The 143,259-nt window shown below is 33.2% G+C and overlaps 13 protein-coding genes, 1 non-coding gene and 1 pseudogene across 17 annotated transcripts; 11 read left to right on the top strand and 4 right to left on the bottom strand.

The window, feature by feature from the left end:
- Nucleotides 1-2,922: 2,922 nt before the first annotated feature.
- Nucleotides 2,923-3,879, top strand: LOC118033040 (glutaredoxin-C9). Its single transcript, XM_035037880.2, has one exon. The coding sequence runs from the start codon at nt 3,107-3,109 to the stop codon at nt 3,575-3,577; it is 471 nt and encodes a 156-aa protein (XP_034893771.1). The 5' UTR covers nt 2,923-3,106; the 3' UTR covers nt 3,578-3,879.
- Nucleotides 3,880-8,052: 4,173 nt separating this feature from the next.
- Nucleotides 8,053-9,607, top strand: LOC118033039 (uncharacterized). The gene is made up of 2 exons (XM_035037879.2): nt 8,053-8,429; nt 8,749-9,607. Exons 1-2 carry the CDS (start codon nt 8,178-8,180, stop codon nt 9,316-9,318), a joined length of 822 nt encoding a protein of 273 aa, XP_034893770.1. The 5' UTR covers nt 8,053-8,177; the 3' UTR covers nt 9,319-9,607.
- Nucleotides 9,608-19,668: 10,061 nt separating this feature from the next.
- On the top strand, nt 19,669-28,758 carry LOC118033038 (uncharacterized). Its single transcript, XM_035037877.2, has 14 exons — nt 19,669-20,106; nt 20,719-20,880; nt 21,154-21,219; nt 21,414-21,557; nt 21,671-21,784; nt 22,002-22,103; nt 22,215-22,400; nt 23,871-23,960; nt 24,026-24,160; nt 25,441-25,563; nt 26,307-26,392; nt 26,485-27,097; nt 27,209-27,286; nt 27,441-28,758. Exons 1-14 carry the CDS (start codon nt 19,834-19,836, stop codon nt 28,479-28,481), a joined length of 3,213 nt encoding a protein of 1,070 aa, XP_034893768.1. The 5' UTR covers nt 19,669-19,833; the 3' UTR covers nt 28,482-28,758.
- A 2,013-nt stretch (nt 28,759-30,771) lies between these two features.
- On the bottom strand, nt 30,772-33,072 carry LOC118033037 (NAC domain-containing protein 73). The gene is made up of 4 exons (XM_035037876.2): nt 32,948-33,072; nt 32,450-32,684; nt 32,145-32,337; nt 30,772-31,822 (listed from the first exon to the last, which is right to left on the bottom strand). Exons 2-4 carry the CDS (start codon nt 32,603-32,605, stop codon nt 31,233-31,235), a joined length of 939 nt encoding a protein of 312 aa, XP_034893767.1. The 5' UTR covers nt 32,606-32,684; nt 32,948-33,072; the 3' UTR covers nt 30,772-31,232.
- Nucleotides 33,073-39,421: 6,349 nt separating this feature from the next.
- LOC118033036 (protein STRUBBELIG-RECEPTOR FAMILY 8-like) lies at nt 39,422-40,649 on the bottom strand (annotated as a pseudogene).
- Nucleotides 40,650-44,719: 4,070 nt separating this feature from the next.
- On the bottom strand, nt 44,720-48,600 carry LOC118033034 (uncharacterized). Its single transcript, XM_035037875.2, has 2 exons — nt 45,755-48,600; nt 44,720-45,386 (listed from the first exon to the last, which is right to left on the bottom strand). Exons 1-2 carry the CDS (start codon nt 48,339-48,341, stop codon nt 44,995-44,997), a joined length of 2,979 nt encoding a protein of 992 aa, XP_034893766.1. The 5' UTR covers nt 48,342-48,600; the 3' UTR covers nt 44,720-44,994.
- A 22,234-nt stretch (nt 48,601-70,834) lies between these two features.
- On the top strand, nt 70,835-71,717 carry LOC118033033 (protein DMP4-like). The gene has a single exon (XM_035037874.2). It carries the CDS (start codon nt 70,928-70,930, stop codon nt 71,630-71,632), a length of 705 nt encoding a protein of 234 aa, XP_034893765.1. The 5' UTR covers nt 70,835-70,927; the 3' UTR covers nt 71,633-71,717.
- A 5,568-nt stretch (nt 71,718-77,285) lies between these two features.
- On the top strand, nt 77,286-81,148 carry LOC118033032 (triose phosphate/phosphate translocator TPT, chloroplastic). Of its 2 annotated transcripts, none has more exons than XM_035037872.2 (12): nt 77,286-77,644; nt 77,740-77,814; nt 77,963-78,028; nt 78,145-78,223; nt 78,666-78,786; nt 78,922-79,017; nt 79,229-79,341; nt 79,441-79,518; nt 79,634-79,750; nt 80,271-80,370; nt 80,486-80,586; nt 80,923-81,148. In XM_035037872.2, exons 1-12 carry the CDS (start codon nt 77,382-77,384, stop codon nt 80,938-80,940), a joined length of 1,227 nt encoding a protein of 408 aa, XP_034893763.1. In that variant the 5' UTR covers nt 77,286-77,381; the 3' UTR covers nt 80,941-81,148. The 2 variants fall into 2 exon arrangements, with proteins under 2 accessions (XP_034893763.1, XP_034893764.1); XM_035037873.2 differs by having other exon boundaries at nt 77,509-77,649.
- A 4,322-nt stretch (nt 81,149-85,470) lies between these two features.
- On the top strand, nt 85,471-97,161 carry LOC118033031 (homeobox-DDT domain protein RLT1). Of its 2 annotated transcripts, none has more exons than XM_035037871.2 (18): nt 85,471-85,998; nt 86,450-86,881; nt 87,556-87,638; nt 88,333-88,665; nt 88,752-88,841; nt 88,919-89,083; nt 89,192-89,414; nt 89,544-89,644; nt 89,952-90,038; nt 90,125-90,277; nt 90,376-90,531; nt 91,398-91,607; nt 91,709-92,380; nt 92,475-93,029; nt 93,698-94,324; nt 94,484-94,588; nt 95,342-95,605; nt 96,082-97,161. In XM_035037871.2, exons 1-18 carry the CDS (start codon nt 85,863-85,865, stop codon nt 96,856-96,858), a joined length of 5,169 nt encoding a protein of 1,722 aa, XP_034893762.1. In that variant the 5' UTR covers nt 85,471-85,862; the 3' UTR covers nt 96,859-97,161. The 2 variants fall into 2 exon arrangements, with proteins under 2 accessions (XP_034893762.1, XP_034893761.1); XM_035037870.2 differs by having other exon boundaries at nt 91,392-91,607.
- Nucleotides 97,162-97,644: 483 nt separating this feature from the next.
- On the top strand, nt 97,645-111,839 carry LOC118033030 (uncharacterized). 2 transcript variants are annotated; one of them, XM_035037869.2, is made up of 22 exons: nt 97,658-98,623; nt 98,931-99,045; nt 99,407-99,507; nt 99,804-99,895; nt 100,219-100,354; nt 100,493-100,561; nt 100,757-100,858; nt 101,220-101,318; nt 101,693-101,803; nt 102,326-102,532; nt 102,838-102,945; nt 103,427-103,522; nt 103,599-103,655; nt 103,776-103,922; nt 103,998-104,057; nt 107,313-107,417; nt 107,893-108,054; nt 109,671-109,744; nt 110,453-110,576; nt 110,784-110,875; nt 111,079-111,199; nt 111,301-111,839. In XM_035037869.2, exons 1-22 carry the CDS (start codon nt 97,910-97,912, stop codon nt 111,451-111,453), a joined length of 3,045 nt encoding a protein of 1,014 aa, XP_034893760.1. In that variant the 5' UTR covers nt 97,658-97,909; the 3' UTR covers nt 111,454-111,839. The 2 variants fall into 2 exon arrangements, 1 of the variants encoding a protein (XP_034893760.1); XR_012169590.1 differs by lacking the exons at nt 109,671-109,744; nt 111,079-111,199; nt 111,301-111,839 and having other exon boundaries at nt 97,645-98,623.
- Nucleotides 111,840-115,903: 4,064 nt separating this feature from the next.
- Nucleotides 115,904-119,128, top strand: LOC118033081 (uncharacterized). The gene is made up of 9 exons (XM_035037924.2): nt 115,904-116,148; nt 116,225-116,352; nt 116,448-116,483; nt 116,552-116,665; nt 117,361-117,429; nt 117,553-117,606; nt 117,802-117,954; nt 118,426-118,506; nt 118,636-119,128. The coding sequence occupies exons 1-9, from the start codon at nt 116,013-116,015 to the stop codon at nt 118,699-118,701; spliced, it is 837 nt and encodes a 278-aa protein (XP_034893815.1). The 5' UTR covers nt 115,904-116,012; the 3' UTR covers nt 118,702-119,128.
- A 351-nt stretch (nt 119,129-119,479) lies between these two features.
- On the top strand, nt 119,480-120,202 carry LOC118033079 (uncharacterized). Its single transcript, XM_035037923.2, has one exon. The coding sequence runs from the start codon at nt 119,661-119,663 to the stop codon at nt 120,123-120,125; it is 465 nt and encodes a 154-aa protein (XP_034893814.1). The 5' UTR covers nt 119,480-119,660; the 3' UTR covers nt 120,126-120,202.
- A 2,471-nt stretch (nt 120,203-122,673) lies between these two features.
- Nucleotides 122,674-123,881, top strand: LOC118033082 (protein E6). Its single transcript, XM_035037925.2, has one exon. It carries the CDS (start codon nt 122,774-122,776, stop codon nt 123,593-123,595), a length of 822 nt encoding a protein of 273 aa, XP_034893816.1. The 5' UTR covers nt 122,674-122,773; the 3' UTR covers nt 123,596-123,881.
- A 6,851-nt stretch (nt 123,882-130,732) lies between these two features.
- Nucleotides 130,733-130,804, bottom strand: TRNAD-GUC (transfer RNA aspartic acid (anticodon GUC)). Its single transcript has one exon. It is a non-coding gene; the product is annotated as a tRNA-Asp (tRNA).
- A 1,895-nt stretch (nt 130,805-132,699) lies between these two features.
- Nucleotides 132,700-136,421, top strand: LOC118033089 (uncharacterized). The gene is given in 7 exon segments (XM_073408698.1): nt 132,700-133,013; nt 133,256-133,344; nt 134,217-134,605; nt 134,607-134,630; nt 134,632-135,281; nt 135,376-135,772; nt 136,149-136,421. Coding segments are annotated over 7 exon segments (2,136 nt in total).
- Nucleotides 136,422-143,259: the final 6,838 nt, after the last annotated feature.

Below are 143,259 nucleotides of genomic sequence, written 5' to 3'. Positions count from 1 at the left end.
TATCCAATTGTCGAGATGATGAAGTGAGGTACGGTTCGTGACGGTAAATGCTATGTCACCGGCGACATTGTTCGTTACGATAAATTATATCAATATTATTTATTTTATAATTTAATAATAATAATTAAATTTATAATATTTAAATTAAAAATCATCAATATTTATATATCTATATATTTAATTATTTTATAACCTCAATTTAAAAAATATTTTTTTAACCAAATATATTAAACTACTTTTTATTCAACCTCAGTTTCAATTATATTTTTAACCAAACATATATTTTTCCAAACTAACTTCAAAGTAAAAATACTTTTTTATAAAATACTTTTTTTTAAAACCACAACTGTAATAATCACCATAATACCAAATACACTTTATTCACTTTGAGTTGATAATTTTGAAGCATCTCTCTTTATTGGGTGTTTATTTCTTGATTTCGACTTATTGGTCGGTTCAATTAGAATGAGAAAAGATGATTTATTTAGATTTCTCATCATTAAAATCTTTTATGATATAGAAGAATTCAACATCACATCAAAAATATATGTATTTTAAAATTAATCGGAACTTTGATACATAGTTAAATAAGATTATTAAAAAAGAAAATAATAATTTATTTTAAAAAACCAATTACTCAACAAATACACTTGATCAAATATATAAATATATGTGTGTGAGTTCACACCCCTCGTGGTATAGAGGATTGACGACTCCATCTCCATATTTCTCGTTGAGGAAGAAAATGCCTTTTATACCCATCCCATAATATTAGTTCATGCCGTATGCTAATTAAAAGTAATTTTTTTTTTTTTTATCATACATGTTAGTGAGTGAGATGAGATTCCTCTACATACATGTCAAATTCGGAATGTGTCAATCTTATACTTGGGTTATTGTTCGCACTATACTGAAGCTCTTGGATCAAAATTTTTTTGCAATGTAAATAAATAATATTTAGATTATTAAATATTTTTCAATATTATTATTAAACTCGATATAATAATTTAAATCTGAAAAATCCTGACTTGATTCTTTGTTTAGACTGCTTAGACTATGTTTTTAAATTAAAGCATGTTAAAATTATATCATCGTGACATTATCAACTGAGTAAGTTTAAAAAAAAATCAAAAAATAAAAAAGAAATATGTCAGATCATGAAATTCATTGAGTTAAATTATTATTTTGTTATTTTATTGTATGAAAAAATATAAATATTAATTCATAATTAACCCAATACTAAATTATAAAATTCAATAAATACTCAATATAAAAGACAAAATAAAATAAATAAGCAAATAACCAATTGAAAAAACAAGTTACATTTCATGCGTGTAGGCTGAGACAGATTGTCCGTCTCTTTTATCTCATAACTAAAAATATTAGAGCCCCAACACTCAAACCTGTAACCTTGACTAATCAACGCCACACGTTAACCAAATAAACTACAATATAAAATTAATATAAAACAGTTAAAATAATATATTAATTTAATTAACTGTTCACATGAGTAGTTAAACTCACCTCAACTCTTTGAACTGTATTGATAATACATATAATTATTTAATAATAAAAATAGCTAGCTCAGTAGTGTAGTATCAAATAATTAACGAATAGGCTCTTGTGGTCTCAAGTATCAAACAATTAATTATAATTAACACTTGCTAGGTCAGTTCTTCAATTAATTTAAATGAAGAGTTGTTCTTTAAACTCTACAAACAAATTAAAAGACATGTTACTATAAACTCTATAAATATATTGATTTGAAAGGAAGTTATTTTCTTTATAAATATTATTTTAATATTAACATAAATAAATTAAAAAATAATATTTTTCTCTTCCTAACTTTTTTATATGAATTCTCTGTTTATGTTTCTCATAAACAAAATAGAATTTTTAATAAACTTATAAAAGATATTGTCTATAAGTTATAATATTTTAATGTATTCTAAAAATATATTACTTTAACGTTAGAGTAAATATAATAGGGATAATTAACATCTTAAAAAATAGTGATTTTTCACGCTTCAAAAGTCTGTTTGTTTATACTCACCGATTCTATAGTAGATTACTATAAAAAAAAAAGAATGTGAAATAGTTTTTCAATTTTCTAGAAAATTAGATAACTTGTGTTTTCTAGAAAACATATTTTATTTTTAATTATTGAACACATTTTTCTTCTTTTTTGTAGAAAATCTTTGAACGAAAACAGAAAATTATCCAAAATGCTCGTCAAAGTAACACTTTTCCTTCAAGTTTCACACTATAAAAATATAAAAAGACATCATAAAGTAAGAAAACTTGTGAAGAAAATATGATGAATTTGAACTTATTTCTCAAAACCAATTGTGATGGTGGTTATAGTTTTTTTTTTTCCCTATAAAAACAACATAAAATAAAAAAAAATTCTTTTTTTAAAAAAAAAAAACTAAAAGCGAAAAACGACAACAACAAGAAATACTAAACAAGGCATTAAATTCATATAGTTTCATTTAGGGGCAGAGCCAGGTTAGGTTGGTAGGGCCTGGCCCCTGAAAAAAAGAAATTCTGGCTTTCCTCAGACAATTTAAAATTTTAGGGCCAAAACTAGTAAAAATTAAAAGTTTTGGTCCTCCTAGAAAAACATTTTTTAATCTTTTCCCTCTAAAAGTATTTTCTAGCTCCACCCCTGATTTATTACAATTTTGTTACAGAATTATCAACGTCCATTTATAAGAGGATATATTCGGCAATTGCATGATCTTCTGCGTCCAAGATTCCAAGTTGTCGAAGAAAGAATTTGGTTTTATTTTAATTAATTAATGTAAAAAATAGAAAACTATGATACAAGAACTCCTTGGCTAATCAGGTTTCAAGAAACAAGAAAGGGTCATGGTCAGGGAGATGTAGCAACTAGCTATGAATCAGTCTACCAAGCTGTGATGTAAAACACGTCACCCACAATCCCTGCCGTTGACGTGAGAGTCTTCTCATTTCCCCTGTCAAATTTCCCAATATAATGCCTCTCCATTCCCTCCCTCTCTTTCTCCACATGACAAAACAAATCTTCTAATTCCAATCTTTCAAATTTTTCACACTCGATCACACCGTCCATCAATCAATCCTCATGCAGGAAGCAATTCCATTTAGAGCCTACTCTCCGGCCACCACTGCCGGCAACCGGAAACTCCCGGGACGTGACTCACGTGATCATGGTGGTGCTAATAGTACTAGTGCTGGACATGTGCTAGTAGTGACCAATGGTCAAGAATGTCATGTCCAAAAATTAGTGTCAGAGAATTCGATCGCTATATTTGGCAAGCGCGGGTGTTGCATGTGTCATGTTGTGAAGAAGTTGTTGCTAGGGCTAGGTGTCAACCCACCGGTCTTCGAGGTGGAAGAGAAGGAGGAGGATTATGTGATCAAGGCGTTATCAATGATTAATGGTGATAAAGGAGGGAAGGATGCTGATCAAGTGCAGTTTCCTGTGGTTTTTGTTGGAGGAAAATTGTTTGGAGGGCTGGAAAGAATCATGGCTTCTCATATTACTGGTGAGCTGGTGCCTATCTTGAAAGATGCCGGAGCTTTGTGGTTATGACTATAATCTCTTCTCTTTCCTTTACTGTCTCTGATCATTTGAGGTAGGAATACAGGGCACCTTGTTGTCCCTGTCTGATCTCTGGGTCTCTTGTTCAATTTGTGTGTTGATGGAGATTATGTCGAAGCTATAGCAGAAGGAAGACCTTGTCAGATGTAATTAAATCATAATTTTACTTCTGATGTTGATGTAGATTAACCATGTAACATTTCTTTGGAATATCATGATTATATGAAAGACTTGTATCTCTGATCATGGTATAAAATCTGTCTCCCTCAATTCCATGTTTCATTTTCAACTTAGGACACATCTTTTCAGCTTCCATAGTTTGGTTTGATCAGCTCGTTGAGAGGTTTCACCTGCTCTTACTGTATCCCTTCTCTTCTTCAGCTCCACAGAATAAAATTATAGCCAGAGATACCTGGGTTCCACAATCTTAGCCTGGAGAACTGTAAAGTCATGTCTTAATCTGTTTGTTAGATCAATTCAGTTCATCTGCTTTGTCTCCCCTAAACATCAAATAATCAGACACGACATTATTAATTTATTCAATGGAAGATTGGTGTCGTCATTTTCTATCTTTAGGGACTCATAATTCTGGGAAGAAGGATATTTCAATGATCCCGTGTTTTTTCCTGCAAAATCCATGTAGATTTTTTTCTCCTTGCAAGTAAACATTGGATATCCCAAGTCCCAAGCCATACATATTTGAATATAATTTGATGAAAAAGCTAACCTACCCTTCCATTTATGTATTAATCTAACTTGTAGAAAATGGCATGTTGTTTTGGAAATTATAGAGCCGTATTGGAAAATATTTTATAGCAGTGGAAAGCTGAAATTCAGCAAACACGACATGCCTACGGGATATTCTAAATTAAGGCAACGTAGAACTAGCTGTGCCAAACAAACTACGTGATCATGACTGATTAATGTGCCATGGAAAAAAACAAAAGAAAGAAAGGGAAAGGAAGTAGAAGAAGAAGAGGCAGGTGTAAATTACAAAAAAATCCCAAGGTTCCGAAAGTATTAACCATAAAATTCAGAAGTCCATATTAAGGATCCAGTGCAATTTGATAAAATCCCAACTTGACGTCCCATGTCACCACATGCAGCCTGTGGTTCGTTTTTTTTTTTTGTTCTTTTGTTTTTTGGATTTAGCTAGAGAGAAAGTGAGAAACTTCACCTAAAAGCGGGGGGGAGGGGTAATGCGGTCCTTTAAGTACGTGTATCTCAGGATTTGTTTGGTATTTCCATGTCTTTTGGCAGGCAAAAATAAAAGAGATAGGGATGGATTATCACTTGGTGGGGGCTCGATTTAATTATAAGATAACAAAATTGTACCCACTATACATGCGAAGGTCAACTGATGACTCCGTTCCACTTTCATTTTATTTTCAATTAAAAAAAAATATTTGAAAATATAATAGAAGCTATTTTTTAAATTGAAAATATATTAAAATAATATATTTTTTTTATTTTTTAAAATTATTTTTAACATCAAAACAATCTACAAAAATACAAAATTTAGAAAACATCATTTCAAATGCATTACCGGCGTTAGAGATCCGGGAAAATGCTGCGTTTTTTCTCACACAAGAGTGCTGAAGTTTAGAACAATTAGGATGAATTGCACGTTACCATGTCACTTTTCCACGTAAATGTTAAGAACATTGATTAGGACAATCGATGAGTGTTAGAATTTGATAAAATCCCAAACTTGACGTCCCATATCAATTTGCTGCAACGACAGCGACGATGTCACCTTCACTTTGATGGGGGGATAAATGGGAAATGACAACCACGCATGGATTTTAACCTAATTAATGGAGGACTATCATGTTTTTATATACACATGTAATTCCCACAAGTATCTTGTTCTAATCCACACTAATTTCTTTAAATAGAAGACACATAGTATTGGGAGCCTCGCCCATGGGATATCCGCAAAGCATCCATACGACACAGAGTGGTGCGTGTTGCTTTTTGTTTGTTTTTTTTTTTTCTTTTTCCTTCTCTCTTACTTGATTTTCATATTGGCTTTTAAAAGAAATCAAATCAATCCCTAGGGTTTGTTATACTTAAGGTTTCATCCTTATTATCTTCATCACAATTTTTAAAATTTAAAATAATTTATGGAATTAAGGAGTTCTTTCAATTTCACTGGGTTTACATGTTTTGATATTTTTTCTCCAATAAAAAATATGGTTGGCCCTAATTTAGTTTTTTATTAAATTAAATTTATTAATTGCATCCTTGATATTTAATTTGAGGCAATAGTTGAAGGAATTTTGTTTTTGAAAATTTGTATTTTTTTGTTCATCATGTTTAACTTGATTATTTTTTCATTGCTTTTTAATATTTTTAGATCACGAATTAATGATCATAATCTTGAATTTTATATTTTTTTTAAAAAATAAGCATCATCTTAGTATCTTTTGTGTGATGAAAAAAATAAATACGCAGAAGTATATTTCTAAAGGTTGGCAGGATTAATTCCATAAAACTAAGTGGTCCCAGATATGTCTACGTGCCTCCACGTCAAAATCAAATCTCTCATCGGAGACAGCCTGCCCCTCTTTCCAGCAAAACTACACATATGTGGTTAACTATTACACGTAATCACTTGGCTCTTCGATTGGTCTCAATTTCTACAGTGACATTCCTTTTCAGGTTTCAAGACATCAAGTAATGTTTTGATTTGGAGTTGCTTTCAGAGATTTAAACAGTTCTAATTAACCAGATTCTTTTTTTTTTCTCTCTCTTACTTTTTTAACACGTTGTGGCTAGGCGCAGCCGCATTTATGGATTTATTTGTCTAGCTAGATTTAGGAGTCTTCAGAGGTATGCTGTGCAAGTTTAATTTCAAGGCAGGGTTTTTGCCCTATTTTGGAGGTAGTGGGCCTAGTGGCTATAGACGGAGAAGAAAAAAAAAAAATCAAAAAATTAATTAAATTAAAAAAATTAAATTATGAAAAAAATTAATTAAATCAATTAAATTTTTAAAAAAGACAATTGATTTAGTTTTAGTTTTATAAACTTGAAACTAAAAAAACCAAACCAAACCCAAACTAAAAAAAATGAAAAAAACAAGCTAAACATGGAAAAAACCAAGTCAAATTAAAAAAAATCAAGCCAAATCAAAAAAACTGTGTCAAACCAATTTGAACGGGTTTTTATCTTAAAAAAAAACCAAAACTAGTAAATTTGAATTGATTTTAGTTTTTTTAAAAAAACTTAATTTAATTATTTTTTTATATATATATAAAAATCAAACTAAACTAAAAAATAATCACCTCGGCAGTAGCTTATTCAAGCAACCCAGATTTCTAATGGTCCCTGGCAAAGAAAAATAATAATAATTATGAATCATAAATATATCTTCGGATGAAGACAAATGAATGAAAGAATCATGCAAATCAATGCTTGTATTGGATGGAGGTAATCAATGAAATCAATTATTGCAGTATCACAATTCAATTTATTTTTATTTTATTTTGTAAAATTAAACATCCATAGGTTTATTTCTTTGACACTACAAGCATCAATACCAAAACAGCCAAAACAAATGATAGAGCCCAAGTCCAAAATAATCTAACGTAGAGGAATCAAATGTTTTAAATCCAAAGTGTTCTCTTTTATTTTTTTCTATAATAGAAATCCTGATAAAAATTTATTCTTTCAAAGGCTCCGAGCAAACAGAATAAAGCACCTTAAGAAAACTACACTGGAGAGCATGCTTACGAATCATATTCCATCAACCTCCGAGAAGGAGGTCTGATTCCATTTTCTTGGTCTCAGATTCTACAATATATGCTCGGGCAAACATAGCATACATAGTATAACTTATACTATATATGCTATGAAGGTATGATCGATTTGTAAAAAAACACTTTTTTTGCATTTTCTAGCATGAAACAAACACTATGATATTTGCCAACAAAATATATTTTTTTCTCAATTTATGAATAATTCTAATTTTAAGGGGAAAAAAATAACTTTATAAAAGAGGGGACACTATTTTTCATAAAAACTAATGAATTATAATATGTCATTAACACCATCATTTAACTATCTCTACCATTATTAAAATAGAATTGTATCCTCTGCGCATCTAGTGATTGATATTATAATATTATCTGTTATGATATGTTTTGATTTAAAGTGTGTTTGTTTTGTATTTAAAAAATATTTTTAATATTTATTTTTTGTTTAAATTTAATTTTTTATTTTAGATTATTTTGATATGATGATGTGAAAATTAAATATTTAATAATTAAAAAAATATATTATTTTAATATATTTTTTAAAAACAAATAGCACTAATTTTAAACACCACCTTAATTATTCATTGGGCTCTAGGCAAGCCTTTCAGGTTGGGCCTTTTGTTTTTACATCGACCGGGCCTTATCTCACATGCAGCTTAGGCCCACGGCTGCAAAGTGGTGTTTTTTTAGGGGTGTAAGAAAATTAGAGCTCGTTTCACAACTTGCAAGCAACATCAAGGAGAGATTCAGCGACGCCACATTAACCCCAGAACACTCTCTATAAAAAGCAGACTATCATTTTCCACCTACCCAGATCCAGCAACAACCTGGAAATGGCTTTCAACTCATTACTTCGCAGAGCCTCCAAATCCTTTTTGCCTCTCGCTGTCCGCTCCGTTGGATCTCCCAGAACCTTCCCCAGAGCTATCCCCACCGTTATCTCCGTTGAAAACCGCGCCACTCTACGAAACTTCCTTCCATTTTCACACTTCTCAACAGAAGTCACCGCACAGAAGCCGACCGCCGATGACAATCTGATTCGAGTCCTTGAAACTGAAATCGATTGCACCGAGCAACCCCAAGATGTCAGTTTTTTTCTCCCTTTTTTTTAACATAAATTATGAGTTTTGTTCTTCTTTTATGCTATGATTTTTGGTCAATCACGCTTAATTAACATAAATCATCTAGTCTTTTAATTTTGTGGTTTAGAATTTTTTCAGCATAATACTCTGCTTTCTTTTCTCCGTTTAACTTGAGAGGAGTTATACTTGATGCCTCCTTTTTATGTTCTTCTGTCTTTGAATTTTCAAGTTATGTGCTGGTAGAGAATAAATTCTAATGTCTTGATGAGAAAAGAAACATTTTTTAATTAAAAAATATGTTTCGTTACTGACATCTAAACAGGGAGAGAATATCCCAAATGAATTTCCTTTCAAACTTGAAGATAATCCTGGAGGGAGGACCATTTCGCTAAATAGAAAGCTCCAAGATGAAACTATCAAAATGGAAGCTGGCATGCCTAATGTTTCAATTGATGTTGATGATGCCAATGGCAATGTGAGTACTACCAAGGGAAGTGGTCAGTTTATGGAGTCTGGTATCACTGCTTTCCGTGATGAGATCAGAATTGATAGCTTGTCAATTAAAAACGTTATTCCTGTTTGTTTCTATCTATTTGCGGGGGGGTATATGAAGGAACGAAAGAGTGGATTGAGGAATGAAAGCTCGAAGACTAAGAGAATCGTGCTTTTGCAAAGAATTACCGCAGCTTTGCTGATCCCTTTGATTATCATATACAAAAAAGTCTCTTCCATTTTCCTACCCAATCTCTTTTTATTCCGACATATAAATGAAGGGATCACAGAGATTATGGCAGATTACGTTCACCAAGAAATGACCCGAAATTGGATCTTGGTCTATTTGAGATTGTTCCTTTTAATTGTAATCAAAGATGTTTTCTTGTCTTTCGTTTAGCCCCACAACAACCTTCCTCTTCCTTACCTGTTTTAGTAGTGGCATCTACTTTCATTTTAATGCTCCTAATAAAATTATGATGAACTTGCATTTCGAGGACCTGATTTTAAGTAAGTTTTCCCCGAGGACCGTTCAATCTCTTAATCATTGCTGGCTGGTTTTTTGCTCACTTCTGACATGGTTTTTCATCGGCGGTGATTTGGATGAGAATTTCCATAATGGTCTCATTTAGTTTTTAAGCTTTGTAAATGGATGTTTTTAAGAAATAAAAAATGTGTGTTAGTTAATATTTGCTTGAGTTTCAATTATATTATTTTGGTATTTTTTTTAGGCTTGGAGGGTTATTTCAAGAATATAATAATGATTTAGACCGTAGACTTTTTTGGCAAAATTTGAATTGAAAAATTTTGACTCGGTTTATTTTTATACCCTATGAAGTTCTATACTTTCTTTGTAACTCAACATTTTTAAAGTGCGAAGTGATTTGTAATTTTAGAGTGGTGAGTTATCTGTATATGTGTTTCTTTGGTTTGTATCGTAGAGTGATGAGTGAAAACTATTATTTGTGAGTGATTTGTTACTTTGTGATTGGTCGGTCATCAAAACTTTTAAAATATAATTCTGACTTTACCATAAAAAACAAAATAAATTTGTAGTTTGATTGTGAAAACCAGATCGAATCCTAATGATAAATGCATTGATATTGAAAAGCATGTCATAAATCAATTCCCAAAATACCACCATTGATCTCAGAAGAACCACCACTTATTATAAATAACTTGTTCATTTCTCTTGTTTGAACTCAACAACTCCTCCTTCCCCCTCTTCTCTTATTTCTTCTTTTCTTTCTTCTCATTCTCCATAAATCTAGATAAAAAAAACTTATTTCTTCCATTGTCTTCAACAACCACCTCTTCCTTTATATTGTTAGTACTATGCATTTCCTTTGTTATATTAAGGATTTTGTTTTATGTCTTTCTTCATGCATGACATTCCTATGATATTGTCAAAGTCTACTCAATAGTATATGACATGCATTTATAGTTATCATGTCAAACTAAACATTATCAAAATATCTATTGTATATGGAAAATGAAATGATATAGAGTTTGTCCACAATTACCTTGTCATCTTTATTTGGTCAATTTAGTTTGTAGAGGATATAGTGTTTTTATGTTTTAAGATGCAAATTCTATACCACTTTAGCTAACATTGCATTCCTGCAATTACCAATATCAATGATTAAACCGAATACCTTATCGTTAATAGTACAAGTTGTTTGGAAGATGTTAGAACACAACAAATTCTATCATAAATTACCATTGGATGACATCAAAAGATCTTTTGAATAACTATCGTAGTATCGCCATTTTCATTAAAAATATCTTCATTATTATCAGAATCATCATAAACAGGATCAACCACACCATTCACGGGCTTTTTTTAATCGATTATTTCTTGGATGACTCTCTCGTTTGCTACACTCACAATGACCTAATTCTCCACAACTACAACAACAAATATTGAAAGCTAAACCAAAACCCTCATTAATTATCTGTTGATTTTGCTGAGCATGTAGATTTTGAGGGAGAGGTTGGTCTCAAATTATGATTGGAACCTTCTCTATTGTATTGATCTGTCAAAAAATTTGTTTATAGCCCTGACAACTTGTTGTTTCACCACTATTAAGGTCCTTTAATATGCCTTTGAAACTATCTGCAAAGATTGGAGGCATAACACATCTTAGATGGACTATCGTAACCTGCACAAATATTTTACCATGAGCTACTCTTTCGTTTTTGTCAGGTTATTCTCAACTACTAATTGATAAAATTCATTAATATAACTGTTGAATCATTTACCTCTATATTTCAACATATGAAGCTTTTGGTACAAGGGCTAAGTATAGCTAAATGGAAGGAAGTGCTTCCTCAAATTCTTCATCATCTTTTTCCAATATCAATTATCAACTTCCCTTTCCTCTCTCATGTCCTCTTCAATTGTCCCTAATAGGTAGAAGCTCTACCCTTTAATCTGATTGCAATAAACTTTACTCGTATATGTAAGAGAATCTTTTTATATCAAAATATTCATTCCACCTCATTCATCCAATCTATGAACTCTTCTACTAATAAAGCTCATGTAAATTCATGTATTCTAATGCAAAATCTAAAATCTTTAGATTTGATGTTTTTCTTATCAAGAGATTGCATCCTCTAATCATGCCTATAGTTTTCAATATTGGTTAGAGATGCATGATCACTCTCCTAGTTTTGTTCCCTTTTCTCTTTCTTTTTTAACATACGAGTCAATTATCTGATTTGCCTTTACATATACTCCATGACAAGCTCCTCGACATTTCTCTCATGAAAAGGAGCCTCTTCATCCCCTTTTGGCCATGCCCTATTTTGCAACCTCTTTCTACCATAATTGTTAGTAACACATGTGAAGCAAACAATTATCCATGAAAGTGCAACAAGATAACAACAAACATGAAAAGACCAAAAGTATATAAAATAAGGGTGAAAACAAAGAACCCTAAAACTTTATTTTATTAATGAAATATCAATCTAACCAAGTCTACCTCTTAAAGAGGTTAGCAATGCCTTTTATAGGTTAGAAAAGTTGATATAGACTAGGAAACAAAATTAGAATCGCAACACATAAACGGAATTAACACCAAATTTGAAAATAAACAAAAATTTCAAAAATATTTCTAGGAAAAATAACAAAATTAGGCCAAATAGTAGCATCTGAGCCTGATTCTTAATTCCATGAGATCTAATGGTTTGATAAGGGACATAGTTGCTTTCTATGGGAAAACTACCTATAGAATCACTTAGATAAATTTAAATTTGATCCAACAGTCAAATCTCTTCTTGTCATCATTTAAAGTGGTTATTTCAATCTAGCATGACAAGGTCTTATCTTGGACCTAAACCTGTCCCATTAGTCTATGAAAGTATCTGTTAGGTCATCTATATAGTCTATTTGCGACAAATTTTCATATAACTATTTAGAACCTCAAATCTCTACAAACCCGACTACAACAAGTTTCTAGTTATTATAAAACTAGATTGTAATTTTTTTTTTTTACTTTTTTTAACGTGTGGTTGGCCTTGATGTCCTATGCAATTAAATCAATACAATTAAAAAATTATTAAAAAATCTTAAAAATTAGAAACATGCAAACTTTTTCAATGAAACATTCTTGGTTTATCTCTTTCAAATACTTTTCATAACATCATTTAGAAATTTGTTTCCATCAACCTTGTTAATATAAACTATCATTGCGATTAACTATATTTATATGACTCCAAAATTTGCTGTAAATTGAATTGCAGGTAACATCGACCTGCTAATAAGTTAAGTAATTGATGTTCTCAATGCTCTGCTGTATAACAAGGTAACATGTTTGACAACAGAGTAACAAGCTGGATAACAAAGCGACATGCAGGAAACAATGCATATAGTGGGGAAGGGGCGTAGAGATCAGTAAGAATGAAGGCTTAGCCCACATAAAAAGTTTTGTTTTTTTCCTTCTAGCCTTTCTATCACCGCCGGTGAGAATCTTGACAGTTCCAATCCATATACTGCCGGTGACTGTATCTTCTCAATTCTCAATCACTACTGTAAGTAGAAAGTTACTTTTCCCCTTGGAACATAATGTGAATAGCTATATTCCGTGCCGCCTATGTTTCCATTTTTCCAAAGACCTTGGCAATATTATAGCATAATTCCCTTATTTGTCTCATATTTATGTGATGTGTTTCATTTTCTGTCTCTTCTGCTACTGTTTTTCTCACTAATTCCTATTCCAACATTATACACTCGCCGGTATGAGGAAGAGGTACTATAAGACTACTACACCCAAAAATTTTCAGATTTAACAAAATTCGTCATCAGAAATATTCAATTCATCAACTAAAACTTGCTAGAAACCCTTGAAAGTATTAATTAATTTGAGAATTTTCGACAAGCTTTTTCGAAAAATTTAATGTAGTAGTAATGATTAGCCGAGCTTCATAGAAGGTCAAGGTAATTTACCATTTAGAGCTTACAGGATAACAAGGGAAAGGAGAAAACGAAAAGAGAAATTGAGGCATGCCAGAGCAAAAAGAAATTGAAGCATATCAGTTCCTGCTGAATTCATTTTCAGCATAATTCCAGTTGCTGGTAGTTTGTGGTTCAAAATCATGATTTTTTTGTTCTCATCTCGAAGTTCTATATAATATTTTATCATTGACACATGTCACTCGATACTTCCACTCTCAATTTTCCATTCCTTGCCATTACCATGGTTGCTTGTATTTGCAATCACCCCTGAGGCTTCATGGGTGCCATGAAAAGCATTGCTTTTGGAGTCCTAAGAGTTTTTTTTATATATATATATATCTTACTTAAAAACGGTAAATTCGATTAACGAAAACCAAAACGTATGCATAAAGTGCTTAAAGGAAATGTTGATGCTTAATTAGCTTATAATAGACTCTGATGTGATCATCATTTTGGGTCACTGCAACACTCAGGAGAGTAGGATTTATGAGAAAAAATAATAAATGAAAACATTGGAAGCAACAAAACCACTATATAATCTTCTGAATTTCTATATCGCAAAATGTAGGTACCTGATCTCCATGCAGCCAATGAGCACGACTATACTTGCACAGTATTGAGATGATCAATTTCTCAAAAGGAATAGACAAAGAATGTTGACATGATGTACCTGTAGGAGAGGGGAGGAAGGAAATCTTGAATAGAAAAGGAAAATATTATTGAATTCTGTGATGCATCATAGAATTAATTACTAGTCGCAAAAATAGTTACAAAGTAAATTACCAAACAGAAAATAACATATCCGACGACTTCAGAAACCAACAATCATGTAGCAACAATTGTTGTTGAGATGATGTCTCCAGGATAATCCATTGCCATTATAAAAAGAAAAAAGAAAAAGAAAAAGAGGAGAGCTTCGAAGTATCCTCTGCTATCTGGCAATGGAGAGAATGAACATGTCCAGTCCTGAACTCCCTCCAGGATTCAGGTTTCATCCAACAGACCAGGAGCTTATCATCCATTATCTGAAGAAGAAGGTCTCATCTTCTTCATATCCGGAAGTTTATATAATAGCAGACGTGGATATCTACAAGTTCAATCCATGGGACCTTCCAGGTGCTTTATTCATTCTTCTCAACTAATTTCTTACACAACAAAATATGCTTTTCTGTCACTCTAGCAGTACCTATACGCTCTTAACTCGTAATAAAAGATAGGGATTTTGCTTTTTCATTTTTCAAAACAAAAAAAGGAAACGTTTCTTGCTTTTGTTTGGGATATCTTGAAGCATTATTCTCTTCACTCATTGTTGTTCTGTTTACCTGTGCAGGAAAAGCCTTGTTTGGGGAGAATGAATGATTTTTCTTCAGTCCTAGAGATAGGAAGTATCCCAATGGTGTCCGTCCAAACAGAGCAGCAGGATCAGGTTACTGGAAAGCAACAGGAACCGATAAACCAATCCTCACCTCCAACGGATCACAGTGCCTTGGCGTGAAGAAAGCTCTAGTATTTTACAAGGGCCGGCCTCCAAAAGGCACGAAAACAAGTTGGTTGATGCTTGAGTACCGGCTTCTTGATGATACTCATCATCTGCATAGGCTCAGGGGGTCGATGCGAGTAAGTCTTGTAAGCTGTTCTTTAAGATAATACCTGTGAAAACAAAAAACAAGGAGTATTGTTGGTTGTGAGAGTATGGAGTAGAAACAGTATCATACATAGGTACATGGAACTGTATAATATAACCGCTTCTACGTATGATGAAACTTCTAAATTAAAGACAATAATAAATAGATATCAAAGAAGTGGAAATTGTTTTTCCTACGCTAACATTATGGCAACAAGATGACTTCTTATAATCAATACGTAGAAGCCTATGTACTAATCATTTTTACCTTCTGTAGTTCAGTTCATTGAAAAATGAATACAATGACAACAGCTTCTATTTTCATCTTTTATTTTAAAATTATTCGTTTTTACCGCAAAACTTTCAGAGACTGACTCTTAGTGTCTTCTTCTCTAGTTGGATGATTGGGTTTTATACCGAGTTCGCCAGAAAAGTAACACGCAACAAAACGGAGAGAGTCTTTGCAGCAGTTTTGGCAGCTTCTCTCCATTATTAGCTTCGGGTGCTTACAAGGTCAAGAAATGTTCAAGAAGAGCATATATATATATATATATATATATAATCATATTATTAAACTAACTAAATTTATTGAACCCATTTGAATTAATGATCTATTCCTGAATTTTTCTTTCTCCTTTAAAAAAGCTATTATTGTCAGGGCATTTTTTTTTACGTTAAAACAAGTTGATCGGACTTATAATATAACGCAAGCCATCTATCTAGTTAAAAAAAACTAAAAAAAAATCAGAGTTTTGCTATAGATATAGACACAAAACACTGTGGATTGAAATAATATTGTAACTTTTTTCCATTCTTAACAAAAATCAATGGCATGGCTATTAGGGGCAATACATTATTTTCCTCATGACTCATTGGTCATCGTTAGATTGATCGGGAATAGATCAGTCTTTTTATATTTTAAAGTATAGTAAAATGATTTAATCACCCTTAAAAGCAAAAAAAAAAAAAATCATCATGTAGGGACTTTTTTGAATTTCTACTTTTTAAAGCATAGTGAAATAACCAAATTACCCTTGAAAACACATTTTCTTTTACTAGCATCCATAGGGTTTTTTTTATGTTTTTATCCTGATTTTTTTGCTATAATCAAGTTCAATGAGGGACAATTTGGTATTTAATTAAATATAAAAATTTATTTAAAAACAAAAAATAGTTAACGTGTGTGAAGTCTCTCGATGGCCCAACACCGCCTCCCACGATAGTGTTGGAAGCTTCTCGATGTTCTCTTCTCAATGGTCGACGTGTGCAATGACGTAGCGGTTGGGCTCTAGTTGACTTTTTTCTCTCTCCTTGCCTCTGGTTTCACACCTACCATTCCAAACAATTAAATGTGTCCTCTTAGTTTGTGTTTGTATTAGTTTTGGTTTTTATTTTTTTAATTGCTATTTGTTTTGCTTTCCATACTTTCTGAAATTGCTTTTGTTTTTCAATATCATCCTTCAACATTTGATTTCATATCATTTTTTTTTTTATCAATTTTGGTATTCATTATTTTGATTTCTATTATTTTTTTTTTATTGTTTTCTTGATTTAGTTTATTTTTTTAATTTTGTCCTTCATTATTTTAGTTTATTTATTTAGTATTTCATATTTAGTTTTCATTCTTTATATAGCTATTTGTTTTGTTTTTAAATCTTATATTAGATGTTTTGATCAATAAAATGGTCTTGTAAACCATTACTTCTCACTCCTTGTTCCATTAGTTTACAGGATAAAACCTTATTGTCCATCATTTCCATGCACTCATGGCATGTTTTTTTTGTATTTTAAAAATGTTTTTTTTAATTATTTAAAAAAAAAAATTTTTATTTCAGATTAATATTTTTTTGGCTTTTTATATAATTTTGATATGTTGAGTCAAAAATAATTTTTCATGCATTTCCGAGCAAAATTTTTTTAAAAAAACAGTCATTTTTACACTTTTAAACACTACTTAACTTATAAATACAAACTGTATAAGGTTAAACCTTAAGGTTATACTACCACTCAAAGCTTAGACTAAATTATTGTTATTATAAAAATCTAAACCCTAATTTAATATATTTTAAACCGAAATGATACACTCATAAACCTACTATGTTTTTTGAGAGATATTCATTGATAGTTAGAGCATTATTATAGCCATATGAGTCTGCCTAGTTTCTTGAACATCTATAAAAGTTATGCTAATTTTTCTTAGGAACAACACCAATGGCGGGGGAGACAAGATTTTTTAAATAAAAGGGAAATTATTAGCAAATATTTAATATTATGTAGACATGTGTTGTATTGAGAAATCAGTTTAAAATATATATACTAACTTATATCAAGCAAAATTAATTTAAGAATATTTTTAAAATGAGAAAATTTACATTATAATTATTCTTTTCAAGTTTTTATATTTTGAAATCGCTTCATAATAACATCATTATCAATCTTATTAAAGATATCTTTCTCAATATATACAACAAAATTGTTATTTATCCACTTATCTCCTATTTTGTTTTTCAATCTACACTTGATAATATGCATACCATAAAAAACTCTCTCCATTGTAGCAATTACAACTGATAGAAGTAATGACAATTTGATAAGCATATATACCAATTTGAAAATCTTTCTCCAAACTATCATTCTTTGTTTTTATCATTTTCTTTGCAAAATTAACAATACCTTTGATACAAAATAACTCATCATCATTGCGTAGATCAATAATATACATATCAAGTTGGTAAGTCACTATCATAAGATCCATTATAAATTCATTGGGATAAAAATGAGTAAGGCGAATAAACTTTTCTTTGTTGAAAGTAGAAAATAGTTACTTGGAGTTTAAACATGCCATATAAAAAAGTAACTTTATACTTGACTCGGTGAAATGATTATCCTAATTGTTTAAGCTACGTGTCAATAATATTATTAAACAATTAACACAACTACACAATAATTTATTGTTAAACAAAAATCAATTGAGTTACATAAAAATCATTAGAACATTACATGAATTTGATTTGATTATCAAACAATCTCAATTATATTTAATTTTAAAGTAACAAACACTTATATATATATATATTCAACTATGTCAATTTTATATATTTATCTAAGTATAACTTGTTTTGTTTAATGATAATAATGTAAATCTTAAATCAAAATTATATGTTAACCATGCACTAGGCATGAAGTTGTTTTCATATAATGTGGTGAAATATATTGCATGAAGGGTTTATTCATGTAGTTGATTTATTGTTCCTGCACTATCTATTAAGACACAATTTAACACTGCTTCTATTTTTTTTTCCTTTTAAAGTATTTTCATTTAGATCACTAAATATTTTTTAAGAAAAATTCAATCCTTTTGTGTCATGTTCATTATAAATTGAGCTCAGTAATTTTTTTTTATGGGCTTATAAAGACAAGAAAAAAAAACCAACAACTATTTTGATATTAAGCTTGTAATTCTATTTTGCAAATTAGAATTCAATTCAATTGGGTAAAAAAAATTAAGACTTGAAGCATTAAATTTGACAGTGAGCAACAAAGCATTGCCGTTTTTTTTTTTGCTTGCACAATTTATTCCGCGCTTTTCATTGGTTTTAGCCCATAAAATTTTATCATTTTCATTTCAGGTCCCTATTATTTCTAGTTTTTATATTTTGATAAAAAAAAACTTTATTTTTATTTTGTTTCAGTTACTTGGTTTTATAGAAGAGTGTGTAACTTGTCAAGAAACTGTCATTATTGGTGTTAACATGTTTATTTAAGGAGAAGAGTTTTATTGAAGTGTTGTTTAGCCTTGTTTATTTGTTTTTGCATTTTAAAAATGTTTTTGAAAAAGTTTGAAATTTTTTTTATTTTTTTCTTTGCTTCAAATTAATATTTTTTTGATGTTTTTAAATTATTTTGATGCGTTGATATCAAAAATAATTTTTTTAAAATAAAAAAAATATTATTTTAATACTTTTATATTACCAAAAAAGTAGATCAAAATTAAAAAAATGATTTTTTTTATTTGATTTTATATTTTTCAGACTAATTTAGGCTTGTTTTGAGTTGAGAGATTGATTTGTTAAGACTATAAGAGTATTTATTAAGTAATTTGTTATTAAAATAGATTGAAAATTATATTTTTAGATAAAAAAAACTTTGGTCTGATTTTTTAATAGAAAATTAATAAAGCTTTTAAATTATTTTGTTTTGTTTATAACATTTCAAAAGGATTATTATAATTTATTTCTTTATATTTAATATATATATATATATATATATATATATATATATATTAGTGCTTTCTAATTATTTTAAGGTGCTAATGCTAAAAATAAAATATTTAAAATAATTATTTTAATATATTTTTAATATAAAAAATATTCTTAATCTTTGATACAAGATAATGAATAAATTACCAAGAATGTAAATGACAAATGATACAAATTCAATTCTCAAATTAAAAAGAAAACTTAAATCCAAATCCAAACAACAACTATAATAATAAAAAAAATCCTAACAATGTAACAAATTCTATTAATAAACATTTCCATATTAATAAAGATTCAATCTTACAAACAATGAGAATAAAAATAAAAATAAAAATAAAAAAGGATTAAACAATAGCCAGGCCAAGCTGTTAGCTTTATTTCCACGCTGTCGTGCTGACCCTCAAAAGAACCGTGAGGGTGGTATCTCTCCACTCACCCACCTCCTTTAAAAATCTCAAAGCCGCTTCTTTATGTCCCTTTCCCTCCCCCAATTTTGAACCACAAAGCAAGCAAGAAAGCAAGAAAATCAAAAGCTAAAAACCCATCGCTAACTGACTCACAGCAAAAGCGCACGAGATGTTCAAAATCTTTAGAGGAAGAGATACCACCGCCGACTCCTCACCGCAGTCATCCTACTCGCCTTCGTCTTCGTCCTCCTTATCGCCGTCTCCGTCGTCTCCTCCTGTCACCGGACCGGCGAGGCCGATCCGACTTGTTTACTATGATGACAAAGGGAAGTTCCGGATGGATTCAGAAGCGGTGGCTGCTCTCCAGCTTGTTAAGGAACCAATCGGTGTTGTTTCGGTTTGCGGTCGCTCTCGACAGGGAAAAAGCTTTATTTTGAATCAGGTTAGTGAACTAATTATGGTTTTTTGGTTGGTTAAAGTTTGGGGTTTTTAGGGTTTGTGATATTTTAGGTATTTAATTGGAATGTCGTTAGGGTTTTGGTAGTGGAAAAGTTGAGAATTACGAAATGCAGTGTCTCTTCCGAGTTGAAGTGATTAGGTGCATGAATTGTTTCATTGAAAGGGTAGCTTGAAGATAAATAATGGAATGGAAGTGAAGAGGTAGTGATTTTTCACCTCCTTGAGTAATTAAGTGCATGGAATGGAAATTTATATAGTATGGGTTCCAATCTTTTATTATTCCTTTTGTGTTCCTTATAATTTGGGCTTTTTTTGAAAGCAAGATTTGTTGAAAGTGCTAAGTTACGCCTGCCTTGTTTTCTTTGTTCAGTTTTAGAGGCTTCAATTACATTTATGAGTTACACATTTTGTATCAGATGCCATGTATCATTCTTTTAACTAAAATGTAAATTGGCAGATTTATCATTCAATGTCTGCTTGAATTTTGTGTTGTAGCTTATTTTAGAGTTACAAGTTATGACATTCCATTTCTGCATCAGATCTCATGTATTGGTTATTTTAACTAAGAGGTGTACTTGGACTGTGTGTATTGTAGCTTCTTGGCAGGAGTAGTGGATTTCAAGTAGCTTCCACTCATCGGCCATGTACTAAAGGACTTTGGTTATGGAGTGCGCCTTTAAAGAGAACTGCTCTAGATGGAACTGAGTACAATCTTTTACTGTTAGATAGTGAAGGCATAGATGCTTTTGATCAAACGGTAAGCCCATTTACTTTATAAGGATCAATTGATAAAATTATCTTGTTGGTTGTGTTTGAGCAGTTCCAGAACTGATGGACTGGATTTTAATGAATTTCATTACTCATAGAATGTTGTTGTCTGTGATTCCTTCTTATTTATAATTAACACCATATCCTTTTTATTCTTCATTTCCACTCATCTGCTCTTTTGAATTACACAGTAATCGTTCAATTATTCCTGTTCTTGTATTTTGTCACTATGCTAACTCAATCTATCATTCCTCTTTGACAGGGGACATACAGCACTCAGATATTCTCCTTAGCTGTCCTACTATCCAGTATGTTCATTTACAATCAGGTAAGGGAAAGACCTTAGCCTTCCTGACTAACATTCCTTGTTTGTGTTTAGCTGATTTTTGTTAAAAGTACCTTTTTTATCATGTGATAATGCATTTGGGGGATTCACAATTAATCTTCGCTGTTAATATTGTCTCATCTCTCTCTTTCCACTGGATTTTTTATTTGTTGGCCTATTTATGTTCTTCTATTTAGATGGGTGGTATAGATGAAGCAGCACTTGATCGACTCTCTCTTGTCACTCAAATGACCAAACATATTCGTGTCAGAGCTTCTGGAGGAAGGAGTTCAGCTTCTGAACTTGGACAGTTCTCCCCAATCTTTGTTTGGCTTCTAAGGGTATTATTTTCTCATTTAATTTCATATGGCATATTGATTCGTGTTTTGTTTTGAAACATTAACTTTTAATTTTACATAAAACCCTTAAAATGATTTGCCTGATTCCTGTGCAGGATTTTTATCTGGATTTAGTAGAGGATAACAAGAGAATAACACCCCGTGACTATCTAGAGCTTGCTCTAAGACCAGTTCAGGGAAGTGGAAAAGATATAGCTGCTAAGAATGAGGTAAGTTATAGTTCTTTCTAACTGCATTTTTTTCTAAGTAGCATGGACTCCTTTGCAAAGGATCCTCTACTTTGTCAGATATTTGGACAGGATTTTTTAGATATCCTTTTTCTAGGCTTATCTTACCTGAGTTGTGCTGGTCTATGGAGCACTGGAGTTTCTTTTGTTATTTTTTCATGTTTGAGGTTAACTAATTATGCATTGATAATGGTCATAGATTCGGGACTCTATTAGAGCTCTATTTCCAGACAGAGAATGCTTCCCCCTTGTGCGGCCTTTGAACAATGAAAATGATCTCCAGCGTCTGGATCAAATATCGGTTAGTACCTTATGTTATGTGTGCTTCTCCTTCTCTCTTTCATACACATGCTCATTCTTATCTTCTCTTACTGGTGCACTACGTGTATTGAATCCATTTTTTCATATGCAGTTAGGTAAACTAAGACCTGAATTTAGAGCTGGGCTGGATGCATTGACCAAATTTGTTTTTGAGAGAACAAGGCCCAAGCAAGTTGGCGCTACTGTAATGACAGGCCCAATCCTTGTTGGTATTACAGAATCTTACCTGGAGGCTCTCAATAATGGTGCTGTCCCAACAATATCTTCTTCATGGCAGGTATGCATCCTGATTTGAATTATTTTTTTTTCAAATCATGAAAAGTTAAAATAGCAGATGCTGTAGTCCACATGTAACCCTCAAATATTCATTAAATTTCTATAACCCATACACTACATTGTTGGGTATCTGTATCAAGGTGGATGAATTGTTTTCCCCTGGAAAATGAAATTAGATTGTATTTCCTGTTCTACATGCGTGAAACTCAAATCTGATGAATCTGTCTATTCATGAATGGACCTATATTATTTGAAAACAAAAGTGTATAACTTATTTTGTTAGCTCAATCAATACATATGATCTTGGATTATTAGTTATTATCTGAAAGCCTAAATTATTATTATGCTTCCTTGTGTTTTTCTGACTAAATCTAAGGCTGTCAAGTTTCCTGTACTGAACATTGTCTCAAGGTTATAAATGAGTTTAAGCAAATGTTTATAGGTAAATTAAATCCTGTATCCTAAAAATGAATATTTAAATGATGAAAACAGCTATCCAAACCAGCTTATAGTCTCTCTTGAAGCTTGGCTAGTTGACATGGAGTGGACACAACATGACAGAACATCAGCACAAACCAAATGGTTTATATGATAGCATATGTGAAGATGTTTTAAATTATTCCATCATTAAGCTGGTGTGAAGAAATTGTTAATCTGCAGTTGAATTTGGAGCAATATATAAGCATTTTACCTAAAGCCAACTGATTTTGCAAAGAATCCAAAATCCCATCTCTCTTTCTGTGCTCCTTGCAGTTTATAATCAGCTATTATTTTCTTTTAATATCTCATGTCATGGAAAGCAGATGCAAAAGTGACAGCTAAGTGTTGGCAATGTGTGTAAGCATCAACATGTAATTTTCTTAAGAGTAGGAGTCACATGGTTATTATTATTTACCGATACAGCAACAATATCTTTATGGGTAAATCGGTCGAAGATCTAAAAAATTCAATAATGCAAGCCTGTATATGCTTAAGTCTCCTGCTTCTTCTTTGTTGTCATCTTCAGGCAGGAGTTGTAATTTGGAAAAGGAAAATGTCATAGGTTTTTCATCAAACATGATCAGAATATGATAAGTCATAGATTCAATATATGTTTTGAATTTGTGAAAGTACAATGTTTATCAATCAATTGGAAAGAAAGTGATATTAATTTATATTTTACTGATAACCAAATTGTATGAGCATATAGATGCTGGATCCACACTCAGAATCCTTGTCACACTTTGAATGTGGAGATTGACCCCCCTTAGTTGATTCTGTGATCTTGTTTTTTCTACTTACTTCTTTGTTTTAATCACGTGGTACATAAATATGCGTGATTCAAAGTTTTTTTACAAACTAATATAGAATTTACAAACGGGATAAAAACTTCTAATCTCAAAAAGTTCTTGAAAGAAGTTTCAATAAAGCAGCAGATCCTGTTATAATTTTCTTTTTCATTTTTTGTCATCTCTAATATGTTGTTTTCCAGAGTGTTGAAGAAGCTGAGTGTAGGCGAGCATATGACACTGCTACAGAAATTTATATGTCGAGTTTTGACCGTTCGAAGCCACCTGAGGAAGTAAGTGATGCTCACCTCGTACTTATTTGAAGGTTTCCATAATTTTCTAAGTTTTGCAACTGTAGGTTTTTTTGAGAGAATCACATGATGAAGCGGTTCAAAAATCACTGGCTGCATTTAATGCTGCTGCTGTGGGGATTGGTTCAGCAAGGAAGAAGTACGAAGGGCTTCTCCAGAAATTCTTCAGAAGAGCATTAGAGGTAACAAATATTTAGGTTACTATGCATTGCATGATGGGTTATTGTATTTGGCCTTTAGGTTTTAAAGTTGCTCTAGTGCTTGTAAGCTATAAAGTGTAGAGAAGACAAAAAAAAAAAAAAAACTTAAAAAGTTTTGCAAAACATTATGGAAAGGACATAGAAACCAATTGATTTGCATGGCTTCAACTTGGGCTACATGTTGGATTACTCAAAAGGCATGAGCTGTAGGCATGGAGATGTGAGCATTGAATCAGTCCAATATTTTTTTCTAGTTTCTTAGAGTTAACTGGTCAAACTTAATCTAGTTGGAACATTTACATCATATGAGGCAACATGTGCTACTAGAAATATTTACTGATTGCATGATAACTTTTAATTAGATTTTGTTGTTTTTGTCTGTTCTAATCATCTATAATGCATGTCATTGCAAAAAGAATTTTTTTCATAATCTATTAGTATGTCCTGATTGATTATTCATTTATGTTATATGGATGCTTATGTTTTACCATCCATCAAACATCCATGTTATAGTTTACACGTCACTATCACTGCTCTTATATCCTGCCACCAGGTAGGTATAACCTTCACTGTAGTGTTGATATTTATGTGTCTGGGTGGTTGGTGGTTTCTTTTTGCCACCCCACAAAGATTGAGATGGCTTATGGTCTTTGGAGGTAATACACGCACATATGTTCAGTCAAAAACATGAAGCAAACCAACAAATATTAGGTGTCTGTACAGATGCCTACCTGGCCACATGCAAAAACAGGGCCATGCTGTAAGGGGAACCAGCTTTAGCATTCCTATGAGACACTAAGCTTCTCTTTGTGTGCTGATTTTGCTAGCAAGTGCACTTCCTGTACAATGCTTTATCTAGATTAGTGACATAAAAGTGTGATAGCTTTGCATAGAGAGTTTTGAATCATAATGATGAGTGAGAGACCCAACAAGCTCCAGGGTCCAACATTGCTCCAGGGTCCCACACAACAAAGAGACCTAACAAGCCAAAACATTCATCATGGCAATCAAAACTTTTTTTCCTTTGCATATTAGCTAGGGTTAGAACAGTTCCGGGGTTTTATCTAATTGATGGCTGGGAAAATTGTTAAAAATTATGCAGACCATGGAGTGTGGTTGCCAAGTTACTAGATGTTGTGATATAACTTTTGTTTTTGTTAAAGCAGAAGGTGGTTTCTTTTCCATAAAAATGGAGGTAGATTTTGTATAGGATTACTAGTTTGGTACATATATATATTGATCGAAAATGGCTTCTGATGCAGGATTACAAGAGGAATGCTTTTATGGAGGCAGACTTGAGATGTTCAAATGCTATACAAAACATGGAAAAGAGACTGAGAGCAGCCTGTCACGCTTCTGATGCCAACGTAGATAACATTGTGAAAGTAAGCATTTACTTAGCTGTCTTATTGATTCTGCATGAAGTGAGGGGCCTCAAAGTTTGGTTACTTGGAATTCTATGCCTCTCTTTCTCTCATTATAGGCTACTGGTAATATGCTTGAGTTTGTTAGATGCCTCAAGTTTTTTTTTTTTTTTTTTGAGATAATTTGTAAAATTAGACAGTAAAACTGCTTTCAATAGGTTTGGATGGGTCAATGCAAGGTCTGGGTTAGCACATGAAGCCTCTTCATTTGTTCTTTCCTCTTTTGACTTCCCCAGACGTGCTATCCAGATGTCATTAAGATCTTAGGCCTGCAGACGTGATTATTTGTCTGTGTCATGAACTGGTTTCATTGAATTATACTTTCTGATTTATTAAGATGTTGCTGAAAGAGCTGTTGATTTGGAGTAGCTGGAGGAAAATTTAAGGAATTCTGGCATATGCTCTTACATATTACTGTGATAGTCAATGATAAATCTGCTGATGAAGCCAAGCTAGATGAGCTGTGATCAACTCATGCTTGAGCTGTCAAATGCACATGTAAATGTCTCTGTCATTGATGAAAAGCTATTTAGTTATATTAGTGTCCCAATTATGTATGGATAACATGGATATTGCATAAGAGATGAGGCAAGCTGTATCTCCCTTGCCTGGGGGGCTTAGTTAGTAATGCACTTAAAATGACATTCCAGACTTGTTATGTGGTTTATGGCAGTGTATTGAACTGGTTTGTGAGTGTCATGCAGGTCCTTGATGGTCTTCTATCTGAATATGAGACATCTTGTCATGGCCCAGGGAAATGGCAGAAATTAGCAATGTTCCTACAACAAAGGTCTGGATCTTGCTCTCCCTTTTGTTTGTTTTAAGGTTTTCATTTTCTATTTTTTCCATTGTTTTATAAACAAAAACTATTTCAATCCCCAGTTTGGAAGGTTCAATACTTGACCTTGCAAAGCGGCTTGATGATAAAATTGGATCCGAGAAGAGTTCTCTTATGCTGAGATGTCACTCAATGGAGGATAAAATGGCATTACTTCACAAGCAGCTAGAAGCTAGTGAGAAAGATAAGTCTGAATATATGAAGCGCTACGATGAAGCTATTAATGAAAAGAAGAAGCTTGCTGATGACTATATGAGGCGCATAAATGATTTACAAAGTAATCGCGGCTCATTGGATGAGAGGTGTTCTAGCTTAGTGAAAGCATTGGAATCTGCAAAGCAAGAAACATCCAATTGGAAAAGAAAACATGATCAAGTGTTATCAAAGCAGAAAGCTGATGAAGAGCAGGCAGCTTCAGAGATTGCAATGCTCAAGTCACGGAGCAGTGCTTCTGAAGCAAGGTTGGCTGCAGCTCATGAACAAACAAGGTCAGCTGAAGAAGATGCAGCAGAGTGGAAACGGAAGTATGACATTGCTGTAAGAGAGACAAAAGCTGCTCTAGAGAAGGTGGCAAATGTGCAAGAAAGAACTAATAAAGAAACACAACTGAGGGAAGATGCACTGCGGGAAGAATTTTCTAGCCGTTTGGTTGTTAAGGTAAATTGTTTCTGACACAGGCACTTGTGCTTGTGTATGGAGCTGAAATTTATATTTGTTGTTTCTTTATACGACCAGAAATTTATGATTTCTATATCAATGGATATACAGGAAGATGAAATAAAGGAAAAGAACAGGAGAATTGAGTATGTGGAGCAGTGTTTGACTACTTTAAATTTGGAGCTAAAGGTATGCTTCTTGGAGCCCGTGACTGGGCACAAACGATTATTTATCCCCCCCCCCCAACACCACCAAATATGCATGCACCTTGGGTGAAAAACCTTATGGTGGTGACAATTTGTCCATGTGCACTTGCGGCAATTTAACTGTAAGTCCTTTGCAGGCTGCTGAGTCAAAAATGAAGAGTTATGACACTGAAATATCATCCCTGAAGCTTGAAATTAAAGAGTTGGTTGAGAAGCTAGAGACTGCAAATACTAAGGCCCAATCTTGTGACAAAGAAGCTAGGATTCTGGAACAGGAGAAGATCCATCTGGAGCAAAGGTATCAATCTGAGTTTGAGAGGTTTGCAGAAGTCCAGGAAAGGTGTAATCATGCTGAAAAAGAATGTAAGAGGGCTACGGAATTAGCTGATAAAGCAAGAGCTGATGCAGTATCTGCTCAAAAGGAAAAAAGTGAGTTTCAGAAATTGGCAATGGAAAGATTAGCCCAAATTGAGAGGGCTCAGAGGCATATTGAAAGTTTGGACAGACAGAAAAATAATTTGGCTGGTGAACTTGAAAGAGTTCGTGCGTCGGAGTTGGATGCTGTATCAAAAGTTTCATTACTAGAAGCTAGAGTAGAAGAAAGGGAGAAAGAAATAGAGTCACTTTTGAAATCAAACAATGAGGAGAGGGCTAGCACAGTTAAAGCACTTCAAGATCTTCTGGAAGATGAACGTAAAGCCCACAGTGTTGCAAATAAGAGAGCCGAAGACTTCTCTCTTCAGTTGGAAGTGGCACGGGCTAAACTCGATGCCCTTCAACAGGAGTTTACTTCAGTTCGTCTGAATGAATCAGCATTGGATAATAAGCTTAAGGCTGCTTCCCATGGCAAACGATTCAGAACTGATAATGTTGAAATGGGTGTAGGATCTGTTCAAGACGTGGTCCCAAATGAAAGGAGAGTAAATAAGAGGTCTAGGAGTACAACCAGCCCTGTAATGTTTACACAGCCAGAAGATGGTGGTTCAGTGTTTAAGGGGGATGATGATGATAATCAGAGTCATCAAACTGACCAGGAAGATTATAAAAAGTTTACTGCTCAGAAGCTAAGGCAGGAACTCACAAAACACAATTTCGGTGCCGAGCTCCTTCAGTTGCGAAACAACAACAAGAAAGAAGTCCTTGCATTATATGAGAAATGTGTTCTTCGGAAGTCATGAGAGTTTCATTATCGACATGTACAGATCTGGTTTGCGTAGTTTAATAGGAGTGTTAGCGAATAGAATAGAGGTGTTTTATGCTCTAAATCGGTTGATTATCTGTAGATTCTCCTAGTTTTGGTACACCAAATACCAAGTTAGAAAAAATATTTTGCTGGAACGAACAGGGCTTGTTCATGCCGCATTGAGGGTGAGGTTTATGGTTTTTTTTTTCTTGATCTTTTGAATCTAAACCCCTGTAAGATATATTTATTTGAGTTTGCTTACAGTGGGCCAACCTGATTGTGTGATCCGTAGCTGGGGTTCCCGGAGTCTGGACAGCTTGCATGTAACCACTGTCGCTCTGTTTGCTCTAGGATAGAAGATTATCGAGTGAACTTTATTATGGTTTCAGTCTTATTTTGATGGTCGCAAGTTTACATGTGTGCATAAATCTCTGTTCCAAAGCGAGGTATGTGTCATAGTCTTGTCGGAAATGTGTTTCCATTCTCTCTTTCCTTTTCTTTTTCGAGAAAATGAATATTGGACTAGGTTTTAAGGAGAGATGCTTGTCTCTTGAAAAAAAAATAATCCTCAAGGCTAATCTGATCACTGCTGTTGGTTGGCACAAGCCTCTAAAATAAAGCTGACTCGTAAAAATCTCCTTGTACTTGACTTGTGTTCGGTCTTAAGGTATGGCTGATCGTGTGTCCGTCTTTGAAGCGTGTTCCTGTCCACACTGAACTGACGAGGACTTTCCATAGAATAGAAACTCTGTTGCTCTTCGAGGTGAAGGAAAGAGGGTGTTGTGTTTTATTTTTTTTAAGATTAGAATCCACTGGAGTTCGCCCCCAATGGATGCCTGGTTAAAATTAGCAGCGATTTATTAGCATTCTTAGCTAACAGTTTAGAATTCATGGTGTTCATTGTTATAGTGCCAACTCGATAGACTCGTCTTGAATATTTGATGGTCGGGAAAACAGACCATGAGTGAAAGCGAAGCCGTTGCTGGTTGCAGCTTCAAAGAAACTCTTGTATAGTTTCCCATAAGACTTGTGTGTGTCTATTCCATGGAATGTCTCCTTTTTCCTCTCTCTTTTAATTATTATATTGTCTTCCCTTTACAAATTACCTTTTGGCTTCTTGAAATTTCAAACTCCAAAGCTGCGAACGATTTAAATGATGGTGCACTGCGGTTCTTCGAAGAAGAGAAAAAAGAGGGAAAATTTGACATGCCAACTTTCACAATTGACTTTCCTATGAACCCTCCCTCCGATTGGCTGCATGAATCTCATCATTGAATTTTTTTTATCAACCTGCTCTGCTTGGTGGTTAGGATAGTTCTCCAGAACATTCTAATATGGACAGAGCCTCCTGCCTCGTCAAATCTTCCTCCCTGGCATTTGAACAGTACCGCGATCACCTTGGACTTTGTATTGATAAATTCTTATTTTGCAAAGAGAGAAGTGCCCTCCCTCAATCACGACAGTTTCTGCTAGCCAGGTTGTTGTTGTTTTCAAATCACCATTGATTATTCCTTAACATCTTTTGTCGCTCTTCTTTTTTGTGTTAAAATCTATCCTTTTGTTGGTACATGCATTAGATTAATAAGAGTGTAATATTACGTGAGCGCAAGTCTTTCAGCTTGGGGATTTTCCACCTAGGCAAAGCCAGATTCTACTTTTCTTCGGCCAAATATTGTTTGTGGCTACATTTGATCATACCCAATAGAACGTTGTCCTTATTGGATCAGCTACGTTGTCCAATAATGGATCACCTGTCATCGAATTAATTTTTATATGCCGACACTATATCTATACAATAATATATACAACTAATTAAGCTACCCATGAAATAAGTTCTACACAAACTTAATTAATCAAATTCTAGATTTATTCAGAGATTATCAATTCAAGTTCCATAAATTTCAAAACCACTAGATATTTACATAATTGTTAATTTTAGAATCTATAAAATTAGTTAAGATACACGGAAGTTTGCGAACACCTACGATTAATCAAAAAAATAAAATCTACAGACTCCATGAAATTGAACCACTATCAAGCTCATTGAAGAATCTTTACAACTTACATGACTGGTGGGCAATAGTTACTAACAGTAAATGAACCAAAAATGGCATACAAGAAGGGGAGAAAACATAGGCGACAGCACTACTAAGATACCGAGTCAGATGTTAACACAAATGACCACCAGAAGAAAGGTGGCCGGTATAAATCCTTCACAAACCTCTCCACTTTTCCTCCCTTTTTTCATCTTTGGTGAAAAAAATGAAATTCTGAGATTTTGACAGTATACAAAAAGATTTTAGTAAATTTATATTTAATAAACATTAAGCATAAGCTTCTGAAAGAAGAAAAGTATATTTGTAAACAATAATCGATGAAGCTCAAGCTAAACCCTAAAATATCAAACTACCTAAGCTAATAGATTTCTCTTTCTTTGCACTTTCTACAAACAATAACCTCAGTACCCTTACATGGGTATACAAATATCACCTTCAGTGCCTTCCTACTCCAAACCTACGTAAAAGAGCATCACGGCAAAGCTTCCAAAGAACTTGGCTTCATTATCTTTTTTACTAAAGAAGCCATTCACCTTTCTTCTTTTTCTCACTAAAATCTCCGTCTAATAATAATAATAATAATAATAATAATAATTTATATGAGGGTTACACCACAAAAGAAGCAACAACCATGCACTCGGGATGAGTCTTTGTCATTTCTGCTCTACCAAATGCTCTTTCTGATCACATCACTGCTTTCTCTGAAGCTTTCCTTTGCTTGTCTCTGCAGCTAACCTAATATAGGAAGACCCGTCACCCTGAACAACCATATTGGGGAGAAATTGGGGTGGGATTTCGCTGCTATGATTCCCATGATCATAAGAAATATAAGTTTGATTGTAGAACTCAAGGAGGCCTGTACTGTTCTTGGCTAGGGGGTGAATATTATCAATATCACCACTTTGATTTGTCGATTTATTGTCAATTGAATCCTTAATGCTTGAACTACATTGTCTAGGCTGAGTTTGATAGAAAACTTTTGAAACCACTAACTCTCCATCTTTCTCTTCTTCGTTGTTTCCAAGATGGTATTGGTGCATTACCCAGTTTGTCTTTTCAGGTTTCCTTTGCCTACCATAATTGGTGTAAAGCACCAGAATTTTTTTGAATCCCTTCACTGTCCCGCCAGCAAAAACTGGCCTGGTCTTGCCTGTTTTGTGCCATCTGGTTTCACTTCCATCTTCATCAGTGTGCACCTTTCTGCGTTTTCTAGTTCCGGTTGTGTATGCCTTTGATGGTCGATGAAAGAAGTGACGGATTTGGCCATCGTTGCTTACTCCTGCATGATAAGAACGACCAGAAGACAGGAAATCATAAAAAAAAGTGTCGACCTTTTGAGTAAGAAAGAGCTACTAGCAAGAGAAAAAACACCTTAATTTTGGAGTTGCTTCCATACCCACCAATTTTCTTATTAAATGAAATTAACTGAGAAAGCAAGCTAAGCAACCATCATGTAAACAAGCCCTAGGCATCGTAATCTTTATTCAATTTGTTTCTGCTAAACCCTTCTAATAGCGGCTTAGCAAGTGTCCCATGTTAAGAAAACCCCAAATCAAAAGCTAGCAAAAGAGTGGAAAGGGAGAAAAACAAGTACCGTTTACCTGGTAGCTTCTCAGGATGAGAGTAGCAAATTCCATTCTCCCCCTCTATTGTTGGGATAAATTCATCAATTAGAGGATGAAGTTTACGCCTATCTGATAACACCTTCGCTTCTAAATGTTCAAGTATTTCTTGGTCCGTCGGATCAAACTTCACTCCCGCTGGTAGTCCCGGCAAATCATGAATTATACCACCCTATACACACTACACACACATATATAAATTAAAAACGAAAACAAAAGATAAAATAAAATTAGAACAAGAAGGCAACAGTACCAAGTTCCACACAGCACAGCGTATAGTATACCTGGTCTTGAATTTCAAAATTATGGCCACATGAAGGGCAAGTTATCCTTCGAATTTCTTCTGTTTTTGCAGCGACGTCAAAAGTATCTTCTTTCGGGTTACTTGTGACTAATTGAATGACTCTTTCATCTTCTGAGTTACTATTGCACCATGTCATCTCTATATTTTTTCTCTTATTCCCATACCACAAAGGAATTTTCCCTCTCGTCTCCTCCACTTCCAAGCTTGTTTATCCCCTCAAAAACAAGAAAAGGAAAAGGAAAAAGAAATAAGAAAAAAGCTAACAAGAAAAGAAGAGGAAGTATATATCTACATAGAGTATACAGTTAGCGAAAGCTAAGAGAATTTGTCTCTACTAAAGCACGTTTTTTGAGCATGTTATTCGAATATTGCCCACTTATTGAATCTTGATCTATATACGTTAGGCAAAGGAATTTAATTCTTCTGCACCTTTTCTTGCTTCTTTGATTTATTTTGTGTGCACTGAATAAACATATACCTGTAACTAGCTTGCGATTCTTGCACGGAGAGAGATAGAGAATTTGATAAAGGCCAACTATAAAAGAAAGCCAAAAGAGAGAGAGAGACCGCAGAGAGAGACCGGAATTTCTTGAAATACTAAAGGTTACTTGGACGCCAAGTTTGCTGAGATATTGTATATACGTCTGTATCAAAGAATAAATGCAGTCTTCTTTGCTTTTAGGGTATGTCTACGAACTAGTGTTAATTAATTTAATATTAATGTATTAACAATTAATATTTTTAGGAAATTTAATTAGTAAAAAACCTAATCTAAATTAGAGGGGTCTTAATTTTGAGTGGGAATAGGCCAGGCAACCCGAATATTCCATTCTATTCTAGGACATTTCACCTCTTAATTTGAGAGGTATAATAAAAATAATAATTAATAAATGATATTTTAGCTCCAATGTCAACCTAGAGTCTGCTTAAAGCTATGTAAAAATTAATTTGTGAAACTGTATTTTTCCCAACAAATATGAAAATAACATCGAGCTAGCTGTTTGTGTGGGTGTGTGTGTTACACCTACTTTGTGTATATGTGTATGTATACTAATTCTTTTCTTTACGTACACTTCACATATGTGGATTGATCATGTTTTAACTCATATCTTTTAGGTAATTAATTAATTGTATTTTGATATGTTGTATTTCAAGTTTCAGATATTATTTTATTTTTTTAATTTCTTATCCCTGCATATAGCAGCCTACGGATGACTAGTTGATCCATTCTTAAGTGTTAATCTGTATTTAACAACAAAAAAAAAAAAGTTACACCCCTCGAAATGCTGAAAATAAGATATATTTTAATGCATCTAACTAATGTTTTCATTTTAATTAAAAAGTGAATTTATGTGTTGCATCTAAATTTACTTTAAATATTAATCTGATTTGATTTTAAAAAAATAATAATTTAACTTGAGTTAATTAATTTTTTTAAAAAAAATTATTTATATTAAAACTTGTAAATTGATTGGTCATTTTATCAAGTCATCATTAACATTCTTTTGATTTAAATTGAAATTTAATTCTCATCTAAATTGTAAATTTTTTGTATAAATTAAATTAAATTTAATAATTATAGGATTATAATAAGAGTGATAGTAAAATTTAGTAACCCATCAAGTAAGAATGTGTTTGGGAATTTAGTAGCGATTGTTTTTTAAAGTATTTTTTATTTTAAAATATTAAAATAATATTTTTTTATTTTAAAAAATTATTTTTAATATGAATATATTAAAATAATCTGAAAATATCAAAAAATAAATAATTTTAAAAAAAAATAACTTTTTAAAAACGTCAAATAAACCCTAAGTTAATTTATTTTCGTTTTGCTATCACCAAGTATTTAAATGGTCAACCGTACCTGTGGAAGCTAAACATAATGAGGATATGATTGGTGACAGGCTGGCGAGCGTAATGAAGTTAAAAGCATAGGATTATTATTTTGCAGGATGTGATAGCCGACATCTCATGTCATGGATATTACTAAAATGTTATTAGAAGAGCTTCTCAAAGAAGCTACGCAACAGAAGCTTATGCGTTAAGGTTTCGGGTTATACAATTATTATTTTTATGAGAATTTGAACACGTGTTAAATATTATTTTTTATATTAATATATTAATTTAAAAACATTAAAAAATAATAATTTAAAATTAAACCAATTCCAGAAACACACGGCTGGTTTCTTTTATTAATATATACGATGACTAAAAATGTAATTATAGTTATTTTTTAAAATAATTTTTATTTAAAAATATATAAGAATAAAATTATTATTTTTAAAAAATTATTTTTAACATTACACGTTAAATTAATATAAAAATATTTAAAAACATATTAATTTAAAATTAAAAAAATAAATTTAAATTTAATTTTTTTAAAAAAATATAAAAATAAATATTGTCGACATAGAGAGGGGTTCTCCCCTGACTGTCCTCTCCTTATGCTTTGGCTTCTTCATCACTCTTCTCGTGGGTGCCCATAAATACTTACACACGCGTAAGTGTGCCTACGTATACATCTTTGAAAAACACAGCCTAATTAATATTTAAAAAATATATTTTAATTTAAAAAATTTAATTATTGGATAAAATTTTAAGAAAGAATTTTATATTACCTGTAATATTAATAATGTTAAATAAATTTGCTTCTCAAGTTCAAATCTTAGAGGAGATTTAAAACAACAAACATAGAAAGAAGGAGGTGAATCCTTAAATTAAACCTCATTAAAAACAATATTTTAGACTCCATAAAGTTATCCAACCCGAAAATATATACCACAATAATTATATTAAAAAAATAGAAAATAAACTAATAAACATAAATTCGCATGCGCGTACAATGGCATGTACCGACATATTTATTACAAAGTTATGTTTAAATTATTCTTCGATGATTTAATTGTTTGGATTGAAATAATCATTTAATAAAATATTAGTTTTATTAATTAAATGATAATTTTCTTTAATTTAAATTAAAAATTTTGAAAGTATTTAAATGTCAAAAAATAACCCAAAAATTTAAGTTTTTAGACTAAGATAATTCTTTAACATAGTATTGGAGCGTTGATAACCAATGGTCTTAAATTTAAATCTCATTATCCCTGTTTATTTGAAAAAAAAAATTAAGCACAAATTAATATAGATAAGTATGCAAGTTTCAAGTTCAAAGTGTTTTTATTTAAAAAAAATATGCTAGAAAATATTATAAATTTTATTCAGAAATCTCATCTAACAATTTAAATTTTTAAATTAAGATAATTATTTTACATTAGAGCTTAGCTTTCATTCTTTGATCATAATATTCAACTGCCATTTATATTTTGTTTCCAAGGAACTGGAAGCAAGTTCGAGAGACTCTGACGATCTAAGATTGCGAAGGAAGCTTTTTTTATTTTAAATTTTTTTAATAACGGTCAGGTGGAATCCTATGATGAAGGATTGAAGGCTTTGGATCCATGTAAGAATTGAGATATAGGTTTCCTGGTCTTAATTAAAGATTAGAGATAACAAATAATATTATAAATTAATTCGTTGATGATTAGAGATCTCATTATCGAGTCGAGTCAATTAATAATCGATAGCTTCTCTGCGAAGTCGTGGAATATGGGAAAATTATATGTGAACGGCAAATTAAATTAATTAATTAATTCAGCGTTTACACATGTTGGTTCCGAGATGCATATATTAGATAAGCTTTCTTTAAATAGGAATATTTTTAAAAATATATTTTTTATTTTTAAAAAATTATTTTTAACATCATTATATCAAAATGATATAAAAATATTAATTTTAAATAAAAATAATAAAATAATTTCTAACTTTTTTTAAAAGTATTTTTGAAATAAAAAACAAAAAACAAGATCTATACATGAAATGAAAAGAGTTTGAATAATAATCGTTTGGGATTATTATTACTTTTATTTTTAGAGTTTTTTTAAAAGTATATTTATCTTGAAAAAAATAAATTAATTTTTTAGTTTTTTTAATTATTTTAATGTATTAATATCAAAAAATATATATATATATATATATATATATATATATATATATATATATATATTACACCATAATGACTTGCATTATTTCCGCCGATCATTCGAATGCCAAATATGATTCACTGTGATTAATGAAACACGTAATTGAAAATATAGAGAATCATCATATAAATAAATGTGGCGGTTACATTTTTTTGTTTTTTTATGGAAGGCCAATCATTTAAATTCATGAAATCCATATTTTATCCTTTATATATATTTATCGACATATCAATTCGTATGGGAATTTAATTTAAAAAGAATTAAATTATAATTTCATTAGTTTTCCTCTCTGTTCCTCTCAAGAAAGGAGAGATTGGTAAGCGTACCTCTATGAAAAGGCTCTCTCAATTTTTCTCTCTTTCCCATTTCCCATCTGCTTTTACAAACAAATTTCTTTTATTGCGGCTTGTGTTTTTCTCTATAACACTTTCCAGTACTCTTTCACATCTTACTGTTTTAGTTCATCAAAGATTGGAAAATGTTCTTATATATACAACCTTTCCTCCTCAAAATCCTAAAAGATTCCTAAAGTCCCCATCACATCCAACATACAAATTATGTGATGATGAAATATTTTACTAATTGAGAATTACTTTCTAGTCTTTGAATTTTCGACTTAAGCTCGTTTGTTTATTTTTGTGGTGGCAAAGTATTTTTGCAAAAAATTAAAAATTCTTTTTTTCTTCAAATTGATATATATATATATATATATTTAGATCATTTTAATATACTGACATCAAAATTAAATTTTAAAAAAAAAAAAAAATTAATTATTTTGATATATATTCAAGCGAAAAGCATTTTGAAATGCAACTGTTACCTTTCTACCACAATTCCAAACAAGATCTTAATCTCTTTTAAATTATGATTGATTTGAAATCAAATCTATCAATTTGTAATGAATTTCATCTATAAATTAAAGGATTTTGCATTAGAAAAAAATTAATTTTTATTTGGTGTAGGCGGCACCTCCATGTTAGAAAAAAAAAGAAAAAATGTATTGCCCTTATGAGGATGCTAAAAGAGATACTTGAAAACCAAGAAAGAAATAGGAACACTTATATATATTCAATGGCTGCAAAACATAGAGAATCATATGTTCCTTACAAGATCATGGTAGATATAATGGTTGAGTCAACTTTTAGTTCTAACAACGTATATGGAGCTATAGATGGAAATAGTAATCCTTATAGCAATATGGCTATGAATGATCAAGATGATGCAATCAATCATAGAAAAATTAAAACAGATCAACCAGCACTCAATCTTTAGAGTTCTAGGTGATTATATAACAACAAGTTGAAACTTAGACGGTTTGGTTTATTGCTGAGACAAAACGATTTAGTGTTAGACGAATGAATTTAGATGATTGTACATGAAGCAAAAATAAACATAGGTGGTATATGTGGTCCACCTCATCACCCCATTGTCCAGTAAAGACCGGCCTCCTCCTCTTCCTCATTCGCCCCTCTCCTTTAGATTAATTGTATTCAAAATAATAATTTTTTAAATCTATAATAAATATTTGATTTTTTATTTTAATTAAATTTCTTTTAATTGTGGAATATGAATCAGTTTTTTTTTTTTAAAAAAAAAAAAATAGGTTGGCTTTAGAGAGAGAGTTAGTGTATAATATTCTATAGGATAAAAAAAAAGAGAGTTTCCTGTTTTTATTTATAATTGTACAAAAACAACATGTTGGCTTTAGAGATGGGTTGATTGAGGCTAACTTGATTTTTTCTATTTTTTTTTTTTTTTTGTACATGTTTAGGCCACAAGATTATGTCAAGCGAATTTCCAAACAATTCAATATAAAACCTGAGTAAGGTAAAAAGTCAGATTAAAAGTTTTTAAGTTTGAATTATTATAATAATTTTAAAAATAATGCTGAAGAATTTCTTATGATCTAAATATTATTTGTTTATGTTTCAGAAATTTTTAGTAAAAACCTGCAGTGGAAAATAAACTAGTATTTTTATTGAACAAATGAAGGAAATGATGAGATAGAAAAAGAAGAAGAAATAAAAGGAAAAAACAAATCCCCTTCAAAAAGATCTCCATTCAGCACGGAAATTAACAGATCAATGAAACTCACCGCCCTGTACTCAACGTCACCGGCCCACCTTACCGCCCTATACTCAACGTCACCGGCCCACCTGACCGCCTCAACGGTCTCCCACTCGACCTGTCTGAGTCCCACTTGAAGAATTTGAGTTCTTCCAATCCAAGTTAAACATCCCTACAGTTCCAAGTTTCTAATTCAGTTGGTCCTTATCACAATCTCCTAGAGAAAGCAAACTTTTCTAGACCGTATTAGTTGGCGCATTAGGGGAGGCAGGTTGCTTTTGTTCCAATTTACCAATCAATTTTATACATAAAAGAAAAAAACTCTCTCTAATTGTTCAAACTTGGTTAATATTTATAGATATTAAAAAAACTTACCGATAATTTGAGAATTTATTTTTTTATTTGTAAATTAATTGTTTCAATGCTACTTTAATTAATAGAACTAAAAGGATATTCTATAATATAAATATCTTTTTAAATCTTTTCAAGTTTAATTTAGAAAACAGATTTCAAAGAAAAAAAACCGTTGTTATTTTTTTAACATGGATTATATACTCCTATATATAAATTTAGAAGGAACAGATACTTTCTTCAGTAACTATGTGAAGCTTCATAACTTCTCTAAATTATTGGACCAAATTCAATACTAATGAATAGATCAGATCTAACCTAAAAAACCAATAATATTGAAAGAGAAATATAATAACATACATTTCATCCAAACTTGGTTAATATTGAAAGAGAAATATAGAAATATATAATCGTCCAATTTGAATTATGTGTTCAGCACTTCAGTTTTTATATAATAAATATAGAATTATACTGGATACTTGATTTGATGTGTATAAAAAAAGAAGGTCAAGAGTCATAATTGGTGCCACATCAGAATTTGACATTTTCTTCTTCTTTTCCAAGTAAGAATTTTGGTCACTTTGTAGAAGCTAGAAGTCAAGCACATAACTCAATCTCCAAGTTATTTAAAATTGTAGCTACTTCAAGTCTAATTTGATCCAATAGCTCGCTAAGCCTCATTTCTTTAATGAAAGGCAATGCCCATCTAACAAGTAACCCTTCCTCGGTTCTTCTTCCAGTCAAAAGCTCCAACAAAACCACACCAAACCCATAAACATCACTTTCCTTGCAAGCTTCTCCCCCTCCATTACTCCAAAACTCATCATCCACATACCCCACAAGCCCCCTCTTTTCATTAGCTACCAAAGAAGATAGCCCATAATCACTAACTCTAGCACCCAACTTGTCATCTAAAGCATCCATGAACAATACTTGGTGCCATCCCTCCATGCAAGTATTCAAGTCCTCTAGCCGCTCCGGCCGCGATCCTTAAACGCCGGCTCCAATCCAACACTGATGACGCCCCGTCAGAGTTTTCAGGCAAATAATAATCCAAACTCACCGCACTTACAAATCCCATCACGATGATTCTCTCGCCAGGAGCCTGTGAAAATCCTAATATAGGGACTACGTTAGGATGCTGAGCCAAAGAGAGTGTTTTGAGCATTGAAGAGATTAACCCAAGACAAGCATTGCTCAGAACAAGGGAAGGGTGTGTTCTCTTAACAGCAACTGGCTTCTGATCACTTGGTAATACAGCTGCATACACAGTACCTAAACGACCGGTACCGATAATTCTCCGATGATTAAACCCATCTGTGGCAGCGTCGATATCTGTTGATGGATACCCCTGTGCAGAAATCCTGGCAGCTGGAAGGCTTTCTTCAGATTCTACAGGTTTCTTTCTACAAAAAAGTATGAGGACTAAACAAAGAATAACAACAAATGCTGCAAGAAGAGACAGTATAAAATAATAAGCAATTTCCTGGCTGGATTTCATATTTTGTGATCTAGACTATGGTTTTGATTGATAATTTGGTTTTACTATGATCTCTATAGAGGCAAAGAAGGTTTGTACAAATTAACTGCTGCGTGAAGAAATCATCATTTTGTATATGGGTATTGAATTAATGCATGTTTGTGAGGGAATATTTAGAGAGTGAAACAGAGAGGAAGGGAAGTATCTATCTAATATGCGTGTGCTTTGAAAATTGAGTTGTTTTGGTAAGATAGTTGGAAATCTATCCCATTAGTTTAGTTGCGTTGGTTCACGGTTGACTGCCTTCTTCTCATGCACTTCACATATTAAAAAAAAAAAAAAAAAAAGTAATACAGAGTAGAGTAGGTTTGTTTAATTGTTTAAATAGTGTTTTTGAAAAAAAAAATTATTTTATTATTTTAAATTAATTTATTTTTTATGATTTTAGATTATTTTGATGTATTTTCAAGTGAAAAGCACTTAAAAAAATAATTATTATTACAATTTCAAATACTATCATAAGATTATCTCTCATATTGATAAAATGATGAATTAAATTTATTTTACTTTTAAAGATATATGAATTATATTATTTTTTTTTTTTAAATAAACTTTTCTTCATTAATTACCTCTATATATGAACTAGTTAATTTTCATTTTAACTCATTAAATGGGTAAAATGCAAGGAAAAGAATTAATAGAGAATAAGTTTTTGGATAGAAATTGATAGACCTTACATATTTCAGGAGATTAAAAAAATTAAATTAACCCAAACATGATTTGTCAAGTTTTTAATCTCACTGTTTATTATTCCTTTTATATTAAATTGATTGTAAAGCTTTCAACTTTTATTTGTTCCATAATGACTGTGTGCTCAAATCGCAATTTTCTTCAAAACAGTGTTCACTAAGCATTATGATCTACTCACATTTAATACCTTCAATTTTTGTTGGATTTAAATATTATTTAACATAAATAACCTTGACATTCCTTTAAACAAATCAAAACAAAAACCCCTATTTCCATACCTTAAAATAATCATATTTTTCCTTACTTGGTAGACAAAACATTATTATTATCATGATCATCATCATTAATAATACCTTGAAAAATTATGATCCCATGAAGGATGGTTTTAAAAAATACATACATGACTATAATATTTTTATTGAGTGTGAGCACTATTTAGTTAAAAACATTATTTTAATTTTTTTTTAATTATTTGAATGTGCTAATATTAAAAATAAATTTTAATATATATATATATATATATTATTTTGATATAATTCCAATAAAAAAAGTATTTTTATCATAATATCAAAGACTTAAATTAAAAATTAAATATCTTAATTAGAAAAGTATAATAAAAAAATTTTGGTTATGAAATATCGATTAATAACATTCTTAATAAGAAAAATTAAACATGACAATCCTTATTAGAGTATAATTTAATGATTTAAATTAGACGGGAAAAAACTTTAAACGGAAGATTAATGGGTCAATGAGATACATTTTCATTATTATAAGCTCAAAATTTATTATTATTTCAATATATTTTTTTATATATATATATATATATATAATTTTTATAAGTCAAACTATATTTTTATTAATTATCCAGATTATTTTTAGATCTATCAAATTTATCAAATCAATATTTACATCATTTAAAAAAAAAAATTTTTTTTATTAAAAAATATTAAAAATACCTAAATTTGTTTTTTGCATGTTCAAAAAAATTCTATCCAAACCCGGAACGTATCATGTATCGTAAGGGAAGTATCTAATTATTTCTAAATTTTCTAGTTGAATGTGATTCAGAGCTTCTTGTTTGGTTTTTGGGTCAAAAGGGAAGATGGGCTCGAGTTTTCAGGCATAAGTAGTCCATAATGATTTTAAATGTTTATTAATTTTAAAATTTATAAAATTAATTAAGATATATATAAATTAATCTAGATATTCATATTAATAAAAAAATATCTAAATTTTTTTTACATGTTCAAAAAAAAATAATTGAAACCCGCAACGTATGGTGTATCGTGAAGGAAGTACCTAATTATTTATAGTTGAATGTGATGTAGAGCTTCTTCTTGTTTTTTGGGTCAAAAGGGAAGATGGGCTCGAGTTTTCAGGCGTAAGTAGTCGACAATGACTTTGACAAAAGTTCAAAACTTGGGATGTTATATGATTTATGTTCATCATTTTTGTCTGTGGCAAAAAACCAGGAATGGAGAACAAAATCTACTTTCCTAGGGTTCATGGTCAGAGTATCGTCTTTTATTCTCTTGACACAAAAAAAAATATATTTGATAATAACAGTTATGAGATAGACTTCTGCAGCACAAGAGATCGACTACATTGTGGGCGGATCAGACCTCGCCGGCGATGACCCGAGATTTCTGAAGACATTGCAAATCGATGGTAGACAGGAGAGGCAGCAAGTGTGCGACACCGGTTCATCCATTGCCATTTCAGGCTCTGTTTGGCTCTCTCTGTGTTTGCTCTGCTGCATCTTGCTTTGATTGTTGTTTTATGTTGTGTTTGGAATGAAGCATTTGACAATGAACTAATTAATGTATTGTACATGCTATTTGATTTTGTTAAAGTAATTAAGATCAATTACAAAAAAAAAAAAAATTTTGAATTAATCAATATATTATAAGTGCATATACAGTCTTAATCTAAATACAAATAAAATATATTATAAGTTAAACTGAAAGTATTATTTTTATCTTAATAAATAAAACAATATAAATATTATTTAACAGATTTATCACGACTATAAAGTTATTGTAAGATTTTTATTCATAAAGAAGAAGAAAGTTTTTGCAAGATTTTTAGTATCTTAGTTAATATATAAAAATTAAAACATTAAAATTATATATTTTAAGAATTATTTATTAATTCGATATGATTTTGCACTTTTACTTATTTTAATTTATAAGCCTATAAGTAAATTACGTACATATTTCATAATGGAGATTTAATTTTGGTACTTGTAGATGCATGGAGGTTAATGGGAGAAGGGAGTTTTTTTGACAAAAAAAGAAATTAATGTGCTTGTAAGAATATTATAAAACTCATTTTGTTTTTAATGTTGTAATGGAGACTTAATGCTCATTTATGCACCAATTTAATGTTTGAGTTTTATTTTATTATCATAAAATTCATCTAACAATACTATATAAAATATGTAGTTAAGGAAATTTTCATGACTATTCCCACAGCTACTAGGCAATTAAAGAAATATTTCATGGGCCTGTACAGGACCATATTCAATTCTAACATGGATATTCAAAATTTCAAAAGTTAGGTTTTTATGAAAATATGGGAAATATTATTTTTTAAAAGTGCTTTTTATTTATAAATATATTAAAATATTTTTTTATTTTTGATACCAACACATCAAAATAATTTTAAAAAAAAACTAAAAAAATCAAAAAAATAGTTAACCTGGAATGCAAAACACCACATTGTCTTTGCCATACATTTGATAACCTAAACATAAATTGAAGGTCATCAACAAAGCCAGTGTTGATTAATCTCTGGGCCGCACTTTTTGCTTGAATTTGATATGAGGCCTATCAATGAATGACATCATCATCTAAGCTCACACAAGCTAGCAGATCAGTTGTTGGCAACTCCCTTTCGGAGAGTGGGGGTTGCCGTCAAAGGACTCAGCGTGGGTTACTGTGTAAGCGCGAGCTGAGTCGAATATATATCTCGGTGAGGATCAATGATGATTAAATGTCATTTTTTCTTGAGAAAACAAAGGTTGCTTCTGAAGGTCAGATAAAAAATCTCCCATCAAATTCATCACAAGCCACAACAGTCGTTTTCACTTGATGAACCAACGCCTCCTTTCAAATGCAGATGCAGGTATATTTTCAAGGAATACTGTTAGATTCCAGTGTCGGTGGATTGCGAATGATCTTTGGAGAGTGTCTCTGTATGCTTCTAAAGATTGATTGATTGCTTCCTTTCAGAGTCCTGGATATGTTTCAACTCCTTGGAAAGTTGTAACCACAACACCCTCCAGCAGTTTCAGGCCCCTCCACGATTATCTGCGGTGTCGGGCGTCATTTTCCGAGAGGATGATAGGAAGAGCTCAACAGGGTCCAGCGAACACAAGGGCCCGTGAAGGACCCCCCCCCCCCTAACCTGTCAGGGCAGAGATGAAGATTTCGCAGTTTTTCCATGGTATCATAAGAGAAGTAGAATTTACGAAATGAGAGAGAAATCACCAAATGATAAACAGTGTTAGTAGGCATCACAATCAACAAATGAACATTAATGAAGGCAGCCGATCGAATTTGGTAGAAGGGGGTTTTCATTGCATTTAATGACTCTTTACAGTGTACAATACCATTTACCAACATCCTTGGTTACCTTAACAACACTTTTCTTTTACCTTTCTCCTTCTCTCCATAAATTAACCTTCCAACTATCTTTCCTCCTCCTTTGGCAAGGAGAACACCAAAGTGGAGGTAAAAACTGGGAATTTAGCCCAACAAACAAGAAAACTGGAGCTTATAACTATGTGCTCCTTCCATATCCATGTTGGCAGCAAAACTTTTGACTGTTCACTCAAGCTACACTCCCATGATCTGAGGTGTCCTCATAGTAATAAGGCGTCAACTTGCCATCCTTTTTAGCAATCTTGGACAGATTCTCTGCCCCAATTTCTTGCAGCATTTTCACCACCCTCCTCATCGATGGGCGGTTGATGGGAAGGGGACTGGTGCAGAGGATGCCGATGTTGAGGACTTTGCATATCTCTTCCTTGAAACAAGAATCAAGTTTTGGGTCAATAACATGGTCCACTCCCTTCTGGTCTAAAGTGGTGCATACCCACTTGACCAAGTCCTTTTCTCCGTAGTCTGGATCAACGGGGCGTTTGCCAGTTACCAACTCGAGAATTACGACACCAAAGCTGTAGATGTCACTCTTCTCGTTCACTCGAAGGGTGTATGCATACTCTGCATCAAGTGTATCAAAAGAATTTAGTTCCAATTCAATAAAAGTTATTGGAATTGGATGGCAGGCCATTAATATATTTGTCAGGAGCTCCAAAAGTAATTGATATGAGAAAATATCCCAAAATGCTAATCTAACTTTCCAACTAAAGTTTATCCGAGAGCTTATAAATTAAGAGAATACCAGTCTTTATGAATTGGCAATCAAATCCTAAAAAATATCCATATAATTATTGCTGTACTATGAACACAAGAAAACCAGCGCAGGCTATAAGGACTTGATTAAAAAAATGGAGTTTCAGTACAGATCATTTTCAAACACATCAAATCTGAAGTTCCAGAACCAGTTAGGAAGAAGGTTAATCACTAACCTGGAGCAATGTAACCACAGGACCCTGCAATGACTGACATGGATTTAGGCTTTCCGGTTGAATCAACCACCTTGGCGACACCAAAATCAGCTACCCGAGCTCCAAAATCACCATCCAGTAATATATTGTTGGACTTCACATCTCTATGCACAATGGGAGGAACACAATCATGATGCAAATAAGAAAGTCCCTCGGCTGCATCAACAACAATCTTGTACCTTGTTGGCCAATCCAACAAACCTCCCTTGCTACTATGCAACAGGTCACCCAAGCTACCATTAGGCATGTATTCATACACCAAAAGCTTGTAGTCTTTATTGGTACAGCAACACCATAGCTTAACAATGTTCTTGTGCCTAATCTTACCCAAAGTAGCAACCTCTGCATCAAAACCATCATCTTGAATCGCCTGACCTTTCTCGACATCAACATCATCGCTCTGCTTCTTCACTCCTCCCCAGATCTTCTTCACTGCGACAGCCTCGCCATTGCTAAGCACAACCTTGTAAACTTTCCCCGACAATCCACTCCCTATAACATTATCCTCATCGAGACAATCCAAGATCTCATACTCACTAAAACCCAGTTTATGAAACGAGATCAACGTCCATTTTGACTTCTCAACAGCTCTTGCTTTCTTGAAATTTCTGTACTTGAAATAAAACCAAACCACACCAACAATCAGAACTAACACAGCAAGTACGAAAATAGACCTCATCAACCAAGCATAACCTCTACCTCTCCCACCACCCTTCCCATCACACAATCCCTCAATATCACCACACAAACCAGGATTCCCAATAAAGCTACTCTTGTACATTCCCTTTGCAAACAAGGGTGGAATCTCTCCTGACAGCCGATTATTTGATAAATTAAGCTGATTTAACTTCAGATTCTGCAAACCGATTGGAATTTTCCCCGAAAACCTATTATTCGACAAATCAAGATAATTAAGCACGGACATTCCTCCAATTCCATCCGGAATCTTCCCAGAAAGAGCATTATTTCCCAAGTTTAGCTCATTCATTTTCTTCCATGAATTAACCCCATCTGGTAGATCACCCGATAGGGCATTCCCATGAAGATCCAAACTTCCTAGCTCTTTCAAATTCACTATGCTCCCAGGCAACGATCCGCTAAACCTATTTTCACTACCCGAAAACTCAGAGAGATTAGCCAAAAACCCGATTTCCTCCGGTAAGTTCCCATCAAAGTTATTCCTGTCAATAATCAACATAGACAAATTTGCAGCACCTGCAATTGTTTTCGAAATCGGACCCGATAGTGAATTATTAACAAGATCAAACAACGAAACATGAGGCAGCCCCCAAAACCCAGCTGGCACTTCGCCGGATAACCGGTTATAGCCCAGCCGGACCCGGGTCAGACTCCGGCATTGACTCAAACTTTCCGGTATTTGACCTGAAAACGAGTTATATATCATCAAAATCTCCTCTAACTCGCCATTTTCACATAAACTTGCCGGGATTTGGCCGGAAAAGTTGTTGTTGGACACGTCTAGCCATCTTAATGCCGATTTTTTGCCAAGATTTTGAGGCAACTCTCCAGTGAGTTCGTTCCGAAACAGCCTGAGTTCGTATAAGTTCGGTGAGTCGGCTATGCTTGGAGGCAAACTCCCTCTAAATCTATTCTCGTAGAGATTGAGACTCTCTAACGGTAAACGACACAGCTCGTCTGGAATCGACCCGGTCAACTGGTTCATTGACGCGTCGAGTCGCTTTAAATCAGTAAGCTTCCCCATCCCCGGAGGCAACTCACCGGTCAACGAGTTGTTGTAGAGTTCGATTTGGACTATGCTGGTCAACTCAGTGAGTGAGCTTGGGATGGAACCGACAAGGTTGTTGAATGCAAGGTCTAAATCGGTGAGTTTCTTGAGTCGAGACAGTGAGTCAGGGATTTCGCCAATTAAATTACACGCAGTGAGCCACAAAATCTCCAGATTTGTCAAGTTACCCAATTCGGGAGGGATCCGACCCGTTGCGAACGGGTTGTACGACAGATTGAGCACTTTGAGGGTGCTAATGTTGCCTAAAAAAGGTGGTATTATACCGTCGAAGAGATTATAAACGAGAGAAATGACCTCGAGTTTTTGAAAACGAGCGAAAGTATCGGGAATGTCTCCTGAGAAGTTGTTTCCGGTAAGGTCAAGGTATCTGAGGTTAGGGAGGTCAGCCAAGGTGTGAGGGAGGGTACCCGTGAGTAGATTTTGAGAAAGATCAAGGTGTTGGAGATTCCGACACGTGGAGATATCTGAAGGGAGAGTGGCGTTGATGTAGTTGTTGAAGACGGAAAGGAAAGTAAGGTTTTGGAGACGGCAAAGGAGGGAAGGGAAAGGACCAGCTATGTTGGTGTTGGACAAGTCTACGGAAGTCACAGAGTTTGTAGTCGGGTCACATTGGATGCCGAACCACGAGCAAGGGGTGGTGTCTCGGCCGGACCATGAAGAGAGAGCTGAGTCTGGGTCTGAAAGAGAGAGCTTGATTTGTTGGAGGTAAAGGCCTTCTTGGTTCAGAGAAAGGGAAGGGGAGGGAAAGAAGACGAGGGAAAGGAGAAGGAAAAGAAGCATGGTGCTTGCTCCTTGTTGTGGACTGAGGAGGCGGCGGTGGTGGTGGAGTTGAGGAGCTGGGAGTGCGTTCTGGTGTGAGATATAAGAAGGGGGATCAGCCTTGAAAGGGAGAGGACGATAGAGAGAGGAATTGAGAGTGTTTTTTTCTGTGAAAGGGAGCAATGGCAAGAGAGTGGGCTATATTGCTGTGAGCTGCTCTAGTCCAGTGTGCTGTTGTGTGTTGTTAAGACATTGCATGACTGTAAATGATGGCCTTTACAGGACAAATTTTGCATGAGTTTTTGAATGTGAATCATTCCTTTCTAATGATTTTGTTCCAAAACACTAAGTTCATCCAATGTCAAATCTATGCTTCGAGTTTAAGCCTTTTTTTTTTACTTTTTTGGAGAAAAAAACAAATGCTTTAATCTCTTCCATTCAAATAGCTGCAATTGTCCCAGCAAACAATTACTTGGTTAGGTTAAATTTCTGAGGTGAGGTCGTTGGGGTTTGGTGAAAGAAGAAGACCACATTTTATGGTTTAAAATTTACAGTCTTTGATATGTAACGGGTATTGTTTTTTTAAAATTATTTTTACTTAATTTAAAATTAATTAAAAAAACGCCCACAAACAAAAAGTGTTGGTCTTAGAGTTAAATGAAGTTTGCTTTCTTTGTTAGGTTAAGATCTTAGAATAAATATTCATAAAAATAATTAATTTTAAATTTTAAATAATAAACAAACTAATTTTGAAATAAACAAAAAGAAAAAAAAGGTAAGGAAGTGTTTGTACTTAAAATGGTGGTGTACGAGATTAAGGACAGCGCTGTGCCTGAGGATTTAGAGAGAGAGAGAGAGAGAGAGGCGAGGTAAATTTATTATCAAAGATAAAAAATTACTAAAATCAAAGAGACAAGGGAGGTGGCAAAGATGGCTGATTTGATTATTGGTCTCCCATTCTTCATCATGTGGCTGTGAAATTTGGCAAAGGATGTCGAGGATATTTCAAGGGTAAATAACACTTGGAAGTAATTAATTTATTAGCATTTATAATAATAATAATAATAATAATTAGTAGCGAGCAGAGTAAAGAAGCACACAGAATGACATTATGGCTTTGTTGAATAGTCATCTGAGTCACGTGAGTGGCCGAGCGCAGGGAAGAAGAGACAGTTACTGAAGGTGAAATACTGAAATCTTTGAATGAGTGACTGTGACAGGACCTTGCGACATAAAGGGTAAAGGAACGAGAACGACGCCGTTTTGTGTGATTTAGATTTGGGTAGACGAGACACTAAATTATTGCCTGTCTTTGTGTTATTTACTCTTTTAGGCAGGTGGCGACATGCTTGGAAATATTTACAGACCAAACCATATTATAGTGAGAAATATTCATGGCATTGTAATGATAGATTAATGGAAAGGTGGTCTACAAAACGAGAAGACAACACTGAACATCGAAACATGCGTGTTTGGGGGTTAGATTATCAAGATTCAAGAAGTGGAGTTGTCAAAACTAAAGATGCTTGTTTTGAACGAGGATTTTAGCCTTTGAATTTGGGGTTTTGAAACTTTGGATGAGGATAATCTAACTCGGACTTGGAACTAATTTTTATTTTTTATTATTTTCTACTTAAAATCTACTGTAAATAATACTCAACTAGATATAAAATATTTAATATAAAAAACTATTTTTAAAAAAAAAATTATCATATTGATTGTGAAATGACTATTTTTCTGTCTTAAATAAACCTATAAACTAGTTATCAAAAATATTGCGGTCTTTTCATAATAATTTATTGATTATTATCATATTGGATACAGTACCTATCAGTTTTTTATTATTTTTTAAAGCAGATTGAAATGACTAGATTATTCTTAATAATAATTTTAAAAATAATTATTCTTAAAAATAACATTCTAAAAAAATATTTTTTATGATTTAATAAATATAAATATTATTTTTAATTTATTTTTAAAAAAAAACTAAAAAGTTAAATTATCAAAAATAATAGGATGGAAAATGTTAAAGAATCATCTCTCCCACCAGTAGCTTAAAATTGTTAGTTGATCATTAAAAATTGAGTTACATTTTGATCAAAATACCATAAGTTATGACCAGATAACTTTTGAAAAAAAAGAAAGTAAATGTTTGGAATCGTTAAAAATAATTATCTATTTGATATTACCAAAAAAAAAATCAGAAAGAAAAATAATTCATTTCACTCAACTCAACTTCATCTTCAATATCAACAGGAAAAAAAACAAAACGGTGTTGCTTTCATTCAGCAATTAGCATATCTTTTATTATTATTTTTATTTATGGGAATTAACTTCACGTATCCTTCTTGTATGTTTGACTATATCCAATATATTATTATTGTGTCTCGAATCTATCATTTCATTAGATTTTTATCGTCAAAATTAACCAATGTAAAGCACATGACTAACACGTACCAAATTTAGATTTTATATATTCAACATACCCCTCATTAAAGAATTTCAAAAAAAGAAATGCTAGAAATTCTTTTTTTTTTTTTCAAAATATGCCACATCTGGAATAACTTACAAGTAAAATTCATCAAAACTAATTATTAAATCTATTTTTATTGAGCCTAGATAGATTCTCATATCTTTTTTTTTTTAAGTAAAATATATATTTTTAATAAGATATGTCCATATCTGCAATATGATAAGCCTGTCATAAAATATTATTTCATCTGATTTTTATAAATTTTATCTCTTAAAAAATGTTTCTCCATGAAAAAAATATCTTTAATGTCATGTAAACAACTAAGATCCTTGTTTCATAACAGACATAGAATAATAACCTCATTTATTTTTAACTAGATAACATGCAAATCGCAAGGTTTATTACGGTTATTTTTACAACAAAAATATGTTGGATTGGATCTTATTAAATATATAAAGATCGATTGGACACAACCACCAAATTATATGGATACATTGGAATCTTAAGATGAGAGCAATCCATGAAATGAGAGTGCCATACTTTCTAGTTTTTTAAAAAATAAGGATGTTCTGGATTTATCAAGAATTTTACATGAGAAATTACTCTTCAATATATATATTACCTTTTATTTTCTTTTGAGTAATAAATATTTTGAATGGTGCACAATATATTGAGTATAGATAAATGTTTTTTGGAAATAGGTGTGAATATAAAAACCTTAATTCATTACACGTATGCTCATTGCCATCTAACTTATCCCTGGCAAACGAGGGGGCAAACGTCAAATTCACCACCCGATTATTGGAGTAATCTCAACTGTACATGCAAGTTATTTTCTATACCAATTGTATCATAAAATAAATTTATTTCTCAATTAAAACTATAATCAATAAAATTGTTAGCGTAATGCTATTGTCCTAAAGATTTAGGATTTTATTTTGATGTCACGTGAAACACGTGACTTGCCTCATTAAATAATTAAAGAGAAATTTCCCTCTTATTTCTTCTTTTATTGGGATAAAGGGAGGAGCACACTAGCACTTCCAAGCTTATTGAAATATATAACCAAACATTAAAAAATATTTTTTAATTTATTTTTTATAACATTATCAAATATAAAAAAAATAAGTCATTTTTTCAAAAAAAACTATTTTCTAAAAAAAACTAGTTTATAGTAAACAAACATAACCTAATTATCTATTATAATTGAAGAAAGAAGTACATATATATTTATAAGCAGTTTAAAACTAATTATCTACTATAATTAAATTTAATCATGACTTAAAGTAATAAATAAATTAAATTTATATATTTAAAAGATATATAATTTTAATTCCTTTTGTTTCCCATGTTACCTTCATTGTTTTAATCTAATTCTTTTGAATGTAATTTTTTAAAAAATATAGGTAGATGAGTATCTAGGAGAAGCTAGTTTTAACATCTTTTTTCTCATTTTTCATGTTGTGAATAAAAAAAGATTTATTTTTTGATTTGAGTTCCATAAATCTTACATCCACCAATAATTTATATGATCATTAATTTTAGAATATATAAAATTAATTGAGATATTTACAAGCTGATTTCAGGATATAATGAAAAAAAAAAAGAGGTGGGACCCGACATGCAGGTTCTCTTGACGGTATACGTGGCAGATTTGGCACTATGGTCAAGTCTTTGGTACATTCGGCTGCTGCAACGTGAAGAGTGTATTTGGACTTCAAAATAGTTTTTTATTTAAAATTATATTTGAATAATTTTTTTATTTTTAATATAAATATATTAAAATTATAAAAATACTAAAAAAAATATCAATGTAATATATTTTTAAAATTAAAACACTTTAATGCTGTCCCAAAACAACCCCCTCCACTTGGAAATCTAACGAGTGTTTGCTTTCAATCTCCTCGTTCTTGGGAACCTGCACAATTTATCAACGATTTTGAATTTGGATTTCACAGCAACATTACCTGGAATGGAGGGAATGTTTTTTCAAAATTTTATACTTCATAGTGATAGAATTTACAAAGTGATCCCTAATTTTGGGAATGGTTTTACTTTTACCACAAGTTTTCTTCTATCATCCCTGTTTGGTGCAGTGATTGAACAACTGTTTCGCCGATTTTTATTTTTTTTAATTTAAATTTATTTTTTATTGTTTTAATATATTAATATCAAAAATAAATTTTAAAAAGTAAAATTATTTTAATGTATTTTCAAAAATACTTTGAAAAACAACTTTTACCATTATTGACAACATGCCCTTTTGAAATTAGTAGCGAGTACATTATATAAAATTATAAATTATAAATATGCTTGGTTTCATTTGGATTCTGATACTTAAATATATATTTTTTTCATACTCGGAGAGCTAAAATAATCAAATGAAAAACTTTTAACACAATTGTAGAAGCCTCGAAATAGTAATCTATAACAATGTTTATTTCATAGGAGCAAATTCTCAAGTGCAAATTCACCTAAAGATGCTCGTGTGAGAGAATACATGGATAAGTTTGAATCACGGAAGAAAATAAGAGTAATTTTCTATTTAAGACTTACCGTCACTCTCCCATGAACAAGAGTAATATTATACTAAGGACTAAAAAAAAGAAAATTCACTTTCCCGTGAACACCGCTTCACCATAAAATATTTTTTTTTTATCAAAACTTTTCTAACATTATTGTGAAAAGTTGTATAATTATATCGAAAATGTTGCACATGCCATCAAAGTAATGACATTGAAAGCAAACTAGGCTAAATATTTTTTAAAAAAACATTTCCATACTTATATCTAATCAACTAATTTAATTTAATTTAAAAACAATTTTTTAAAAAAAAAACTAAATTCAACAAGGAAAGGACAAATAAAAAAAACATGAGATAACACATGTTATTTTTAAAATCATATAGAAAGCAAATAAAAAAAAAATAGCGGAGCCCAATCTTCAATTAAATAAATATTGAATGATGAAACTAAAAAAACATGAGTTTTAAAAATATATATATAAAAAAAAAAAACAAAGCAAACTTGGTAAATTTTTATAAACGTGAGTTAATCTTTCAAATTCATAACCCGTTAAATTCTAAAGTTGAGCTCAATTAATAAACTCAATTTCCAACTAATTTAATGTTGAAGGATGAAATCGGTAAAAAAAATATCAATTTACAAAAATAAAAAAAAATAACAATAAAAAAAATGAGGATCAAAATTGATATGAAAAAAAAATAAATGAATATGAAATTGTAAAATAAGTGCAATTTTAAAAATTATCTCAAATAAAACAAATAACAATTGAAAGAATGAAGACCAAATTTGACACATAAAAAAAAATTAAAATTATAAAATTGAAATAAATTTAATTTTATGAATTACTTTCATAGAAAACAAACAGTAATAAAAATAACATGGGCAAAATATGAAAAAAAAAAAATTAAAAAGATATTTTGAAAATTTTTTATGTGCTAGGTGTAGAAATCAAGGAAAAGAAAAAAAACAAGAGGGAAAAAAAGAACATCAATGACAAACTAGAGATTCATTGAACACAAGCATTCTCCTAACATGTTAAACTTTAACAAGTTGAATTATTTTTTGAATAATATTTATATTTTTTAAATTACCAAATTATCCTAAATGAAACTGATTATATATATATAAAACTTTAACTTTAATGACTTGTTACATGGTTTTTTTTTTTCAGATAACAAAATTATTATTTTATTGTTCCACTAAAAAATGAATCAGTGAGGTCTTTTATTTTATTTTATTATCATAAGAAATTGGTCGGCGTCTCCACCTCATGGTCGGAGGACGCACTCGCATGCTTGATTGCCTCAGCCACAGTGAAAAGCAGAGAGTGGAGGAGAAGAAGACGAACGAGGACGAGACGGGGGATCTAATATTATCTATTATAAACAGCCATAGTTCTGCATGGTGAGCAGAGAGGTCAAAGAATAGCAGTAAAGCTTGTCGCTTGCTTTTCAAAAAAATCATAAATTAATCTGTCACGTTCATCCAAAATTTTCCTTTTTCTAATTTCCCAAACAGTTGTTCAGTTGAAATACAACGTCACGAGGTTCAATATTCTCTGAGTCACCCACAAGTTGAGAGTTTTTTGACCAGAAAACACCATCCATCCTGACATAAGTCATGGCCTTTCTTACCGGGCTTTTGTTTTCCTTGGTGTAGTGGATTTTCTGTGCGTTTTGTAAACTTGAGCACGTCGTCGCCCTTGCTTGCACCAAAAAAAAAACAAAAACATAGCGACCCTTCGTGGCTGCCGCGGCGCCACCTCTATTGCACGGCAGCACCACTACTCAGCACATTAATATTTTTTATTAACAATAAGAGCATCTTGGGTTAGCTTTCTTACACGACAATTAAATTCTTTTTTAGAATGTTTTGTGTAAAATATTTTATAAAAAAATATTTTTTTGATTTTTAAATAGGTTTTTATATGTTTGTTTTTATGTAAAATATTACTGAAAAATTTGTCATGGAAAAGTAATCAACCTTTAAATTTAGTTTATTTGCTTAAAATTATTTTTTAAGATTTAAATTTTGAATATTGTCCAACAGTTTGGTTTAACCTTTGGGTCCAAATCTTGGATCAGAACTAATATTGGATTCAAACCGATCAATTTTCGATTCGGTTTTTAGAATAAAAACCGGTTTAAACCAGTTTGGCTCCGTTTAGCTTGGTTTTGACTCGGTTTTTTTTTTTTTTCTAATTTAGCTTGATCTTTTTTTTTTTTTTTTTTTTGGGTTCGGTTCAGTTCGATTTTTTCGGTTCCAGGCTTATAAACTGAAATTGAATCGATCAGTTTTTTTAAAAATTTTAATCGGTTTTTTTTTTACAGTTCGATTTTTTTATTTTCTCAATTTAATCTAATTTTTGAATTTTTTTTATTCACCTCTGGATTTAATAAGGATCGTCAGTATATATTTATTGCAGTAAAAAGAAGAACCATGTTTTTAAATTGGGATGGGCCAGTTGTGCATCCGGACGAATGAATTTTAACAAATATAGGACAGTGTATTTATGCCATCAATTATGGATATATCAACTTGGAGTTGTGCATTCACTTTCATTTCAAGATCTATATGGTTGCCTCATGTCCACGGTTCAAGGTGGCCATGCGAACTTAAATGAGTCCATTGTTGGCAAGGTTTTTAAGATCTGCACAAGATTTATAGCTGAGATTCCTTATGAGTCCCACCAACTCAAATTCTTAGATCCAACATTATTGGTTGCGTCTTTATAATCATACATCAAAATCCAAGTACAATGTTTGGTGGACTAAGTTAAAGGTGTTCAAAGAAAACATTACGATCCCTTCTTGCGTATAAAGTTTTCTAATTTAGCAAGATTTACAACTTGTTTAGTTTTGCGGTAATTTTTATTTTTAGATAATTTTTAAAATGTATTTATTTTTAAAAAATATTTTTTTAAGGCTGTGAGGCGAGCTATACTTGCTGTTAAGACAGCATTTGAAGCTTCCAAAATTAAACATCAACATCATCAAAGGAAAGCGAAGTTGAAAAGGGGAGGTCCAAAAGATCCAAACTAGGAGTCAGCAACATCCCAGCTCAGCTTACCCGGCTACTTCACAGGCCTAGCAATTAGAAGCTTCTCCCTCTCACTCACTTCCTAGGTCATTACAAATATGAAATCCCTTCGAAGACAAGTGAAACCCCACCCAAGGTTAGCTTTGAGCTTAATCTATGACTTATGGCAGACTTGTCCGAGATATTTACCGAACCACATGGCTGACCAGGGCTCCTTCTTTTCCAACTTGGCGGCGGCTGTCTTGACCATACAGCGTGTAGTTGAGTCAGCTTAATATGGACTTTTTTATATATAAACAAAATAACTTGATGATAATAATTTACAAACTAGCATAATTTAAAAAATATCATGGTTTAATTGATTGTGGTATTGAAGATAGCAATTGAAAAGGTATCTTGATTTCAAATATCTCCTTTGTAATAAAAAAGATTCAACTACTCTGGTCCGGTTCCACAATTAAGATGAGCAGTCATTGTTCGTGGATAAGAAACACTCCCACCCAGTTCCTGTAAGTGGCAATAAACTCATCAACCGTCCACAGTGTTCGTCAGGCAAACTTAATTACTTGAACCAACGGCCAACAATTCATCGTCGTTCTACAATTAAGATGAGCAGTCAGTGTTCCAATTGGTGATTAACACTCCCACCCAATTTCTTTAAGTGGCAATAAACTCCTCAACCATCCACAGTGTTAGTCAACTTGAACCGACGACCAATAATTCATCCTCTTCAATAAATTAAATCCAACATAAATATTCAAAAGTCCAAGCTGAATCAACACTGACCAGTAACTAGAGTTCTTTTTTTCAGTACAAAAAAAAAATTAATTACAAAACTAGGGCTATGTGGAGAATGTTATACTTAATTTATGTTAGGGTGAACTTTCAAGAGGTGAGGAAGTTAATTGTCTTAAAATAATATTAACAAAAAATAAAATTGCTTATAATAAAGGTGTTGGGGATGTTGGTTTGTCCATGAACATTTTAGGTTTGTCTACAAGCATTCCTGATTTGTCCACGAGTGATCAAAGTTCATGTACGAGCTAAGATTATATTGGTCATCCTCACAACTACATGGATATTATAGACTCATCATTGAGTTGGATGAATTAGGATGATATTTCAAACCTGCATACAAGTGCTCCATACCAGTCCAAGGATGCTCTAGGCTCTTTTACAAATTGAGATGATTATTAGATATAATTACATGTTATTATATGTTATAAGAATTATAAATAAATATATAATTAATTTATTTTTTAATAAAATATTATGTTGTGTTAATCATCAATCTAAATTTATTATTTATGATTAAATATGTTATGTATGTTTTATGTAAATTATATAAATTATATTTTGTTGCTGAAAAACTAGTTATTTAAATTATATTAATTGCTTTTTTTAGGAGAGAATTGATGACGAGATAAATTATCTCATAATAAATTTATTAGAACATATACCATTTATAATATATAAGTTATAATTAATATCTGCAACTCGTTTGTTACAAATATCAATTGTCATACTTTAATTATTCTATATCTCTAAATGTTTTTTTTATTTTGTGTTACTTTACAAAATATTTTTCTTAACTGTGCCAACTTACCAAAAGAATCCTATCAACTATCGCACTTTCGGGCCCCCCTAAAAAACACGAGAAATAAAAATTAATCAAAAGCTATTTCATGTTAAGCTAGACCCTAGAGATATAGCTAGCTAGCTGCTAGCCTGTAACACACAACACAGAACTGAACAAATATAGCTGAAATGCCATGGCACAGCAAGTCAGTTTGTAACTGGTGGCTTTTGTGGTACTTGGAAAACGTAAGTTGAAAAAAAAATATATATTTTTTTTAAATTAAATTTTAGAAAATAATTTTTATTAGGATTTATATATAAATATAGTGTGTTAATTAAATAAATATTTTTTAAAATTATACCTACAGTGAATATAGTTTTAACCACACTTCACTGTATTATAAATTTTATTTAGGTAGTATTTATGTGCGTTTCAACTTGTGTTTCGGTAAATTTTTTTTTTTTTTTTAAAAAGTGCGGTTTGTACATCGTTTTGATGTGCTAATGTAAAAAATATTTTTAAAAAATGAAAAAACATCATTGGCTGTATTTCGGCACGAAAAACTATTTGAAAAGCAACCGCTACCACACTGCCAAACACGCTCTTCGTATTGTGGTTCAACTATATTTTTAGGAATTTTTGAATTTTTTTATTTTAATTTTTTTTTTAATAATTTTGCATGATGTGTTAATATAAAAAATAAATTTTAATTAAAAAAATAAATATTATTTTAATATATTTTCAAATAAAAAAAATATTTTTTAAAAACAATCTTTATCATACTCTCTAACATGCCTTAAAATGTAAAAGTGTTTGAGAATATGATAATGATTGTATATGAAAATGAATCAAAACAATATATTTTTTAAGATTTATTTTTAATATAAAAAAAACTAGTAAAAGTTAATTTTTAAATTAAAAACCTCAATTTTTATTAAAAAAAAGATTGAATCACAGCCCCAAAACAACACCAACAGAGGCAAGTGGTGAGCAGCACAGGTTAGGTAGTGAGGGCTATAATAACTCGGGATGATGGCCATGTCAACCGCGTGGAAACTGTACTCCCTGTCAAATACGCACGTTAGCTTAGCATATGGAGCAAAGCAAGAGAGGTGAATGGAGCAAGCTTTGACAATTTACTACAAGGTGATGATGATGTTTAATTTGCATTATTTTCCTCCTCTTACCTCATCAACATGATCAATGAAATGTGTCTCCCGTTACAAAGCAAGGGCGTATCAGGGCGATGCTACCTGTCACGCTGCTGTTTTGGAGGTTAAATGCAAGATCTCTCGAAAAGGGGGATGGAGGCTGGCTAGCTATAATGTTTGCGGGGAAGACAAAAAAATATTATTGCATAGAAGTCATGATTGATTAAGATTTTAACATCAAATCCTTGAATTTGACCAAGTTTATGTAGTAATTAAGGGCTGGAGTCCAAACTACTCCTAATTAAATGTCTTAATGACTCCCATGGGAGGCATTTGACCTCTTTAAGCTGGAGGTAAAAGCAAAGGGAAATGATACCCAGGTGCTACATGTCAACTTTGCTACCCCATCACTTTTCTATCATTACGTATAATCATTTGATTCATTTCTCTTTATCTAATAGCCTTCTAAAAGGTCGATTGCTTTGTTTAATTTGGAAAAAAGAATCCAAACCCTCACGAAGTGGGAAACAATTTCAGGAATACCAAGAACAATTCTAGTTTTGTACGTAATTCTCCATAATTCTTTAGTTGATGCTCCTGCTAACAAATGCAATGGCTAGGGATCGATAAATAATTTACTGAGCGAGAAGTTAAGTAATTGCTGTCCATAAATAATTAATTGAATTTTGACTGAGTTTCAATTAAGGTTTTTTAATGAAATGCCTCAAAAATTATCCTCTGTATGGAATAATGCTGGCAAAGAATCATAACTAGCTAGAGAAATTACGACACATCGATTAATAAATAATGACTTGTTCATAGAGTTTATTGACAGATTCCAACATTGATGAATTATAAATCACGATCTCTTGCAACATATATATACTTATAACAAACAAAACAAGGAAATAAATCTATGTATTGAAGGGGTGTCACTGTGCAATTAGCCTTGCAATTCACTTGGTGTTTCATCTCACTACATAATTATTACTGCTAGTTTAATAATTCAATGAAATGAACCAGAAATTTCCCTTATATATATTTTAATTCTCTGCTTTAGCTATAATATTTCATGGAAGCTATTCAGGACTCAACTGGGACATCACAACTTAATTTTATCCAAGTAATTTAGCTCATATACATGAACAACCAGTGGTCCAGCAAAAAAAGACCATAACCAGCCACTTCTTAAGTCGAAAATGATGAAGGATGGAGATGGAGAGCGAGTGGTCCACCTAGAAAGACCACACTTAGCACCTTCCTAATAGGCTAATACCATGATGATCAAGCTCTCTTACACGATAAAAATAATAAAAAGAAGAGAAGAATAAACTTTTGTGCAAGCATTATCTTAACACCTAGGCAGCACACCACGGTCCATCCTTGAAAGATAGTTGTACCAAATTTTGTGGAACCCCATCCAAGATCCGTGGGACCAAAATGAAACCCTATATCACAAACTTTGAGGCAAGTAGATGCTTTCATCCACTATTACAAGGTTAATAAAAGATTCAAAAGAATAGGAAAAGGCAATGGAGGTTCCAACCCATTTGAGTCTGTTCCAAACCACAATCATAATTGTCCTCTTGTGCTTCAAACCCATGCCACCATCTCCCCCCTTTCACACCACCTTTTCGAGTGAAAAAAATGGGCTTTGCAATGGTTGTGGAGAACTTTTCTACATCCTCATTGTAGCTTTCTCTTCTTTTCTCACACACACTCTCCTATTCCTTGTGAATGACTTGTTGTGTTAGCTAGCTAGCTAGACTTGGGATTTGGGTATTGGATCATGAAAGATCTTTGCTCTTTTAGTTCTCTTTTTTAGAGTAAGGATATGTTTGAGGCTGGTGCCCATTGCTTTTAGCCACTCTAATTAAGAAAAAAAGTAACATGCTCATCTTCTATATGCGAAAAGTATGAATTTAATGCTGTGTATAAAGCATGGAGTATGCTTTAGTGTGGATCTATAAATATAAAATTCAGCAACAAGGACATTCCACATAATTCCTCTTGAAATCCTAGTGAGAAAGGTCACAATATATTTATATAAGCCAATAGCGCCATGACAATATGCTCTTTGAATTCATAAAGAAGCTTAAATAACGCAGTTTTAGCTAGCTAATGATGCATGCTTAAACTTTTCTTTTGTACTTTGACCAAGACAATTAGCAAATGACAAAGAAAGAAGAGAAAAAGACAGTGATGAAGAAAAACATTTACACCACAGCGAAGAGATAATTAAGAAGAGAAAAACAATTTATTGTTATTTTCAGCAATCATCAAGAGATCAAGATTAGATGAGTTGATCATGAAATCAACTGCCATGAACAATGCTGCAATCATAAAAACAGGAGGTCATCACCCTATATTTACTTTTAAAAAAAATCATTAGTGATTATGACTCGCTAATTGGAATAGAGATTTATAATTCAAATAATAATAATAATAATACTTAGAGATATAACCTCTAGTTTATCACGTGAGTCGTGCTAGAGGGAAAGATCCCGTGATAAGTTGATGAAAACATTTAATATCAAGAGTTAGAAAAGGAAAATAAATTCTATGTTTGCTTGCTTGCTCTTTCTCTCTCAAACTACTTCTCTTTGCCTTCTCTCGTCCTATTTTTTTTTCCCTTCAAGGATAACTATAACTATATATATAAAGGACGACGGAGTAGTGATGGATGGGAAAAAAGAAGAGAGATTTTGGGAGCTATAAGCCAAATAACAACAGCTTATAACAGAGCATATGGATCTTTAACGGCATCAATAATAAATGATAGCAAGAAGACCAAATTGAGGTTTCAATGTCAAGTTAGGGGACTGGATTGCACTTGTTCGAAGCTGAATAATTGGGAAATTGTGCACACAATTATTCATGAATAATTGATGACCGAGTAATTTAACCAAAATAAAATAAAGAGATGGAAAAGCCAAGACTGTAGATGTGGACAAGTGATTGATGGATGGCTACCCTTCGAAATGGAACTTGCTGCTTGCTGCTTGCTGCTGTTGAATCTCTTATCCCTCCCCGACTCATGTTTTTGACAGCTGTGACAATGAGAAACAACCCACATTTCGAAGGGTAGGGTTTATCATTTAAATTAATAGTTAAATATGATGAAAAATAACAAATAAAAAAAAAATCTCAATGTGTTTGTCTTTACATTACGTGTACATTGTTTTGTTCTTGCTTTCGTCCATGCCAACAATAGCTATCTGCAACGGAACTAGTACAAAATAAATTAGGGCTAGACCCTAACATATCTAGGAACTGCTATGAGCTAGCTAGATACCAGTTCTTGTCTGCGCTTTACTGGACTAGTAGAGCTAGGGAATTTGGAACCCAGAGACGAGAACCCGTGACCCCCTTATTATCTACAGGATTATATCCAACCCTAAGTTGAAGAGTTTCTTTTTTAAATAGTAAAATATCAGAGTTCAGAAAATATTTTGAGAAACACCATTTTTAATCGAGTTATAAACCTCACGAGTTACATGCAACGTTTACTACTCCAATTATAATTTTTATAATTTATGACTATGAGCTCTATTTGGTTCTTGCATGCCCAAATGAGCTCCACGATCCATCGTAACTTTAAACTCGTGTCTCGTAGAGGACAGATTATGAACATCGAATATGGATCATGTGGTCCGAGGTTAGATCGCCGGCCATAAGTCCTGACATTCAAGAAACAAGCATCTATTCTTCATAAGTTCCCATCAACAAATTCATGGTTGCGTTTGGCGTAACAAAATCAAAAACTCTATTTTCTAATCCATCTATACGATAAACTCTTTAACTTGGAGGTTTAAAAGTCACCTGGGTTTGAAATTTTCATAGATACAGACTTTTTATGCCTAAATATTTCAACTTTATTACAAGAATAGATAGTAGAATCTGAAGTCAATCGAAGAGTGTCCAGATACATACTTGTTGAATGCATGCTCTCTTTCCTTTTGTCATACAAGGGGCTATGTGTTTTTTCCGATGAAGTTGTACGGTGGCCGGTTAATGGCCTTCGGGGGGGATCGAGTGGTCATGCCCAGGTCATCACTGATACCTTCCATTGCAGACCTTAAATTGAGGGATGAACAGTTATATAATCAATTGCAAGGGGAACCGATCAAATACATGGTTCAGACAATCAATAATTAGGAGGGTGAAAAGCTAGTTTTCGCACATAATTGTGAGGAGACACCATATCAACATGCTTGTTTGTGCACAAGTAACTATGCATGAGTTGTAGGCTATATGCAAATTAAAGACTGCCTCGTTCTCATTGCAATTGGGACACTTAATCATCACAGCCCAGAATCCCCATCTCTTCTGTGTTATTTAAAAAATCAGTTAAAATTGTATTTTTTATATTTTAAAATTATTTTGATATACTAATATTAAAAATAATTTTTAAAAAATATTATTTTAATATCTTTCCAAAATAAAAAACACTTTAAACCTAAAAACTAACACCTGTTTCATCCCAATATTGGATTAATTGTAAGGGAACATCGTTCATACTTTTTGCAGGAGATGCGTATGATAGAGATTTTTAGGGGATTTATTTTTGTTTCTTGGCTTCTTTTTTTTCAGAGATTGCGAACAACGGTCAGAATCAAGTGATTGCGCTTTTTTGCTTTATAGACAATAGCGTTTTTCTCTTGTGATCCCAGCCCCAGGTACCAAGGAGACATAATTATATTAGAAGGGGGTCCAGTTTGATGGGTGAAATCTTGAAAACATTTGTAAGAGTGGTGACTAAGTTTGGTAGCCATTATGGACTCTTAATTTCTCGGGAAAAAACCAAATTTGAAGCTTGGTTATTTTGATTTTCTTACTTTGTCTAAGATTTTGAAACACTGAAAGGGTCATTTGATATTATTTCCATTTTCTATTTTTGAAAATCTAAACAGGAAAAAAAAAAAGAAGCTGTTTGTTTCCCGTTTTTTATTTAAAAAAAATATAAACAACCAACAACCGATCATCTGAATTTTATAAAATTAAATAAAGTGGTTTTCAATTCTTATTGGGTTTTTTTTTCAATTAAAAAAACCTATGTTTTCAATAATTTAAAAACGAAAAAAAAAGAAAGAGCAAATGATGCCACGCGATCCATTAATTATCCATAAATCAAGGTCAAAAAATTATTATTTAAGGGAGTGTAGTGTATTTTAGCCACATCCAGTTAACGTTGAAAAGTTTATTTTAGAAGCAATTTGAAATTAATGTCTTGAAAATTGATCAAGTGAGAACGAAAGAACAGCTGACTTGGAGATATATGGAATATTCACTTTCGTGAGCTTTTTATAATTAATTTCTTTTAACCACTTTGAGGAGCACAAGACAAAATGTATGAATTTGTGAAATCACATAGCAACTTCCACTCACCATTCGAATCCCATTGTCACATGAAAATGATATGTTTGGTGCAGGAAATCATCAAATTTAAATTGAAATTTACTTAAAAATGATTGCATAATGGCCCGGATCATCAAAAGGTCCTGCTTTTATAATTAATCATGTTTTAATTAAGTAAAATAATTCGAATAAATCACTTTATAGCCCTAATTGAAGACAGATACCTAACCATTTGGACCAGATTCTGCAATATTATAAGACCTTCCAAAATTATTTATACGAAATAAATAAAGATAAGAAGCGAAGGAATCTCGGCGAGGATAAGTTGACAAATGTTATTTCTATTACAATCTCTTTAGCAGGCATGCAATCATGTTAGAAAGATAGTAGTTGGATCATCCATCTAACCCGCGTCTAATTTTCTAGTTCATGAATTAGAGGATTGAAACTCATTAATATCCCTTTACTATTATTGAAATCTAATCCTATCACATCAAACCCTTGACAAATAATTCAACTTTTTTTTTTTTTTGAAGGGGGGAGGTAGCATAAAGAATTCTTTTGGAAAAATTACATAATTTAGAAAATATTTAAAGAAATAACATAACTTAACAAGTCACATTTCAATGTGGTGATGATAGTTTTTCCTCTCTCTTAACTTACACAAAAAACCAACCTAGCAATTCACATTTCAGAAACACAATTCACAATTTATTTTCCTAACTCAATTGAAAAATTAACGAACTTCATAATTCATCAAAATTACCAACTAATAATTCATAATTAAACATAATGGAAATTCATATAAGATTTGATTAAATTCAAACTAAATTCATAATTATTATAATATTCAACATACAATTTAATTACATTTAAAAATTACCCCAGCTCGAAGACGAGCCTGAAGAGCTCATGAACGACCTTGCATCACCTCAACTCATCCAAATTGATGACAAACTTAGTAGTGCTCGTTGAGTAGTTAACACCAAAATTAATTGCCCGAGCTCATAGATGGGCCTAGAACGCCCTTGGATGAGACTATATCACTCACGGATGAACTTGTCTTCGTTCACGATAAGCGATTTCATTTTCCGATAAGGCCACTTTGAGATGTTTAGCCTCTCTAACTCCTAAAGTTCACCATGACACAAATTGAGTGTAATAATATCCAGGGCACGTCCCGTCTCATCATATCCTTCTTAAATAGTGGTTATTGTTTCCCGAGCCTCTCATAATAAGTAATGCACCTAATAAATACTTTGAAGAATAACTAGCACTCATTATCTATAATAACATTAAAATATTTAATAAATGTTATATAAAAAAAGCATATTGCATACCAATCAATTTTAGTACACCACAAGACCTTATATTGCAATGAATTTTTAAGACGCCACCACTTAACTGCATCAATATATTCAACCTTATTTTTGAGTTTTTGTTCAACCATCAACTCATCACCCCATAAGCATGAATTTGTATGACTCAAAGCCCAATAATTCCATGCATTTTGGGTATATCCGCTTATATCCTTCAATTTTAGAGTGAAAGGTCACATGAATTGGTTTAATGGATCAACTTCCTCAATTTTATCAGAAGGTAATCTTCATGATCACTTGTTTATTTTTCATAGCAATATAGAGCAAATATCTTGCTTAACCAAAACTTTCATATTGATAATTTCACGTATCAATATTAGATTTCTTGCACTACCACATAAATATTACAAACTAAAAATGGCCAACAAAAATATCATTAAGATGATAAAAGGTGTTTCTATCCCGAAAATATCACAACCCAAGTTTTAGAGTCAAAAGTCCAGCAACTCTAGACTTCATGGTGATAAAAAAGTCATTGTAGAATAACAAACACATGATGCATCGATTACATGGAAAACAACATAGAATCCATATATTTTTCTTTATTATTATTTTTTTAATTTTGTGGTAAGGCCTTGGTGTACTTGGCCAAACATACTAAACCTAGACCCTGCCTCGTCTCTTTTACACACACTTTTTTTCACTTTTTTCTTCTTCAATTATATTACTATTTGATTATTTTATGTGCTATATGTAAAAAGTCTTAGATTTATTTCCCTTCAATTAAAATTTGACTTTTAGTCAAATTTGCCCCTCTACTATAAAACTAAATATGATAATTCTCATCAAGTGATCACACGTTGTTTCTCTAACTTGATCTGTAAGTTGAGTAAATTTAAATGATGGGATTTACGATACATCGATGGTGGAGATTAATATAGGCTTCTATTAAAAACTATAAATGAATATATGGAATTATAATTTCTAAATAAATTAATATTTACTTTTGAAAAATAAATAAAAGATAATGTTGTCCCAAATAATGGGTTTAGGGGAAAAGATTCTTTTTCAACCCAAAATAAAACCCCTAAAACAAGTTTTATTTCCCCCCAAACCCAAAAATAATTACAACAAAAAAGGAGGTTTGAGGGAAACAAGTTTTTTTTTTTAGTATTTAGGAGGTACAACATTTTTATTATTATTATTATTTTTCAAGAGTAAATATATATAATATTTTAGAAATTATAACTCAATATATTAATTTATATATTTTTCAACAAGCTTTTATTAATTTCCACCATTCACTTGTCGCGAATCTTACCATTCATGTTTACTTAACTTACACATTAGGTTAGAAGGAGCACATGCGAGTAATTAATGAAAGTTTAAAGTCTATCATACCTAGTTTTATAGTTGATGGACATATTTAATAATAATAATAATAATAAAAGGTTAAACCAGAGGAATCATACGTGTTCTTTATCCAAAAAAATTTATCGATTCTTTCTTAAATTTCTTAACTCAATCCTTGATTAAAAATTTTATTTTACCTTTTTCATCGATTTTTCTTACATTTTTTTTTGAACTACAAAAACCTCTCTTAAATAATATTTAGATTATTAAATATCAATTAATTAAAAAACGATTTGAATATTATGTATTAATAAATTAAATTTATATCATACTTAGATTAAAATAAAATAAAAGTATTGAAAAACGAACTCAAAAATGACAATGTCTTCATAAGACTGTTAGTTTGCTATTTTATACTTATCAATATAATAATTTCTTAAATTATTTATTCATGAAACCAGTATATATTTATCAATAAATTATTGATCTAGCGGTTAAGGTATTATTATATCCATATAAGGGTAAAAGCACAACTTTGATATCAGAAAGCGCATTTATTGAAAGGGACAACCATAAACTCCAAACAGAACTAGTCTTATTTTTTATAAAGGTGTAATGATACTTGGATATAAAAAAAAAAAAAAAAAAAAAAAACAATACATACTTTGTAGATAAGATTTGGTTTAATTCCCTTTTTTATATATAATTTATTAAAAAATTAAAGACATAATGCAAACAGTCTGGTGACAATACGTGGACACATTTGTTTCTCCATTCTTGGTCGTTCCACAAAAAAAGACGGAACGCTTAGGAGTTCTCTTATATATTTCAAATGATAAGCTCGAAGTCACTTTCCAAAATAAGAAGAAAAAAAAAACCTAGTAGATAACTTGTTTTTTTTTTTCAACAAGGAAATTAGTGAATAAGACTGGAGGGAATGGACAACCAAATCCTAAGGCATAACATGAATCATTTGGCCCATGATGACGCACAGAGTGACCCTACCATAGTAGAAGGCAATAAAATTAAAAACTCTTTGTAAGCTTAAATCATTTCAAAAATAAAAATATGACACCACACACACACACACATATATTTCACTTTCATTTTTAGCAAATAAATAAATAAAATAAAATTATATTCCCTATCATTTTAGACTCAAAATTTTCACTGGTAGACAAGTGATTAGATAAGGCATATAGTAACATGTTGTCCAAAAACTGTTGACAGCATCATCCGCAGCTGACCAAAAATCAGTAGATGTGGCCATTTTACTTACCATATAATTAAACAGACAGTTAGGTCGCTGTTCTAAAACACTAGAAGATAATACAGTTACAAAAAAAAAAAAACACCCAACTAGAAGATAGTAACATCACTGCTTACATTATGTTTTTTAGGTTATACTCTTTTATTATTTCAAATGATGTTTAAGAGGTTGAAAAGAATTTTACTTTATTTATTTATTTATTTTTAAGTTTAAGCTTTAGATTTTTAATTTATTTTTTTAAAAAAATTATTTAATTAAACATATTGAAATAATATAAAACGTGTACATTTAAAAATCAAGAGCAATGGATTTAATGGGTTTCTCTAGCCAAAAATAATTTGCGGACCTACTAGTTATGTTGTAAGGCCATGACCCATGTCCATGAAGCGAGCATAAAAAGCCCGCAGCACATTAAGAAGCTGTGGTCCGGCTCAACTATAGAATAATGTTAAGTGCCCTAAAAATCAAGTCATTACAGAACAATCTTAATCATGTTATCTTATGTATGTTATTTTTTGTGAGGTAGTATTTGGTTTTTATCTTGGGGAAAAAAGAAAAAACACATATATTACGATGTAAATGTACTTGATTATAAAATCAATATCCATTTTTATCTTTGAGATAACTTTATGGTAATTTATGTCTCTAAAAAAAAAGGATAATGCATCATAAACTAAAGGACAACAAAAATTATATTTATTCTTTCATAATTGTTCCTTAAGATATATATATATATATATTAGGTAATTTCAAGGTAAAAAAAATATCCAAGTGGAACTTGTCCTATCAAATGAAATTTGTTGACATAAAAATCAATCATTTTAGTGGTCAGAGTTAGTATAAAAACTATTTTTTCTTTTTATCACTAGAATCTAGCTATTTCTCTTATTTTTCAAACTAGGGGTTAAAAAAAAAATATTAATTTTTGTACCAAAATTGAATTAAAAAAATACCGAGGGACCAAATAGATATACTATGTAAAGTTTGAGAACTAAACTGAATTTTTATGAGATTTTGAAACTATCATTCATTTGTGATGTCTTTTCTTCCTTGGTCCTTTATCTTTTGATTTTATGCTTAGTTAATAAATTTGATTCAATTTTCTTTTAACTTGGCCAAAAATGAATGTAATTGTGAAAAAAAGATAAGGATTAAAATAAAATAAATTAAAATGTGAATCTACTTTAAAATATAAGAGAATAAACACTACATGTGTTTATAATAAATAACCCACATCATTTAGTGTGCATGTTCCTTTGTCAAGCTGTTATTTTTTTTTTAGTAACATGAATATTTGAATTAGCTTACGCATATCTCAACTAATCTCATAAGCTTTGTAGTTAACGACCATGTAAGCCTCCAATGACTCTAAAATTTATAAAACTCAAACTAATAATTTCTAAAAAAAACAAAGTTAAAATTTAATTAATTAAGTTATATTCCTTAATTAATTGAGCACCATCCCTCAAGTTTCTGTCAAGTCATTACTTGCTATCACATAAGATGTCATCAGGTTGTCGTGTTACATATGTAAATTAATGAAGCAGGTGAAAAATCCAGCAAAGCACATAATAAGACAGACTGGATCAGGTCCGCTTGCCAGAAATTAGTCTTTAAGCAGTGCAAATCATGAAATCCTCGAGGTCGGCCCATGAAGCTATGGCGTGCAAGCCATAACCCCTCAGAAAACGCTCTCTTTTCAGTAAAGATACCAAAGGAAAAGGATAAACCTAAGGCATTCACTTCTAAATTTAGAAAAATAGAAATGTTCATGTCCCGATCGAGTAAAATTAAATTAATTCTAACGATCGAAGCTTCAAGCTATGAAGCATATGCCAATTAATATACATGCATAAAGTCAGTTGCCTATAATCCAAAACTGTAAGATCAAATTCTTTACACAACCAAACAATATGCTTTTGGTCTAGGGGCAATGAGCTTGTACGAGAAGCAGAGTAAACAACGGGTTTGCTGCTTTAAGAGTACTGTAAGCTTAAAAAATGATCAATTACAAATGGCAGCTTGTCATCTTCATATTGATGATTAACATAGTTCATCGCAATACTATATTTCCCGTGCTCCGTTGAGTTCCTATTTACTAATATTAACTCTTTAATTGTTCAACCTCTGTTTATGGACTGCAGAATTCTATACATGATGGGAAAAAAAACATCTCTGCACAACCTTAGCAGAAGAGGTTAGAGTGGAAATGGAAACTGTTGTCCCATGTTGGGTGAACTGTGACCTAGTCATTGCTTAATTGAAAAAATAAACAGAATATGTATATATAAACATGGGAAATTTACAGGAAGAAAGACAAGAACCCCCCCTGGAGTGCAACATACTCGTTAATACGATGAAGCAAGCTAGGTTCCATAACGGAAGTCGTTAATATAATTATAGCACCATTGAAATCAGGCAACCCCTTGAAGAGATTGAGTCAGTAATCTAACAAAACTCGGTTTTTATTTCTTGCAAGGGATCCCTTACTACCCTTCCCTTCCTTGAGATCCACTCAAGTCTTCTCTTTTAAAACCGCAATGCCTCGCAGCCTGTTCATACAAGGAAGAAGAATTTTTGGCAGAAAAGAAAAGGAATTGCCAGTAATGGAGATTAAGGTAGAATCTCATCATGATTCATTGCATACAAATGAAGAAAAACTCCCTCTCCTGAAAGGAGTGGCCATGCCCAATGAGGATGAGAAAAACTTGATTCAGAAAGCCATAAGTCAGACATTCAAGAGCACAGCTCATCTGGCCAATCTCTTACCTACTGGAACAATTCTTGCTTTCCAGCTCTTATTGCCCATATTTTCAAATCAGGGAAATTGCGACTCGGTCAGTAGGTCCATGACTGCAGGACTAGTTGCCCTCTGTGGGCTGTCATGTTTCCTATCAAGCTTTACCGACAGCTTTAGGGACAAGAACGGAAATGTATGTTATGGGTTTGCAACATTCCGAGGCTTGTGGGTCATTGATGGGTCGGCAACCATTCCACCAGAAGTTGCTGCAAGTTACCGGCTGCAGTTTATAGATTTCATGCATGCCCTCATGTCAATACTGGTATTCGCAGCCATTGCCTTGTTTGATCAGAATGTGGTAGATTGCTTCTATCCATCACCATCAACTAAGGAAGAGGAGGTCCTCACAGCATTGCCTGTTGGGATCGGTGTCTTTACTAGTATGTTGTTTCTTGTTTTTCCCACCAGGCGCCATGGAATTGGCTTCCCCCTTTCTGCAAATTAACCTTTGTTATACCAGTGAAAATATGCTTTTCAAAATTAATAGTACTCTGCTAATTCGTTTGCATGTCCTTGACCTTACCTTGTTTTATCCTGCAAGTTCAATTTCTTAGTCATTTGCAGTAAGTTCATCCTCTTCAGATCATTGAAGGTGCTAAAATTGATCTTTCATGGTGTCAGAGCTTGAACAAATATTCACATCCAGCTCAGCTCCTGAAAAATGAAGAGTTTCATGACTGATAACGTTATTCAAAAATTATCTAACACAAATGGAGTAATTCATTTGGAGTTGAATAATAAATGAAGAAATTCAGCAAATTGTCTGGAGAGTGGAAATTGATTTTTTCACGAATTCAAGAATCCTGAACACTCAAATTTAAATAAATTCTTAGCTACTTGCAACCATGCCATTATTTTTTATCCTTGAACCATTCAAGACTTGGATTCACAAGTGTTTCCCAACCTACACAACCAATTAATCAGTGTACCATACGTTTATGAATCCGAATCACACCCACGTTTTGGCATCTCACGAAATATCTTAAAAGCAACATCAATTGTTCCACTATTCTTACAAAGGCTTAAATCAAAACGTTAAGATTTAAGAGAAACAACACTCGGCCAAATGATAGACCAATAAAAACTCATTGCACCCTTTTACTGATTCTCTTCAACAAGAATAGCAAATACGATAATGTAAGACTTGTCAGTGGGTTTGCACCTAAAGTCTTTCATTTTATGGAAAATCCTGATGGCATCTAATGGCACACGAACACAGCCATAACCTCTACAAATTGAAAGGAATATCTCCTCAGCAATTCTGCACTTCCCTTCCCTCATTCTATTAAGCATATCCTCTGCGGGTCTAGATTCATTCGTGGATACTAATTTAGAGATCACGAGGCCAAACATGGTGTGATCATGCCTAACACCATTGCTGTATTCCGCGCTTGCAGAATCAAATATGATTTTAGCTTTGTGTAAGTCCTTTAATGTTCTAATAAGTAGTCGCTCAACTTGAGATGGGGTGATTTCTTTTGACCATTTAAACATTGTTTTCACTCTCTTTTAAGCGTTTTATCAAACAGGTGGTGTGCGGGGAATAAAGTGTTCGAAAATAGAAAAATCCAGTGAATGCAAAAGTATTTTTAGCAAGTTTCGAGGGAACCCTAACACCGGAGCTTGTGAAAAGAAGCTTCAAGGGAAGGAAATGGAAAGCAAATTTATGGTTCTTGTGGTGTGTAAGGGGACTGAGAGAGAAGTGAGTGGATTTTGATTTTGAGTCTCTGGGCAATTTTAGGCTTCGGTCTATTTGGACCCAATGCATCCATGGATAATTGGGTTCAGGCCGCACTTGTTGGGTTCTTGGAATGAATCTTATTTACAATGATAGACAAAGTTGCCCCTGTAGTTTACTCATGTTGAGCTTTGGATCCTGAACGTATAATTGTTGAAATGACATTTTTACAATATCTTTCTTTTTTGAAGTTCTGATAAGATTGATCAAATTGCTTCAAAATTGAGAATTATAAAAAATTATTTCTAATTTTAATATATCAAGATAATATAAAAATAAATTTTCATAAAACACATTTATTTCAAGCAACGCCTTTATGTGGCAATATCTACCTTAAATAGACTACATTCATAAAATTTACCCTTAATTTTTTCCCGGACATAAATTCTCATGTGTGCTAGCTAAAATATTAAAATTTATAAAATCAAGAAAGAAAGCAAACCTCCTAATTAAATCATGAAATTAATCTCTTAAAATTAGGGATAATATGTTATGCCAAGAAGTGAAATAATCAACGAGCCATGACAGCCTTCCGAAAGGTAACCTTTTTTTAAACATATTAATCTCATAAATGAATCTCATAAGTTTCCATGCGATATCTATGAAAGATAACCCTTTTTTAAGAGAAGAAAATAATAATTTCATTACTATATATTGTCATGATACATCCAAATAAATTACATCTTCTTGATTAAGAAAATAATTGACCAAACTAGCGATGTATGATAGATTTCCACACAATAAATGGTCCATTCAATGATTTTGAAGACAAATAACACCCTTTGAGACTTTAAAATTTAGGTTGTCAACGTAGGAGCCAATTGTATTTTATTCGCACAGAAGAATTTATTTGGGCCACATGACCCGTAAATGAAAATCAATTTTCTCAATTAAACTAGAAACAACCCCTGCAACATATATTCAAAGGGAGAAAAAGACGGACAAGCAAGGAGAATAAATTGTCGAAATCCCATCACATATATCTAAATCCAAGATATATATATAGATATATAGACACATGAATATAAAAAAACAAAGAAGAAGAAGAAAAAGAAAAGGGTTGTCATTGTCATGACGTGGAAGGAAATAGACAGTTGTCTAGAACAAAATATTTTTACAGGGTCATTATAGTTATTTTTTAAAATGTTTATTAATTAAAAATGTATCAAAATAATATTTTTTTTATTTTTTAAAAATTATTTTTAATATTAGTGTATCAAAATAATCTAAAAATACAAAAATATATTAATTTAAAATAAAAAAATAAAATATTTTAAATATTTTTAAAATATAAAAATAAATAGGGAGTTAGGTCTTAACAGTTTTTTTAGAAATTGCAAACATACTTTAATTCAAAGCTAACAACTTCAAATTATCTTAGAAATTGAACTGTTGCTTGCTGTTATTGTAATCAGGTCCTGCTATTTGAGTAACCGATGTACCCTACAGGTTAGAGCAACAGTTTTTTCTTACTTCCCAGAAATAATAACATATAGACATCGCTAGTATATTTTCTAGTAACATGAAAAATATAAATTTAAAATTTAATGCTCTTTTTTTAAAAAAAAATAGAGTAATAATCGTATGCACTAATTAATATTAAAAAAAAATTGTTAATGCTATGTCATAAAACTAGGAAACAAATAAAAATTAAAATATTTTATCTTGTAATGTGAAAAACTCTTTAATTTATATACTTAATTATACAACACTCTTTTTTATAAGAAGAATAATAATTTAAATTCAATTGAACAAATTAATTTGCTAGTATAAGTCTTATTTTTTTTTTATCTTTAATTTCAACAAAAAAAATCTAAAATTTTATTTTATGTTATTTATTTAATCAATATAAACCAAAAGCAATCATAAGACATGCCAATACAAATATGTACGATTTAGAATAAGAATAAACAAAATATTTATTAGAAGAAACTAAAAAGAAGTAATGAGATTCATGTAGCAAAAAAACCATAGTTGCTTAAGGTTCATAAGTATTGGAAATTTCAATAGTGAATCCATCGTGTTTTGTTTCTTTTCTTTTACGTAGCTCAAGTTTTTTTTTTTTTCTTAATTTCTTCCTTTTTTATGTTTAGTTGATTTGGGATCGATCCTTATGGTTTGCCTCTATTCATTTTGTATTGGATTCTTATAATAGTAGAAAAAAAAAATCAAGTGCTTGTTTGATGCTTGGTTTAGAAAAAACAAAATTGATGAGATATTTTTTAGAGATGGAGGGGTGCCAAAAAACAATACCCTAGCTACCATTGAAAGTGCCAAAATAAACCCTAGCCACTATTGAGTGATCCACCATTAGAGAGACAAGGAAAGGGAGAGGAGTAGATAGAAAACTTTTGAGAGACAAAATAAAGAAAAAAAATACTAGTTAGAGAAAAGAATTGAGAGAAAGCATATAGAGAAAACAAGCACAAAATAAAAAGAGAAAAAGATATAAAAAACAACAAGAGAGGAAGAAAAGAACATAGAAGCTCCCTCACTCCCTTACACTATTAATGGTGTCGCCAACCACAACAACAATAAGCAACCCATAGTCATTAACAAAGCTTCATCCCTCCGATAAAAATAGTTCTAACCTTGCTGATTATAACCTAGATCTATTGTAAAAGAAACAAAACTTAGCTTCAACCCTTGCTACCTTGTTCCTCACATTGTTAACCATGAACAACATCACCATCAATGTTGTTGACCCCTTCCAAAACCTTCCCAACAACTTCCTCATAAGTAGTAGTCAAATAATGGATGTAGGAAAAGAAATGAGAAAAAAGAGAGATGAAAATAAGAATCAGACTATAGGTGGCTTGATCTCTTTGCTCGAGAGATAGTGAAGCTCACTTCCAGAGCTAAAAGAAAGACCAAGAAGAGGCGCGTCAAAAGGGCTAGTCAATGTGCCACCCAACCTCTTTAGCATGTGCACCAACATGCCATAAATATTTCTACCACTGGCATATATTAGACACATGTCGTCATAGTCTCCCATTATTCTAGTAGCTTTTAGTCGATCCTCACCTTTTTGAAAGGTTAATTTTGAACCATAACACATTGATTTTATCTATTCTAAATAATTTGTGTTATGTCTTTGTTCATGTTGATTTATTTGTGATAAATAGTATGTGTTGAGTTGGTTCATTTATGTCAAATATTTGTGTTACATTGTCGATCTTACATAAGGAAGTTTTGATTTTTATATGTGGAATTTTAAATTTGTATGTGAGGATGTTTATTACATGTAGAATCGTTGATTTTATGGTTGGATGCATAAATTTTATGTGAGGATGTACCAATGTTTATAAAGGGAAAAAAAAAAAAACACATTTGTTCTTGTATAGTCATTTTCAACTAATTTTCAAACTAGAATAAATGGTAGAATTATTGGCCGGCCAAAGCTTTTTTTTAATATCCATATGAATTTAATGCTTATTTTGTCTAAAATCTAGAAAAAAATTTTAAAATCAATGAAATTATTTATTTTTAGTGATTAATGTTAATTTTTTTTTAAATCAACGAAATCATCTATTTTTAGAGATTAGCGCTATTTTTTAAAATCGATGAAATTTTTTAATTTTAGAGTAAATTAATAATTTTATTATGCAACAAAAAAAACTGATTTATCTCATTCAAATTGGTGATGCAATTGAACCCGTACAGAACTATTTTACCCTTTCAATTTATATTTCTTTGAAGAACAAAAATGACATTATATTATAATAATAATTCAATGCACAATGAATCATGTTGAAATTATATATATATAAACCAAAATACCCAACATGTAAACAGTTTTCAAAACAGTCAATAACTCAACAGTCACGCCCCTCATAACTCACGACTGACACAAGAGAAAAGAAAACTAACTGAAGTGATAAGAGGATTGGAAAACACGGAGCCAAGAGGTGAGACCGCCTCGATTGGACAAGACGTCCTTTCAGATCCTCATATCGCTACATGCCTCTCACTCACAGATAAGGTGGCCCCACCTCATCGCCATCACCCCCCCTCCTCCATAACATCACCAAAGAAGAATAATCCTCGACCAGAATAAAATCTTCCATCACAAAAACAAATGCTATAATATATCAAATTAAAAAGAAAAATCTCCCTCCATTATTTCTACCCTGGCATCTCCCCCATAAAATATTCCCATATTCTTACTTAACTCTCAAACACGTGTTCACCGTTGATTAGGTTGCGTGACCCACACGGGATTCTTCAACTCTGATCCGCTACCCCCTTATTCTAAATCAAAACCATCAGAGAGGTTGCGCATTGTATTAACGTGCACCGCGAAGCAGGGGATAGCGAGTAAATTGAAAAGCGAAACAGGAGGCAATTAACCGCTCTCTCGAGGGGAATAATAAAAAAAAGGGGTTTAAGAGCTCACTCTTGGTACCAATATCACATCTCTCTCTCTCTCTCTCTCTCTCTCGATCGAAGTTCAGCCATGGAGTCACGCGTCTTTTCACGCGCCACCACCATCGCTCACGTGCGTAGGCCACTGCGAGAGAGCCACAGCAACACCAGTTGCAGCTTCATCTCGATCAAACCGATTGGAGCAGTCGGTGAAGGCGGGAATCTGATATGGGGAAGGCAACTGCGGCCATCATTGCTTCTGGAAGCATCTTCTCCTATCAATGCAAGGAAGGATATTCTCCGGCCGGTTATGGCTGCAGCTTCATCTCCGGCAGAAGGAAGTGATTCCTCCGGGTGAGGTCCGTTTCCTCCGTTCTGACTCGGTCGACTCGCTCCGTGTCGGAATCTGACTCGGTTTTGTTCGTGTTTTTGACTCGGTGTTTTTGCAGGGATGGGAAGGTCGCTCCGATTGGGTTTTTCGACAAGTATCCGGCTCTTGTAACCGGCTTTTTCTTCTTCATGTGGTACGTAGTAGATCACGTGACTTCATTTCCTTTCCATTGAACAATCACGTGACTTTAATTAACAAATCCCAGACGGTCAAGCTTCTTGTCTCGTTATATGATTTTATGGATTTTATTTTAAGACAATTATTTATTAATTAATTTGCAGGTACTTTTTGAACGTGATATTTAACATCCTTAACAAGAAGATTTACAACTACTTCCCTTATCCATAGTAAGTATTAGTAATTAGTTAGTTACTAATTATCATTAAATTATATTATATTATATACTTAGTTAGCTGGTGTGACTGTGCTTTGATGGAATGTTTGTTGATGGTGTCTTGTGTAGTTTTGTTTCGGTGATTCATTTGTTTGTTGGAGTGGTGTACTGTTTGGTGAGCTGGACTGTGGGCCTTCCAAAGCGCGCTGTAAGTTAAACCTCTAGTAATTAATGCCTATTTCCTGTTCTAAGATGGGATTGTTTGGCTGATTTAGGGAAGATGATTATGTTTTATTAACAGTTTATGGTTACCTTATATGTAACATGTGTATAGATCGTGATTGATCTTTGACAAGTCTCTGGTTTTTAGGGGTAATGCCTGTGAGGAAACAGGGGTTGTCCTTAAATTGGGAAGAATACCTTGTATTTGGGACTTGGTGAAGAAATATGAATATTGATAGTATATGTACTAACTATTGCCGTTTAAACATTTAAAGTTCTAATTTTTTTTGGAGGGTATGATTTTTGAAGGAACCGTGAGTTTCCTGTCTTAATCTTATTGTCTATGTGTCATATGGTGTTAGGAAGATGATTGCTGAAGCTCAAGAGCACTGATAATGCATTACTTATTTGCTGTGTATTGCGTGCAGCCTATTGACTCAAATCTCCTGAAGCTGTTGATTCCCGTTGCTGTCTGTCATGCATTAGGCCATGTGACCAGTAATGTCTCCTTTGCGGCGGTTGCTGTCTCCTTTACACACACAATCAAAGGTGACATCAAGAAGGCACTTTATTATCCAAATTTGTGGGAAGACAATTTTCTTGCTTATCAACACTGTTTTATGAGGACATTTTAACCTCTCAAGAGTGGTTTCCTTATTTATAGTGGATTGTGTTTCATTACAGCACTCGAGCCCTTCTTCAATGCTGCTGCTTCTCAATTCGTACTGGGACAGTCAATACCGATAACTCTGTGGCTATCACTTATGCCTGTCGTTCTTGGTAAGCTTTCTCTTTTATTTCTGCAATAATATGCCATCTGACTGTAATCAACCTACATTCTATTGGGATGCAAAATCATGTCTACTCATTATTTCCCTCACTCTCCTATTAATTTGAATTGTTTGCGTAATCAGAAACTCTAAGTTGATTATTATAATACTGATAAGGTAACACAAATTTTGAAAGACATTCCATTGTAAATTAAATGCAGGTGTGTCCATGGCATCATTGACTGAGCTCTCATTCAATTGGACGGGCTTTATTAGCGCTATGATTTCCAACATCTCCTTCACTTACAGGAGTCTCTACTCAAAGAAAGCTATGGTAATTCAATGAAGCTTTTGTTTGTACTATATGAGCAACTGCTTGCTGATTAATTAGTAAGTTCTTCCTAATGATTGCTTCTTTTTTTTATCCCTGCAGACTGACATGGACAGCACTAATATTTATGCTTACATTTCCATCATTGCACTCTTTGTCTGCATTCCACCTGCCATTCTTGTGAGTATGAAAGCATTGATGCCCCTGGAGATTTCTACTTACAAGACCATATTAAAAATCTTAATCATTCAGTTCATAAAATCTCTTCTTATTTGTGTCACGTTTGCCTTTGCAGGTCGAGGGACCTCAACTGATCAAGCATGGCTTTAATGATGCAATTGCTAAAGTGGGCCTAACCAAGTTCATCTCAGACCTTTTTTGGGTTGGAATGTTTTATCACCTCTACAATCAGGCAAGGACTTTCTCCTGATCTTCTTATGACTATACAATTTAGTCATGTATAACAATGCCTCTGGAGGCATTGATGTTTACATGCATTTAGCATAACAGTTCCACAGTTTTCGTGAAGAGTTTTTGTAGTGATTTGAATGCTTGCATAGGTTTCCATAACGAGCGTTGACATATTGTGAGCCTGCACTAATGATTGGGATATGCAAACAACTATTCTGGAATATTCTAATATCCTTTCCGGAGATCTATGCACTCAAAATCATTATGGAAACTGTTTCAGATATCTATATAAACATTAAGGAAAAAGCATTTAAACACCAATGGCTTTGACTTACATCAACAAAATGGTAGAAGGACCCTGCAAATTAAGTAATGGCGTGGTCTCCTTTTGCATTTACACAGAGAGTTCAATTCAACTACTTGCCGTTTTTATTCCTGCTATTATCTGGAAAGCCAACTTTTTTTTTATCACGATACTGTTTTTTAGGATTATAAAAAGTTTTTTCCTCTTGAATTTTCAGTTGGCTACCAACACCTTGGAGAGGGTTGCACCTCTTACACATGCAGTGGGCAATGTGCTGAAACGTGTATTCGTGATTGGCTTTTCCATCCTGGTCTTTGGTAATGATTTGTCCACCACTTGATTACTCATTTGTTTCCTAACAAGTTCTATTACTATTGTTATTTTTTGTGGATAGTAAAATCAAAATAATACCTAACAATTCTCTCCTTGCAGGTAACAAAATCTCAACACAAACTGGTATTGGAACAGGCATTGCAATTGCCGGAGTGGCAACCTACTCTTACATTAAGGCCAAGATGGAAGAGGAGAAACGAGTGAGTTTCATTCTAGAATACTCCAACAATCATGAGTATTCTCGGCTTATTTTTGTATTTGGGTTACAAGTTGCATTATGCTGAGCATTTTGTTACCTTTTGGGCTAAAATCTAAGTTAAAGAGTGATATCAGCTTAAAATATCCATTGCCGAAATCCTTAGATCATATGCACCTGTGGAAACTACAAGGAAATTAATCTTTTCTTAAGAGATATATGTACTTTTTGGAGAATTAGTTTGTTTGATTTACGATTTCTTTATGACCATGGAAGTGGGCAGTAAGGTCTTTAAAATGAATTACCCTAACTCTTAATGCAAATTTGGTCTCTTTTGCAGCGAGGGAAAGCAGCATGAGAAGGAAAGAGGCATTGGACTTGGGTGAAGGAAACCTTATTTGTAAAGTCAAATTCTACTGTTTCGAAGATAAGAGTATCCTGTTGTCATTGTGAAGTTATTTTTTTTTCCATTAATTTTCGTTGATTCAGAGTACAGACCATTGCTAAGCTGCAATCAGCTTATGTTGACTAGAAATAATGAATCATTTGCTCTGTCTGAACTTTAATGATTAGAAGCTGCAGAGGGAGTTTAATAGGATGAGGGGAAATGAAATATGCGTCGCCACTTGCAGAGAAGTTTTTTTTTTTTTTTTTGTTAGGTTCACTTGGGGATGCAGCAGCGTGGTAGAGGAGGCGGTGTAACTGTTGGAGAAATCGGAGGTTGCATTCCCATATAAAATCCTAGCTTTCCGCGAAAGATAGAAAATCAGTGTTTTTCTAGCTCTAGATTATAATTCTAAACTATAGAATTTCTTTTATATATTTTATAAAATCTGAATAATATGAAGTATGATTTTAAAAAAATAACACGATGTTGTTTATGTAGTGGCTACAACAAGAAAAATCAAATAAAAAAGAATTTCTAGACACTTGCACAAGTAAACCCTTTATAAAACTAGGTAAAGAAAACTTACATCTAGCTGTTGAATAAAAAAAAACCTTTATAAAACTAGGTCAGGAAAACTATATCTAACTATTGAATAAAAATTATGACTGTTTTCGGTATACATATAGGCAGTTTGATAATGTGTTGAATTGTTGTTTACAAAAATTTTGATTTTTTTTATATTTGTATATTATTTTAATATATTAATATCAAAATTAATTTTTTAAAAAATAAAAAAATATTATTTTAATATATTTTCAAAAAAAAAAAATATTTTAAAAAATAACTTCTAACTGTTTCTATCATGCTGTAAACATATTCAGGATGCACCATATTGATTTTGGAGAAAGCTAGGATGGTCAATAAACTATCTGATCCTGCTTGGTGTGCTCCTCTCTCTCTCCCTCTCTCCCTCTCTATCCTCGGTATGTTAGCCAATTTGCACAAACCCAATTCACCACCACAGAGCCCTTCACAAAATCTGGTCTTGTACTTGACATCCACAACTCTGTCGAATACAGTGCCAAGGAGGGAAGTGAATTTGGCAATGGAGCAATGGGGGATCCAAATCATTCCCTTGCATGTTTGTCATAGTCCAAACCATTCTTTTTCAAGAATTCCGCGGACTCAAAAAACACACAAATTGTTTTGTTGAACAAAAGAGTAGTTTGTTTGATGGATAATATTATTTTGATGAAATTTCTCTTTGTAGTCTTTATTATTTATTATTACCTTTATTTTCTCGTTAATTGAATTTTAAATTTTTTTTTGTAATATTTAAACATTTCAGGAGCCTTATATTTGTTTATAGGTAAACGAGCATAACATAACCTTGTGCATTCATTTATAAAAAGCAATATAATACATTTTTTCTTTTCTAATTTATACAAGCTTTAAATCACTGATATCTAATTGAATTAAATTTAAAGGTTCACTATTTATTTTAATTGTTGGTAAAGAAGAGTTTTGTAAATTTTAATTCTACACAAACCTTATAATTACGATTTTTTTTTTCAAAAAACCATACTTGGTAATAATTTATATTTTAACCTTTATATAATATTAAAATTTACATGACCTAACATGTGATGTCATACATCATAAGACTCAAATAAATAAGAAGATAAGAAAATCTTATTATTATTCTCTCTACTATTACAATGGCTATCACATTTTTTTTAAAGAGGCAATCGTAAAGATACATGTTTTCTCAAAACATACTATTATTAGAGATTATAAATTTATCACCTTAAAAACCATTTTAAAACTACTTTTAAGTAGTAATGAATCAAACACTAAATTCTTTATAATGCCAGCAACATAAAGTACATTATTAATGCTGAAAAGTTTTTTAGAGTTCATTTTTAATATAAACTTCCTAACACCTAATAACTTGGAGATTGATGAGTTTTCCAAGTTTAGATTTTCTTCATTCATTTCCTTGTAAATAAGAAATATTATCTTCTTGATGTATATATGTCTGTAATACTAATGTTAGTCCACCATTATTCAGGATTGTTGATCAAGTTGATTTTGAAAATATTAATAAATAGATTTTTTTTCCTTAATTTTATTTCCTCAACTTTCCTTAATATAGATTGATGAGAACCAATTATAAATATCAATTATATTATTTTCATAGTTAGTTTATGATTATCTTTTCATTTGATTTTTGGATTTTCTACCGGCCAACTTTCTTATTCTATAGGCATCAAAATTAGAGTTTATCTTGCAAGGGATCCTAATATAAGAAGGATCATAATTGTTATTTAATTGTTAAGGAAACATAGGTAGGAGCTTAGGAGTACTATTTATGCAAGAATTCTATATTTTTGTAAGGACAGTAGCTCAGGAGAATTAATTATCAAGCTCTTCCATATTTCACAAGGACAACGCAAGTCGCTTTCCTTACGTGTCAAGGATTCAAGCAACAAGGTTGAAATTATCTTGCATGATTTTCCTGTTCTTCTCTTGAGTCGGCTGCAATAATTCTTACTTTCCAAGGATGCAAGTCGGCAGCACACTCATAAATCCAAGGGTGGGGTTTTTTCAGATTTTCTTTTGTGTACTTCAACAGCCTAGTTATTTATATTATATTCATGTCATGGTTATTTTTAATTGGGTTTTAAAATCAGCACATTAGTTAATTATAGTTTAGGTTATTATTTTTTTTTTTTTTTATTGACATGGGTGTCCGGGTCAACTTGCGTATACTTCAACTAATCTCATGGGTCTTGAAGTTAATAATCATGTAAATCTCTAGTGGTTTTAAGGTTTGTGGAACTCAAACTGGTAATATTTAGGGAGCAAATTTAAAGTCTGATCAGTTGAGTTACACATTTCAAGGTTATTTTTTTAATTATAAATACCTTATTGAAAGAAAAACATGTTAGCTTTAATTTTTATTCAAAATAATATTTTATATAAGACGAGGCTTCTTTATTCTTTTGATTTGTTTTCTGAAAGATTTTTAAAAATGTAAATTTATTAAAATTATATTTAAATAATTATTTTATTATGCAATATGTTTCAAATATTATTAGAAGTTTTTATGATGATGTTAATGGCAATTTTTTGAATAATTATATATGAATATATGTAGATTGTTTTTTTTTTTTTTAAATTCTTATGAATACTTGATAGGAATAAAATATTTATTTTGTTATTTTTATTATATTGCTTTTGTAGGCCTCTTTTTATTTTTTATTTTATTTTAAGGTGCCCCTTATTTTTTTTAAATTTAATTGTATTTTAATTGCAATGTTCCTTAAAAAAAATTTATTAAAATAATTATTTGATTATGCCATATTTTTCAAATAATATTAGAACTTTTAACAATGAATTTTTGAATAATTATATATGAATATAATATGAAGAATTGTTTTTTTTTTTTTTAAAAAATAGGTCATGAATATTTAATTCAAATAAAATATTTATTTTTTTATTATATTATTTTATAGAATTTTCTCAATTTGTTTTTTTTTTTTTATTTTTAATACATTCATGTTAAAACTATAGAATCATAATTGTTATTGTTAAAACTATAGAATCATAATGTTTTTGATAAAATAGGCATGTTTATGTTAAAAAAAGGAAATAAATAAATAAAAAAGGAAGTCTTAACTCAAGAGATACATTCTCCCTTCATTATTACAAATCATTAGAATTTTTCCGAATATTTAATTTAATTACCTTCAATTTTTATTCAATAAACCACACTAATAATAAAAATATATATTTTTATAAAAACAAAATACACGAACATGAAAAGAGAATTTAGACTATAAAAGCACAAAAACACTAGCTAGTAATAATTATATATATGAACGGAAATCCTCCATGTCACCATATTTTATATTTGTACTGTCCATAGAAAATTCTTTATGCGAGTACCAAGATAATCTTTATTGGCTGGCTTTCTAGAAAGAGGTAAAACCTAGACCCACGCGAGCCCAACCCCGCGAGCCCAGCCCAATAACCAAGAAAAAGAAAAGGGCCCACCATAGACACAAACTAAAAATGTCAAAATGATTGACTCACCCGAAGATCCCATAGGCTCAATCAAGCTCAAATCCACAAGCAAAAACAAGGAACTCTTCAACGAGGAAGGAAGCAAGAACCCAGCCACAGCCAAATATCCCACGATCCCATCCCTCGTCGCAAAGAAACCATCCATCTTTTCTAAAAAAGAAAAAGAAAAAGAAAAATAAAAGAACTATTCCAAAGCCTAAACAGGGAAAAAAAATAAATAAAAAGTGTTACAGTGCATTGACAAGTTGACCACCGAGTAAAAAAAAAAGAAAAAAAGAAGAGGCAGCACAGAGGAGGAAAAGCGAATGAACGAACGAACATATAACATGTTCCAAACAAAAAGGATGTTGTTAGTGTTACAAAAAACACAAAAATCAAGTAAGAATAATAATAACACTGATAATTATAATAATAAAAACAGTAAAAAAAATGGAAATCCGAATGGGAGTCAAGAAGGACTATTTTGTTTTTGTTGTTCTCTTGCTGTTATTGTTTTTCGATTTCTTTCTTTCATTTTTTGTTGCCTATTTTCACCTTTTCTTATTATCACTCCTTTCCTTTTCTCTCATAGGATCGTTCAATTCTTTTCGTCACGCGGCGTTTATCGATATTATTTTCGGATTCAATTTATTTCTTAAAGATAATAAACAAATTAAAAAGGAGGAGGAGTAATGTTAATTTCTTCTCTGGGCCGTGACCCTCACGATATTAGAGAGAGAAAAAAGTAAACCAAATCAGTCCTCTCTCTCTTTCTCTCTCGTTTTCTGTTTTGAAAACCCTAATCTTTACGATCGCGATTCCGGATGGAGGCCAATTCTGACGAAGAACAACACAACAGATCGAAGAACAACGTGGTGAGCTCTAATGAAGGACAAAGCAAGCCTAAACGACAGATGAAGACTCCTTTCCAACTTGAAACCCTAGAGAAAGCTTATGCCAGTCCGTACACTCCTTCATTCTCTCTTTATGTTTACACGGTTTTGATTTGATTTGTTTGCTTTTGATCTCTTCTGGCTTGGATTTTCTCTATTTCTTTGTGTTTGTGATTCTGTTTATGCTTGGTTTCCTGCTAATTTTATGTGTTATTCAATGAAGAGGCTTAAACTGTTTGTTAGTTTTGTTGAAATTTTGATTTTTTTTGGCATTTTAATCTCATAACTAGTTAATTTTCGTGTTTGTGATTATAGATGCTTAGTTTTTTCTCTAGATTTATGTGTAATATTTTTACTTCACTTGTTTTTTTTTTCTTTTTTTGCATGGATCTTGGATGATTTTGATTCAATAACTAGCTATTATTATTTATTTATTTTTTGCATTATGCGCGCGCGTATCAGCATGTTTTTTTTTTTTTTTTTTGTTGATTTTTTTTTGCTATTGCTGGTTTCATCAGCTGAGACATATCCGTCAGAGGAGATGCGGGCAGAATTGTCGGAGAAATTAGGACTATCTGATAGGCAGTTGCAGATGTGGTTTTGCCACAGGAGGTTGAAGGACAAAAAGGAGACTCCAGTAAAGAAGCAGCGGAACACAGCACCATTGCCCGATTCTCCTTTGGAGGAGATGAGGGTAGGGGCTGAGAATGGAAGTGATTATGGGTCTGGGTCCGGTTCGGGCTCTAGTCCACTTTCAGAGTCAAGGAAAGTGATTTTAGATGATGGGCATACGATGAGAAGGTACTACGATTCATCACCACAGTCGGTTATGGAGCTTAGAGCTATTGCCTGTGTGGAGGCGCAGCTTGGGGAACCATTGAGGGAGGATGGGCCAATTCTTGGAATGGAGTTTGATCCTTTGCCACCTGATGCGTTTGGGACACCCATAGGTCATGCTACTTAACTGATCTTAACAATGCCATGCTTTTAATTGCTTGATATTGTAGTAATGGTTATTTTTGAAATGAGGTGGGATGAACATTGGCATGTCGCGTGGATTCAATTTTGAGCAAAGAAAAATATTTAGTCCTCATGGATACTCTTTTATTCATGCCTTTTTGGTGCTAATATCTCCTGTTTTTGTATTTGTTTGTTTGTTGTTTGAAATGAACAACCGAACTGCACTTGTACTATATTTACAACTAATTTGCACTGATTACAAATTGTGCTGATTAGAAAATTTGAAATGAAACTGTATTAACTAGGATAATTTTTTGTTTGTTGTTTGAAATGAACAACTGAACTGCACTTGTACTGTATTTAGATACTGATTTTTTCATGCTACCACAGTGATAAGTTCATGCTACTATAGTCACTGATGTTTAATTGGAGAGTGAATACCTAGGCATTTTTGATCACATGATCCATTAAAGTTAAAACTTGCCTAGTTATCCTGTTTCCGGCTTTTCATTCATTGATGAATGTGGAAAAGAAATCAATTTTCTCTCCAGAATGTATTCATGTTAGAATGCAATTTTGACTGTTTAACATTGACATGTGACATTTTTATTCTTTTTGATGTTGGGATCGCATCTGCTAAAAATTTATTGGTAATCACATGCAGCATCTATTACTGAACAACAGAAGCGAATGGGGTATTCTTATGAGGACAAAGTATACGAGCGACATGATGCCAAATCAAGCAAAGTAGCTTCTTAAATTCCTCATCTCTCTCTTTTATTTTTGTGGTGTTTGTGATATTTCCTTGTGTGCTATAGAACTGCAATATGATTTAGATACTTTGAGGTGCTATCATCAGCCTATCAGCATCTAAATGTTTAGTCTTCATTAAACTAGGGAACTTTCATTTGCTTTCCCCTTCCAAGTTCTTGGTATCGTGGTTTTTTTTTTTTGAAAAACATTTCTGGTCAGCCTCTATCACCATCTCTTAGGTCAAGATGAGGCTCGCTTTTCTCTTTATTGCTAAATCATTAAAAGATAGTAACAACCTGCAATTAACAGTTAACCAAAAAAAACACCATCCTTCTTTAAAAATGCAAAAGGATAATATGTGACAGCCTGAAGGCTGTGGAAAAAAAGGCTGCATCTTATTATTATCGACCTAATGGAACTGACCTTGTTGCATATCTGTCAAGTTTCTATAGCCAGTTCTCTCCATTGCTTTTCTTGGAGATTACTCCACTTCTGTATCGGATTCCATAAACTAACTCTTATATTTATGATTGGTACAATAGAATGATATGATGCATGCATTCCCATGTAAATGCTGGGCTTCTAAGTGTAGATTTTGTATTTCGCCTAGTTCATATTGGTTAAATTCTGAATAGCAATTCTATCCTAGGCCTCTGTAAAGGCTACTAATGAGCACCACTTTTTCCAGGATCATGCCAGTATTCGATCTGATGCTTATGGACTTGCTCAATCTCCTTATCAAGATTCACCAGTTGATACTTTGAGGGGAAGAGCTTCACCTTTTGGTGCAGGCCAAATATCACGTGCTCGCCTTGTGTCTCAACAAGACAAGAGGGGTCATGTTTTTTCATCACCTCAGAGGGATGATGACTATCTCCTGCAACGAGACACTTTCGCAAACAATAGAACAAGTGCTCAATCTAACAGTCATCCTATTATGGGACCAGAAAATCCAAATGTCTTTTCTGATGCTCAAACCTTCCACCATGACACTGAGCTGCGGTTGGAAAGGAAACGCAAGGTATCCTGAAGTTTTCAAGAGATTTTTGCTTTCTCTCTCTTATTTAATCAATGATTGGTAATTATATATGTAGTTGCCTTTTGTAGATTGAGGAACCAAGAACTGTAAGGGATGTTGAAGCTTATGAGAATCGGATGCGCAAAGAGCTTGAGAAACAAGATATTTTAAGGCGGAAGGTACCATCTTATCAGTCTTGAATTGCTGATGTAGTATTTTTTTCATCTGATTCAGATGTTTGAACTTGCATTTTCAGAATGAAGAACGAATGAGGAAAGAGATGGAAAGGCATGACCGTGAGAGACGAAAAGAAGAAGAGAGGTTAATGCGTGAAAGACAAAGAGAGGAGGAGAGATTACTGCGAGAGCAAAAACGTGAACTTGAGCGAAGAGAAAAGTTTATGCAGAAAGAGTATTTAAGAGTGAGTTTCAAGTCCATTATTCCGAGCTTTTAGGTTTTTTTTTTTTTTTTTTTATGTTTACATAGCAGTATCCCAACCATCTCTTTGTTCTCCTTGTTTATTTTTAAGGCTGAGAAAAGAAGACAAAAAGAAGAGCTTCGTAGGGAGAAAGAGGCAGTGAAACGCAAAGCTGCCATGGAGAAGGCAACTGCACGTAAGATTGCTAAAGACTCTTTGGATCTTATTGAGGATGAACAGCTAGAACTCATGGAATTGGCTGCTGCAAGCAAAGGCTTAGCCTCAATAGTTAACCTCAACTACGATACATTGCAAAACCTCGATTCATTCAGAGGTAATGATATCTGAAGATTAGACCATTTTGAAAAAGAATAATTTAATTTTTCTGTTGAAATAGGACAGTTAGAAGTTTGTTTGTTTTATATTTTCTGATTAGTTATAAAAACAATTTTTTGTGCTCCAGACTTGTTGATCACATTCCCATCCGAGTCCGTGCAATTAAAAAAACCCTTTGGATTTCAACCTTGGTCGGATTCTGAAGAAAATATCGGGAATCTTCTGATGGTATGTCCTAAAACTCACCTTTTATTTTCTTGAACTGTGATATGTATTATCTATCCATGATTAGCAGATGATGATGTGATTCACTAGGTTCCATTGTAGTCCCACTAATGAAATTCTGACAACTTCTAGTCGGCTCATTTTTCACTGCTCATTTCTTTTTAACTTCATAAAAATGAAAAAAAAATCATAAAAGTTATGCTTTCTTCTATACTGCTTCTCTATGCTTGTTGTGTTGATCCAGATAATTTTTGATAACGTTAATACTCTCGTCTTTATTTTGAGGTCCCAAAATCTTTATATTTTTCAGGTCTGGAGATTTTTTATTACTTTTACTGATGTTCTTGGGTTATGGCCATTTACACTTGATGAGTTTGTTCAAGCTTTCCATGACTATGTGAGTTTCATGTCTCAATTTTGTTTTGGCTAACTTCATTTTATGCATCTTCCTCTCAGTTGATTTTTATACTATTTTGAATTTAGGATTCAAGATTGCTCAGTGAATTACATGTTGCTCTTCTAAAATTAATAATAAAAGACATTGAAGATGTTGCAAGGACGCCTTCTTTTGGATTAGGAATAAATCAATATTATACAGCCAATCCTGAAGGTGGACATCCACAAATTGTACAAGGGGTAAGCTCTGCTCCATGGACATGTTTACTGGTATTCATTGGCATGATATCCTTTCAGTTGATGCTTAATCATTTTTTACTTTTACTCCAATGTATTAGGCATATAAATGGGGTTTTGATATACGCAACTGGCAGCAACACTTAAATCCATTAACGTGGCCCGAAATACTCCGGCAATTGGCATTGTCTGCAGGATTTGGGCCACAGTTGAGGAAAAGGAATGGAACATGGACTGGTTTGGGCGATATTGACGAGGTTTGTCCTTGTCTTCATTTCTTTATTTTCTTCTATGCTCTCCCTGCTTTAGCTCCTTTAATGTGCCATATATATGCCAACTGAAATTGGTCTTGTACACCAGTGGATGCTCAGAGAAGTAACATTTGGAATGACATAATTGATGTCTTGCTATAGACTTGGAAGATAGGTAGACATAGGCAAAATATTCGGGTAGCACATTTAGTAAAAGATTGAAGCTTTTTCATTGGAGTTATAAATAAAATGATATATAACTAAAGAGAGGAGGAATAATACAGTCAATAAAATGGAATGCTGAAACTGCACTTAATGGGAGTAGTTACATAATTATGGTTATTTTATGTGAATTTGTTAATTAGGATATATCTGCCCTTTAGGAGCGAGTTCATTATTATTATTATTATTATTATTAGGACTATTTGGCATTTAGGATTCTTCAGGATTTTGTTGTGCCTTTATAACTAACTCATCAACTAAATGACACGAGTCTTCCTTGGTGCACTTGTGAAATTACTTGGTTTCAGCTATAAAGTTCCATGTTTGGATCCTTAGAAGCAGGCATTTAATGAAAAAATGCTGAAAAGAATGATTGTCTCTAAATTTTCCCTCCTAAGATAGGTAACTTGGTAATGGTTTTTATCAATTTAGTCTCATACATAAAATGTTTCTTGGTGGGTTTTGAGCTTCATTATGTCTCAACACTTGTCAAATAACTTGGTGTGATATCAATCATGTTCAATCTAGTTGATAACTTTCACCACATTTTGTTAGTGTGTTATTTTGTATAATAAGATGTTTGCTGACTGATTATTATTTTTATGCTTTGTCCTTCTTGTACTCACAGATGATTGTATTTTTAGATGCAGGTTAAGGATTGTGAAGATATCATTTCTACTATACGCAACGGATCAGCAGCTGAAAATGCATTTGCATTAATGCGAGAAAAGGGTTTATTGCTTCCTAGAAAGTCTAGGCATCGGTTGACACCTGGAACTGTTAAGTTTGCAGCTTTTCATGTTCTTTCTCTTGAAGGGAGCAAAGGATTAACAGTGCTAGAACTTGCAGACAAGATTCAGGCGAGTTCTTTTGTTTGCCAACATTAATTTCCCCACTGTTGTTTTCCTTACTTGTCTCCTTTGCTTACAGATATTTCCTTACTTGTCTCCTTTGCTTACAGAAATCTGGACTTCGAGACCTGACAACAAGCAAGACGCCAGAGGCATCTATTTCTGTTGCTTTGACAAGGGATCAAAAGCTTTTTGAAAGAATTGCTCCTTCAACATATTGTGTAAGAGCAGCTTTCAGAAAGGATCCTGCTGATGCCGAGTCAATACTTGCAGCAGCAAGAAAAAAAATTCGAATATTTGAAAATGGATTTTTAGGTGGAGAAGTTGCTGATGATGTTGAAAGAGATGAAGACTCTGAAGGCGATGTTGATGAGGATCCTGAAGTTGATGATTTAGCTACTCCATTGAGTGCTAACAAAAGCACTGTCCCTTCTAGTAAATTAAATACTTTGTCAGTGAGTGGAAAATATAAAGTCGGTAATGATATTTCATTAACTGTACAAAATGAGTCTGAGAAAGGTCTTTCAACTTTCTCTCTGAATGGTCCAAAGGATGTGATGACTCCCATTATCATTGAGCAGTGTGTTACTCATAAAGATGAGGGGACTGATAATGGAGATGGACAATATATTGAAATCGATGAAAGCAAGTCAGGTGAATCATGGATTCAGGGGCTCACAGAAGGGGAATATTCTCATCTCAGTGTCGAAGAGCGTCTTAATGCTCTTGTTGTATTAGTTGGTATTGCGAATGAAGGGAATTCCATTCGTGCTGTTCTTGAGGTAAAAGCTCCTTTTCATTTTGTTAAATGTTAAATCACTCTCATCCCAGGAAGCTGTTAGGTTTTTTCCTTGTAACTAATAGCAAGTTTTACAGGATCGTTTGGAAGCTGCAAATGCTCTTAAAAAACAAATGTGGGCTGAGGCGCAGTTAGATAGAAGTCGGTTGAAAGAAGAGTTCATCAGTAAATTAGATTTTCCATCTTTAACTGGGGGCAGAGTTGAAACGCAAGTCGCAAGTTCTGCTGTGGAAGGCAGCCAAAGCCCCTTGGTTCTTGTTGATAGCAAAAATAAGGAAGCATCTCCAAGTAATGCTGAGGATCAGAAATCTTTGGCAGAAAATGTAGAGAACCACTTAAGCAGTGTTCTCTCTGAAAAAGCCTTAGTTGTTCAAGATCTTTCCATGAATCCAGATAACATTTCAGTGCAGCAGCATGGATATGCTTCAAAAAGGTCACGTTCACAATTGAAAGCTTATGTTACCCACTTAGCGGAAGAGATGTATATTTACAGGTCCTTGCCTCTTGGCCAAGATCGCAGACGTAATAGATACTGGCAGTTTGTGGCATCTGCTTCTAGAAATGATCCTTGTTCTGGTAGGATCTTTGTAGAACTGCATGACGGCAATTGGAGAGTTATTGATTCAGAAGAGGTAATTTCTGTCATTGTGGTTTGTGCATTTATATCTTGATTGCAATCTCTGTTGAAAAATATCTAAGAACCCATGGTAAAAAAATATTAATATTTGTTTTGACTCTTAAAGCTAGAGTTAAAATGAGGTTCTTTAGTCGAACAATAACACCAATTATCCACAACAACCATGGATATATTAGTTGCAGACATAATCTGAATAGTGGTAACTATATTGATTTTACCTATTGGGAGGGGCCAGGGTGGTTTGGACATGATGATGGTGTGTTTTGGTTTAATGTGGCTTCACAATGATGGGACATTATTAAATCATCTTGGGGATAATTAGTGCTTTTCCACCATTCCAGGGGAAGCATATAGTTGTAATCTTAGAGATAATATATAATCACCTTTTGTAATGGAAGCACATGTTTTCTTATCTCTTAACCTTTCTGTTGGCTGTTTCCTTAGAGGGTGTCCTGGCATTAAAAGCAAAAAATACTCCACTTTTTCCTTGTTTGCTAGAGCTGAAAAATCATCTCTATACTGATGAAAAACCAGGCTCTCTTTATCTCTCATGATTGATTGCATGAGAGTATGAACCTCCTTAGGTCATATGGTTGTTTTTTGTTCTTTGGTTGATGCCTTGCAGCATTCACTGACACCATATTCAACACTATTTCTGTTCAGGCCTTTGATACTCTTTTGTCATCTCTGGATACTCGTGGGGTTAGGGAATCTCATTTGCGTATAATGTTGCAAAAGATCGAGTCTTCTTTCAAAGAAAATGGACGAAGGAACTTGTGGTCTCCAAACATTGTGTGCCAAAGTGGAACAACAGATGAAAACAAAAAGGCTGAAACAGACAGCAGTAATTGCCCAGCTGACATCGATGACCCTAGCAGTATGTTTTGTGTTTCCAGCTCTGATACTTATGATACTTTTTCATTGTTTAGAATTGAGCTTGGGAGAAATTCAGCAGAGAAGAAGGGTGCTTTGAAAAGGTACCTGGATTTTCAGAACTGGATGTGGAAAGACTGCTTCAATTCCTCAACATTACGTGCCATGAAATTTGGGAAGAAAAGATGTGAGCAGTTATTGGATACCTGTAACCTGTGTTTCAGCTCTTATCTCTCTGAAGACACCCACTGTCTTTCTTGCCACCAAACATTTAAAGTTGATAACAAGAATTTTGATTTTGCTGAACATGAGATTCAATGCAAAGAGAAAAGGTTTGATCCTGGAAATGCACGTGCTTTCGATTCTTGTTTACCACTGGGAATCAGGTTGCTGACAGCGCTATTAGGTTCCATAGAGGTTGGAATGACATTTTCATATTACAGTTTAATTTTGATTTCCCAATTCTCTCTAGCAATTAAAAAAATACGAGGAAAATATTTTCTTAAGATTCTGGGTTCTAAGCATTGATAACTTCTAATCATGTTGACCCATATATTTTCACTTTTGAGTTGGCAGGTATCTGTTCCACAGGAAGCTCTTGAGTCATTTTGGATGGAAATCTGCAGGAAGGACTGGGTTGTGAAGTTGATAATGTCATCATCAACTGAGGAGCTCCTACAGGTTCTCAACATCTTACACATCGCTAAAATTTTACTTGCACACACACACACACACACACCCCTATGCTAAATCTGTGTTTTTCCTGTTCCATTTCTGGCATAAATATGTAATGCCAAATCAATTTATTTTAAATAGTGATGATCTTAGATTTGTTTTGTTGCTTCTATTACTGTTGTTTTATTCTGTTAATGATGGGGTGGGGGAAGCATTTTTTCATTCATTTTCTCAGAGAAAACATACTGTTATTCCAACACTGTTTTGGTTTTTTCAAATATTTCATGGGTATGCAGGCTTCATCTGTGGAGGTATGTACCACTGTTCGTAACTTCCTCACATATAATCTTAATCTGGTTTTGATATATAGAAGAATCATGTATATTGATTTTCTCCCGTTTCCATTGCTGCATTATTTTCATGCATTCATTGCTCCTTAATGCAGTACACAATCACATTTTGTGATAATAAAGTCATGACATAGTATAATAGATCCAAAAAGGCTGTTTCCCTGTTATCGTTTTGCTGAAGTTCTGTCCCGGGAGGCTATAAAAGACCATGGATTTCAATATATCTGCATGGATTAAATTTTTCTTTGTGCTAATGTGCTCTTACATGGACAAGTGTGCCTGTGGATGTGCCCATCTTATGATTTGTACCAAGCCAGTAGCACAACAAGCATTTTACGTACCTAGTGTCATGTTTCTGTCTTGTGTGTATGGTGGGATGTTTTTGCTTATTTTACAGTTCATATTGCAGAGACTGACTGTGTTCGAGAGTGCCATAAAAAGAGAGAGATTGTCATCAAATTTTGAGACGACCAAGGAATTATTGGGCCCCTCTGCGTCATCAGGAAGTGCAGCACGTGATTCTGCTAGTCTGGGATCAGTTTCTCTACTTCCATGGATGCCAAAAACCAGTGCAGCTGTGGCCCTGAGGCTTTTTGAGCTAGATGCATCTATTATTTATGTAAAGAATGAGAAACCTGAACCCTCTACAGACAAGTCAGTCAAAGTATATATGGTCAGTTAGTTTTTCCCTCCTCTTTTGATCCTTTTCTGTTTCATTTACTGCAATTGTCTATGTGCGCGCGCACTCACGTGCGTGTGTTTGAGAGGGAGGGAGGGAGGGAGAGGGGGAGGCGGGTTGGCATCACTTTCTTTCTTTCCTTCTTTTTTTATTCCAAGTTTAAATCAAGTGCAAACTCTTGCAAAAAACCTAAAAGGGTTGGTCGTTTGAGTGTTTTAAAGGGAAGTTATAATCCCACATGCTCTGAGGCTGTTTATACCCATATACTTGGTTGGGGGGAGAGTAGTTTCAAGCCCATGCTTGGAATGATTGCCTTTTATGGGCAAGTTGGGGCCACACATTTAGTTAAAAAAGAGGAGAGAATCTGCCAGTGGCACTTTAGAAAATTTCAGGTGATCACTGATAGGAAAGATGTTTTGATTTTGATTTTGATTATGATTATGGTTATGGACCTGGTTTTTCTCATGCAGAAACTTCCATCAAGATATTCTGACGTTAAGAATGAAGAGGTCGAAATAAAAGATGTAAAGCTAGAAGAGCACAATAAAGAAGAGATTGTTGATCTACGTGGTAAGCGTAGCAATTATAAACGTGGACGAGGGGGGCGTGATCAAGGACTTGCTCCAAAGTGGCAGAGAAGAGTACCTGGTTTAAAATCTGATACAGGCAGGCAGAGTTCTTCTAGGGGAATTCAGAATTTGAATCAAGGTCCAAGGCAACAGGGTAGAAAAACAAATTTGCAAGCATCTAGTCGGGGCCGTCGGACAGTTAGGAAGAGGAGAGTGGAAAAGACGGTTGCCAAGGAGCCATTGCTTGGTCGGATGACCAACACGGTTGCTGCCCCCGTGAGCTACCTGTCTAAAAAAACAGCAGCCCGCAATAGCTATGTCAAGTCATTCAGAAACCTGGATGATGAGGATTGGAGTGCTAAAAAGGGCAGTCTGAATGTGGTGGGTGATGATAATAGCAACAGTATGGAAGAAGCAGAATCTGACGATAATGTTGAAGAAGAGGTATATGAGCAAGGAAATTGGGAGCCAGGTTTCAATGGCACTTCCAATGGTTGGAACAGGAATTCAGTGGAAGTGAGTGATGATGATGGAGATGCATCTAACGGCATTGCAGCAATGGTAGATGATGATTCAGAGGGGGACATAGAAATGAGTGACGGGTCAGACCGAGAAGCCAATCAGGTGCAGAATGATGAAGGCCTAGACTATGCAGATTCAGATGAGTACAGTGACTGAAGCACATTGATATTCAAGGGATTGCTGATGCGCTTGCGATAGTCCTATATTGAGCTGCATTAAAGTTTTTTTGTCATGCAGCTTGACTGGCAACCAGCTAAATTTATGTATAATAGGGGAAGTAAGAAAGTGAATTGCCCCTCTCCATTCCTCTCTATATATATTATAGGGCAATACATAGCAGAAAGAAGAGGTAGAAAGTAGTTAGGTAGATCCGCGTTGTAATTCATCATTGTTAGGGAGGCAGTGGATTGTATTTGTACAAGTGCCCTGAAAATGAGCTTTCTCATCCTTTTGATTCTATTTAAATGGTGTTTTGTCTACCAGAAATTTGTCAATAAAGCAAACTCACTTTACTCTTTTCTTTTTCTTCTCCTAGGGAATTCTCTCTTTAATCCAGTAAAAAGAAAGGCCAATGAGAAGCTGCTCCTGATCCTGGTATCAGAACTAGAGTTATCCTTCGTTACACTTGAAATATGGGTCAGGGGATATCGAGCATGACGCGGGAGATCTAATTGCATCCTTTATTTAAGCATAACATAAATTGAAGAAACCAACCAGAATAATTTTTTTTTAAAATGTTTTTTAATTAGAAATATATTTAAAATAATATTTTTTATTTTTTATAATTTATTTTTAATATAAAAACATCAAGATAATTTAAAAATATTAAAAAAATTAATTTTAAATTGTTTTGAAACTTTTAAAGAACAGTTTAACCGGACTCCAAAGACACCTTTATTTTCTCACTTTTCTTTCTTGGATCTGGAAAAGTTGCGAAAGCTCTCTCTCTCTCTCTCTTTTTGTCATGACTCTCGAGATTCAAACCACGCATCAAATTCAATCCCTTCTTCTTTTTAAACTAATACAAGTTGCACGTGTGTATCTTTATGACTTAACTGCCCTTTATTTTAAAAATATCCAACTCTAGTCTCTGAACAGTGAACATCATCCTCCTCCACAACTCACTCACCCAGTTCCCTATAATATAAATATACTCACTCACTCACCCAACCAAAAACTGCAAACTTTTGCTAAAAAAAGAAGTAAAATGTCTGCAATTTCAGTCCCTCTTTATCAATCAAGACTCACATTTCCATCAACAACCGCCGCTGCCTCTCCTTCCTCTGCTTTTTTTGTTTCCACTAACAAACTCTCCTTTTCCAAGGCACTCCTCCATGTTACCTCCCATATTACTTCCCGCACACTCGCTTCCACCAATCAGTCGCTCTCCACCACCACCACCGCCACCACCATCGAAATCAGCAACAACGACCCCTCCGATCCTCACACTACCGCAATTGTAATCCGCGCTCGCAATCGAATCGGTCTCCTCCAAGTAATCACGCGCGTCTTCAAAATCCTCGGCCTACGTATCGAAAAAGCCACCGTCGAATTCGATGAAGGCGGCGGCGGAGGAGGAGAGTGCTTTATCAAGACGTTTTATGTCTCTGATTCACATGGTAACCGAATTGAGGATGATCAAAGTTTGGAGAAGATTAAGAAAGCGTTGTTTGATGCGATTGATGGTGGAGCTGGAGAGGTCAAGGTGGGGTCTAGTAGTAGTACAGGGAAAGGAGTAGTGGTTAGGAGAAGTGGTGGATTAAGAGGAGGAGAGACGAGAGTGGGAGTGGAGAGGATGTTTGGGTTAATGGATCGGTTTTTGAAATCCGACCCGAGTAGTTTACAAAAAGACATCTTGGATCATGTTGAATATACTGTTGCTAGGTCAAGGTTTAGTTTTGATGATTTTGAAGCTTATCAGGTAATTAATTAATTGATTATTATGCCTCTCATTATTAGTCTTTTTAATTCTGTTTTTTTGGTAACGGTGTCTTTTTATTTTAACGGTTGGTAAATAGCGGCTCTTTTGAATTTTGGCGGGAACTCAGGCTCTCTGCCACGCAAGTGTGTCCATGGTTGGTTATTTTGGTGGGTCCCACTTGCAGGCGAGACACGGAGAGAGTGAACTCTGGGATCAGTGATTGATTTTGTTTTTAATAGTAATTCGTAATTTCTTTTTGGAGTGATTATTGTTGTGAATTTGACTTTTGGAATGGTGAAATGTGTAGGCTTTAGCGCATAGTGTAAGGGATCGGTTGATTGAAAGATGGCATGATACACAACTACATTTCAAGAAGAAAGATCCTAAGCGCATATACTTCTTGTCGATGGAGTTTCTTATGGGTATTGATGTGTTTTGTTACTATATGTGATTTCTTTTTGGTGTTCTTAGCTTCTGTTGAATTGTAATATATCATGTTGGAGCTCTTTCTGGTGTTCTTAGCTTCTGTTGTTTTGTAATATTATCGTGCTGGAGGAAAATGGGCAAGTTGATCATCTTGTATGTGAATCTTGAGCTTTCTGTGAAGTTTGATTTTGCTTTAGTTTTTCAATATCGTGATAGGATTTCACTGGCTTCCCTGCTTTATTATTCATCTGTGTTTTTCCCGTGTTGGTGTTTTAATTTTTAGTTACATTTTTTGCTTCTGAAACGCTTGCTGTTGAATTTGAATTATGATTCACCCAGTGTATATTGAAATATTAGGACGTTCCTTGTCAAATAGTGCCATCAACCTTGGCATCCGGGACCAGTATGCAGATGCTTTAAAAGAGCTCGGTTTTGAGTTTGAAGTTTTGGCAGAGCAGGTTGGTTTGGCATTTACTTTTCTACACTTTGGTGGGAGCACATTGATTTAGCTAGTAATAGTAATTTACTTTTCGTTGTAGAAACTGATACAAGTTAGATTTTTGGATTTCTGTGGTGGACTGTGGATTTGAATTCAGTCAATACAGCAATTATAAGGGATGTTTTAAATATCCAATAAAGTTAATTCATGCCTCGAAACAGTGAAGGGTGTTCTTTAACTTATAAAATTCACATAGTGATTCTTTTCTAATCATAAATCGTTTTTTTTTTTTTGGTTCTGTGCTGATGTTTCAAGGAAGGAGATGCTGCTCTGGGTAATGGTGGTCTTGCTCGTCTTTCAGCATGTCAAATGGATTCTCTAGCAACAATGGACTATCCTGCATGGGGGTATTTCTCTACTCTGTGATTTTCCTTGTAAGAACCTTTTTTACTTGCTTACAGTGATCATCAACTCTCTGAAGCTTTAAAACATTTCCAAAGTTGAACGCAGCTGTATTGCCATGATATTGGCCTTGCTTATCTCAAATCTATTGAGATTGTGTGAGTGGGATTCAACCACTGCACTTGGTATGTTGTTAGGTGACTTTATCGGCTAACCTAACTAACACTAGCAAAAGCTTTAACACCATTAAATAGCTATTCTGACTTTTTTTTGTTTCATATACAGGAAGATGTTAATTGATTTTCTGGAACACATATCCTTTTTGCAGTTATGGACTGCGCTATCAATATGGGCTGTTTCGCCAGGTCATACTGGATGGCTATCAACATGAGCAGCCTGATTATTGGTTGAATTTTGGAAATCCTTGGGAGATAGAACGAGTTCATGTAACTTATCCTGTGAAGGTTTGCAAGTACTTTCCTATTTCTATCTCAATCAAGTTGCTTCATTCGTTATTGTTTATGTTGCGTTACCACTGTACCATCCTTCTACCTTGAACTTATCTATCAACTATCTACTTGTGTTCTTTTTGGATGGATTAGTTCTATGGGACTGTGGAAGATGAAAATTTCAATGGAGGAAAACGTAAAGTTTGGCTCCCTGGAGAAACGGTATTGTAATATCATATGTACTCAAGACTGCATGCTTCATTTTCATCTTTTTCTGTTACTCAACTTTTATTAGGTTTGGATGCTTCATATATCTAATTGAAATTGGATGAGTTGCATTTTTTTAAATGATAGCACATTTATGCTGACTTTCCTGAATTTAACTTATAGCATAATAGTTTGGTTCCATTTTGGCAGGTTGAAGCTGTAGCTTATGACAATCCAATACCTGGTCATGGAACAAGGAATACTATTACTCTCCGCCTCTGGGCTGCTAAACCAAGTGATCAAATTGATATGGTAATCTTGATTAAGTTGAATATCTATCCTTCCTACATGTCTTTTGATTTTACAGTTAAAACATGTGATATATTCCGGTGTAGATCAATTGACAGAAAAAGAATATTAACTCGATTTTTAAAATAACAATTTAGTTCAGTTAAATTTTTTTCCAACAAAAAAAGTAATAATCTTGCATCCTCATTTGCTGAGTATAAAATAGCATGGGTAAAACATTTTACTTCTGTAGAAAAGGAAATGTTTACTATGTTTTTGTTTTGTTTTTTTCAATTTTTAATTCTCTCTGGCCGAGTCATTTTTTTTTTTTTAATAAAACCTGAAAGATTCTTAAGCCTTTATCTGAAACCCATGTCATTTGCAGGAGTCTTATAATACCGGAGACTATATTAATGCTGTTGTCAATAGACAGAGGGCTGAAACTATAAGTAGTGTTCTATACCCTGATGACCGTTCGTATCAGGTATTGGTTTTCCTTTTTTCTTGGCTCATAATAGCATGTGTATATTGAATTTCACTGTCCTATTATGTTGTTTCTTTATCCTTTGTTTGTAGTGCCTGTATTTTAAAGCAATTTGATTTCTTTGAAGGCCAATTTCACATTGATGAAAAGGGGATAGCACAAATATCTTTAATCAGATACTTGCACTTAACCATTGGTGGTTTACATGTTGTTTTTTCAATTGCTCTGTTTTTTATTATGCGCAGGCTCACATCCTTTTTGAATTATTATTTCTTTTTCTGTTTTCCAGTTTTGAGGCATCTTATTATCTTTGATGAAAGATGTTTTTATCTGTCTTGCAATGGGTTTTAATTGGTTGAGCTACTCTCTTGCAGGGGAAGGAACTACGGTTAAAACAACAATATTTCTTTGTCTCAGCATCATTGCAAGACATCATTCGGAGGTTCAAGGATTCTCACAGTAACTTTGATGACTTTCCTGAGAAGGTTTTGCATCTCATTAGTTTTTGATATATGCAAAAAATTAATTTTCTGACAACCAAACTTTTTAGCTTGCTTAGACCGTTCTTAGGCACTGTTTTATGCTGAACTACAAAGAAACATTTTTTTTTTTTTTTTTTGGTAATTATTGATTTTCTTGTGGTGTCCTTTTCTAGAGCACACCATACGCCCATGCGCGCCTGCACCTTCACACTAACACATGTAGTTTAAATGTCCACAAACATTTATTTTAAGACAAACTTGACCAGATAACAGATACAGGTGGCTTTTATTTTGCGTTGAAGCCTTAGATTTTAGAGATTTTACTCGTTTCATTTATGGAGTTTGTTCTAAATTAAGATGATTAAACCATTGTCAACTTCTTGATTCATTATGAATGGTTAATTACATGTTTGACACATGGGCTACTCCGTGGTATGAAGATGGAAAGTTGCATTTGCTTTCTTCCATAGAACTCGCACTAAAACTTGTCTCCATTGGTCTGACTTTGCCTTGCCACTTATACAGGTTGCTCTACAGCTGAATGATACTCACCCTTCTTTTGCAATAGCTGAGGTTATGAGAGTGCTTGTTGATGAAGAGCACTTGGATTGGAATAGAGCATGGGACATTGTGTGCAAGATTTTTTCTTTCACAACTCATACAGTATTACCTGAAGGACTGGAAAAGGTCCCTGTTGATCTGCTGGAAAGTCTTCTACCACGCCATTTACAAGTGGGTTTTCCTAGATGATTGTTTAATTGTTTCCCCCACCTCTTACATGAATTTGATTCTATAATCATTTTCAGAACATCCTGAAAACAAGTTTGGCTAGCCATTATATTGTATATACTCAACTTGAATTTCTTATTTCCAGCAGCTCATGCCAGAATCCCTTAGCAACATCATGGATTAATCATGATTGTTTCTGAAACCATTTCTATACTGCAAAATCAATCCGCTAAAGATTGCAATAATAGATTATAAAAATATTCTCCACATTTTTTTTGAATATTTTTTAGTAATTTCTTATTTTTCAGATTATATACGATATAAATTTTGATTACATTGAAGAGCTGAAGAAGAGAATTGGTTTGGATTATGATCGACTTTCTAGGATGTCAATCGTTGAAGATGGTGCTATTAAGGTACTTTGCAAAACCACCCAAAGTTTTAATCTCTTCTATATTGGCCAAATTTTAATTCTTTTTTAACATCACTGACATACTCTTCATTTTTTATTTTGGCTCATATTTCTGCATTAGCTACCTTTTCTTATGTTTTCTTTTATGGTTAGTAAAACATTTTCTTAGTCTTGTCATGTTGTGAAGAAAAATGTGCTGTTAAAGAGTGTGTGTTGCTAGGAAATAGAACATGATTTGTGTTTGAAATAAAGAGCCGTGTATCCCTGCGCGCATGTATTTTTGTGCAAAATGAGATACTGAAGGTAAGATTGATGCCTTCCCATCTATATGCTGTTAAAGAGTGTGTGTTACCATTTTAGGTGGTTTGGTAGTGAAATCTTTTTGTTCTTTTTTTGGTAGTTTTCACTTCCCATCTATATGCATGGCCTGGTGGTGAATTGTAAATTTGTTGTGACAGCTGAGAATCATCTGTATTGTTTGACAGAGTATTCGAATGGCAAACCTAGCAATTGTTTGCTCTCATACTGTGAATGGAGTTTCTAGAGTGCATTCAGAATTACTAAAAACAAGAGTATTCAAGGTAAACTTCACTTGTTTGAAATCTAAACATGTTAGATATTCATCGTGGCCTTTGACTCTCAGAAACTTCTTTGCAGGACTTCTATGAGCTGTGGCCTCATAAATTTGATTACAAGACAAATGGAGTAACACAGGTTAACTTAACTATCACCTTTGATTCACTTATTTACTAACCTTTTTCTTTGCTTGGGTGCTGCCATCCTACTTACCTTTATACTGGAAAGGATTTCAAGGTATTAATGTTTATATCTCAGCGTCGCTGGATTGTTGTGAGCAATCCAAGTTTAAGTGCTCTTATCTCAAAGTGGCTTGGAACAGAAGCTTGGATCCGTGATGTGGACTTATTAGCTGGTTTGCAAGAACAAGCAGCCAATGCAGATCTACATGAAGAATGGAGGATGGTAACTTTATGCATGCAGTTACTATGAAATGATCTTTTACATATGGATTTATTTGTGATATTCTTATTTTTGTAGGTTAGGAAGGTTAACAAAATGAGACTTGCAGAGTACATTGAAGCAATGAGTGGGGTCAAGGTTTGAAACGAAACCTTTACAGGAATTTTTTAGGTTTTGTGTTTCCTTGCCTCTTTTTAGAAGACTGCTTTTTTAGCATGGGCATTGCCGTGGCCTACATGTGATTAGATGATTTTATTTTTTGTCTGTTATTTTAGAATGTCTTTCTAAAAGGAGTATCTTGGTATCAAATAACTAAAATCGATGTTATGTATGAAAATAATGCAATAAACTAAAAAATTAATGAAATTATCTTTAATTCAATAACATCCTTAGTATAATTATAAAAAAAAATGTCATCAGATTTCTTATCAATTCTTTAATGAAGGTATTTTGTTTTATGAGTAAGTGATAATAATATGAAATTTTAACCTTCCTTTTCAATTAAATAAACAAAATACTATATTCAATATATTTATTCAAATTATTTTTTTAAATTTAACTTTGCTATTAATTTAAACAATTAATAACCTATGCTATATCATAAATCAAGTAACTCTATGTCCTTGTTTGTTAAAAGGAGGAGTATGATTCAATATTTCATTGTGTCTTTGATAAAATATATTGATGTAATGAAATCTCAAAACATAAATTAAATAACTTGAATATTGTAACTCACATGAACCAATAAACAAAATGCAAAATCAATTTTCAAAAAAATATTAATGGAATCTAGATGAACCCTATCAATTCATGAGATTTCTAAAGTCTAAAATTTTAAAACATTTTGCATGCATTTGGTTTAATCTCATATTTTCAAACTCCTTTTCTTAGTTAAGATAAAAAGTGATTTCTTAAGATTGGAATTTTAGTTTTGTTATGCATTCATGTTCAAGTAACAATTTCTTTTTAGATGTGTCATCCTACATCACTTTATATTGCACATTTTTCTATTACAACATTGCTAATTTGCACTAACAAAAGTTGAAGAAGAATCAATGATACCATATAGGCAAAAGTAATATACGCGTGACATTAATCATCTTGTCAAGTCGTAAGTGATATAATTTTGCATAAAAAAAATAACAATTTATATATATATATATATATTTAATTAAATCTTAGGGATATAAGTGATATAATTTTGCTTACACAATAATATAAATAAATATTTATAACTACCTTTGTTTTGGAGGGATGTAAATAAATCACTTAGATATAAGAAAAAAAAAAACTTAACATATAACTGTATATAAAAAGTCATTTGTCTATATATAAATATAGTAAAAGGTTAATGTTAATTTCAAATGAAAGCTAACTTATTCTGTTAATTATCATTATAATTACTCTTTACTCCTTTTCTTTTCTTTTATCTTTTAAGGAGAGAGTGAACATTTTTATCTCTGTTTTCTTTTCCATTTTTGCATACAAACATAAACACAAACTTGCTTCATTTCAATAATTTTGCTTGTTAAGAATTGCCAACTAATAAAAAGATGGAACAATTTAACATAATAGTATTTGTTTTAATACAAATATTATGCTAGTAACTAATTAAGAAAAGATTAATGCAAGTAATTAATTTAGCTTCTATTATTATTATCTAAAAAACAAATGAAGAGTTAATATAGGATGTGAAAAATGTGGTATCAATTTAAACAAAATACTGCATGTTGAATTAAAGCCAAAAGATTTCCTAAAAGTTAGGGTCGAAGTCAATGTTAGAGATTTTGGATTCTATAATTATAATTTCTTAGAATACAAATACAAATTATTTGAATTTATTTAAGTTAAATAAAAAAAATCAGATTTTAATATTTTTTTATATTATTCTTGAATACTTTCTTTTAATTCTTTTATTTTGTTTATAATTTGTTTCAATCTTGCAAACCTATTCAAAGCAATCTAGTTAACTTTCTAACGAAAAAAGGAAATCAAGATATATACTTCGAGTTTTGTTATGTGGATCAGATTCTTTATTTGTTTTTCATGTTACTCTTTTTTTTTTTTTTAATTTTCTTTTCAAACTTACCCTTAAATTCTTCTCTCTCCCTCTTTATTGATTATATTTATAAAATTAGAAATTTAGAGTGCAATTCTCATCTCTTCAATCTGCTCCTTTCTCCAATACATGATTTAATCTGTTTTATTAAAATAAATTGATTTCTTAGCTATGCTTTTAATTGTAAAGCTAATTAGTACCATTTCTTTTATGAAACAAATATGAACAAAGCATCCTCAAAATAAATTATTAAGAAGAAGTTTTAAATTAGTATATATAGTGATTTATTTGTTTAATTAGAAATACCTAAAAATTATGTTAATTTTGATTTATATGCATATATATTCACCTATATTCATTCCCCCCCAATCACAAAAGTTTTACCTTTGCCAATGTTGATAAATGGGACTATCGTGAAGGTATGAATTGTATAGCCTTGTAAGAGTAATGTTTAAGTTCTCTAGTGTACAGCCGCGAAGATAGGTTATGAAAAGAAGGGGCAACTGCTGGGGCTTAATTTCTTGAGCTTTCTCCTTTAATCCTTGCAGTTTTTTTTTTTTTTTTATCTTTTCATATAGGTCTAAATAAAAATACATCATCTCCCATAATTGTTTTTTTCTTGCCAATGAAAAAGTTTCCCCTCCTTAACAAATATTTCTACCACATGCATCTTATTTTCAATGATCATATATAATAATATCTCAAAGACATAATTCAATTTATGAAAGTAAGCAACCATTATATGATCTTTAATATGTACGAATTAAAATTAAATATAGTATAATCAAATTATAACAAGAAACCATTAAATGAAGGCAAATATACCAAGATGAAATTATAATAAACAAGATTGAGAAAACAGTAAAGAGAAATATACAAAGAAAAATATTAAGTACCTTGATAACGAAGACAATACTGATTTTTTAAATTATATTCAAAGTATTGTTTTTATAAAAATATAATTATATTGTTTTTGTATAGTGAATAGAATTCTTATCGAATTATAACTCTGGGTTTTGGGAAAGGAATCTTTTTATACCCTGAAAAAAATAAATCTGAATTAATACAGGATTAGGATTGTTATCATAGGCAAATAGAAAATAGAAAAATAAAAACAAAACACACATGATAAAAAAACGGTTTTAGCTATTTTAGGATTCTTGATTTATTTATTGAAAAAAAAAACCACAGATTCACAATAAAAAATAAAAAAAAGGCATTTTAGTCTCTTAAAAAATTTACCTCCTAACTGTGCCTTTTATTGCATGTAAAGATTAATTTCCTATAGAAGCTTGCATGGGATCTTACATTAACAGCATACATTTTCATTGCAGGTCAGTGTAAGTGCAATGTTTGATGTGCAGATAAAGCGAATACACGAGTATAAAAGACAGTTACTCAATGTACTTGGCATCATCCATCGATATGACTGTATAAAGGTGAATGGAATCTACTTGGGCAAAAGAAGCCGTAATTTTCAGTTAAATCTATTAGAACACTTGCGGTCTCTAAAAGTGAGGCCCCAATGTCTGCCTCTCCCATCACCTTGCGGCTATAAGCTATAACTAAAATGAGGCCCCAATGTCTGCCTCTCCCATCGCCTTGCTACTATAAGCTATAACTAAAACGCATGAGCTTCAGCAGTTGAATCTTTCTGGGTTTGGTCCATACATGGCATAAGAGCAACTGGACAATATTTTAGTGTGTCAACAATTTGGACTTTGTTTTCTGTTAGTTATGGCCTGGTTAATACAAGTCATGTTAGAACCAGTTTTCCTGGTTTACATGATTCATGACAGAGAGCTCATGCTTATTTTACATGAATAGTACTCCTCCAGATGTTCAGGATTGGTTTTACCATGATTTTATGATATTTGGATATAGGTTGCTTATGTTATCCTAATTTTGTTGCAGAATATGGAGAAGAGTGACAGGACAAAGGTTGTCCCCCGTGTCTGCATAATTGGAGGGAAAGCTGCTCCTGGTTATGAAATTGCCAGGAAGATCATCAAACTCTGTAATGCTGTAGCAGAAAAAATTAACAATGATCCTGATGTTGGTGATCTTTTGAAGTTGGTAAGTGAAAAGTGTGCTGTGTTAAGTAGGTGAACAGATGAGCATCTTCTGTATTATTTGGTGAAAGTGAGGTTTTTAACCAGTTTTTTATCAGTTGAAAGGCTTGTGCTAGGCCAAAAATAATCATGAACCAAATTCCTTTTGAGTGCTAAAATGCCAGTTCCCTCCCAAGAAGCTTTCATCAGGGCATTTCATCCAAGCCTCATAACAAGTCATTGTACCATGATATTGATAGTGGTCGACATTATTTTTGTCTTGCGGATAACCTTGGACAAATCCTATGCAAGAAGAAGCTCTTTGGCACAAAGAGAAAGAGTTGGGGTCTTTAGAACCATATCTGTCTGATAATTTTCATGGAGGCATCACTTTCACTTTAGCTGCTAGGGCCATTAACCTTCCCACGTATGCATCATATGCTCTACCGAAATAGATTTCGCGGAAAACCAGGATTGATTTGAACAAATAAAGTAGTGCTTTCTAGTTACCGCACCGTGGGAGCAGATAGATTCAGTGGTGATCTGACTTTCTTTCTTCTTTTCTTACCAGAGTGAGTCTCGCTAATCATTCTCAATGAAAATTCTTCAAGATGCATGGAAATGCATGTATATTGATATTACCATCTATTATTAGTTTAGTGATTCTATAAGGTGAGGTAGGTAAGATAGTAGTCCTAATTGTCAGGTTCCAATCAAGCAATTTTTTTTCTGTTCAAGCAGCAAGTGGTGGTAACTATGGAAATATTCTTGATATGCACTTCAGCGGTGGTTTGATTTTTTTGTTTATAGCATCATATAAACTGGAAAGAGAACGAATTGTTTTTGGTCCAAAGGAGTGATTGTTTTTGTTTGCATTATTCAGTTGCTAAAAGATATCAACCTTGGAATTGTTTATTGATGGATTTACTTGCTAGTTGAAGGAGGGCCTTAGAAGTGGTTGGATTCTAGTTGCCTGGAGAGCATTTTCATTATTTGATGGGGAGTAAGTGGAAGGAGAGGAAATGGGAAAAATTTGAGGGAATATTCTTTAAGAAATCTCAAGTTCCTGCACTTTCCCCCCAGTTAGTTTAATGCTTCTAACATTAGGACATAATTTTCTCCTAATAGTATTCAGCTGTTTTCTTATACCACTTCTGATGAGACATCAGTTAACTCAGTTTAAATTACTAGTTTCCTTGTGTGGAAATTTTGTTAAACTCTTCTATTTCTAACTTTCTTATGTTCTCAATTGTTGCCAGAGAAATTTGTTTCTTTTCTCATCAGTTTATTTTCTTATTTATAAATGCTTGATTTAGTATGCTTGTAACTTTCTAGTGTTTTTTTTACTATAGTTTTCAATAGTATGTGTGGATCACCATGCCTCAAGCCTGACTTATATACCCTTACGCTGTAATATTTCTCCTCCCTTCCCTACATGCTGTCTTGAGAAGGCATATTGTTTTTGGTATAGAATAAAAAATATAAAACATCTTATCTGTCCAAGATTATTTTTCTTGGTCTTCTGCTTGTTTTATCGCAGTATCATTTGGAACTAACTGACGAATTATCTCTGCTCCTGTTATTTCAAGGTTTTGTTTATCTATTGTTTTGATTCAGTTTCTTGTTTATAATCTCCTACAGGTTTTTATACCTGATTACAATGTCTCTGTTGCTGAGTTAGTAATACCAGGGGCTGACCTTTCGCAGCACATAAGGTCTGTAAATAATATGGTGCACCAATTGGATTCCAACTTTAGACTCAACCGCAATTATCTTCTATTTAACTTATTTAATTCATTATTGAGTTGATGATAAATGAATATTCCCTGCGCCAAATCAATGGTTTAATTCATTATTGAGTTGATGATAAATGAATATTCCCTGCGCCAAATCAATGGAGAATTTGTAAATGTTGCAAGAACCATTAGAAGTTTTTAACCCGATAAATTCTAGCTTAAAAGGTCAGTTTGGATTGCTACCTTTCTGATTCTGATAAATTGTTCATCCCAAGTATCCTAAAAGGGGATAAATAAAGTCAAAACAAAAGGGCTTGTAAGATTGCAATTGTTTTTTGTAACCAAACATATTTTTAAATTATATTTCACTTAACATATGAAATACTTCCCTCTAATTGTGTAAGTGCACTAACTGACTTTCTAGATGATAATAGTCAACTATGTTTTTTTCACTTTTCTGATCCATTCTCTAGATTACTTGTCTGCTTTTGTTTAATTTTTTTTTTTTTTTTTTATAATGTTAAAGTGGTTGTATTGCATGATAGAATGTAGAATATTGAGTTGGGCCTTGGTTCAAAGTCCTTTTCTTTTCCTTGTGATCTTTCCTTTTCTAATTGGTTGTCCATTAGATTTAACTTTATCTGAAATATGTAGGATTTCTCATGTAATATGCATGATTTTATGCAGCACTGCAGGGCATGAGGCATCAGGTACTGGCAGCATGAAATTTTTGATGAATGGATGTTTACTTCTAGCCACAGAAGATGGTTCTACAGTTGAAATTATGGAAGAAATAGGGAAAGATAACATGGTATGTGCTATCTGAAATGAGGTTTACAAAACCAATCAATGCTTTTCTTCTCGGTTTCTGCATGTCTGCATCACCACTTGCAAAATCATAGGTTTCTGTCAACTGGTTACCTGTGTTGTATTTCGTAACTAGACACCAATCGTTTGGCATGAATGTGCTAGCACTCAATGGGGGAATACATTTCTGATGCTGTCATTTTTGGCTCAGTTTTTATTTGGTGCAAAAATGCATGAAGTACCAGCTTTGCGCGAGAAAGGACCTACCCTTAAAGTGCCTCTTCAATTTGCTCGTGTTGTAAGGTATGTAATGTAATTAAACTTGGAAACCCCGCCCCCCAAATCACTTGCCTTTCAAAATCATTTCCAGCAAACCAGGTAAATGCTTTGGACATCAATTTTTCGGTGTTTCTGACGCAGGTTGTGTTTTGTATGCTGAGCAAGACACTTCTTTGGATTGTGATAGAATTTTTGGTAATTTAATTTTATCATACTATTGCATGTAGGATGGTTCGAGATGGCTATTTTGGCTTCCAAGACTATTTTGAATCCTTATGTGACAAGGTGGAGGGTGGCAATGACTTTTACCTTCTTGGTTACGACTTCCAGAGCTATCTAGAGGCACAGGTAATCTTTTGTTCTACTGAAATTCCCAAAAGTCAAGCATTTTGGTGTTCTACAACTTGAAACGGTTCCAAGAATCCTACGCTTACACTATTCAACTGCAGGCTGCTGCTGATAAAGCATTTGTTGATCAAGAGAAGTGGACTCGGATGAGCATCCTGAGCACTGCTGGGTCTGGAAGATTTAGCAGTGATAGAACAATTGAAGAATATGCGGAGAAGACTTGGGGAATCGAACCCTGCAGATGTCCATTCTAATCAAAACTTTGAAGTTCTCTGTAGAAGGTACTTTTCCTGTGGTTATCCCAATGACCTGGCGGCAACAGTTCTCATGCCTTGATCTAAGCCAGTACTTTTACTGCCGGAGGACGAAACCACTTTGGCTTTCAATTTAGATACCCCATCTTCCCACACATTTCCGGCAACTATCACATAGAAAGAAAACTCCATGTTTGATTCGAAGTGCAATAATAACCCAATAAACCTCTACTCGAGTACCTTGGCTTTCGGAGAAATTTTGTCGTGAAGTTGAGAGGAATATCGTATGTTCATGGAAAATTATGTTTCAGATACGTACCACTATAAAACTATATGTGAGAACATATGTTTTGTGCTGCATGAAAGTCAAGGTGTTATTGTGTATGGCTGGGAGGTGTGGTGGTTTTTTTCTAAAAGCACAACACCTTTTAAGCACAAATCACACCTCTAAAAGTTAAAAAAACATGCTTTTTACCTAAAAAAGAACTAAACTACCTCTCATCCAAACACAATTTAGCATTGTGGTGTGTCGGTGGAATCCGTGTAGAATTGGAATTCGATCCCAGAGTAGTTAATGGTTGGGTTGAGGCTTGATTAACACTTGGGTTTGTCATTAAGATAAAACCTATAATTTAGTGGTCAAGGTTGTCCCAGCAAACCACCAAGCCATCCATTTTGACCAATACCCAAATAGCTAGGGTTGTTATAGCGGACAGCCAAGGCCCATGGCAAGAGGTAGTTGTCCGCTATTGTTTTCCCTATAAGTCGATTCGAGGCTTGCATTCGTTGTTATTTATATTTAAAAGTTCTAGTAATTTTTCCTTCACATGAATTGTAGATGTGATTCGTTTACCTCTCTTCTTGTAAATGGTTATTACTCATTTACATGTCTTATCGATGATTATTAGGGATGGAATGAGTATCTATATATATATTAGATTTGTAACTAACCCGAGTATAAATTTTTTGATATTTTGTTTTATTAACGTGGATGTTCGGGATAGCTTGCGCATACTTTTAATATTTGAATATAAACTTATGGTATTGAGTATTCATCGGATATCCATAACCCAACTACTAAACTAAGATCAATTTATCAATATTTCCCTATTAAATCAAACCACTCTTAATCCACGTAAACATCAACCCCAAAACACCCAAATTGTTTTTTTAAAAATTACTTGTATAACCACTAAAATTCAAAACATGATTAACCTTTAATTTTAATGACTCTCTAGGCTCTGTAACACAAATTTCTTCAATAAAATCTTTAGCACTACCTAACACAACTCTAGTTAAGTAACTTGTGCCTATGTAGTATTGAAGATTCTCACTAGTCACTCCTAGAACGACGTTGGTGTAAAGACTTTTCATTAAGGAGAAATTATGGGGATGTTGGAAGCTTGTAAAGGTTTTGAGTTGGAACATTGTTGAGGTGTTGATATGGAATCATTTGGGTTATTCATGTTTTCATCTTTTTAGGTTAGGTTTTAAAATGGGTTACTTCAAATAGGGACAGGTATTTTTGTTGATCAAGGAAAGTAACGTCCAAGATTTTGGTTAAGGTAGAAAAAGACAACACTCTAGCTAAGTAACTTGTGCCTATGTAGTATTGGAGATTTTTACTAGTCACTTCTAGAACTACGTTGGTGTAAAGACTTTTCATAAAAGATAAATTATGGGGATGTTGGAAGCTTGTAAAGGTTTTGAGTTGGAACATTGTTGAGGTCTTGATATGGATGGTTTTTGTTGTGCTGGTCATCATTTGGGTTATTCATGTTTTTATCTTTTTTAAGGTTAGGTTTTAATGGAGTTCTTGACAAAAAGATTGCATTTTCGTGGGCTTTTTTAGGAGAAAAATGATGGATTTTTATGGGTTATTAGGGTTTTCAAATAGGAAGAGGTATTTTTTTTTATTGAGGAAAGTAACTTCCAAGTTTACACACACACACAAAAAAAAACAAACTTTATGGCTATTAATGCATTTTGGATCAAATTTAAGTTTAATTTTGGTTAAGGTAGAAAAGTATCCTTAACCAATCCATAACACTTTAGCTAAGTAACTTGTGCCTATGTATTTTTGGAGATTCTCACTAGTCACTCTTAGAATTACGTTGGTGTAAAGACTTTTCATAAATGATAAATTATGGGGATGTTGGAAGCTTGTAAAGGTTTTGAGTTGGAACATTGCCGAGGTCTTGATATGGATGATTTTTCTTGTGCTGGTCATCATTTGAGTTATTCATGTTTTTATCTTTTTTAAGGTTAGGTTTTAATGGAGTTCTTGACAAAAAGATTGTATTTTAATGGGTTTTTTTAGGAGAAAAGAAATGGATTTTTATAGGTTACTAGGGTTTTCAAAAGAGAAGAGGTATTTTTGTTGATTGAGGAAAGTAACGTCCAAGTTTATATACACACATTAAACTTTATGGCTAATAATGCATTTTTGATCAGATTTAAGTTTAATTTTGGTTAAGGTAGAAAAATATCCTTAACCAATCCATAACCTGAATTTTTGCCTTTAGATTTTACTTGAATCCGACCGGGTAAAAAAATCTCTTATCTATTTAGATAAAGTAGAATGGGTATCCATCAGATTAAGATAAAATTATCATTTTAAAAAGCTACCATCAATGGTAAGTACATTGATTATCTTATCTAGTATGTCACTGACACCCAATAACTCATTTTGTAGGTTACCTGTGCAATAAAAATAATTATTCTTCATAATTATACCTATACAATATGACTACAATTTCATTCTCTACGAAGTAATTTTATGTAACCAAGATGTATAAATATCTTATGTCACAAGATAACAACAAGATAATAAAACAAGTCACACAACAACATAACATATATCCTATTGTATTTTTCATTCTTGTTCTCTCTATTATATTTTATTTAACTCATATAAGTTGCTAATTAAGCATTAGAGGGTCATGTATCCTAATAAAGGATTTGTTTTTACAAGAAAGCATGGAATGGTCAAGCCCAAACACATCATCCCATCAAGAAGTCGTGGGGAGTTCAAATCTAATTTGAAGTTTTTACAATTTTATTAGTGAAATCGTCTGTAATGAACGAAATAAAAGCTATTTCATTCTTATTTCATATATAACCTAAATTTCTTTTCCATGGTTGATGACTTAGAAATACAAAGATATTAAAGATTAATCAATCTTTTTACAACAAGTACATAAGCTTTTATTTAATCTTCAACAAATCGCTCATCAAATTAAAGTACTCATTGAAGTTATTCTAACTACATAAGAACATCTTTGAACCTTGCAACTCCCTCAATAAGTGACACAACAACTAGCTCTAATGCATATAGTCTTGAGTGCATATAGACAACTCTAGTTTCTCAAAGAAATAAGATAGAATGACATGCAAAAAAATAGATCTTTTTTTGAAACATATGTGTCTATAGGGTTGATATCGGGTTTTTTTAGATTTTTTTTCACCTATTTTTTTTAATTTTATCCTTCAACTTTGAGTTTATTGGGAATTAAGTTTTGTGATTTTCTTCACTTTCCTTTCTAAAAGGTTATCTTGATCATATAATATAGGTCATAAGTTTGGTGAGTTAGCTCGGATGACTCAAGTCTTTTTTGGATTGCTTTTTTCGGATTGAATATATTTTTGGTTTTGTCCTTTAATATTGGATTAGTTTAAGAATTGTGCTTCATGATTTTCTTGTTTTACATTTAATTAGACTATTTTGTTCGCATGATCTGGTTTGCAGGGTTTCTGGTTTTTCTTATCCTTTTTTTTAATTGAGTTTTTTTTTATTATTATTATCTTGTCTTTCTATATTTGAATTTTTTGAAATTTAGCATTGTAATTCATTCATGGTATTATTATGGCCTCAAAACTCAAGTCACAAGTTTTGCATACTAACTTTGATTGATCTAGATTATTTTTTGTTATTTTTTTATTTTTTTTTAATTTCATCATTTAACATTGGGTTGGATAAGAATTAAGTTTTGTTATTTTATTTTCTTTTGAAAAAATGCTTTTTTTATATGGTCATAATGGTTATTTTTTATTTTTTATTTCAATATATTTATTTTTGTTGTGTTTTTTCATATCATATAATTAGACAAAGTCATTTTATTAGATCCCATCGGATCTATAATTTAATTCACAAATTTTTCTAATCTTTTTTATGTTAAAAAAATTGTGTCAAAATCATCTACATAATGTATTTGTTTTTGTGGTCTATCATGTTTTTTTTTTAAAAATTAATTTTTTTTTGAAATTTAATTTTTTTAATGATTTTAATATAAACATATTAATTTTTTTTTAAAAAATATTATTTTAATATATTTAAAAAACAAATAAGATAATTAAAAAACTAAAATACTCAGGTTCAATACCAAAGGCTTACATGGTCGTTCAGGACCCGTGAGATTATCGAACGCGCAAAGCAAAAACTAAAAAAATAATGCGAATCTCGTCCCTCTTCCTTTCTAGTTCCAAAATAAATGGGACATGTAGCGTAGTGTAGATGACACGGTAAAAGCAGAAGAGGAGGGGGGGCTGGAGACGCAAAAATGGAAGCTGTTTATTATTATTATTATTATCTACTACCCTTTGTATTTCCAGCCATTTTGTCAGCTGTGCTGGGTCTCTCATCTCAAGATCACCAAAACCAGCTCTACGAGGCCAAGCTCAGAATCACTCAATCAGGTAACCAAACCAAACCAAGAGGTTTAGTTTCAGAATTTTGATTGGTTGATTGCCTAATTAATCAATGTAAATGCAGAATCTCGTCTTGAGGAAATCACTCAAAATATAAACGACAGAGACCGTTATTTGGAGAGATGTGAGGATCTAATTGGAGAACTAGACCACAAATTAAACCATCTGCAATCTGTTTTCTCACATTTAAAGGTTGGCTGGTTGGTTTCTTGAATTACATTATCACGTAGTTAGTTCATTTGGGACTCAACCTGCTAATTTAATGAATGTTTCTTTTTTATTTGTAGGTTGCTGATGACAAGATTAAAGACCTAGAAGAAGAGGTGATTAATATAATTATTAACTGGTTATGTGAATAGTAGTAGGTTGTTGATAATGTCTTGAATGACAGGTTAGGGTTTTGTGGGCTACTTTGAGAAAGAACAATTTTGATATTCATGTCTTGGAATCGAAAGCCCGGGAAGCTGAGGATAGATTGCAAATGGTAACTTCGCAAGTTGAGAAGGTCAATCCGCTTAACTAGTTTGCTTTTATTTATTTATTTGAGTGGTTGTGGATGTTATTGTCGGGCATTTGGAGATTTGAGAACTAATTTTAGATATTGTCTGCATAAAACATTTTTTATGTTTCCTTGAATAAACAGCCGGGGAAAAAAAGAGGAGCCGTGTTATCTTGTGTTTTGTTCAATCTTCTTATTTGCAAGTTTATTGTGTTATTCATGGTGAAGATTGTGTTTTTGGAAATCTAATGAGGCAATATTCCATGGAAGTGAAAAGGGATATCAAGGAACTAAAGTAGTTTGTAGAGTGAGCCTTCAGAAGCATATATGCAGAATATGGCTTTGTTTTTTAGTCACTTGTCATTTGCTTGGTACTTTGAAATCTGCAGTTTGAGAGGTTAGGGGAAATTGTCTGTGCTGGAAAATAGAGTGGAATCATTTTTATTTATTTATTAATTATTATTATTATGATTATTATTATTATTATTTTTTTTTTTTGGGGGGGGGGATTTGAATTTAATAATTAGTCTTTTCTTTTGGAAAACATATTTCTCTTATTATTATGATTATGTTTAATAAAGTATTAAACTCTCCCTCTCCCTTTCCAATATAGCATAGTTGTAATCTCATCATATACAAGCATCCAAATTTTGTTAAGTATAAAAATTAGTTGTTGGTTTATTTGTTTTTGTTCCCTACAGATGGAAGATATAGTATCAGAACGTTGGATCCAAATTCAACAGTTTGAGCAGGCTCTTCAACTTAAAGAAGTATTTTCTCACAATACAATTTGGACCAACTGCTCATAAGGATTTCTAAAATTAAACATTGTTTTTTGCCACGCCTTGATGGCTGAATGAGTCTATTATAATGTTCCCATTCTCATTTAACAGATTAGATTGAAGGCTCAAAGACAAGCAAGCACTCCAAGATGGACTTTTTTAAAGGTAGCGTCAAGTTTTTTCTGCTGTCTTGATCTTTATATATGTTGACATGTGTTTATAAAAAAAAATGAAGTTTTAATAATTCCCACATTGTGAACAATGGCAATGCTTACTTAAAGACTAATATGTCTCTTTTGCCTGATATATTATCACAGATGTAGGCTTTGACCAAATTTATTCCTTTGTGGTGATTTACAGTTTTTCAGTTACCTTTCTGGTGAATATCTTCCAAATGCTCATGGGTTGTTGAGTTCACATTTCAGTGAAGAGTCTGCCTTGAGAGCTTACGTATCTCAAGCCTTCTCCTGGCTAAAAAGATTCTATGCAATAGTAAAAGAGTCCCACCATGAGGTTTGTACTAACCTACGTGCTTTCTTGATTCTGTACAACATTTTCCCCCCCTTGTTTTCTCTGTGATGAATCTCTCGTCGGTCATTCTTTTGCTAGATGCTGTACAGTTTAAAGTTTTTCGTTGGTCAAAATTTGTTGTTTATGATAAGTTAGAGAGCTGATCAAATTGAATTTGACACAACAATTCAGCCATTAGATACTGGTTCTCTCAACCACAAAATGATTGAGAAATAAGGTCGTGACTTGTGATAGATTGCAGTTCTCTGTTTTTATACAAGCTCTCAGTTTACTGAATCATGAATGCTAAGAACTTTACTACTCAACATCTGTTGATATGATCTATCTGTTTATTTGGGGTTTCTTTCTTTGAGCTTAAGTAGAATATGGTAACTGTTGCATCATCTGCACATTGGCCAAAATACCATTGTGATTGTGATGAAAAATTAACCCTTGTCATTTCACTATTTGTAGTTGCAAGTTTTCGTCAAGCAGGAAATGGAAAGACATGAGTTCACAGCCTGTCTTGCTAACAAGGAAATAGTATTTTTCGTGGTATGAGTGCCTATCCAGTTCCCAAAGTCTCTTTTATATTTAATAAAAACAGCAGTATACGACTCTGCATCAACTATTTAGCTCTTTCTAATGGAATCAAACATTTCTATGAAATTTATGAAATCACAGGCTTCTGCGTTAATCACCTTCCCTGTATTGAGTGCTTGGATATTGCTCTCATCACAGCTGTGCTAGTCGAGAGAAGTTTCCTCAGAGAGAAGTTTCACAGCCTATTCTATTAACAGGAAGCCAAGGACACTCACTGAGCATCATTTGTCCTGCTCTTTTAGTAAGCAAGAGAGAAACAGTTTGATCTGTGCCAGTGATGTTGTTCTTCTTGGATCATGCTGGAGTTTTGTTTCCAGATTCACTACTGGTTCTCATGCCCGAATCAATATTGTTGTCCCATGTCATCTGTATTTAGTGGCAACGTGGGAAATGGAGTTATTGCTTCATACTCGTTGTTATCATGATAGCCTAAACATGCTTCCTTTATGATCCTTTCCCCCGTTTTTCTGGGTTCTTGTGATTAAACTCCCAAAATTTTGTCATTGTACACTGGACAGCAGAATTCTCACTGATTTTATATAAATATGAAATGTAAACGGGTCCGTTGGATAAAGGAATTCAAGGATGGGAATGATTTGGCACTTCATGGCCAAACCGTGTGTTACGATGTCCATTGTCGCTCCTCGCACCAAGTTGCATTTTCGTTGGTAGATAGCTTAATGTATGGGAATCATGGCAAAGGCTAATTTGCTTCATTGCATACTGTGTTGATTAAAAGATGCCTTTTGATTACCTCGTTTCTTAAATCCACATGTTCTCGACTTCCCGATATTCTAAATGTCAGACGTGATGTTCTTCATCACTTGAAACGTCAACCTTCCAGTTTATTTGCTTTATTTCCAATCCAAGTTATTTCAGGAGTAATGGCACTCTTTATATTAGGCATCTGCTTAATCGTTGTGCAAAAAGGTTTGTGCTCCAATAACATAGAAACACCACACCGACCTGCGAAATTCTCATCAAAAGGCCATTTTGCATAGCGTTTGGCGGGCCTACCTCCATGGTAAATAGTGTCAAGCATTTGTTCCCTTGGCACTTCTTATCCAAATCTCAGCCTCATCCTCAAGAGTGTGGTCAATGAAGCAATGGAAGACACGACATGGGAGCAGAGACTTCAAGCCCTCACCCATCTTCTAACCAGCCCCACAACCACACCACCTCTCTACTCTCAGTTCTTCATCTCTACACAGATCCCATGCTATCTCAAATGGGACTATCCACCCATCCTCTGCACCAAAGACACCAAGACCTTCCCTTCTCTCCTTCTAAGGTGGGGATTCTCTCTCTTTCTCAGAAGAGCCTCCAGATTAGGATGTCCTGAAACTTCTTGGAGGTCCAAGTGCCCATACCAACAGCCTCCACCATTAATTCTTGCAAAGGGATTAGAGGAAGCACAGTGGGGCGATGAACAAAGAAGAGAGTATGTTAGAAAGAGGCTTAGAAGGAAAAAACTTGTTAGTAACGTTAACCCTTTCATTCCTATTTTAGTTCCCAATCTTTTACTGTTTTCACTTATGCTGTGGAACCCATTTCCTGATCTTGATTCTTGAGCAATGTCTTGCGGGATTGTAGCACGCATGTGCAAGCCATCTTTCACTAATTTCGGCATTAATTTTTGAATTTGTTATGATTTTGACTTTTGGTGCTTGAATTACGATTGTTTCTCCCATTCCTTTCCATTCATTGTGACCTGCATACGTATCGTATAAGTTGGAATGCCCTGGCAAATGGAAGGACAAGAAGTTGTGGTATCCATCGATTCCATCCACTAAAAGATGATGGAGAAGCATCAAATGTGAGCAAGAAATGCTGAGACCACTAAACTGTACCCACAAAAGTCAAACAAATTGGACAATTATGAAGGCCCAAAGAGGCTACAATGTGTTTTTTTCTTACATTGCTTGAAGTTAGGTCACACAGTAAACGGTACCCTAAGCCCAATATGATGAGTTTAATGTTGGATCTATTATAGTATTACAGATTTGTTTAAAATTATAATACCAGTCAACTCTCAATTTAGCGCAAAATTTGAGATTCAAATGTGCTTCAGCCTTCAGAGTGGATTGGATTGGCAATAGTGAAAAATCAAAGGAAAATAATATACTGTGGAATACTTCTCTTTTTTCCTCCCGAATTGCCAATGCCAGTACCCACTTTGACAAGCTCCCTCCCTCCGCTAATCAAGGGAGAAAAAACACTTCAAAAAAGAAAAAGGAGAAAAGGCAAACACCAGAACTCTTTTTGCCTTTAATTGAGTGGTCAAACCACCAACGTTGACAAGTGAGAATTGGGGGGCAGGTCATCTACATATTGGTATGATCTCGATGGATACCAGTACTTGTGGTGAATGAAACTTGTATTTTCCTTTCTCCTCCTCCTCCCCTCCAGGAAGGGAAAACACTCAGCAGCTACTCGACAAATGCACGAACAATGGAAATTTCTTTGCCTTTACCTTTTTCCCTTTAAACAGTTGCTATTCATATTCCTCAGCTTTGAAGGGACAAGGTGGCTTTCCTATCGTTTTCCCTTTTCCTTGAGTTACGGTTACAATTAAATTCTGAATTCCATGAATTAGTGACATGAAGACATAAAATATAGGAGAGTCTGATAGTTACAAAAAATGGTATGCAATTTCTTAACTTGTTACAAAAAGTGGTATACATCATCTCCAGGACATGAACCATTGTTTTTTGTTAGAAGAAAAACAGAGCACTCATGAGAGCTACACCAGAGAGACATATAAACATTCATTAATAATAGCAATCCTGTTTGGTTATGTTCGCTGTGTGTAATAAACAAACTTGGACCCTATCTCACCAAATATTTGTGTCGCAATTACAGAAACAACTACCAAGTAGGATTAGCCGGTAGACATGGATATAAAACAAGCCTTCCCATCAGTAAATTTAGTCAGAAAAGTTGCCCTGGTTGGTAACAATTTCATGTATAAATAATTGCGTGTAGCAGCAAAAACAAGTCCCAAATTCTACCATCCTGACCCTGCCTCAACCCCCACAGGAGGAGGGCTCTCTCTAATTGAATTGTTAGTTGATTACTAATAAAGAAGTTGTTTAGTCATAAATTACACCCTCATCTTGCATGTGATCTTCAATCTGGATAATAAAATCAATCAATCCAACGGATGAGTCTTTCAAAAGTATCCACCTAACAAGCGATAAATTCTAACTGCCCTTCGTGATTTTAAGCATATATACATAAAACCCTTTTCCTATCCCATATATATATATATATATATATGGACAGCAAACTCCTTTAATAAAGCTGCTCTTGGAAGAGCGCATGCCAAAAAAAAGAAGAACATGAATGGTGGTGTCCATCAGCGTAGTAAAAGGGTTTGGTCCGTATATGATCAAATTAAACAAAGGGAAGAGGGCACATGCTGTCTGCACTAAATGGCATTATTTGCTTAGCCCCACCCACCACAATCTACGGCATAATTGCCCGGCCATAGATTAGCATATTATCATATCCCTCTTTCATCTTTGAAATGGCCAAATCGCCCCTCACATATTAAAGAAAGGACATGATCTTTAATAAAGAAGGTCACTTTATTGATTTCACATTTTTACTGCTTGAAAAATCTGCTGCCAGTGACCCCTTCTCTCCGTCGAAGAAGAAGTTTCCTTGAGATAAACCCTGGATTCCTTGTAACTAATTACCTCAGTATAATCTTGTGTCATAATCCTCAATCTAGCTTGGTTTGCTTAGAAGATAAGATTGATTTATGGAGAGCTAGCATGAATGAGTATTGGTTATTATTTTATTTGAATTAGTATGAAATTTGTATGGTGATCAGCTGATGTTTAGGGAAATGAAATTAAAACTCATGGTTTCGGTGTTCTTCCATGATGGCATTCATTAATTATGAAAGAAGAAAAATCAAACACTAAAGAAATACATCGCCAAAAGAAAATTAAGCACGATTAACAAGAGATGCACATAAATCAAATAAAAACAAAGAAAAAGAAAAGGAGTTCTTTTGTTAAAGTTTCTTCTCATGCAGGGCCCACAGTCATCACCAATTCCCTCCATTTGCACCTAAAGAGTTGAAAATGCTGTGGAAAAAAAATCGGAGAGAGTGATTGAAAGGCTTTCTATATAAAGATCGCACCTTCACAAACCCTCCCAGCTCCACTATAGGCTAGTGATACACAGCAACACTATCCCGTCTTTAGCCATGGCTCCCTCTCCAAGACTCATTTCCTTTCTCTTTCTCTTAACCATTTTCTCAAAGCAAATTCATGCTAGAGAGAGCCAGTTCTTTAGCAAAGTCAGTGCCACCACCGCTACTCCCTCCACTACCACCATCAACAACAATAATGTTCAAGATAAAACACTCCCCAGCAAACAAGAAGAAAGCTTTAACAAGCAAGAACTGGATCCAGCCTTTATCCCAGACACCCAAAATGGCTATGGTCTATATGGTCAAGAATCCTCCCGGTTCCCCACCACTACTAAACTAGCAAATGCACCCTACACCACAACCACTTACCAGCCATACAAAACCCAGACCCAAACCCAAGAAACCTACACCAATTATCCAACTGACTCCACCACCACCACCACCAATAACCACTACAACAACAATGGTTATGAGGAGCAGCAACAAAACTTTGGTGAAACAAGCCTTCAAGGAAGTGAATACACCAACATGGGGAACCAGAACAACAACAAGTACTACAATGGTGCCAATAGCTACAACAACAAGTACTACAACGGGGCCAATAGCTACACCAACGATGAGAAGCAAGGCATGAGTGACACAAGGTACTTGGCAAATGGAAAGTACTACTATGACCTCAATAATGAGAACAGTAACTACTACCGAAATCAGTACCAGCAGAACTCAAGAAACAACTACAATACCAGAGGTTATTACAACAACAACAACAACAACAACGACGAGAACTCCAAGTACGAGTACAACAATAACTCCATGCAAAAGTACGACAACCAGGATGATTTCGAAGAGAGCCAGGAAGAGCAGTATGTGCCATGATTTTAATCCATATGGTCAAGTAAAGAAAGTGAGGTCTCTGTTGAATTACAGTGGGTGGTGTTACTATAGATTGAATTATGTTTAGTGGGGAAAAAAAAACTACATAAATTTATTTGTTGTGGTCTTCGATCTTTGTGTGTGATCTTGTTTTATTGCTATCATAGTCTTTCATCCTTCCAAAAGCTAAGGTATGAGAGTTTGTTTTTTTTATCTTCTTACTTGCAATATTGAACCAATAAAGTATATATTCTACTTATAATAACTAAGGAGATGATGCTTTCCTGCAGTTCCTTTAATTACTTCCAAATCCCAGTTAATTAAATAATTTATGCATTACTAGAATTTAATTATAATCCATACTTAAAGTTACTAATAATTAAATCTTCAAAATTAGTAATTAAATGGTTTGGTGAATATCCCTTGATTTTATAAATTAGGCCACCACTTCTTACTCTTGTAATCTACCCTAGGAGATTAACATATATAGGATGGGAGGTTGTAAACTAGTCCCAATATACTTTATTAGGGATTTCATATCCAATCCAACAAAATATAGAAAATGAAAGGCTGATAGTTTTGAGAAAACTAGCTCCTAATGGAAAATATTGTGTTTTTCACACCCATGCTTCCGAATATATATATATATATTAGGTAAATGCAAGATTGCTTCGTGCTAACGTGTGTGGTGATGTAGTTTTAATTGTTTTTTTAAAGTATTTTTTACTTGGAAAATGTATCAAAATATATTTATTTTATTTTTTTAAAAATTATTTTTGATATCAGTGCATTAAAATAATCTAAAAACATCAAAAAAATATTAATTAAAATTAAACTTAATATTTTTAAAATGTAAAAATAAATAGGATGAGCTTAAATAATTTAGTAGTAAACATTAATTAAGCTTAATATTTGTTTGTCTACTTCTCTCTTTCTTTCTTTTCTTTCTTTTTTAATTTATATTTCTAGAAAGATAGATAAAGACAAAAGGAAGGGAAAGAGGGGAACCCATGTGCTACCTGAACGAGCTAGTCTTAACATACCTTCAATTCTCTCGATTAGACGGTTTTAGATATATATATATATATATATATATATATTTTTATGAGAGGTATTTGATAATATATTTACACATAGCATGATTAAATTATAGTTTTTGAAATTTGGTCTGATCCGGCAAATCGACTCTGGATCTGGTTGATCCGGATTTAGAACCGGACTGGGTTAAAAAATAATAAAAAAAAAAACCTGGTGTGACCCGGAAAAACCCGGTCAAGACCCGGCTGCAAATCCGTTAACTTTTTTTTTGTTTTTTTCTTATTAAAACGATATTATTTTGATTTAAAAAAAAAAAAATTGACCTGGCCAACTAGATGACCCGGTCAAAACCCGAAAGCCGGGTCTTGAACCGGACCGAGTCTTAAAACTATTATAAAAGTATTAATCTAATGTGTTTTTAAAATGAACATGTTGATATTAAGTGCATTGAAAAATATTAAAAAAAAATTAAAATATATTTTTATAAAAATATATATAGCAACATACATGTTTTTAATCTTTTTAAAATTTTAAATAAGTATGTATTTGATATTGTGGTAGTTTTTATGATTGTATTTTATAAAAATAATTTTATAAAAATATTATAAATTGTTGTTTTTATAATTAATTTTTTTTTAAAAAAAATAATGCAATGTACGTTTTTTTTCAACTATATTCTAGAAGTCTATGTAAATTCCTTTTTTCAAGCTGTTTCAGGGGCAACCCTATCGTAGCTGCCAAAACAATCCATAAGTTATCCTTAATTATGATAACGACCATTCTCATGGATTGTCGCATGAGAGGAGAGTTTCAAATTTTACTGCGCAAGTTGCTGCTGGTTCGTGTCCTTTAGTGGTACCATATTATCAAAAGATTAACGGAAAAAGAAGATATTCTTAAAATAAAGTAATATTAGATTAAGTATGGTAACATCGATTAAAAGCAATAAATAAATAATTTTTTTTTTTTAAAAGAGAGCTAATTAATTTATTTTAAAACTAGAGGGACTAATTTATTATTTAATCAGTGGAGTTAAATTCTGCAAAAGTTTTAATGTTTTGGACCGCGTATAAACTATGGTGAGTGTACAAATCCTCCATGTTGTGGTGAAATTATAACCACCTGCTTTCGTGCTATAAAGTAGTTGTTTGATCATGACGAGCACACAAGGCGCATGCACTTAGCTGATACCTCAGATTTGCACTACTGAATTTCTGGTTTGTGCTCTGTTCGGCACTAGCTTGCACTCTTTTGTGAGGGTTTGTGTCACTGAGATGGTCAATTTTTCATTGAAATTTTCAAGCTTTATACGGCAGTTCAATCCATAGTTTTGAAACCCGACCCGGCCTAGTGGGTCAACCCGGGATCCGGCCGACCCGTGATAGGAACTGGACCGGGTTGAAGAAAAAACAGGGAAGGGAAAACCCGGTGTGACCTGGCGGGTTGACCCGGTCAAGACCCAACTGCAAACCCGTGGACTTTTATTTTTTTCCTAAAACGACGTTGTTTTGATTTTTTTTTAAAATTTCTTTTGACTTGGCAGACCCGATGACTCGATCAAAACCCGGAACTTGGACTAGGTCTTAAAACTATGGTTCAGCCTCCTATTAAACTCGCTCTTTCTTCATCTTTTATATTTATATTTGCCTACGACCAATTATCTCTCATACCTAAGAGATTTTTCTCATTATCACACGTTATAAGCAAGCCAAATATAGGTAGAAAATCAATATATAACATATATAAGAAAAATTCTCAACTTTTATTAATTTCAACAACAAATAAAATACACAAACTTATATATGTGTGCTATACAAAAAAATCATATGCTACACAACCAAGGCTTTATAGCCTATTTATAGACAAGCATAAGAGGTTACAAAACATAAAACTATCATCCCTACTTTTTAGGAACTAGTGAAGTATTTTCTCCCTTACTACACAACCAAGATTTTATAGCCTATTTATTGACAAGCATAAGAGGTTACAAAGCATAAAACTATCATCCCTACTTTTTAGGAACTAGTGAAGTATTTTCTCCCTCATGTTCCCATGAACTTAGTGACTGATTTTGATCCATGATCTCATAATCTTAATGTCTTGATGAACAATCTCGGGTATGTTCCTATGTTCACCAATCATGCCTCCATGATGTGGACACCTATTTCCCCTTATAAAGCCATGATTGTAATTGTCGTAACAACTCACTACACTATTGCATAATTGTTAGTTTATGATGTTGAATCTATTATGTTTATTGTCTATCTTGCACTGTTCATCATCTAAGTCCAAACTCACATCAGGCCACTACTCGCATAGGCTAATGTGGTCGATTTCGTCACTACTATTGAATTTGACACTGTCTCATGAAATGTCACTACCCACTGTGTCTTTCCATCAGTGTTTTTGCTAGTGTATTCATACCGAGTTTTGACTCAGTTACAAACCTACCCCACTAACAGAAATCGATGCCCTCATCAAACAAACTTAGGATACCCCTGCATCACATTTTTCTATTGTCACAAATCTGTGTTCCACACACAAATCCTCTCGGTTATGCCCACATGCACATCCAGAACACTAACCATTGATTCTATGATGACAATAACATTAATAATCTCATTGTCAACCTGTTTTTGAACCAAGCTATGACTAAAGTTTTATTTTTTGTCCTGCTTGTTTCACACAAAGTCAAAACACAATTTGAGTCCCAAACTAAAGCATTGAGACCAATCTCATCGATCTCATCTAGCCAAAAACAAAGTTGTAACACACTGTCACATACTATCATGCCTCTTTAGAAATTGTACGTAACTCCTCTAAGTCACACACTAGTTGTTCTCATTCCTTTAGCAATTTCACATGCAAATTCATCAAACCGCAAGTCTATTTTCACAAAGTTCAAACACTTTCTTAAACATCCAAAGCTTTCATTCATTTTTTTTATGAACAACACCATACAAAACAGTTAGAAAAATCCAATAAACCCCTATAAAATTCACCTAACTCTCTAACTATTCCATGTATAAACTTGTAGTACCAAATGAGACAACTCAATTTGATGATCTACACAATCATGTGTCAAATGACCTTCATAACTCTTGGCATATGAAGTCCAGCTACTAGTTTCACAAACTATTCCACAATGGCTTCACATAACTGGCATTTTTCCTTCCCCTACATATATGTCCATTGTTTGCATTGAGGTTAACTACACTTTAATATTAATTGTCATAGGATCAATTTCTTATTGAAATTTTCCAACCCTATTCGATAGTCCAGTCCCATGCTAGACTCAACCTTTCCTCACATTTTACACTCGTGTTTGCCTACAAATAAAAGTCTCTCACACCTGAGAGGTTTTCTCCACTCTCATAAGTTGTAAGCAAACGGAATCACACAAGTAAAAAGGTAGCATACCAATACACATCATATACAAGAAAAATTCTCAACCTTTATACAACAAAGAAAATACACAAACTTGTATGTGTGTGCTATGCAAAAGAATTGCATGCTATACAACCAAGGCTTTACAATTTATTTATAGACAAACATAAAAGGTTACAAATCATAAAATTATCATCTCTATTTTTTAGAAAGTAGTGGAACATTTTTTCCCTCATGTTTCCATGAACTTAGTGGGTGGTTTTGACCCATGATCTTATGATTTTAGTGTCTTAAGAAGCAATCTCAGTCATGCTCCTAATATCTAGACACTTATTTTTCTCATAAAGTTATGATCGTAATCGTCATAATAACCCACTATATGTTGTGTAATTGTCAATCTATGTTGTTGAATCTACTATGTTTGTTGTTTGGCTTGGACTGTCCATCGTTCAAATCCAAACTCGCATCAGCTCACTATTTGCATAGGTCAATGTTACTGATTTTTTTCACTATTATTGAATTTAATATTGTCCACAAACTCTACTATTCATTGTGTTTTTCTAGCAATGTTTCTGTCAACATATTCATACTGAAATTTGACTCAATTACAATATATATCCAGCAAGTCATGTGCTTCCTTCATCGAGCCATTCACTTTACTTTCCTTTAAGTTAGGAAACTGTGTTGTCAATGTTGGCCACATAATATCCCACTTTCAGCAAGGAATATATGTAAGGAATTAAATTAATTTCCTTACATGTAAGAATATTCTATGTGACGTGTTCATATAATTAGCACAATGGCATAAATTTCTTTCCTTATTTCTATTAAATAATGGGACGTGATTGTTAATTTAGAGTATATGTTAATTTTAAGGTAATCTTTGTTATATCTTACATGTATATATGTTAATTAATTGGGTCGACTTGAGTTATTCAATGGCAGAGAAACAGCAGTGTCACAGCACTAGACGATCTCTACACTTTATTTTGTGTGCTAATCTAATCTAATATAGGCAGCTGATAGCATAGCATAGTGGAGCAGATGATTTTTAGTTAATTAACATTACCAGAGATCATGTGAAGGACACCAAATCCACCAAAAACAATGGTAATCGAAAATGCAGCTAGCTTGTGTTAAAAGAGCCCAAAGTAACATGTTTTTTGTCTCCGCGTTGTCAACTTATTACTCTAAATTTCAGCCTTCTAGAGGTGATCAAGTAGCTGGTAAACCACTGGCATATAGCAACGTAAGACTTGGCTGCTGTTCTCCGTGAATGGTGGGATGGCTTGGATTTTCCAATCGATCTATTACCAACCCTAAACTCTACTTCTCTCAAGCTTTGAAGTCTTTTACCTTTTGGACTTGTTGAACTTCCAGACCTATGACTAATGTTTTGTTGTGTTTAGGTGGTGGAAGTTCGAGACTTTCTCACATGGCAGTGTTAATAAGTACTTGATGGATGATCCTACCGCAACTAATTTTGGGTCATGTGGGTACTGTATCTTAATGAATATGGAGCCCCATTTCACCAAGATTCACAGAATTGGGAGCCTATAATTGAAGCAGTCATGATGTTGGGTATGGATGGTGAAAATGGAGATGGGTGAATTGGCAGATAGGAGAATATAAAGTAGGGGAAAAGCAATAATCACACCCACCCATTCTGCTGCCACACCACCATCAACATCTCTCTATCTCATCATAGTGTCTAGCTAGTTCCTGAACTTGTAACAGCAGTGCTATAATTATCACCCATTATATAAGTTTTGCATAACATGCTAGCTGAACATTTTGTTGGGACGGTCCACTGGTTTCGGTGCTTGATGGCCACTATTTTAATGATAGAACTGCAGTTGTATCATCGTAAACTCAGGAGGTATTATCTTGATTAGCCAGGGAAACAATATCACTTGGCTGTAAGAAAAAAATTGAAGTAATAGGAGCAATTGGATGTTTTTTTTTTTTTTTTAATAACATCAAAAGAACTGCATGAGAAGAGCAGTTGTATTCTCTTTGCTAGGTCACGATCTCAAGTGCGCAATTGAATGTTTTGAACATATATAAAATGGAGTTTATAACTAAGACGAAGACTAATCGCATATTCGAGTCATTTCTCTTCTATTATATGTTCTTTTAAAAGGTCAAAAACTATATCATAGGAGGAAAATAAAGGAGATCACCGTTTACAAAGAAATTGTTAAAAAGGGAAAAGGTATTTTAGGATACCTCAATTGTTGCAAGATAATGGTACTGTTTGTTTTGTTGCCAGTTGACACTGCTGTGCTAGCAAAGCTTGAACCCTGGCTGATGGTCAAGAAGTGTTGTAGATCACCAAAACATGCAAGACCAGGGGCCTTTGGTGTGAATGAGGGCACCATCTTTACACATTTCCCAACACATTTTTTTATGAGGACTAAACAGTGCGCTTGGGATTGCAGATTCTAGCTGTAGCGTTACAGATGTTAGCATCACAAAATGCTAAATCTAACCAGAAAAAAAAAAAAGTGGCAGGTCAAAGCATAAACGGTTCCACTTTGATCCATCAAAGTAAGAGGCAATTTAGGTAATAGTCAGGCAAACATGGCCAAATATAAGCTCAAGTTACCGTTTTTTGTTTTTGTTCTATTGAATACAAGCTAAAATTGTATATCCTTCAAGGTTTTCTCGCTGTAGGCTTCTTGCTAATCAAGAGGAAGTGAACAAAAAGTCAAACGCCGTTGCCGGGGATCGAACCCGGGTCACCCGCGTGACAGGCGGGAATACTCACCACTATACTACAACGACCTTGTTGCTATATGCTGCTCTATTTTAATAATTATATTAATATATTAAGTTTTAATCCTTATCTTCATGAATACTGGTCATATTTATATCATGCTCCTGCTTATTGGTTTCTTTTCTGAAAACTGCAGCCATGGTTTCTTGGGTTTAGAACTAAACACCAAACCACGAGACCCAAGGAACACTGGTTCCAATGGCTGCACTAACTTATAACATAAAGGAAAATGTTTTTTTTTTTTTTTACTATGACAAAATTTATTATTTTGGATTAATTAATATGTTATGATTTTTTCCTAATCGCATATTTTGTGTTTTATTTTTTTGTGATTGATTTTCAGTGGCCAAAAAATTCAAAAAAAACTTTCTTGTCACAAATCGATTCCAATTTTTTTTAAAATATTAACAAAATAATGTTTGGTCATAAATGGGTCACAAACAAACTGTGTGATGGAGTCTTGCGACGACCGATTTTGTTTTGTTATAAATTAGTCACAAAAATTCTTAAGATTATGATCGCATTTGCAATCACAAATCAAGCATTATTTTCCCCCACAATAGTTGAAGGAATATTTAAGCCTCTTCGTAATTGTTCTATCATGTGCCTTGCACATAACAACCAATTTTAATAGAAAGAAATTATAAATGAACACATTAAAATAAAAAAAACATGTAATATGTAACGGTACATATCTTGGGATTCCAAACAAATTTAAAATATAATTTATATTTATTTTTAATAATATTGAAGAATATTAATAAATAAGTAGAACAATATTTTACTTTTCCAATTATCTTTTTAAATAATTGCTTTATTTTTAGTCTTAATGATTAAGTATTATAGGCTTCTTAATTCAATAAATTTAGTAAAAGTCATTTGAAATTACCCCAAATAATAACATACATTTTCCTTTGCTAGAAACCATGTATGATTTTTATCTACGGGATTTTATTTTTCATGTATGAGGATTTTAGAGTTAATGATAACTTAATCTCTTATATATTTATTTATTGAGATTTAATGATAACTCAGTTTTAGTAATTCAATTAAACTAATTAATTTGTCTTTTAGAAACTATATTTTCAGTTCTTATGATTTTATATCTATTAATAATTTAGTGTTTTTTGTCATTTTTTATGCTGTGATAAGTTTTTTTATATAAAAAAAAAACTAAAAAAAAAAAAAGAAAGATAAAGAGGGGTAGATAAAGTGGAAAAACATGACAAGTACGAAGGCATTTTTAGAATAAAAAACTACTAAATTGAGAATAATCAAAATCGATAAATGTACTAATTTAATGAATGTTGATACTATAGAGATTGGTTATATAGTTTTGGACTTAGTTATAATTAACTCTTGATTTTAAGTTATACATTGTAAATAAAAATAAAAATAAAAATTAAGCGATGTTGCAATAACAAATAAGAGGTATTTTGGAAGACTTCGTTTATTTCTAGTAAACTAGAGGGACTAATTTACAATTTACTCTTGTTGCTGCGGCTGCTATGCTACCAATGCTTGACCCCTGGCTTTTGGGCTCGAAACCCAACACAAAGCCACAAGACCCAAGGAGCATTGGTGGGAAATGTCGCATTAAATTTTAATATATTGCAGAGCTGATGCTTTTTGATGCCTTACATGTCTATCCATTCATTTAATATCCAGACCATGGTTGTTAAAAATGCGTTTTAACTCGTAAAATCGTCCGATTTTACGAGTTAAAAGACAGAAAACGTGTAGAGTCGGAGTTAAAACTCGAAAATCTGCAAAATCGGGTTGACTTGGTCAAACTCGCAGAAAAATCGGTTGACTCGTAAAAAACGTTAAAAACGTTACGTTTTCCCGAGTTTGTAAAAAGTTCCTGCGAAGGCCGAAAATTAGAAATGAGAAATTGACAATTATGAAACAAGCCACGGTGGCAGTAAACCACAATCTCTTTTCTTTCCCAAATTCGCAAATCCAACCCGAGTGCCCGAGCAGCCGACCTCGTCTTTTTCGTCTTCGTCCCTGTCTCTCGAGTCCTCGACTTCGTCTTCGTCCCTGTCTCTCGAGTCCTCGACTTCGTCTTCGTCCGTCCCCTTCGTCTTCGTCCCTGTCTCGCAGCTTCGTCAGTGACTTCATCGTCCCTGTCTCACACGGTCACCTCCCTGACTCCAAAGTCGCAACTTCGTCCAGTCATCCCCTCTCTGTCTCACACTCCAGAGCGAGACGAAGGTACGAATTGGGAACCCAAGCTTTGTTTTTTTTTGTATCTAATGGTGGTGAATCGGTGATTAGAGACAAAAAATTATCTGGGTTTGCTGTGAATCTATGTTCATCGTCTTGGTTTGCTGTGAATCGGTGATTACTGATTAGTCTTGGAACCGAATGCCCTGTTGATCTTGCTTGCTTTGGTAGTCTTGGAATCGGTGATTAGTTCTGCTGAATGTATTTTGTGAATGTATTTTGCTGATTAGTCTTGGAAGTCCGAATGCCCTGTTGATCAGTTCCCATGGAACTTGTGATTCTGCTGAATGTAATTTGCTGCAAGAAGATGCAGTTGAATGTAATGTGATTATGTGATTTTGTGATTTCGTGAATTATCGTTTTCCTATTGATCAATTGAATCATTTTGATCAGTTCCCATCGAAGACTGCGTTGTAATGTGATTTTGAATTATCGTGATTCTGTGACAGAAATGGAAGTATGGAACTATGGAAGACTGCGTTATTCTGTGATTTTGAATTTAAAATGGTTGTAAACTTCGAATTGATAACAGCTCAAGGAATATAAAATGGTTGTAATAATGATTAGAAGAAAAAAAAAAGGAATGTAATAATGGTTGCAAATTTGGAGCAAAAGATGTTGAGTAATCAGAATTGCTAATCAAAAAAACTATGTATAAATAAAAGTATTTCATAAGAAAACAATTCACGTCTAAACTATCATGATTTATCCATCTAGGATTACAGTTCCAATAAGAAAAAAATGAAAAAAAATGACTCTTCTTTGTTAACCTGTGAATGTATTTTTGTAGGATACAACATGCATATTTGTAAATTGTAATTCTTAAACAAATGATTGATCTGCAAGAAACAAATTATTCTTGAATTGTAGGATACATGGCTTCTAAAAAAACTACAAGTGGCAATAGACTTGACGTGGGATGGCAATATGGTATAGATGTTGACAAGAATTCAAAAAAAGTGCAGTGCAAGTTTTGTCAGAAAATTATTAGTGGAGGCATTTACCGTTTCAAGCATCATTTGGCTTGCACTCGAAAGGATGTTGAGCCATGCCAGCAAGTACTAGAAGATGTAAAGAAGATAATTTTGAATCTTCTGGTGAAAAATCAAGAAGCATCTGAGAAGAAAAGAAAGGCTTTCCAATATATTGGAAAAGATGAAGATAATGATGAAGGGAATGAAATTACCTCAGTGGACAAAGGAAAGAGAGTAGCAAGTGGGAGTGGAAGTACACAAACTACCATCAATCACCTGCTGAAAAAAGATCTTAGAGAAGAAGCATGTCAACAAATTGCAAGATTTTTCTACACCAGTGCAATTCCATTTAATTGTGTGAAAAACCCTGAATTTGTTAAGGCACTTGAATTGGTTGCAAAGCATGGGCCAGGTTTTAAGCCTCCATCCTACCATGATATTAGAGAGAAGTATTTGAAGCAAGAAGTAGATCACACAATCAACTTGCTTAAGGAGTACAACTTAGAATGGAAAAAAACAGGTTGCTCAATAATGTCTGATGGATGGACTGATAAGAAAAGGCGTTCTATTTGCAACTTTTTGGTTAATAGTCCTAAAGGGACTGTTTTTTTTATCATCTGTAGATACCTCTAAATATATCCAAGACTGCTGATAAAGTATTTGAGATGTTGGATGCTATTGTGGAGAGGATTGGAGAGGAAAATGTGGTGCAAGTAGTCACTGACAATGCTGCAAATTATAAGGCAGCAGGGCAATTATTGATGGGAAAAAGAAAAAGATTGTTTTGGACACCATGTGCAGCCCATTGTATTGACTTGATATTGGAAGATTTTGAGAAGAAACTAGAGGTCCATCAAGTAACTATTGCTAATGGGAGGAGAATCACTTCATACATATATTCAAGAACTATTCTCATTTCCATGCTCAGACACTTCACAAAAGGAAAGGATTTGATTAGGCCTGCTGCCACTAGATTTGCTACTGCATACTTAACTCTTGGATGTTTGAGTGATTGTAAGATACAGTTGATGACAATGTTTACTTCCATCCAATGGAGGTCATGTAGGTTTTCAAAAATAGAAGAAGGGAAGCGAATTCAAAGTTGTGTTTTGGACAGCAAGTTTTGGCATGATGTTACTACATGTATTAAGGCAGCATATCCTCTGATAAAAGTTCTTCGATTGGTTGATTCAGATGAGAAACCAGCTATGGGTTTTATATATGAAGCAATGGATCAAGCAAAAGAGAAGATACAAGTGAATTTTGGTTATGTGAAAAAAAGGTACTAATTATATATCTTGCTAATTATTTATTTACTACTATGATACTATCATTTGATTATAATATTGATGATAATATTCTTATTTGTTTTGTAGTTATATGCCTATATGGAATATCATTGATGCAAGATGGGAACTTCAACTTCACAGACCTTTACATGCAGCAGCATATTATTTGAATCCTCATTATCATTATAATTCTAATTTTAAAGTTAATGCCAACATTAAAATTGGATTATATCAATGCTTAGAAAGGATGGTGCCCGATGCAAGTGAAAGGTGTAAAATTGACTTGCAACTTGATTCATTCAAGGATGCAAGTGGGTTGTTCGGTATTGAGGCGGCTAAGATAACAAGGGATAAAAAGACTCCAGCTAAATGGTGGGATTCTTATGGGGATGAATGTCCAGAGCTACAAAAATTTGCAATTCGAGTTCTAAGCTTGACTTGTAGTTCATCTGGATGCGAGCGAAATTGGAGTGCATTTGAGATGGTAAGTTTTTTCCTTTTCCTTTTTCCTTTTAATGTTTTTATATTTTATAAGAATCTTATATGGTATTAATTTAAATTGCTTACATAGGTTCATACAAAAACGAAGAAATCGTTTGCACCAGAAAAAAATGAATGACTTGGTATTTGTAATGTGCAATCTCAAATTAAATGATAGCCAAGTCAAAAAGCAAGCTAATGATTTTGGTGAAGCTTTTGATAATCTCTCATCTGATGATGATTGGATAACCGAGGGAGAGAAACATGATGGTTCATCCAACTTTAATTTGCTTGATGTCATTGATGGTGCAACACGAAGGAAAAACGGTAAAAGAAAATGAAAGTGATGATGAAGAAAATTTAATGATGTTGGGATGGAGTGTCATGGAACTGAAGATGATTTAGAGATTCAGAATGATGTCAATCCAGATAATTCAAGGAGCTTGGAGTTACATATTGTTGACAACATTGGTGTTGGTCCTGGTACTAGCAGTAGCACTAATGTTCTTAATATCGGTGCTGGTACGAGTAGTAGTAGTAATAATCTTTTAGATGGTAATGATTTTAATTACTGTTTTAGGAATAACGAGGGAGACAAAGGCAATGAGGGTGTGTTTAGTTTACATGACACACCTACAGACTGTTTATTTTAGGTGTGTTAACTTTTTACTTATTGAAATACTATGGACATGTATGAATTTTTATTTGAATTATGTATTTTAAGATGTTTGGATATTTTGTATTGTTTATTTTACTTTTATTTGAATTATGTATTTTAAGATGTTTGGATATTTGTATTGTTTATTTTACTTTTATTTGAATTATGTAATTTAATATGTTTGGATATTTGTATTGTTTAAAATATTTTACTTGCGATTTTACGATTTTAGCTAGAAAAAATTTACTTCCGATTTTACGATTTTAATTAAAAAAATTTTACTTCCGATTTTACGATTTTACGATTCGAGTTTACGAGTCGAGTTTAAATTGAATGTTCCGTGTCGTGTCAAAAATGCGTTTTTGACAACCTTGATCCAGACCTACAATTTTTCTTAAATTCAAAAGTCTCCGGTACAAATTCAGTGCACCGGTCTCCAGCAGGCCTAAAGTCTTGGCAACATTTTTCCAAATCCCAAGGTGGAACCATTTAGGGACAGTTTGGAAATGTGATTAAACCATGTTTTTTAAAAAAAATTTAATTCTTTTTTTTACGAAAATTTAATACAATTTTATATATTTTGAATTGTTTTGATATCCTGATGTTAAAAAATAATTTTTTAAAAAATAAAAAAAATTATTGACATACATTTTAGCATGAAAAATTATTTAAAAAGCAATTGCTACTACACTACCAAACATTCACTAAGTTTTTAAGCAAATGGTCACTAGATGAAACTAAGCAAATGGTCTCTAGATCAACTATTGTGGAATCCTCTAGATAAATAATAGCAGATCAAAATATTAGTGATTTGACAATTCTGGATTGATCTTGCTCTTGCTCCGCCGGACCTCCACCGCATCTACAGTCCCTTCACAATTACACCTCGAGAGGGGAAAGAAGAAGGAGACATATTTGTTGGATTTGGGTATCATAGATTCAGAGCGATACCAAAGCTTGAATCCTGGTTGAGTGGTTGGTCGGCATCATAAGCCCAGAGGGCCACACCACAAGACCAAGGAGCATTTGTGAAATAAATAAAAACAAAGAGCTTTGACAGGCTTGATTATGCGAGAGATGGAAGAATTGATTGATTTATTAAGCAACTGATGTGGCCATTAAATAGCCTTACACTGGAAGAAGAAAAGGATAACTGCCCACGATTTAAAGTCCTATAATCGTGCTACTGTAACGGAAAAACAATCTTGTTCCTCAAGACAATGAGGAATTATTCAACGTAACAGAAAAAGCTTAAAACAGGGAAACTGCCCAACTAATGACAATTTATCATCCTCCCTTAAACTGAATGCCATTATCATTCAGTTTATACTTGGATATTCATGCACTCCCAGCAGATTTCGCATTTTCAGAAAGGTATCAAGCTTCAACGGTTTGGTTAGGATATCTGCAACTTGTTGCTGTGTAGAACAGTGAATTAGCTCCAGAATCCCATCTTTAACAAGATCACGGAGAAAATGGAATCTTACATCTATGTGTTTACTACGACCATGCATCACAGGATTCTTTGAAAGTTTAATTGCTGAAATATTATCACAAAACACCACAGTTGGATTACTCTGCTCTTGATTTAGGACTGTTAGAATTCTTCTCAACCACACGACCTGGCATGCGCTTGATGCTGCAGCAACAAATTCAGCTTCAGTGGTAGAGAGAGTAACCACCGGTTGCTTCTTTGAAGACCAAGAAACAGCTCCTGAATTCATGAGAAAAGCATATCCTGACGTGCTTTTCCTGTCATTTTGATCGCCAGCATAGTCACTATCCGAATATCCTACAAGTTCTGCTCTGCCTCCCTTCTTGTAGAATATCCCGAAAACAATTGTGCCCTTTATATACCTCAAATCCTTTTAGCTGCCTGGAAGTGAGAATCAGTAGGACGCTCCATATACCTGCTGATCAAACTGACACTAAAACATTAAGTCAGGACGTGTTGCAGTCAAATACATTAGGCTTCCCACCATTTGTTTGTAAACGGTGCTATCAGCTGCTACTCCCTCTTCATCTTTCGTGAGTTTAAAACCAGGAACCACGGGGTTATGTTACTAAGTTACACTGAGCCATGTTAAACCTTTCCAAAATCTCTTGAGCATACTTTCGTTGAGTAATGAAGATACCATCTGCCTTTTGTAATACTTCAATGCCAAGGAAGTACTTCATTTGCCCAAGATCAGTCATGTCAAACTCAGTTTTCATGGACTGTTTAAAATTCTTCGAACATGGCATTATCATTGCCAGTAAAGATAAGATCGTCACGTAAAGACACAGAATCAGAATTTTACCTCCACCTGCAGTCTTAATAAATAATGTATGCTCATAAGGACATTTGATGAAGCCTTCATTGCTGAAATATGTTTCAATGCGACTATACCAGGCGCGAGGAGCCTGTTTAAGGCCATATAATGCCTTCTTCAGTCGATAAGCCTTAGCTTCATGCCCCTTCTGTTCATATCCTGGTGGCTGCTCAACGAAGACTTCTTCAGTAATTTCTCCATGCAGGAAAGCCGACTTGACATCAAGCTGGTAGATTACCCAAGATTTCTGTGCAGCAATGGATATAACAATGCGTATAGTGTCCAGGCGAGCTACTGGTGCGAAGACCTCAGCGTAATCAATTCCATGTTGTTGACAGTACCCCTTAGCAAACCAGCCGAGCCTTGTGCTTGTCCACTTCTCCATGTTCATTGAATTTTGTTTTGAACACCCATTTTTACTCCTATAGTTTTTCCTCCCGATGGCAGCACTGTTAAATCCCATGTGTCATTCTTTTCTATAGCTTGCATCTCTTGATCCATGGCTTTTCTCCATTTCTCAGACTTCACAGCTTCAGCAAATGTAATAGGAATCTCCATCAGTGAACAAAGCTAATTGTGTCAGGTTGACAGTTTCTTCATCTGAGAGCCCTTGTCCGGTTTCATAGTCGCTTATCCACACTGGTGGTCTTCGTGTTCGTGTCGCAGGAGATGATGCCTGTTCTTCATGTGAGATATTAATGTTATCTCCGTCAGCTTCAATATTTCCTCCATCTATTTCAATATTACCTCCATCGGGTTCACTGGGTTCACTGTCTCCAGTTTCTTCTCTGAAAATAGATTCTTCAGAGTCACCTCCCGCATTTTCAACTGCTCCTTCTATTTCAACAGCTCCTTCTGTGTCGTTGTCCCACTCAAGCTCAGTGTATATGGCCTGTTTGTGATCATCATCCCAGGTCCATTGCTTATCTTCTTCAAATACTACATCTCGGCTTATAATGATTTTATTTGAGATTGGATCAAACAATTTATAAGCCTTAGATTCATCACTTACCCCCAGTAAAATGCATTTTACACTTCTGGCATCAAGCTTTATTCGTTTGCTGTCAGGTACATGCACGTGAGAAATGCAACCAAAAACTCGAAAGTAGTCAACTGATGGCTTGTGCCCATTCCACATTTCTGCTGGTGTTTTGTTCTTCACAGCTAGAGTTGGACATCGATTTAGAATATGCACCGTCCAGTTCACTGCTTCAGGCCAGAATGTCTTGGGAATTTGCTTTGCTGTCAATATGCTGCGCACTATATTCATAATGGTGCGGTTCTTCCTTTCTGCTACACCGTTCTGCTGAGGTGAATAAGCGGTCGTCAGCTGCCTTTGAATGCCATGCTCATTGCAGAAGTCAGTGAAATCTTGTGATGTAAATTCTCCTCCACGGTCTGTTCTAAGACTTCGTATGTAAGAACCTGTTTCCTTCTCAACTCTGGCTTTAAAAGATTTGAATGTGGAATAGGCTTCTGATTTCGCCATCAAGAAGAACACCCAAGTTTTCCTGCTGTAATCATCGATGAATGTAATAAGATACCTTTTTATTGCCATTTGAAACTGGATTAATTGGTCCACATATGTCAGCATGTACCAACTGTAGAATGTTGTTGGCTCTCCACATGCTTGCTCTAGGAAATGGATCACGATGTTGTCTTCCCACCAGGCAATCCTCACAAATCTTTTGGGAGGCTTTTAAACAGAGGTAATCCTTTCACCATTTTCTTTTGTTGTAGTACTTTGAGCCCATTCCAGCTGAGATGTCCATACCGACAGTGCCAAAGGTCTGCTTGATCTGCGATCAGTGTGGAGAAACATTTTTGATTCCTTAGGTGGATAACGAGCATGCACAGTGAACATTCTGTTGTGTGTCATTTCTGTTTCCATGATCAAACCTTTCTCTTTGTGAAATATTTTTGCAAATTCCACGTTGAATGAGAACTGTCAGCCCCTTCTCTTGCAATTGGCCAATACTCAACAGATTATTCTTTAGGTCTGGCACGTAGAAAACTTCTGTGATGACATGCACACACCCATTTACTTCCATTCGAATGTTTCCTTTTCCTTGTACAGTAAGACTGGAGTCATTGCCAAGCTTCACGGTTTTCTCAAAAGCTTTTGTCAAGATCAAAAAACATGTTCTGTTTCCCACACATGTGATTACTGCACCCAGAATCAAGAAACCAAATGTGCTCCATGTCAGACTCGTTGGAATCTATAAACGCCATTAGCAACATCTCATCCTTTGTTTCAGCATAATTCACCCTCTGTTTCCTTATCTCGTTTAGGACATTCCATTGAAAATGCCCCAATGCATGACAATAATAACACTCTATGATGGATTTATTGAATCCAAACCTACCCCTTCCTCTTCCTCGTCCTTGATAAGTGCCTCTACCGCCACCTCTTCCTCCTTGCTGGAATCCATGAGTGATCTGAAGTGCTTGTTCATCGTTCACATGTCTGCTGATCCGTTGTTCATGCACCAAGAGGTTGCTTTGAAGCTCGTCTATAGACATTGTGTCCAGATCATTTGATTCCTCAATCGAGCAAACAACATAATCATATTTTGAAGTCATAGACCTCAAAATCTTTTCAATGATAACCACATCATCCATTTGTTCTCCATGGATGCACATTTTGTTTGCAATGGTGAGTGTTCTGCCAAAATAATCATTAACAGATTCTGCATTCTTCATATGCAACACTTCAAACTCTTTACGAAGAGCTTGCAATTGAGCGCGCTTGACACGTGCTGTCCCTTGATATTTTTGCTTCAATGAATCCCATATTTCTTTAGCTGTATCTTTCTTCAAGATTGTTTCCAATATCGATCGATCAATGGCTTGGAACAAATAGTTCTTGGCCTTGAGATCTTTCAGCTTTTGATCGTCATACGTCTTCTGTTGTATCTCACTGAGACTTGATCCCTCTGCTGCAGCAGTGATTCCTGTTTCTATCAAGTTCCAATATTCTTTGGAACGCAAAAAATTCTCCATCAGCATACTCCAATGGTCATAGTGACCATCAAACCTTGGAATGGCAGGTTGCACGAAACTATTTTCGGATGCCATGTCTCTGACTCTTTACTTTAATACCTGAAAAGAAAAATTTGATCAAACCTCGTGAGGAGGCTCTGATACCAATTGTGAAATAAATAAAAACAAAGAGCTTTGACAGGCTTGATTATGCGAGAGATGGAAGAATTGATTGATTTATTAAGCAACTGATGTGGCCATTAAATAGCCTTACACTGGAAGAAGAAAAGGATAACTGCCCACGATTTAAAGTCCTATAATCGTGCTACTGTAACGGAAAAACAATCTTGTTCCTCAAGACAAGGAGGAATTATTCAACGTAACAGAAAAAGCTTAAAACAGGGAAACTGCCCAACTAATGACAATTTATCAGCATTTGCATTGGTTGGTGCACGTAAAATTTTGCCAGATCAGAGAGCCTATGGTGATTGTGTCTTCACGTAAAATTGGTTGTGCTTGTTAATATAAACAGAGCAAATTTATCAACTATTTCTAAAATTAAAAAAATCATATTAGAAAAATTTTCATATTATTTTCAAAATAATTATCGATAGTTATTTATGAAGAGACGACAGGGAAAAAAGTGATAAAGATTATTTCAGAATTGCTATCGGCACTTTTTTTATTTTTATTTTTTATTTCTATGTGTTAAATGATAAAATAAACCTCTCTTTTTGTTGAAAACTATGATCAACTTACTTGACTAATAAGTTACTACAAACTTACTTCAAAGACAATAAAATTAAAGAGAAAAGTGGATCTCTTTAATCAAAATCCCCATTTCTATTTAATATAATGGATCCGAGCATATGACATGTTTAAAAACAAGGATGATTTTTTGGTTTTTTTTTTTTTTTATGAAAAATTGAGGTCTTAATTTTATAACCAAGAAAAATTCAAATTTTAATATGTTTTTTATAATAAAAAAAAAACCTCAAAATATTATAGAAACCTTAACAACTCTATTTATAAACAAAATACAAATCCCGAATCAATCTAAAAATCACCTCTTCATTTCCAACCCTAAAACATTAAATTAAGTAAAAAACAAAATTACAAGACTCGATATGGTTGTTTTAGCATAGTTAAAAGTAAAAATCACCTTTAAATAACTCTCATTTCCAAGTTGAAACTCATCAACAACAAAATCATCTGTATCTGTAGTTGAAAAGTGGCATGCCAAACTCTTTCTCTTGTCTCTCCACTTTTCATTGACTTTTATTTCATTTAAGATCTCAACATCTAAGTATTAAAAACATAATAAAAAATAAAATTTAAGACAAACAATAACCAAATCTAAAACAAAAGGGATTTTTATGGTAACTTGTGTGAAAACACTATTAACTAAAACTGTGTTTTCATAATTTTGCCCCCACACTAAAAAAATCAACTTAGGGCATTAAAGTCTTTTCATAAGACTCATAGTCATAACCAAATTAATTAGAAATAAAAAAAAATATTTTCTCATTTTAATGACAC

The sequence above is a fragment of the Populus alba genome, chromosome 4 (assembly GCF_005239225.2).
Source record: "Populus alba chromosome 4, ASM523922v2, whole genome shotgun sequence".
NCBI lineage: Eukaryota > Viridiplantae > Streptophyta > Magnoliopsida > Malpighiales > Salicaceae > Populus > Populus alba.
The sequence above is the reverse complement of the archived record's forward strand: the minus strand, read 5'-3'. Positions and strand labels throughout refer to the sequence as shown.

What these genes read in the sequence shown, in the direction of transcription:
- LOC118033040 (XM_035037880.2), top strand. Translation starts at nt 3,107, where the DNA reads ATGCAGGAAGCAATTCCATTTAGAGCCTACTCTCCGGCCACCACTGCC.
- LOC118033039 (XM_035037879.2), top strand. Translation starts at nt 8,178, where the DNA reads ATGGCTTTCAACTCATTACTTCGCAGAGCCTCCAAATCCTTTTTGCCT. An exon ending in GCACCGAGCAACCCCAAGAT is followed by an intron (nt 8,430 to 8,748) that starts GTCAGTTTTTTT and finishes ACATCTAAACAG; the next exon opens with GGAGAGAATATCCCAAATGA.
- LOC118033038 (XM_035037877.2), top strand. Translation starts at nt 19,834, where the DNA reads ATGTTCAAAATCTTTAGAGGAAGAGATACCACCGCCGACTCCTCACCG. An exon ending in GTTCGAAGCCACCTGAGGAA is followed by an intron (nt 23,961 to 24,025) that starts GTAAGTGATGCT and finishes TTGCAACTGTAG; the next exon opens with GTTTTTTTGAGAGAATCACA. An exon ending in GCAATGTTCCTACAACAAAG is followed by an intron (nt 26,393 to 26,484) that starts GTCTGGATCTTG and finishes TTCAATCCCCAG; the next exon opens with TTTGGAAGGTTCAATACTTG.
- LOC118033037 (XM_035037876.2), bottom strand. Translation starts at nt 32,605, where the DNA reads ATGACATGGTGCAATAGTAACTCAGAAGATGAAAGAGTCATTCAATTA. An exon ending in ATTTTGAAATTCAAGACCAG is followed by an intron (nt 32,338 to 32,449) that starts GTATACTATACG and finishes TAGTGTGTATAG; the next exon opens with GGTGGTATAATTCATGATTT. An exon ending in TCATCCTGAGAAGCTACCAG is followed by an intron (nt 31,823 to 32,144) that starts GTAAACGGTACT and finishes CTTATCATGCAG; the next exon opens with GAGTAAGCAACGATGGCCAA.
- LOC118033034 (XM_035037875.2), bottom strand. Translation starts at nt 48,341, where the DNA reads ATGCTTCTTTTCCTTCTCCTTTCCCTCGTCTTCTTTCCCTCCCCTTCC. An exon ending in CTGTGGTTACATTGCTCCAG is followed by an intron (nt 45,387 to 45,754) that starts GTTAGTGATTAA and finishes CACTTGATGCAG; the next exon opens with AGTATGCATACACCCTTCGA.
- LOC118033033 (XM_035037874.2), top strand. Translation starts at nt 70,928, where the DNA reads ATGCCTCGCAGCCTGTTCATACAAGGAAGAAGAATTTTTGGCAGAAAA.
- LOC118033032 (XM_035037872.2), top strand. Translation starts at nt 77,382, where the DNA reads ATGGAGTCACGCGTCTTTTCACGCGCCACCACCATCGCTCACGTGCGT. An exon ending in GAAGGAAGTGATTCCTCCGG is followed by an intron (nt 77,645 to 77,739) that starts GTGAGGTCCGTT and finishes GTGTTTTTGCAG; the next exon opens with GGATGGGAAGGTCGCTCCGA. An exon ending in GGCTTTTTCTTCTTCATGTG is followed by an intron (nt 77,815 to 77,962) that starts GTACGTAGTAGA and finishes ATTAATTTGCAG; the next exon opens with GTACTTTTTGAACGTGATAT.
- LOC118033031 (XM_035037870.2), top strand. Translation starts at nt 85,863, where the DNA reads ATGGAGGCCAATTCTGACGAAGAACAACACAACAGATCGAAGAACAAC. An exon ending in TGCGTTTGGGACACCCATAG is followed by an intron (nt 86,882 to 87,555) that starts GTCATGCTACTT and finishes AATCACATGCAG; the next exon opens with CATCTATTACTGAACAACAG. An exon ending in CCATTCGTGCTGTTCTTGAG is followed by an intron (nt 92,381 to 92,474) that starts GTAAAAGCTCCT and finishes CAAGTTTTACAG; the next exon opens with GATCGTTTGGAAGCTGCAAA.
- LOC118033030 (XM_035037869.2), top strand. Translation starts at nt 97,910, where the DNA reads ATGTCTGCAATTTCAGTCCCTCTTTATCAATCAAGACTCACATTTCCA. An exon ending in ATGATTTTGAAGCTTATCAG is followed by an intron (nt 98,624 to 98,930) that starts GTAATTAATTAA and finishes TGAAATGTGTAG; the next exon opens with GCTTTAGCGCATAGTGTAAG. An exon ending in AAGCAATGAGTGGGGTCAAG is followed by an intron (nt 104,058 to 107,312) that starts GTTTGAAACGAA and finishes TTTTCATTGCAG; the next exon opens with GTCAGTGTAAGTGCAATGTT.
- LOC118033081 (XM_035037924.2), top strand. Translation starts at nt 116,013, where the DNA reads ATGGAAGCTGTTTATTATTATTATTATTATCTACTACCCTTTGTATTT. An exon ending in CTGTTTTCTCACATTTAAAG is followed by an intron (nt 116,353 to 116,447) that starts GTTGGCTGGTTG and finishes TTTTATTTGTAG; the next exon opens with GTTGCTGATGACAAGATTAA. An exon ending in TAAAAGAGTCCCACCATGAG is followed by an intron (nt 117,955 to 118,425) that starts GTTTGTACTAAC and finishes CACTATTTGTAG; the next exon opens with TTGCAAGTTTTCGTCAAGCA.
- LOC118033079 (XM_035037923.2), top strand. Translation starts at nt 119,661, where the DNA reads ATGGAAGACACGACATGGGAGCAGAGACTTCAAGCCCTCACCCATCTT.
- LOC118033082 (XM_035037925.2), top strand. Translation starts at nt 122,774, where the DNA reads ATGGCTCCCTCTCCAAGACTCATTTCCTTTCTCTTTCTCTTAACCATT.